Raw genomic sequence first — 144,179 nt, forward strand, 5'->3', positions numbered from 1 at the left:
TACATTGGAAAGACCAGTTTCCTAACATAATCTATTAATTTATTTATCCTATAGCTAAATAAAACCTCAATCTACTCTGAATACAAGTAAATGAAATCCAGGGAGAACCAGTTGAATTTGTACAGAAGTTTACAAGAGATCAAAATAAGCTCCACAAAATTAAATGGCAACAAATGTCAATAAACTGAAGCGCAGCGTTATAGAAGAGACCGTAAAGAAAGATGTTACTTTCATTTTGTGTTCAATGAAAACCTAAGTCCAAATGCCAACTTTTTGTCTGATTATATACGATACATCTCATTGGCTGGATGTTTTCTGCTAGTACATTCATTCATCCATCCATCCATCCATCCATCCATCCATCCATCCATCCATCCATCCATCCATCGGTCCGTCCTTCTTTAAAAGCTGTTCCCTCCGTCAGCAGGCAGGAGGTGGTGCAGAGCTTTGGGAAGGTCAGTGAGAGACACACAAGATTCAAAAGGTTCTCCATATATTCTGAATCATAAAAAGCTACATATCTCAGAATAATATTTGTAATAATTGACAAGAAGAAACTTCAAACTGCTGCAAACTCTGGAAGGTCCTTAATGTGCAATGCTGAAGATTAAAACAACTCTATCGCATATGCAGATTTATGAACTAATGCTGTGGGGGTTCAGGCTGATGTGGACCCCTGTCTCCTCAGGAGCCAATCAGGAAGTCTATTTTTAGCAGCTGCTAAAGCAGCCGTTTGGGCAGCAGATGGTAACTTAGAGGGAGTGGGGGGCAATTTACAGTAAACAGATTTTTTATCTTTGGCAGGTCATGGAGAGAGCTACAACAGTCTGGCAAGTTAATAAGAGCATTGGAACAAACTGTGGTAGGACAAGACGTAAGTGAGATAAAGTAATCTCAGCATGGCTCTGAAAAGCCCTGAAGCAACCAACTTGTTAAGTCTGGAGAGATGTGGGTCTTCTGATTTATAGAGCAGACTGAAAAACTCTCCAAAGTGTTCAGTTAACATACAGCGAAGATAGAAGGAAGGCTGTCAAACAGAGTGTGAAGGACAGCAAACAGACTGATAGATACCAGATATATATTTTGATCTGCAAAACATTTGTATCTTGTATTTGTTGTTTTTGTGGGATTTATCTGAAAGAGACTGCAGGTTATTGATTTGAGTTCTCCTCAGAGTTGAAAAATGTCACTTGGTCTCAAAATGGGATAAATATTGAACATGATTTTAAGCAGAAAATGTCTTTTGAAGGTTATGACATGCCGTGCTGCCAGCAGAACAGTGTCTGGATATTTCAGTTTCAGTGTCAAGTACAATATTTTACTCATGCTGATAAATAGTTTATTCTAAAATAAAACTTTAAAACATCTAATCTCTGATGCGCTGACCCTTACATTGATAAAATGTTTTAAACCATCAGTTAAACGTCACAGCAAGCCTTCCTGCATCTCTTCACCTAAACCACTAAAGCCCCAACTAGATGGCAGCATCCACCACTCTGCAAAGACTTTATTCATCATCTGGATAAAATGTTCTAATCATAAATACTTTGTATTGATCTTACCTCCATGTTTGATTATTCCACAGACCCTTCTTGGCCTGAACTCTGACCTTCACTGGGTCGCCTCAGGGTTGTGTGTTTGTGGTCTGTTTTAGAACCAGTGCAGGAACAGAGACGTGTTGCTGCTGCCGTTGGGCAACTGACACCAAAATATCAACAGAACCACCACTGTTGCTCATGCTGTTAAAACTCTAATGTGGTATGATGTTGCTCTTGTTTTGTACCTCATCTGTTTTTATTATGAAATGATTTTACACTGTTATACATCAGAGAGATGTGCTGTTGACAAATCCTGTTGTACAATAAATGCATTAAATTTAATGAAAGTAAACTTTTCTCATTTGTAAATCAGCTGCAGAAGCATATCTCAGGTAGTATGTGTCAAATTTCAGATTTGTCTTATTTGATGGTAGTAATGTTTTAGTACAGAAACACAAGAAAATTTCTTCGCTGTATCCAAGTTCATACACAGTGTTTGGAAAAGACTTTATACAATCACAGATTTCTTCTTTGCTTTTTTTCTCCAACATTTTGTTTTAGATCATCAGGCAAATTTTATTTATGAAACAATGAGAAGTAGAGTAAATATAAAAGTTTCCAAATCATTATTCTATTTACTAAAGTTAAACAATAAAAATAAAAAATAATCCAACCCAAACTTGAGCTTTGTGGGGATATATTTTTGGAAAGCTGAGTTCAACATCACTTGCTACATCCAGACCTTATTACTGGCAGAACTGTAGAATCCAACAATACTCTTAATCAGAGTGTGTGGCTCCATGAAACAGGCAAGAATATTTTACAACGCAACAAATCATGTCCTGATCTAAAGAAATTCAAGAGACAATGAAAAACAAAGGCAAGGTACTGTATGTATCAATGTATGAAATGTATCAATCTGAAAATGGTTACAAAGCCATTTTCTGGGTTTTATGAATCTGTTGAACCACAACTGGAGAAAGTGTTGAACTGTGGCCTACTCCAAACCCGGCCTAAATCACTGCACCAGCTCATCAAAAAGAAGATTCTGCTGAAGGGTTGCAACTATCAAATATTTTATTTGTATTAAGTTTGACATCAAGACAACCCCAGTTTGAATAGCTTTGTTTGTTTTTAAATGAATAAATCATAATTTATTGTTTATGTTTACTAAGGTTATCAAAGACTGATTAAAATGATGATGATCAGAAACAATGTAACAAAAATTAGCTGTTTTTACAACACTAAGTTTCAGTCTTATGGTAACCTTAAAATAAAAAACTGAATAAGAATCACTGTTCATGCTGAAGCACACAAATATTTCATGAGATCACAACTGGCAGGGAGAATTCCTGATGTAATGTTACATAAAAGATTTGTATGGAAAAAGCAGAGAAATTTAAAACTGTCCAAAGTCTGTTTGCTGTTTAGGATTTGCATGTAGGTTTCTCAAAGAAAGGGGAATAAAGTCCAAAATTTAAAGACATTCAAAAACAAAAATACATACCAGACAAAGCCATCTTATTGTAAAAATATATATATATATATATATATATATATATATATATATATATATATATATATATATATATATATATATATATATATATATATATATATATTTTTCCAGAGGATATAAACTTAATCACAGTCTCTCATGTTGCATATTAACTATGGAAGGAGAATCTTGTTGCCTGATTGTCTGTGGAACTCCTTTGTTGGGGAAATCGGTTTGGTCGATGACAGAGCTGTGTGGCTGCAGCAGAAACAGGAGGGATGAAGTGTTCGGTGGCAGGAGGAGGAGGAGGAGATCTTACGCCCCCTGCAGGCGTGTCCTCTGACATGGACGCTTTATGTGACGGGTGGAAACGGTGGCGCTGACCCACAGCCATGAGCCTGTGCCCTGCCACACGGTCAGCAACACCGTTAGTCAGTCAGACTTACTGAGCTTCTCCTCTAGTGGTGACTCCATCCAGACATTAATGATCGCATTCCTTTGTGTACACACAGGTTATCAGTCACTTGACCCTCCTGCAGTTTATTTGGAGAGCCACAGTCTAATGCTATCAGTTAGTCTGGACATCACATAATGTTACAACATTTTAATTACATCACATTATTTCATTCAGAGGCTAGTGAAGGTATTGTTGTTTACTTATGTTCCAGCTTGTTAGAACAATCTGAGGCTTTAAAGGATTCCCAACACATTCATTCAAAGTCCCAGTTTTAGTAGTTAGCTGAAGACAGTTTTTAACTTGCTTTAACTGTGAAAGGAGATTTAGGAAGTGCATATATTACAGAGGGAAAAAAGTATTCCATACACCACCAATTTTTTAAAACATCCCACTGACAAAGAATGAAGAGGTCTGTGATTTTCCTCATAGGTACACCACAACTGTGGGAGACAAGCTCTAACAAAATCCAGAAAAACATGGTATGATTTTCAAATAATTAACTTGCATTTTAATACATGAAAGAAGTGTTTCATGCAGAAATAACTCTGGCTCTCACACACCCGTTATCTTTCTTTAACAAGTCCCACTGTCCTGCACTCACTATGTGAATTAATTACACCTTTTAGAATTTGGTTAATGTATAAAAGACACCAGTCCACACACTCAATCAGACTCCAACTTTTCTATCATAGGAGAGACCAAAGAACTGTCAAAAACACGTCTGACCTTTTGACCATCTTCGGGGAACAACATCAGGGAACTGAGGTGTCCCTCAAAAATGTCCTAGCCAATGAAAGGAAGCTCTCAGAGGCCCCGCCCCCTGGGTTTTTTTGTCAAAATAAGAAGCAAAAATTAGGTGGCAGCAAAAGCGAAATATACACAGTAAATAAGTTTCACAATAAAAGTCTTGGTTTTCCACAGTAAATGTCTCATTCGTCCAAAATACACAAAATTAATCTCCATACAAACACGCACACCCCCACACCCCCTCTCTCACACACACACACCCCCACACACAATCCACAATGGCCTTTATTTAACAGCTAACAGGCTGCGTCGAGCACTGAGGCCTTCATTCACCATTATGTCAAGTATATTTTGTTTTCAAAACAAATTATGACTTGACTTTTTCTTTGCTTGCAAATTAAACATTTTACTTCTGAAATACTTTTTTTTGTCTGCTTGATTTTAGTTTTTTTTTCTGTGTACTGTTATTGACCCTCATCAGATCCCATATCGTGCTTTTGAATTGGGAGCATTAGGAAACTTGCATTGTAAAGTTCTGCACTAAGTTCTTGTTTTGACAAGCACTGAAGATGTTTGCTGTGTCATCACTTCCCTCTGGAAATCGAACAGATGAAAAGCATGACTGAAAACCCAGAACTAACGACGTTCATGTCCAGGATGAGTCAACGTAACTCAGACCAACACTCTGGGCTCCACTGAATATTTCTGAAAGAAAATCCTGATGGAGACTTTTGAAGGCCGGGTCGCTCGTTTAGAAATGAACCGAAGATGTTCTGCTGCCAATCATCTTCATAACGAACGTGCCAAATCCTCCTTTGTGAAAAATGATGAGCAGGAATGTTTTCTTGGGGAAAAAAAAAAGAGGTTGAAGATTTTGTTGATGACCTAATCTTTATCCTTCATAAAACATGATCAGAAAAAAGCGTCCATTTTAAGCCACAGATAACTTGGAAAGCAGATCATTTTCCATCATCCTCCCCCCACTGCAGGGAGTTTTACTGGTTGAGGTATGGTGGCGGTTACTGTCTATGGGCTGATAATTTTCTGAGGGGAGACAATTCTCAGTTAAGGCTCACTGGTGGGTGATGTCTGTATGAATTATACCTTCCATAAAGCTGTAATAGGAAGGACAATCAGCAGCTTGTATCTGTGCAGCCTTGCAGAGTATTTACCTTTTTATGTGGGTGTAAATCTGACATGATGTGCCAAGGACAAGCCTCTTCCTAGATATCCTGCCTTTTTATACTGGCTCAAAGGGCAATTTATAATGAAAACACCCATCAGAAACACAAAGACCTGGGTCAGTCAGTGCAATCTTTGTCAGTCTGCACTTAAGGATTTTTAAAGCAGTCAGAATTAGAGTTAATCAGGTCCAGCCTACATGTCTGGACCTGCATGTTCCAGACATGTAGGTGTTCCTACGTTCAGCAGTGATGAAACCCAAAACAGATGCTGCCTTACTGATTGGTGGATATGCAGATAGAGGGAGGAAACTGAATGGTGGATTACAGATCTAAGAAGTGCAATGATTGCGGATGACTGCTGTCCTCTAATCAACACATTCATGTTTGTACAGGAAACTTTGAAAAAAAATGTTTTCTTCTAAAATAAATGGGAAACAAACTTGTGCTGAACAGTTTGGACAGGACATAGGAAGAGAGAAGAGGAAGACATTCAGCAAATGGTGAATGCCTTTTCTTCACCAGCCCAGGACCGGCCTGAAGGGGGACCCGCGGGGGCCCGAGGGGGGTCAGAGCTGTGGCTGGTCATAGTAGTAGAGCCATCAGAAGGATACAGACTTCGTGTGATTTCCTGTGTTTTTCCAATTTTTCCAGTTCAATAAAGCATTAAAAAGGTTTCTTGTTAATGATGATACCTGGATTTAGCAGCTTTAAAGGAAGAGCTCTGCCAGGTTTTGGTGCTGGAAGAATAAATGCAGAGGGACAGCTGCATGGAACTGTAGAGGATTTTGACTCTTTGCTGTTTAGTTAAATCAGCAAAAATAATAAAATACACTAAGTTTTGAAACCATATTGGTCAATCATTCACAGATTGATCCGACACAGAACATTATGGATTCTGTGTCAGTTGAGTATCTAAAGTGAGTCAACTTAATCTTTTTTATTTTAGCTTCGCTGTTTTTGAAGCAGCATCTAGCTGAACTTACTTTCCCTTTACCAAGGCTTGTTTTCATATTGTAACATTTTCAATTCAAAACCCTTTTTGCTTCTAAATTATTGAACAAATAATTTAGAAGTAAATAAATTAAGAAATATTAGCTCAACAACAATATTTGTAGTTTTTAATCTGTTATTCAGGTTCTTCAATCATCAGATTGGATCAGTGTCATTCTGTCCATTCAGTTTTTCAGAGTTTCAGTAACTCCTGATAATTCATGAACGTCTGTAGAAATGTGGCCTGTGGAGGCTACATTAGCATTAGCATCTTTGCTACTGCTGCAGGCTTAGCATTGAGATGCTATTTTAGGCTGGAATACCTTTGCTGATAAACTAATTCATTTTAGCACAAGTTGAACACAACAACAGTCTTTTCGAGCAACCAATCAGATCCCCAATGGGGAATCAAAAATGATTCCCCATTGGGCCAAGAGAAGCAGCCTCATCATTACCATCACTGCTGTTGTCTTGTGCTTCAGAGATACAGGCGTACCAGAAACACACAAATACAAAGGTTCTGGACTTTTGTATGTAAAGAAAATAAAGTGATTCATTTTATTAACATTTTTACATCGATTTTTCTCCTTACTTAACAAATGTTCTACAACTCAAGTTTTCATGGTGAGATTATGTTGCTACAATAAATCTCATTTTTATTTCCTTCTGCACATCTTTACCAGCCGGGGTATCTGGATCATCATCAGCTGATCAGTAATAAGTTATGAAGATTTTAAAACTCTGAGATCATGGAACAGAGGCTTGTTAGTCCCTCCTACATGGAACACACAGCGTTAACAAGAGCTGAAAGCTGTACTTTGCTTTGGTTGAGTGTGTTCAGTGTGCTGCAGCTGATGAGCCTCTGAGTGTCGGCACAGCGAGTGTTTCAACAGCAGCAGCTGTCAGACGGTTGATGTTTGGGAACAGAAATCATTTCAAAATGTGGAAATGACATTCAGGTTTTTTCTTCAAATTTCTTTTCTTCTTTCTCCTTTGACCCAATATTAAACACAACATCAACAGTGCAGTTTTATATTCTGATGAGGTTTAAAGGATTAGTAAGAGTGCTGACACGCTCACCGCTCTGTTCAGAAGGTGGGTGCAGCGTTACCATTAACTGCTACTTGAAAATGCTTGTGAGGGGCAGAACATTTCCAGCTCTGCAGATAAAGCGGCTCATATAAAGCACGCAAAGGAATCTATAATAATCTTGCAGAGCCAGAGCCCATATCTTCAGCTCGGCACATATTTAAAGGTCACTGGTGGTTTTACAAGTGGAGGTAATGGTGTTCCTACATTCCCATGAATTGGCTGATCTGTCACTGAGGGCTTGTTTATGACTGGTTTGTTCCTCTCTGTGCTTCTTTCTTGCCACAGTGCTCATTTCAGCTGCCATAAAATACACAATTGCCCCGATTCATCATTGAATTAGTGGGATGCTGACAGTGCCCTCCAAGCTGCTGCCTGAACACTGATCCAGGTGCAGCCATGAGCGATTATTGCAGCATGTGATCAGCAGACGGCCTCCTGCAGTCCATTAGAGAGCTGAAGACTGTGAGCTTTCACCGGCTTTAACTTCCTGATGGGACGGTGAGCTGCTACCACAGGTTTACATGTTATTAACCAGCAGAACGTCACGACAGGTTGCTATGGTTATTGTCACGTTTAAATGATTTCATTAGTAGAAAATTCTATTTAGGGGGGGCATTTCTTGAATTATTCCTTAATGCAGAGTTGAGGGAATGAAAACTTTTTATACTAGCAGATTTGACTTGACTTGTACAACTTGATCAATGCACATAAAACAATTTAGTTCAACTTTGAATATTCTAGCTACAACATGACAGAAACGTGTTAGCATCATGAACAGCTTCAGGTTGGTTATGATGTTAACATCAAGTAGTTGAAGACATGAAGAAGCGTTGAAATGTGAAGGCTGGGTTTTCAGGGTCGAAACCAGAACTGATGTTTGTGTCATCAGTTACAGGCGGAGATTTCAGCAGCTGGGGTTAAAACATGCCAGTTTAACCGACTTGTGAGCATTTCAGAGCGTTTATACTGTGAAACTGGATTAGAATCACTTCAAAGTCAGAAAGTTTATAATATTCACAGACATTTAATAAAACCCCAGAGAAGTATCCAGTAGAACCATAAAGCACACGCAGCAGGAGTGTCTTGTCCTTGTCTTGCAGCTCTGTTTTTTTTCTAAACATAAGTCATCCAAAATCCTTAATTATTAATGACACTAATAATATAAAATCTATTACACTTAGAGTTAACAGGAACTGTGAGAGGTAGACAAGTTTAAACTGAGCTCACTAAATTATATTTAGAAATAAATTCAACTGATTTGAAATTCTTGGCACTCTCCCTCCTCTAAACTCCATCCAAATGTTGCTGGTTAATGAAAACGTCCCAGTCAAAGCCTGTATTCTGGGGCGTTCAGGTTCAGTCCATCCATGTAGACATGCTGTCACCACAGTCTGTCTGTCTTTGCTTCTGTCAGAATCTGTCAACTTTGGAAAGTGTTTCTGCTCCATCAGATTAACTATCAACTGATATTTTATTGCTGACAGTAATGAAAATCAGACATTGATTTTGAATTGTGGTTCAACAGAATCTTTTTTTTGTAACTAATAAAACAGGCCTGGACAAAAATAATAATACGTCCACGACAGATAGAAACTAATTTGAACACAGGGACTTGTTAAACTAATTAACATTCCAGTGTCTGTAAGCTGGTGATCATTCAGGCTGTTTTGGTGACATGGTGTTTACCACACTGAGCATGGACCACAGGAAGGAAGGACAGGAAGGAAGGAAGGAAGTCGTCCCAGATAGAGCAGCATGTTAAGGGAAAGACTTGGAGTGTCTCCAGGAGGCTTGATGCTCCTCTGACTCCAGCTGCACCAGCCTGACTGGTTTACCAACAGAACAATGACCCAAAACACTCAGCAAAAACCAGCCAAGAATGACTGACAGCAAAACATTGGACTATTCTCAATTGCTTAAGTCTATTTCATAAGTTTATTTTTTTTATGAATTGTAAATTCATAAAAAAAATAAGTTTTGAATTATTATTGTCAGTCTCAAGTGATTTCAGTGACCGCAGTGGGCTTTTCATTCATTAACAGACGTGTTGTTACAAGTGAATTGCTTTGAGGCTCTGTTGCTCCATCATGAACATTTCTTTTAGTGTGGTGAGTTTTCTGAAGGCATGAGTGAAGTTGTTTACAATCTCAGGTACATTCATGTTTGCAGCAAGAACAAACTGCACAGAAATATTTATTTCTGTTTTCACAATCAGACTTTTTCATTGTGATACATTTTCTGAAGTTTATAATTTAAATATTTTTTGCTTTGGAAACCACTCCTCCTATTGCATCATTTGCTCCAAATGTACAACTAGGTTTGGATGATAAAGAATATTTATTCCCTTCACATCCAAACCAGTAACATCTTTCATTTTAACCTGTTCCATACAGAACTAAACCCTGAGCCTTACACCTGAATGTTCGTATCAGACTGTTTTGCATGAGTGAACACATTTTAAGAACAGAGTGAAACGTCACCAACAATACAGACTCTCTGTGTTCTCTATGCCTCCAGAAATAGATCTGAAGTTAAAGCAAATATGGAATCAAAAATGTCACTAATTTTTTAGGATTTTGTTTTCATGCTTTCCACATTTGTAATTCGTTTTACATGGGTTCTTTAATTTTGCTCCCCACTTACTACCAAGAAGCAGAGACCTTTTAAAAACTGAATGCTCTCAGTTTAAGTGCTGCAGTTTAAGCATTGAACAGTTTCATTCATGCTATTTTTGTTAAAAATAGATCTTCCAAATTGTTATTTTGTTACTAAACCAGTAAATGTAAGAAGTAAAGGGCAAAATGTATAAATAATTCAGCATTTTTAAATTTTGCCACATTATTCATTAAAACTAAGTAGTGCATGTTAGTGAAGTGGAAGGAACGTTATGTAGTTCTCTTTTGCCACAAAATCTTATTTGTATTTAAGCCATTTTTACTCTGACAACATTAAACAAATTCACCTTCAGAAGTTTTCCACTTAGTGGACACAGTCCACCTGTGTGAAATCTAACCTCATGTTAAATGCAGCTGCATTTAATCCACCGTCTGAATGCAGACGGAGACCTCAGCCTGTCAAATCCATCAAAACAACTGCAGCTGTATTTGCAGCTGGAGGAGGTTCTACAAAACCAGAGTCAGCAGCACTGACTGCAACGTATGCCACTGATGAATTATTTTATCTGAAAATAATTTGTTGGCTAATTATCTAAAATCCTAATAAAATAGACTGAGGTTTGTGATTTTAATATGACAAAATAGGAACAAATTTAATAAATTCAGTAATTCTGTGTCTAGATGCCAGACATAGAAGGTAGATCTGACATCTCCAGAGTTTTACCCTGTGAACATGCACCCCCCCCCCCCCCCCACACACACACACACACACACACACACTCATCTCTGTGCTACTGAAACAAGAATGTTTTGGGAATAAGAGCTTGTCTCTTAAAGAGATCCCCATCCTAACAAAATGGTAATAAAGTGAGATTTGTCCAATAAAAACTGCATTCCTTAACAGCAAGATGATATCCTCTCCTCCATATTTACTAATAACCAAAGTGCAGTTCATTTTGTTTGCAGCGTGTCTCTCTGAGCTGTCACCGGGGAAAAACAGCCACTTAAGCAGAACGCAGTGCCGAGGACAGATACCGATGCTCAGCCTGCTGCCGCTGTATAATATTGTGAGAGGTCGTTCTTCTTTGCCCAGCGTTTTTAGTACAGTTCTATCTCTCACCCCCAGCTCTGCAGAGGGCCGATAGCACCAAGGTGTGCTGTAATTTTCCAGCGTTTTCTCATCTTTATCTCCTCGGCTGCTTTGGCTCTGTATGCGCGGAGCATGTCCGACACACCTCACAGTGTAATCTCACATTGTGTAGCGGCTTCATTTAAATAGGGCCGTTTTTATGAGGTCGTCACCCCACTCTTTTGCTCAAGCATGCCCCTCAAAAGAGGAACTCAGGGCTGTAACCTAGCAGGGCCCTCACACACACTCCACAGCTCCGGTGGGGATAATGCTGTCAATCTGTTCACACACACAAACACACACAGCTTTGGTACTTGAGAGAAAGGGAATTAGATGCTGAAAATTGTCAGTAAGTTTACAGGATGATCCATTAGTTACAGTTTGTTTTTATCAGCTTCTTATATCTGCTTCCTCTGGCACCAACACATGATGAGCTCGCTACAAGTCTACCCTCGGCATTTGTGTTCACTCTGAAGAGTGTTGTTGTTAGTGTGAATGGTAGCACTTAGAGTGGGGAAAATAAGTATTTGAAACAACTGGTTGGCAGTCATCAAGTAAAATACCATAAGGGAAATCAGTTCATACACTAAACTGTTCTATAAATTAGTGATCTGTATAATTTCAACATTTATGGTCAAAGTTGCTGAATGCACACACAGCTTGTTCAAATACATGGAAGGGTGCAGTGCTGTGTCTCGCCTGTGGTGGCGCTGTGTCACACTAACTGTGCTTCCATCAAGGATTTTTATGCGCATAAAAGCGTTCATTAAAAACGTTTGATGGAAACTGCAACATTTGAAACAACTTCATCAAAACCTAGAAAGAAATGTAAGCCCAAAGCTCCGGTATGGAGGAGAGGACTTCCTCCACTTCTCTGAGATGTGTGCTCAGCTCCACACGGCCTTCCTGTGCAATTCCACACGATTCAGTCTGGGCTTCCTATCACTTACTGGGTTTCCTCCAGTAGAGTTTCTACCTGCAACGTTTTAGAATTGTAGTCTTCCTGTAGTTTTAGCAATGGCAGCGGAGGAAGAGAACAAAACAGTTCAGTCCATGTTAACCACACCTCCAGATGTTAAATCAACATTCACAGCCGCCTCGTTCAGATCAGCACTTCTCTGTCCGCAGTGGAGGATGGTTGTTTACAGCGCAGACAATTTCTGTAAAACTTCTTAGCATCAAACTGGTGCATTACAGGCAAATGTTAGCAACTGGCTAAAAACTAAAACTTCAACAGAGTCAACGCCTCCAGCAACCAATCGTTATGGATTCTGTCTTTACCTTTATCTTTTTTAGCCTCTTTTATCTGCTTACACATACATGCTGCAGCTTACATAACCATGTTTATGTGTGACTGTCAGCAGTCATACATAAAAAGACTGAAACTGATTAAACTACCCTTTAGGGAGGGTACAGATTGCAGAGAATAAAAAGCTAAGTTCACGTTACAGTCTTTGCCTCACTTGGTTCTATCCATAAGGTGAGCTCAGTGTAGCCCAGCGCTGGACGATGAATGTAACTCTGTATTTGTTCCATAGTATGACATGTACAGTATGGCTTGTAACATTTGATCATTTTTCAGCATTAGTCTGTTTTTATATATAACCAAATCTCATTATCTCTCAAGGTAATTTACACTGAGGGGTTCTGGTCGGGTCCTGAAACTGGTTAACGGACCTGGTGGAGCACAGAGACAAAATGAATGAACTCCAACACAATCGTTTTTCATTAGCTGAGAGTCAAAAAGTTCTGGAATGGTGAAGGACGAGGAGCTGGTCTTTATCAGGCTAGCTCCATGCTAACTTGCAACCTCTGCATCTTGTCTGTTACAGCCATGTTTAGGTTTTGCGTAGTCTGGCTGATTTTCTCCAACAGCCTAACAGATATTTTCTTTTTTTCTTTATTCTTTTGTGCAACTTTGCTAAGATTTCACTCAAAATGTGCATGAAAACTTAACTGGATGGGAACAAATTACGTTTGAAACAGTTGGAAGTTGGTGCAAAACCCCCCATATTTTCCATATTCAAGTTGAATTCCATCCAGTCAGCAGCATGTCTAGATGTTTTATTTTCCTGAATTATTACATCTTAAAATGATTGGCTTAGGATGTTTATAAAATGCTTGCAAGAATGCAGTCTGTTGTCATTGCTGACAAAAACAACCTTTTTACAAACTGAGCTATAACCTTTAATAAAAAACTGAAGTCAGATTCCTGTAGAAATTCAGATTTTTATTTGAATGCAAATATTTATTCTTGTGGACATAAATGAAAGTGATGACAGGCTCCTGCACCACAGACTGAAACTGTTTAATATTATAGTTCCTCCTCTCAACACTCAACATTGTGAGTGATTAGCTGTTAGTGAGAGCCATGTTAAACCAGAACAAGAAGCAGCAGCAGCTGAGCATTAGAATGTGCTGGAGCTCCATCAGCTGGCGCGGGGCCCTCGCACGCTGCAGGGGGGCCTCTGCTGGACGGCTCCACGCCACACGCTTACCCTGCGTCTGAACCACTAATGATAAGGATTCATTACCATAAGTTTATTTTCTCCTGTCGAACTGGTTGCTAAAACAAAAGGGCAGATGATTATTTTTCCTTGATCAGTGTAGCATTCAGGGGGCCTGGTCGGAGAAGGGGGAGGGGACGGGACAATGAAATCCCTCGCAGCGCGAAGGAGGAAGCTGACATGCATACAAGGCAGGGAGGACGGCTGGATTCCCGAGGTGGGATCAGGCTGTCCAGCCTTCACAATGGACCCACAAGATGAGATGGACACACAAAGGACTGGAATGTGACAGTCTGTCCAGCCGGCTGGCCGGCCACCGTCTCCAGAGATGGCGCGCTGGCTGCTGCCTCCTCCACCTTCACAAAAGCCTCCTTCAGCATTGTACCGAACGTTTGACAGATTTGACATATTAGACTCAGTTCAAAGAACCAAACACTCACTGGGAATAAACCCATTTAAATAAAAAAGGAGAGAAACTTCAAAAGCGTTTCTTTGGGTCTTCCTGGGTTTTCTACAAGCTTCGTCCAACACATAAAACATCTTGTAAACGTCTACTTCTTACATCATCATCTTCATTTTAGGGCCGACCAAAACATGTTTAAATGCTTTATGCTGACAAAAAGTGTTTTTCTTTCATTCTTACCATGATACAGTAGTTTAGCCCCTGTCTCTTCACAATAATCTATTATTGCTGCAGGAGATGAAGCTCAACAATGAGGCACTGCGGTCTTTGTTTCAGCAACTAAAGGGAATTCGTTATGCAAGTCTTCCCAAAGAGAACAAGGCAAATAACTGAACTGCGAGAAGTTAGGAGGAACCAAAGGAAGAAATAAAACATAAATGGTTGTTTTAGTCCTCTATGATCCAGTCTCCTCCACCCTGATCCTTGTTCTGGCCAGTTAAAAGCAAGTTCTTCCTCTCCACTGTTTTCTTGTGCTTGCTCATTCTGAGGTGCTTAATTCAAAAATCAAAATTGTAGAAAAATGGAAGCATTTTGTTTAAATGGAAGACCTTCTTCTAGCAGGATCTTTGATGAAGCAAACCTGAGCTTCCAGTTTCAGCTGAAGGTTTAGGAAGTTTACATGTTGCTTTCTCCTTTTGGAGTGAACTCCTGTTTCCTTTTCCTTCCATTAATGTCCCTCAGCCACAGCCCATCTGTTATCACACACCAGATTCCTATTCCAGCTTATACACCACAAGGGTCCACTCAGGCCTTTTCCTGTTTTCACCTCACTTCCTGTGCTACTTTTTATCTCATGACTTCTACAGTTAGTTGCCACCTGAGTGTCTGTGATTTTCCTTTCTGCTCCATACCCCTTACACAAGGAGTAAGGACTGTGGGGGTGTGTGCGTGTGTGTGTGTGTGTAATCAGTGGTTGTTTGCTGGTTGTTTAACCTTAATAAAATTTTAAAAATAAAATAAAACTGATTTGCCTGCTGTCATTTCTAAAGTAAAATTCAAGCTTTGGTTAGGTTTGAATTACAATAAAAGCTGCATTTATTTCTGTACCTTTAATTCTTTTAATTCATGTGAGCTCCAGGCAGATATGATCAGTTTTCACTCAGTTCAATGATTGTACATTTATTCTGGTTCTTCATCAACCCGCTATAATTGATTGATTTATGCCAACATCACGTCATGATGCAGAATTTATACAAATTTTAACCACATCAAGGTTAACTTTATGGTTTTAATTCTATTTTAACAGGTTTTATTATCATTGCACAACATTTTGTACAAATATTTTGTTTTTTTGCTCAGTGTGACCCAGGTCTCTCTTGAAAATGAGATCTGGACCTCATAGGTTTTTACCTTGTTAAATAAAAAATATTTTAAAAAATAAAAGTATTTGACACCTTCAGTCACCAGCTCTCAATTTCCTCTGATGCAAATTAATTTTAATGTTTGGCTTCTTGCATTACGCTTCTGCTTTGCAGATCACACATTGAAAATAAGATGAGACCAGAAGTAAAAATAAAACATATCTGCAGATTATGAAATTAAAATGTCTCAATTATTTCCATGTAGCAATATTAGATCATGCAGCAGATCCATTTCATAAAGATAAACAATCTAATAGTTCCAGTACAAGCCCAGCACATTCTGCAGACATAGTAATCTAAATCAGTTACACATATTGCGATGTCATTTTAGTTAAAATACGGTGCAGTCAGTTCCAATGCTAACTGAATGAAAGGAGGAAGGCAGTCGAGATTCAAGAGGTTCATTTCTAATGCTCAGTTCTACACACAACCTGAGAGGAGAGATGCTGAGTCACTGCAAACATTTAACACAAGTAAGTTCAATTTCACACTAATCTTAGACATTTTTACAGAACATTGTGGTTTTTAACTGTTATAGACTTTTTATAATCTTAAATAAACAACGTTGAGTGGTGTGTGTAACAGCTTTAGTGATCGGGTTTGAACAGTGAGGAAAGTCTGGTGCCACATCGTCACTCTGCAGGCTGAGCTGCAGACAAACACCTGGTGAAGCCTGATCACAGCACCAAAATATCATTACAAGACATATGAAAATTCAAATGAATTAAATAAATAATGGCTAAATCGTTCAGATCATAAACATGAATTTGTTGTGGTAATGAAATGGTCCTCAACATGAATCCCTGCAGCCTCAGTTTATCTTGCTGCTGGTAAGTGGCTCACACCAAGCTGGCCATGTTTTCAGTCAGATGGGAGGAAGTGATGGAGCAGCAGGGGAGCAGAGGGGGAAAGTGAGCCTAACCTCTGAGCGGTGCCTCGGTGTCAGCGGGACCAGAGGGCTCTGATTGGGGACAACGTTCACTAACAAGCTGCTAATTTCCACGCTTGATTGATCAGAGTGTGAATTCAGAGTGAAGGGCAAAGCAACCTGTGTGACAGCTCTCTGAACTGTGTGTCCTCACACAGCCACTTGTCACTCTCATGCATTTTAGCAATCAGCGCTCATCTGAGGTGTTCCATTATCTTTCTTCTTTGATGAATTAGGATTAGCACTTAGCTCTGAACCGTGTTTGAATGGAAGAGCAGCAGCATTGCTAAGAAGGCAGAGGATTACAAGAGGCTTTTTGTGCTGTAATTTCATTTAAAATAAAAGTCTTACCTTTGTTCTGTGTGCCCAGTTAGGGTGTGCTGGGAGGTTGAGATTAGCTCAGAGAATAGAGTTTGTCACAAAGCCGATTAGCAGTTGAAACAGGGCCAACAATGCTTTTCTTGTTAGAAAATCAGCATTTTTCCTGGCAAGCAGCAGACTGTTTTCATTTCCTGCTCCAGTTTCGTGGCAAAATCTGAGCAGGGCAGCAGACTGACGTCTTGTTATAGTTTACATCTGGAACATGCGGAGCAGGCCGGTCAGATCATGGGACAGGTCATGATGAGACACAAACAACCATGTTGTCCATTTCCACATCCTACAGGAAGGAGAGGACAGCTTCATCAGAAGGAGTTCTGCCTCTGGCTCAGTTCTGATGGTTGTCTACTGCCATCTGCTGGACACTTTTACCACTGCGTTTCACAGGTGATGTCATCCAAGCTGTTCTTTGCATTTTCCAATTTGCAGTAGAAGAGAGAATTTAAACTAGATTGTAATAGAGGTGGGTCAGGCAGTTAGTGTTTGGGTGGGAAGCTGTAGCCGGCCTCATGAAACCTGATCTCTACCAGAATCCCTCCGGCTTTCCATCCTCAAGTGGAAGGTTTAGTTTCCATCAAATGTTTCTCATTTGCTACACATCTTTTGTAAACCAAATGTGACAACACAGCATCCTCAGGAGTTATTCTGATATATGACCGGCTGAGAGCAGTGACTCTGACCTTTTACAGTTAATACCACTGCAGTTTTCAAGGAGGTTTTCCAAATATCGCCATCCTGAAAGACATTTTAAAACAGCAAAAGAGCATGACATGGCTATTGTTTTCATATCAATAAAAAAGAAAACACTAGAACAGCACAGCAACATTTAAGATTTATTCCAGTTTTAATCAGATGTTGAAAATGAATAGAAGTTCAGAACTTGAAGCGTTTAAGTAATCAACCTACACATAAAATCAAATATGGCCGCCCTCCTAATGAAACATATTACAGTGATAGAATTATGGTTATTCAAAAATGAAAATCTATTCTGAGAACATTTCCAACTATGTTTCTCCAGTTTAAATGTTTTAGCCGTTGAAGCAGAACCAACCACAAAGTCATGAAACAATCCCTTATTCTACAGGTTTTGACACCTTAGCAACCACTGCTGGAATTGGATTTGCTCATATTCATAATATTATTCATAATAACAGGAGCTATTATGAATAAGACCTTTATATAACACAAATGGTACAAACAGTAAGATTAAAACAAAAAGTTGATAGCTTTGACATACCAACTTAACCTGGTGAAAAGTAAGGGAAATACACATTAGCTGTGTGTTGCAGATGTCAAATAATAATAATAATACACCTCTATAATATTCTAATAACCTTGAGGTGTCAGCCACAGAGGCAGTGAGGTGTTTGTGGATTTCTCTCCTCCTGATTGCTGATGGAGGTGGATACCTCATGTGGCAGTGTGGCGTCCTCTCCTCAGAATCGTCCAACCCAGTCTACCAGAATGTGCCTCCTTTGTTTCTAGAACCGGCGTCCGAGGATAAAACTAGCCTGATCACATTTCTGTGTTCTGTCTCATCAACATGGCCACCACCAGTAGGCAGGGCTGATGTGTGTGTTTTAACTGAATGGCACACAGCTGCACAGCTTCATCACTCATTTATTTCAGTGTAACCATTAGAGAGAGCTCTGCTTTCTGCATTTAGCTTGCTATGGTCTAGCAAACAGACCATAGACTAGCAAACTATGGTTTGCTAGTCTAACCATAGACTAGCAATTGTACTGTTACTATTGTTACAGTATAATACAATAACAGTATTGTACTGTTATTGTATTGTAACAGTATAATAAGTTAACACTTATTGTACACAATAAGTTAACAGTAACTTATTGTACTGTTAGCAGTACAATGACAGTAACGTATTGTACTGTTAATACAACTTCCTGTAGCAGCAGCTATGAAAACACTGATGTGGTTCCAGACGTGTCATCAGTTATTTAGAGTTTGAAAAAAAAAAAAGAAAAACTACACACTTTAAAAAACAAACAGCTGAGTGATTCATTATAAAGATTCATGATTAATGGTTAAGTTATAGAGTACAAAAACTAAAAAAAAAAAAGACTATTGAATTTTCAGGTTCTATTCTGGGCTAATTTTAGTTGTAAGGTTTTGTCTTTAATCAGATCATGGAGGTTGCCTCACAATTCACATAGAGATTCTTGTGAATCCAACTAAGAAAAGGGAAAACTTCAAGATGAAGCTCAAATCATCTCTTCTATCCATCATAACAATCAAGGGTCATATCCCAAACTCCAACGTCTCTGTCTCTTATTGTATGACCAGACAGAGATTTAAAGAAGAGAGGCAAAAACAAATGAGGTGGATCAGCAGAGCTAGCCAACAACTGATGGAGTCATCCAGGACATGCTACTGTGGGATATTGGAATATTAAAACATGTAGTGTCTAACAGTACAACTTTGTTCCTGATAAACAAACTTCCTTTAGTTTTAAACTTCATCGATCAGTTCTCAATATTACCTCGTCTGAAATTTCATTTAAAGGAATGGAAGTTGTTGTTGGTTCACATTTTTAATTTCAATTCAATTTACTATAAAAAGGTCAAATATTTAGGCCTAAAAGAAGCTGAAACTATCTGTTAACCTTGGATTTGAATATTGTTAAAATGTAGCCTTTTAAATGAATTTTAAAGAGTTGGTTGAAAACAGACGTCAGTATGGTAGGAACACAATGGAGACATTAGGCACCAACAGTTCAAAGTATACGACGGCACATTAGGCCCGTAGTAGAAAGAAAAACAAGGAGTAAAACATCTTCAACTTTTTAAACTCCAAAAGCTTTTTCTAGAAAACAAAAAGATTAATCTCAAAACTTCTAAAGTTTTTGGCAGAAATTTACGCATCTTTTTTTCCCTATCAACAGAGGCCCCCACATGTTGATGTAAAAGAACTTCTGGTTTTGGTCTGTGTTGTCTGGAAAACTTCAGTCCAATCTTCAGCTCCTCCTTGCGTAAGATGACTAAAAGTTATGCTTGTGCATTCTTTTTCTAACTGCACAAGTTTCACATTAAACGTAGGTCTGCTGAGGATATTTCAGTTTTTCTGGATTCTTCGTTTGGCGTCTTGGGGTCTGCTCTCATGGTGAACTTGCTTGGTTGTTCAGACCAGGCCATGCTGGCAGTCGTTTTCAATTTCATTCACTTTGACCCCATTTGCTGTTCAGTGAAATGGCTGATCAAAGACCTCCTCCTGGCAAGGCAGGTCATAATACTGTTTACTCTCTCTGTGAATGCAGGGCTGCATGTACGTTCAGAGGGAACCAGAGTTGAAGTGACCTGTGAGGAGATGACAGGAAGCTGAAGGAGCCATGCAGGGGAAACGTCTGAGAGCAACTTAAAGTCAAGGTGACAGACAGCAGGCCTTCAATCACATCAGGACATGCTGGTACTTAGTCTTAAAATTGATGTTGAATTAATTATCAGTGTTGTTAAAACTCATACTAAATATTAATTTGCCTAGGGTGTGTATATTACTGTAAACTGAATCTGGAGGAAGGAACGCTGTGGTTTTTATTGACTTTTGTTGCATTCATGTCACTTTGCTGTTTTATTTCCCAGAAAATCAAAGCCCTCAACACTCACACACACACCCCCACACAATCACGCAACACAGTTGGGCAAAACAACCAAGATTTTATTGCCATTGTGCATGAACTTTGACACTGCAGGTTACACAAGGAAGTATCATGTAGTGAGTTGAGGAACACTCTTGCCTGCCGGTGATGTGCTCTGGTCACTCGCAGTGCTGGTCTTGGAGGAGATGGCTTTAGCAACAAGCTGCTTGCTGATCCAGCCTCTGAACTCAACACCAAAGCAATGTAACATGTCAAAGAACGGGCAACATCCTGGATGACAACACCTCTGTTTTTCTGTTTGTTTTTTCCTCAAATTATTGCACACACTTGTTTACCCATGTCAAGCATATGTGGGATACTGGGAAAGCTAAAGCTCTTGGTAAGGTGCTGAAATGTCCTTAGAAACCACAACATTGCATTGAGCCTCTTCGAAAGCCACATATTTACAAAATAGGAATGGAACGTCAATGCAGGGAGTCAACAAGCATACCAGATAGTAAAATAAATGCAGGTTATGATTCACTCGTGTGCAGAATAAATAAGATGCTGACAGGGTTTGGTTGCTTGGCGGCAGCGTCACTGCGGTAACAGACGGACGGTGAGAGGGAGGCAGGCCAGCGGGCTCCTTTAATCTGATGAAGGCGCTGCTGAATCTGCAGCCAATCATCTCTCACATCTCCATGTTACGCTCTCACAGCGATGGAACTTCAGGAATGAATCATCTGTGTTTGGGATGGTCAAATCTCAGGAATGTCACTCATGGATCAGGATTGTCCTGGAAATAGAATGAAGACTGGAGGTATGCTCAGTACAAACATTTATTTATTATGCCTACAGTTTAACTTAGCAGTAAAAAAATGGTTTGGGATCAGTTCCCTTAGGCCAGCAGTCACTCAGATCTTAACTGAACTATTTGCTTAAAAAGGATTTTAACACAGATCCTGTCTGACTGACCGTTTAGTCTGACAGTCTGAAAACAAATAGAAATGAGCAGGCGGTCTGTGACTGCTGTGATATGATGTTGGAATTCCATAAAATGCTAAAAACAAACATCTTCATGGTTTGTGTTGTTGTCTGAAACAATGACGGATGGATAAAAGAGAATAACAAATAAATGAAAACTATTTCTGCCAGGAAAATCAACCATTTTCCCACTGTGGGTAGCACAAACATGATCTGCTTTGCTTTTTTTACTTTATTAAATAAAGAAAATTTTGCATGGAATTGAAGTTCTGTGTACATTTTTATTTAATGCCTTTATTTATAGTAAAAGAAATGCACTAGTCAGACTCTTCCTGGACAGTTTTTAATATTTTTTTATCTTAAGATAAGAGAAAACAATGTGTTGCAGTTTTCTTATATATAAACCCAGAGGAAATACAAGCTGCTCTCTGATATATACATCACAGCTCAGTTCCCTGAACTTTATCTAACTTTAAAATGATCATCAAAGGTCTGGGCTGTAATAGGTGGGAATGTAGATTGAAAATAGCAGGAGGTCTTATGTTTGATGCATTTAATGAAAAAAAATTTTAAATCAGATTTTTCTGTCTGACCTGCTGAGTAACTGTCTGATTCTGAGCTCCGTCACGCTGACGGAGCTCAGGCTGCTTGCCTGGTTAAGACACAGAGGCCATTTTGTGGAATCTTAATAAACTTCATCTTGGATTAGATGGACAAAAAGTCTTTCCATACATACAAGTGGGAATTCCTCATTTATCCAACTTTAACATATTCTCATCAACCTCAAAAGGTTATAAAGCTGATATTAAGCTATAAATCAGAATAAATGTTTGTATATTTATACATCCAGTCTGCATTCCTGCAGGACCAACTGTCTGGGTTTGATGTGACGGCCCACCGTCAGCAGGGGGTCCGCTCCGCTCTGAGACACAAAAACAACCCCTGCTGCATTTTCCAAATCCTGGTGGAAACGCTTTCATCCGCACACACACCCCTGCACACAGTGTGTGTGGTCCCTACAGTGCTCCAGCTGCGGGCTGGGAACCAGTCTGGCCCCGAAGCGGGCCCTGGGACGCTCGGAGCAATCCGTCTGGGAATGGAGAGAAACTAGGAATGACATGACAGGGAATCGTTCTGCTTTGTGGAGCTGCAGATACTTTGTATGGACACACATTCCAATTTACCTGAGTATAGAATCTGATTGTGAAACACCTGAAACCACGACCAGATGCACACACTGTGCAGTGGCTGTGGCCATGGTAACAGTTTTCTGTGGTCTAGGCTCTAATTGTGTTCTGTTGGAGTCAGGGCTTCCTGTCAGCTGATAGTGTAAACAGAATCCTGAAGTGCAGCGGATTGTTCCGGTTCGTTCCGTCACAGTAAACCAGTCCAGAGGTTTCACCGAGCTGTTCCTGTCTTTCATAGAGCTATGTGTGTCTGGATATATCTGTGGATACGTTTACAGCTTATTCATACTGTGAATGTTGAAACAGAACACAACACATAATTTAATCAGAAATCTACTACCAGTTTAAAATGCATGCCCCTCCCCCCCCTCCATGGTGCTGGGGTGTTCCTGGGGACGCCTGGATAGGGCCCCTCCCCCGGCGGCTCCCTGCACACGGCTCCGAGCGTCTGTCTGGGTGGAAATGAAGGGACATTGTACGTCATGCAGTGATAGGATGGGAGTGGAGGGGGCCAGCACAGAGAGACGAGGCCCTCCTGGTGGGACAGTCAGTGGTGATGATGGCGGCCCCGCCCAGCTCTAGCTGTCTGTCTGGGTGTCTGCAGTCTCTGACGGGGACCCTGGCTCCTCCGGGGGGTCATCTGTGCTGGTGCTGGTGGAAACCTGAGTGGGGGTCCCGTAGAGCGAGGCAGCACCTTGGCCGGCCCCGGCATTGCTGTCGTCCTCCTCGGGGCCCGAGGCGGGGGCCAGCTGCAGGGAGCCGGGCAGCTTGACGGGGCAGAACGCCGAGCCCGTCGGGATGAAGTTGACCTTGTTTTTGTCAGGGCAGGAGAAGAGGGGGGCCGCTGCCGCCGCCGCCTGCCGGGAGCTGCAGGGGAACAAGCACAGTGACTGAGGGAGGAGCATTCATGAGGCGGATGAATACGGGAGTGAATCGGTCTGCACCTCATCTCCTCGAAGGCTTTGATCTTCTCACAGCCTTCCGGCGGCTCGCGCTTGAACATGTAGCTGTTGTTTGGTTTGGGTGAGGAGGCGAACTTTGGGAGCGGAGAGCTGCTGCCACTATCTGAACACACACACACACACACCCACCCACAAGAAGAGGCCTTCATGATTCCACACCAACACACTGGCAGCTCTGCCTGCTACAACACTTTAGATGTCAAGGGTAGGAAGGTTCAGAGAAGATTTAAAAGCTTCCACATCCAGATTCCAAGATTCACTATGAACTTAGACACATGTACAGTTAATACAATTTAAATTAAAATTCTATTCCATTTATATATGTTTATAAACATGTGTTTACTTTAGATATGTATTTAGAAAATATATACATGTATATTCATTCCATCTAAAATATTGAACAAAAACTGTAAGGAACAAAGAAAGAAAGTAATGGATGACTGGGTAAATTCTAGTATGGATGGGAATAAAACAGCTGTTTCTGTGTTAAAACATGTTAAAAGTTGTATGACTAGGTCAGGGGTCGGCAACCAATGGCTCCGGAGCCACGTGTGGCTCTTTCATCCTTCTGTTGTGGCTCCCAGTGACTTCGGGAAATAGAATATTTTATTAAAATTAAATCATTAAAAAATTATAAATTAAAATCATTTTAAAATAAATTTCTAAATCTGAAGGTTATGGTAAACTTGTAACATTAAAACAAAAGTTTTGAACATTTTTAGCACCCAAAATATACGTTATGTCCGCCGATGTGCGACAGGCATTCCTGGCGAACCCCACATGTCTGGCAGACCGCATTTTTTTAGGGCACTGATTTATTGACTTTTTGATCCTTGCCTGGAAGATACATCATAAATAAATCCAAGAAAAGGAAACATTCTGAAGATGGCAGAACATTTAATGCTACGTGGACAGATCATTTTGCTTTAACCGCTGATGAAACTGGTTCACCAGTCTGCTTAATATGTGGCGAAAGACTGGCAAACAACAAGAAGTCGAATGTTGAAAGACATTTCAAGAGCAAACACTCTGTCTTTGCTAAAAAATATCCCGAGGGAGAGGAGAGAAAAAAGGCCGTTTCAGAGCTGATGCGAAAGGCTGAAGCGTACGGAACCCTCTAGGGGACATGGGGATTTTTTTCCTTTTGCGTTCCCTCGCAAAACTTTTGCGTTACCTTGCAATACTGTACTGGTCAGTTATGCAGCATAATTGAACACTGTAAGCCTTTCTTATGGTGGGCGCCGTATTTTATGCTTTAATATAAGGTTATGTGAGGTTTTTCCATGAATGTTAGTATCTTTTTGTGAAATATATCTATATAATATATATGAAGTTTTATATCTTTCTTTAGGATAGAAAGGCACAACAAACCTACGATATGAACAGAAACCTTCCGTAAGTAGGAAAGAAATAAAAACATATTATAATTTGGGCTATTTCTGAGTTATTATCACGGGAAATAAGTCATCTGACAGTTGTGATTGTGTCTCTGTTGTGTTCGTAGTCTGAATGGTTTAAAGAACAGCTTTCAGTGCCGCTCCATCTTCGCCTTAACAGACATAAACATACAGGAAAAAATCGATTTTCAATCAGTGTTTTGCAGCAAACAGTTAATAATAATAAACAAGTTTTCACTGAGGCTCTGTAAGAGCCATATGAATGAAATAAGTAATTATTGATATGACAGGAGCAGGAGGCTTTGACACTTAGGTGTGTCGACGTGGGAGTGACGTCACCAGGTATGAATGGGAAGGATACTGGCTTTGTGTGTATTAGGAAGCGGTGAGCGGGGCGGTCAGTCCTTGCAAAGTTTGGAGCATGATCATCAAAATGGAATAAATCGATAATTGTGACAGAACAAAGAAAAGGTTTGGAGTTGATTGATACACGGACAGATGAGATTCCCCGAGTTAACCCAGCGCGGCGTCATTACTTTGTTGTGTTTTTAATAATAAAAACTTGTTAATAGTAAAAACTGTTTGGTGCAAAACACTGATTGAAAATCGATTTTTTCCTGCATGTTTATGTCTGTTAAGGCTAAGATGGAGCGGAACTGAAAGCAGCTCTTTAAACCATTCAGACTACGAACACAACAGAGACACAATCAAAACTGTCAGATGATTTATTACCCGCGATAATAACTCAGAAATAGTCCAAATTAGGATGTATTTTTATTTCTTTCCTACATACAGAAGGTTTCTGTTTATAACGTAGGTTTGTGGTGCCTTTCTATCCTAAAGAAAGATATAAAACTTCAGATATTTCACAAAAAGATAGGCTACTAACATTTATGGAAAAACCTCACATAACCTTATATTAAAGCATAAAATACGGCGCCCACCGTAAGAAAGGCTTACAGTATTCAATTATGCTGCATAACTGACCAGTACAGTATTGCGAGGTAACGCAAAAGTTTTGCGAGGGAACGTAAAAGAAAAAAATTCCCCATCTCCCCTAGAGGGCTCCGTACCGTACTACGGGACACAGAAGCAGACTGCGCATTTTTTGGTTTGCTTGGTTCGTTCAGTGCCGGTGGATAATATTTGGATAAGTTTTGATTTTTATCTCCTGACTAAGAGGAGGACAGGTGACTGCATTCTGTTTCTATTTTTCCTTCAGTGCGGGTTGGGTAAGTTTCGATTTTTATTTCTTAAATACAAAAACCCAAATAGACAGAGGGTATTTTGTTTGAAATTGAGCATCAACAAGGTGTAAAATGCGTTTTGTTACATGCAGAAATAAAATTTTGTGTTCTCTGCAGCAGTTCGTTGATTTCATAAACGCAACATAGTGTCGATTTTTGTACATAGCATATACGTAGGTTATATATAGGCTATATGACGTCAAAATGGGTTGTGGCTCCAAGTGCTTTCTTTTTATTGGGAGGCGGTCCCAAATGGCTCTTTGAATAGAAAAGGTTGCCGACCCCTGGACTAGGTAATTATATTTTCTAGGAAGATATTGTTGACAATAATTAAGCACACACACAGAGTCTTAAAAAAGCAAATACAAAAATATCAAATTGAAAAAAAAAAATTTTTTTTTTGCACTAGTAATCAGTCAACTGATTAAAACAAGATATTTATTGCTGGTCGACCCAAAACATAAGCAAACTAAGCAGCCGCAGAATTGCTGAAATTTTAACACTGATCATAGATCTAGAATTGTTATTGTTAACTTGCTATTAAGTTTGAGGTAATGGTTTAGTAGTGAGCGAGCGTGTGTGAGATGTCAACACCACACATTATTCATTGCCTACAAAGATTTGCGCACTCATATCAGCCTCCCTGTGCGTTCGTTGTAAACCTCTAAAAGCGTGATAATATGATAAATAATATTTGGGTGGCTGTGAGTCAATCAAGCAGATTAGCTTTTATTTTTGACGCCTACCTCTGTGCAGTACTCTGAAAATGAGCCTCAGTGGGTTCATATAAATCAGGGGTCCCTAAAGTGGGTGCCTGAGGGCCGGCCTCCTGCATGTTTTAGTTCTCTCCTTGGTTTAACGCACCTGGGTCAAATTATGGCTCGTTAGAAGGCCTGAGAAGAACACTGACTTGCTGAAAAGGTTGTTGGTACCACCAGGGAGAGAACTAAAACATGCAGGACGCCGGCCCTCGAGGACCGACTTTGGGGACCCCTGATATAAATACTGGTAGAGGTGAACCTGCTCTGCAAGAACGTCTTCCAAATGGTCCAGTTTGAGTTAAAGGCACTGCTGAAGTAAACTACAGAGACACCACAACCCACAAGGCTGCGCTCAGAGCCGTGGACTGTTGCTGTGCAGACCTGATTTTTACCAGCTTGCATTTTTGATCAATGAAGTCTGAATATTTTATTACAGCTGGACGAAATCAGACTCGATAGTCTAACTGTAATTGTTCAACAGGTACTGGAAAATATAAAAATGCATAGAAGTGAGAATAAAATCTGACCCTGTTTGGTTCTAATTCAGTGATACCTCAATGCTTCAGGCCAGGCCTGGGTTTCCACTGAGACAATAATGTTTTAATGCTGCTGTTCCTGACCTTTATCCCGGTCATACAGCAGATCCTCTGTAGAGTAAGGACTGCCATCATGTGACCCTGGAGGACAGGCTGGTGAGGGACAAGGAGACAGGCTGGAGCAGCTGCTGGACCGCCCAGGGGCTGAAGGAGTCTGAGTGTCCACGCTGCGAGAACTGCTGCTCCGCTGCTGGGGAGGGAAGGGTGCCCGACGCCCATCCGGAACCTCCAGAGACTGCACAGCATCAGGGGATGGAAACAGAATGTGAATGAGGTCTGAGACACAACGATCTGGCAGACACACAGGACAGAAGCAACTCAACAGGGACGAACCTTGAGCTCGTCCTTCTCTCCGTTGTCTTTGATGAAGACTTTCTCCAGCTCATGGTTGATGCCCTCCATGCTGCTGGGCACCCTGGAGATGGAGGGCTTTGGCACCGTGATGTTGGACAGCGGCATCTGGGCCGACTTCGACATGGAAAACTGCTGCAGCAAACACACACACACATATGCATCGTTCCTTTAATACTTTAAGTAAGACTCCTGGTATTGTTGAGTAAATGCAGTTTTTATATATATATATATATATTGACCATAATTGATAAATCATGATATCTGATTAATGATTTCAGCCCCATGCGGCACAATAAACAAAATGAATGAAGTGAAGCTCCAGGTGTTGGTGCAGGTACCTGAATGTAGCTGGCTGCTGTGCAGGTGTGGCTGTTACAGCTGGACAGGAAGGAAGCTGTTCTTCCACTGAGGGAGGAAGGCTACTCTTCTTCCTCTGGATCACCTTCCTGTCTCCTGAGTTCCAGCTGCTGATCCTGTGAGCAGAACAAATGAAAATCAGATGTTTGGACAAATTGATGGTCTAGCAGCACTCACTTGACAGGCCCACCTGTTTATTTACTACTACACTGAATGATTTGTAAGGAACAACATGATGCATTATAGAATGTTTGGTTTGGAACCTTTGGCATATGCAGTGGAAATTAACATACACTTAAAACATGTAGAACCTTTTTTCTCTGACACTGAATCAGACAAAACCTTTTCTACTTTATTGATCTGAAAGAGAAATAAATGTAGTTTTAACTCGGATCAGTTCAAATTCTTCAAAGAGTTATTGTAGGTAGTGATGGCTGTTGGTAGATCTACTGTAGCAGTTTATATTACAGTGAATTTGAACCAACTTCTGACTGAAGACTCTGTTTTCCCCAAGACAGTCTCATGAAGAGGATGGCCAAGGTTGTAAATAATGTTCTTGATTTTATGAAGAATCATTTTCTGCACCATCATATCCAGAGTTTCCAAAGTCATCCTCATAACAGAACCAGAACAGAACCAGCCTTCTTTATCAGGCTGTTGAGCCTTTTTAGGTCCCTGGTTCTGATGCCCCAACAGATGATGGCAGAAAAGATGAAACTCTCAACAGACTGATAGAAGATCTGCAGTATCTTGCTGCAAACCTTGAAGGATTTGCAGCAAGGAAAAGTGTTCATTATACTAAGACAAAAATATTTTGTAAAAGTTTTTTTAGTTATAGAAACATCACCATATCTAAGTAAACATTAATTAAATGAAAAGGGGATGGTAAATATTTTTGAAAAAAACAAAAAACATGATGAAATTATTAGAGAATCCATCTATCTATTGTGTATACCATATATCCATGGCTGATCAGCGGCGGCAGGGACCAGGAGAAACAACTTTTCACAGAGCCTATCCTCCCCACCCATTCTGCTGTCAGATGATGCCAAACCAGATCAACACCATAAACACAGGAGTCGACACACAGGAGCATTCCACAACATGCATGGAGCAGCTGTAACCAACGGAAACCGGTCAAAAATACACACCAGGCCAGCTGACTGTTCTGAGATCAGATTCGGAACGCACAGGAGACTGATCCCAAAATGGACCCAAGTTTAATTAATTCATTCATTTTTTTAAATTTAATTTTCCTTTGGGATCAATAAAGTATTTTTTAAATAAATTGTATTGAAATGATGATAGAGTTGCCATGGCAACAGGGCCTGACCTTCTTGTATAACTAGTCCTGAAAATACTGCTCTGTTTCTTTAAATCTCCTGTAGGCTTCATGCTCTTCAGCTGTCAGCAGCGTTACTGGCAGCTATCAACTCCATTTAGCTTCACTTCTGTGTGACGTTACAGTAGTTATACCTGTTGCAATAAGCAATAAATCAATTACTAGCATGATATATCAAATATATTAAAACAAGCTCAGATTTTTTAAAAAACCTTTCATTTCCATTTTCAGGATTTTTTTTTCTTCTTTCTTTCTACCAAAAACTGAAAAAAAATCTTCAGTGTGGTGCTTTGGTTTCAACTAGCCACTTTTTTCAATGTACAATTGTGTTCACAGACTTCAGCATCCATTTTATTTGTTGTTTCTGTTATTCACAGAAACAACATTTTAAATATTTTGCATATTTAAAATGTCTTCCGGTTTCAGTGTTAAATGTTCCTAAGAATTTAAAGATTATTGATCTATGAAAGAGTGTTCTTGAATAATAATGCCATTACCATTATGTTACTTGAAAATGGTCTCAAACAACAATGTTACTGTTTATCATGATAACTTCTGAGATAATTTATTATCCAGTTAAATTTGTTACAGTAACAAATTTAACTGGATAATAAATTATTTACTTCTCAGACTAAAACTCAGAAGTTTACTTTTGAGTTTTAGTTTTTGAAACTGTAGTCAAAGGAAAATCCAAATAATGTTTAAAAGTTTATCTGTGCGTGCGTTACAAAATGTAACTCCATTCCAGCTCAGAATGAATATTCTTTGTTCCTTTCTCTGTGAGTAAAACTAGACTAAAATAAATTTTGGTTTTAGTCTAGTTTACATTTGACAAAAATATGACTGAAATTAAAATCCCAAAAATTGTCGTCAAAAGTCCCCAGACTAAAACTCTGAAAACTGTGCTGTAAGTATGAACACTATTTTGAAGACATGTTCTGTGGTCTGAGAACATGTCCGGGTGATGTTGAAGTTTGGACACAAATGGGAGTCCTGAGTGGAAAATGTCCCTCAGAACCACCCAGTGAGTCCAAAGTACCTTAAATATAACAAAGTCAACGTTTTCAACTAGAGGTGCACAGACTGCAGATCTGCAAAGATCTGGTTGATCTTTAAAAACTTAACCTGCCAATTTTGAATTTGCCAGATATAATTTTTTGTCTGAAAAGCTAAATATAGTGACAAAGCTGCCAAGTTTATAACAGTGTGGTTACTATTATCTACCGCTCTCGTGCATATATGACTTGGTGGGTGAGTCAGTCAGTCATCCCTCGCTCACTGCAGACCAATAGGGGACAGAAACTGATTTTCAGATGTTTGCTGAGGTAGAGAAGATCGCTTTCACATGTTAGCATCGGCCAATCGCTAGTCTTCCAAAATGAAAGAAATTTTGATCTACTTGAAATTAGTAGATGGCCACTAATCTCAAGTGGCCATCACAAAGCCGTGATCCCAGGACTATGGACTAAAACAGTGCAGGGTTTCCCCCAGGAAATCTGCTAAGCTTGTCGATAGCTAACCCCAGTGGTAGGGGCACTAGGGCCCTAACACTGGGCCCTAGATGTTTCCTTGACGTTTCAACCCAGCGGCCCACTTTATGGGGTTAAATAATGTTTAAAAACTACAAAAATTCAGAGGTACATGAGCAGGCATCAAATGTTCAATGCATCAACTATAAACTTTGCTTTATCTATCTTTTTTGTCACTGTACTGGAGTATAAAATACCCTATTTAAAATAAACAAACAGCACTTAGCCTGGTGAGGTGGCATGTCAGACTTAGAATACACCAGAGGAAACTCTACAGTGCATGTACGTGTGGGGGTGGGTGTGTGCGTGTGAGTGTGAGCAAGGCAGTTTGTAAACCTGATCCAGTTGCACCGGTTCTGTCAGCAGGTATGGGTCAAAATTCCAGCAAACTGCCATGACGTTAAAACAATTCTCTAAAACAATTTCTGGCATTTAGAAAAAGGAAAGCATTGGTGTGAACTTGAACTGAGTAAAAACAGGAAACATTTAGTCACATTTCATGTAAGACTGAGGAAATGAATGTAAATATCTAGTTTAAGTGTATTGTTCCACTTTTCTCTTCTGCATATTCGGTTTACTTCATCCACAGTAAGAAGAGTCAAAGGCTGTGTCACCAAATGTCCACCAGGTGTCATTGTTTCCATTGCAGATAAACAACAGAAATAGATTTAAAGCAGACTTCAATCTTTGCTTCTTTGACATCTTTGGAAGGCTCAGGGTCAGGAACCTGAGTGTGAAGGTTCCTCTAGAGGCCAGTTTTCATCCCAGCTGTCACTGTGTGTTTCTAGGACTACAGGAACTTCCAGAGAACATCTGTACCAGGCAACGTGTTCAGACCTGCCCCCCTCCGTCAATCCTGACACTGACCCTCTACTCTCCAGAAACAGAACACATGAAGGATTTATCAATAAAGGCAGAGTGTGTAACAGTTGTAAGATGATCTGTGGATGTGGGCCACAGAACCAGTTCCACTGCATGCGCTGCACCCACTGCTGCTGCTCACGTTTCAGATCACTGGCTCAGATTGAAGATCTCTCCCTTCACTTTCCGACAGATCCTTGACGTTTCAACCCAGGAACACGTTTTGATGGACAGCAACAAATGGGGGAAATAACAGCTTAACAGAACGGGTGCTGTCACTGTCTGGTGTAATGACTGCTGAGACTAAAGCCAACTGATTGAGCAGGAAGAAGAACCAGACATCTACCCGACACTTCAACCAGATCAGTTTCGCAGCTTTCCCAGAGGTTTGACAAAGAGATTCCAACTTTGGATGATTTGGGCCCCAAATATACCACAGAATGTTCACAAACGATGCACCGCTCTGCTCAAGAAGTTTTTACTAAGCTCTTCATTCTAAAGAGGCCGCAACATTACCTATAATCAAGTCAAGTCAATATTTTTTTGTGAAAACAACAAAAGGTTTGGAATTTGTTTTGATATATTCTTAGAAACACAATCAATACAATATAGAAACAGCTGAAACCAGAAGTTTACATACAGGGAATAAAAAGGCATCTTTCTTTTTTTCTCACAGAGTTAAATCTAAGAAAATGTTTCCTGTTTTAGGTCAGTTAGAATTACCTAAATTATTTATATTCCACAATTCCACAATAATGAGAGAAAGAATCTGTTAAAGACTTTTTTATTAATGTCTTCTAAATCTTTGAATTCAAGTCCACTCACAGAAGGGATGAATGAAATAAAAAAACTGTTTTTAAAAATATTTTCTGTCATTTGTGATTTCTTTTTTAGAAAAGAAAGCAAAGTAATATCAAAATTTAAAATTGGACTTGGTAGGAAAGAAATTGGAGATTTCCTAGTTTTTATGTTAGAAATATCTGACAGTAAAGTGTAGAGTTTATTGTTTGCCACCGGTCTGACTAGCTGCCATGTTTTTCATCAGTTGAATTTCTGATTAAAAATAGCTTTTGGCAACAGAGAAATAGTTGTTTCCGATTAGTCTGCACATGATTCCGTCACAGCAGTGGTGTCCAAAGTATGGCCGGGTCCATACAATTTGTGTTTGGCCCTCCTATAGCAGTTTAAGTATTAAAATGTTGCCCTCCAGCAAATGGAGCTGACATAGATGGACACATTTTGTAATGTGTTAGGATTACATTTTGTATCTTCTTGAATGGAAAATGTTAGCAACACAACTAAAACTACATTCACACAGTAGGCAAATGTGACCCAAATCTAGTCTGAACGACCCGATTCCAATTTTTACCTCAAAATATCCAATCTTTGTCATTTTCATGTCCTGAGCTGCATCGGACGCATATCCAATTGTTTTCAAATTTCAAAGTGTCTGCAGTCTAAACGGTCATGTCGCATTTTATCCGACTTTTATGTCGTCGAAGCCAGGCAGGGGGAAATCCAGAAGTAAATTATAAGTATGAAATGATGGAATTAGTCTGTGTGTGGGATCACAATCCCTTCACTCCTAGCTTTGACAACACATCTGAATAGGTTCCTCTACAGAAGTTGCAGTTAATTCTCCACTAAAGGCCACTGCTATTAGTTGTGCTTTCATTTTGTTAGTTTCCTTGGTGTTGTTATGATCTTGCGACTATACCGTTGACTCTCCTTACAGAATAACTTTAAAATCCATCTATAAACAGAGCGCTGCTGTGTAATGTCAACGTTATTCTTTTGTGCATGCACTTTGCTTTTGGGATGAAAACCGTTCACACAAATGTCTCATTGTGGTCGGGCGGTTCAGGCGTATGAATGACCATGGAAAAAAAATCTAATTCCAGTAAAAAAAAACTGAATTAAGAATCAAGACCTGCTGTGTGAATGTAGCCTACGTATTTCTCTTTTATTAGTCATGCTTACCAAGTAAACCACCTGCTATGGTAGCTAATAACACTGCTAACTTCCTGTTATCTGACCTTTTCTGCCCTGTATCTCCTGCTCCACATCAGTAAACCACAGTGGCAGCTCTGCTCCTCCCTGCAGCTCTGTAACGCCATAACATGCATGTCCACACATGGACCGAGTCGTCATCTGGCACAGCCGCATTGTTTTCTTTGCTGCAGGAGGCAAAGAAGAGCCAGCTCGGGCACAGCTTGCCATAAACTGCAGCTGTTCAGGCCACTGAAAGGAGGGGAAGTGGATGCTCAGGAGTGAGATAGTGTTATCTGCCACCTCCGTGTTGCTACTAGGCATCAGGGTTCTGTAGCCGAGCGAGACTTGTAGGATTGGGCCTAGTGCAGAGCCATATGCCAACACAAGTTCAATCTTTCTACAAAGAAGCAATTACAACAGTATTATTTCTGTAAGGAAGCTCTTTCATATCGCGGTTTGTCAATGAGGAACAATATGCCCACTGCTGTATTTCAGATGTTATTTAAGTAGTTGGTCATATTTGTCTCTACCTGCTCCCTCTGCATCTTAAAAGCAACTAAAAACATCGACTTACAATCCACGATATGTCTTACCCTACAGCCTGTACTACTGGGCCTGCCGGGTGGGTTGTAGTTCTGCAATATCCCGGGATGTCCAGGGAGAACCCATACACACACATCGGGAGAACATGCTCACTTCATGCAGCACATCATTATGAGACTCTCATAATGATGGATTTGTTTCACTGAGGAAAAAATTACATTTTTGTCTTTGAAAGTTGCTCAAGTTTGAACTAGGGAAGAATTAAAGTACATTTTCTCTCTGAGCTTAGGCAATGTCTGTTTTATTGTTTTGATTTCGGCCCTTGTAAGCTGATTAAAAAAATATACAGTACAGACCAAAAGTTTGGACACACTTTTTCATTGAATTCAATGAGAAAGTGTGTCCAAACTTTTGGTCTGTACTGTAGGTCAAGGTAGTGTTTGGTGGCTCCAATGTCACTGTACCTCACCCAGCACTGTCACAATAAAGACTCTTCTTTTATTCTATTTATTAACGCTACGTTAATAGATGTCATGTTTTTTAGTCTATTTATTCACTTGTGAATTTTCCATTAACCACCCAGGGAACTGGGTGGTTAATGGAAAATTAATCAGCAATGGCATTTCTTCAGTTCAAAGTATTCCCCACCCTCCTTTCGGAAACATCAACATAATAAGAAATATGTCATCTCTGTATTGTCACTGCAACACCCAGGAGAACAGAATGTGGGCTCTGCTCACCTGTGTAAGTGTCTCGTTCAAACAACAGGAGTGATGCACATTGGTGTGATGAAGCCAGCAGCCTGGGAGGAGAGCCCCATCAACACTGATCTGAGGAGAAGACCACCAGCTCCACACCAGCTGCTACGTTCTTCCTTTCACTGCAACAATAACAAAGAAGCAGAGCAGAATTAGTCTGACATTCTCCATCTGAAGTTTTATTCTCTGCTGTTTGGTAAAACTTTACCTAAGAGACCAGGGCCAATCAGTGAGCCTATTCAGAGCCAAGTGCATGAACCCCTGTTTTTTTCTTAAAGAGAGAGGCACACACTCTATCTCTCTTCAATCAATGAAAAAACAATTAAATTTTTCATTGATTGAAGCAATTATGCACAAGTTTACTTCAACACACATGTAAACAAGAAAATGTAGATACTAAACAGTAAGACAAGACTACAATGAAGAAAAACAATAACATTAAACTTCTCCCAAAAAGAGGTTAGCAGTTCTTTCAAGAGACTCTTACTCATATTTGTCTTACTGGCTTCTAAATGTATGAAATGTTTCTATCCTAAAAATCAGGACTGTTGCAAAGCAGCAAGAAGGTTCTGGGTTGGAATCCCAGCTTGGGATCTTTCTGCCTGGAGTTTCCATATTCTCCCAGAATGCATTGGTTCTCACCAGGTAATCCAGCTTCTTCCCAGAATAGAAAACAGGAATGTTAGGTTCATTTCTCTCTGAGTGTGTGTTGTCCTGTGTGTCTCTGTTTCTCCCTGTGGTGGAGTCTCAACATGTCCAGTTTGAAGCCCACCGCTGATCACTGCAGATAGGCACCAGCCATACAAGCTCAAGCAAAGTACACCTGGCTGCAGAAACCAGAAATCAACGGGGATGCGCTCAGCATCAGATCCGTACCACATTTGGAAATAGCACCATTGTAATCTGGAACTAAAGTGGTCGCTATATTCTCTTTGGCCCTAGTGTCACGTTTTTTTTTCTTTTGAGAAAAGTGATGGGGTGAAGAGGTTTTTCAAAGGGTTTGTTTCTTTTAACACAATGCAGTGTGAAGCTGAAAATGTTGCAAACGTTGCAACTTTGGTCCCCAATCGACTACCAGGTGTGAAAACACACTAATACAAGATGTTGTTATGCCACCTAATGGCCACAAACCAGAACACTACTGGAACTCTGGTAAACAGGAAGTCCTTTGCATCAGTTTGATTCTTCTGGTTCTCAATAGCTGCCTGATGGGGCTGTAGAATGAAAACCGACTGAAGTGTTTCAAAGTTTTGTTATACTCTGCATGTCCATTGCAAGCTGGGGTACTGCGATATATAGTCAAAGTAACATACTGATTATTCAGAAGTATATGTTTTTACAGTGAGTGTATGAAAAGCCATATAGCCACAGGTAGAACTTCAACCTAACTGGTGGAGGCTTCTTTCTGGGAATGTTTTTGCTGTTAGGTAACAAACATAATGAATCATGCTGAAAGTTCACTCCACAAAGGGTCAAAGGTCTTCTAGTGACCTGTCCACTTCAGTCTCTGCTCCTATTAATCACTGCACAGACAGTGCTACAGTTGCTACAAATCCATGGGATAACAGGTGAACTCTGGAGACTCAATTAGAGTTGGGTTGTGATCTATGATCAACAAGGTAGTAAGGACTTGTATCCCATGATGATCATGTCTTTTCCATTTCTGTTCATTTGCTCCTCCCTGGAAACACTGAGGAGCAGCTGGAGCAGAACACAGGACCTCAGCTTCAAGTTATGTGGTTTTGGTTGAAAAGGCATTTCTGCAGAACTAGGTTTGTCTGGATGACATTTCAAGTAACTCCCATGGGCAATCAAAGCCAAAACTCTTAACTGTTTGGTGCTTTTGACTTTTGTATAACAACTAGGTCAAAGCTCAGTTCAGGAATTCTGAAGGTGATTTAACATGGGGGCCTTATCCACCGAACAGGTTCCAGTCCATGTTGGTGAAGCAGTTCTTTGTGTTGGCACCAAGACAAACTCAGACCCAAGACCTCAAACCCAAAGTTGTCCCAGCCTCAGTTTTCTGTTGGACCAGAGAAAGAAACACCTTTGTCAGGAACTAGGGGTGGAGACTATGGAACATTATAGCTGACTCATTTCTTTAGCTCTGTTTGCCTTAGAGTAGGGCAATAAAATAATTACAATAGTTTATGGAGAATCACAAAATGTCAATAACAATAAAAGGGGAATTTTAAAATTCAAGAAGACAGACGATAGATGTGGCCTAAGAGGCAGCGTGCGGGCCCATTTTCCTGTAAAGAATCACAGTGAAATTAGGAAAGTTGAAATTAGGAAAAGAAAGTCAGATTTCCGGCTTGGAAAATTGATGGTATTTTATAACCTCTGACCTCAACATCTAATAAAGTTGATGTGTGCGTACCATGTAGTGATAGTTGCTACTGTTTACTGCTACTGCTAACGGTTGGTATCTAAACAAAGGGCACATTTTAGAGAGTGTGTGCTGCCTCAGTGCATGACTGGATAAAATGCAAAGAAATATCACATACACACTTTTTGGCTGCTAACAGTAGTTAGTTTACTCATGTAGCAAAAGTTAGCAAATTCCATTGATTTTCCAAGTTGCAGCAAGCATATGGTTAAGTCAGATGTGATGTCATTCTTAGATGCACTTCAAAGGTATAGGAGCAACTGAGGTTTGCTGCATGTTAGCATTAAAACAACCTGGTTCTGTCTAAGCAGCCAACAATAAAACTAAGAGTACAGATGCAAAGTCCGTTGCATATAGCAACATTCACCTCCTGATCAGGCGAAGGGCTCAGTGATGTTTACAGCCCTGCTGAAAACGTGTCAGTCAGGACACATGCTGGATTGCTTTCAAAAACATCAACATTATGGGTCACTGTAACCTTTATTGTCATGTATATATACTGTAACTCAGATTTTTCTGTTCTAGATAGTATTATGGTGTGTGTACATACTTATTTTCATAGCCTGGCCTGATTGCGCAGAAGGCTCTGTTTATGTCTCAGGAACTGCTAGGCCAGAATGTGACCACAGGAGCCACAAACCTGTCAGCTGACTACCTGCTATCATGAATATTTGGGTCTTCTGATGTGTTTCTCAACAGGAAATAATCTTAATGCCACGCAGTAATGACAATGGATCACTTTTAATTGCTTGCTGTGAAAATCTGTCATATTAGCTATGTAAATCTGTAAGGCTTGTTTATGAACGACAGAAGCTGCATCATCACGCAAGACACAACCATAACCAACAATATCTACCTCATCAGTAGCAGCTTATTGTTATACTGTTGTAGTAATAGATAACATCACTTTAATTCGTTCAGATCCATTCCGGAAACCGAACAGATGGAAAACATCATCTCAAATAAGCTGCGCGAAAATAAACATAAAAATCCAAATGAATAAAACAAGAGTATGGCGGTTAGGAATAAATACGAGGCGGAGGCACGGCCTCGGTGTTTTTAGCATCAAGCATCAGATCCTGATGTGTTCTGACCTAATTAGACAGCTAGCCAACTAGCCTAGCGCGCGTGAAGCCCTACAGCAGCTACAGGCAGAGGACTTTGGCCGGCCAAATCTAGCTTAAAAATGTACACAATTTTGAGTTATCAGTCTTATTAGGAACAGCTAATTGACATTTCAAATGATAATACTATCTGTATATAATTAGAGATAGCCAACCTTACAATTCGGCCTCAATGTTATCCGTATAACCACAAACACATGAATGAAAATGTAGAATTTTTAGCTGCTTCGCAGTTCAGCTCCATTAGCCCGACGCACCAAAACACAACGTGGCGTTTAGTAAAGAATGGTGAAAAAAGAATCAAAAGTTTTACTTTCTTGGTTATATAATATCTAACAGCAGGAGATACACACGACGAATATTAGCTTATGGTTTACTTAATATTTAATTTGTTGTGTTTTGTTTCATAAACTCAATATTGACTTATTTGCAGGCGAAAGCCTTCAATTACTGTGTTTTTAAGCTAGACTGGCGTAGGAGTCGCTGTGGAAAACAGAACCGTACTTAGCATACCACCGAAGTACCTAAACGTTAAATGTATGGTTATAAAATAACATGTTTGAATTGCAATGAACCAAGCTACCTGTGCGGGGACGTGGACAAGTGTAAGGAATTCGTGTCATCCAGCGGAAAGCTCCAGCCTCCCGTCCGAACCGCTGGCACTTCGGTTGGCGGGACTCGAGCAACGGGATGTAGTCGGTCCAAGGCTTAAGGAAGGAGGAGGGAGCACGACAGGTTGGGCTGTGATGATTTCCAAGCACAAGCTGATACGACACCGTAGCACTGTGGAGGTGTCGCTACTAAAGCAATAGTAGGAGGCTGGAAGGGTTCCACCGTGTTTACCACCTGCTGGGATGAGCTTGTGGATGCTGAGAGGTCCATCCACCTTCAGTTATTGCAGATGAATTTGAGTGTAAAATAAAGATACAATTACAGGGTCCTGTTCAACAATGCACAAATGAACAGTTTAATCTTTAGGTTGTCATGCAGCTGCTATCAACAGTTTAAACCTAAATTAAATAGGATATTTCAGGTTAAGACTAGATATTTTAAAGGATGAATTTGAGCAATCCTTTTTCATGCTGGTGTGAGTATGAACACAACCTACATACAATTTAAATGATCACCTGGCCACAGGTTTGATACAAGTTGTTTCATTCAGTATTACACAGTGTCAAAATGTTACATCCCATATCAAATATACTACATATATCCTCACCATTTTTGTTAAATGTAAAAAAAAGAAGTTGCACCTCAATCACATTGTTTTTAAGTTAAATTAAAAATACTTTATTTTCACCCCAAAAGGAAATTAAATGTTCTTGTAACTGATATCGGTGGAAGGGTCGTCATGGATGGTGATGCTGTGGACAGAAAGGATCTCCACTTCCAGTCAGTTATGCAACAAATCTGAAGAAACCTCTGATTGAAGACACTGTCTCATGACAAGTCAAAACATGCTAACAGCTCAATATCTAGGAACAGAGACAATATTCCACAGTAACATGTCCTGGATGAAACCAGCAATTGTTAGCAGCTCTCCTAATCCACCTTATTTGCTTTTGATACTTTTCTTTAAATCTCTGGTTGTACAGTCAGACAGTTGAGCACAGACACGCTGGTTCTTCTATTGCCAGTTTGCTATTATTATTAGTATTATTGTTATCATAAAATGGAAATCTCTCTGAGTAAAAATGTATTGAAGTAGTGGTGTTCTTAACCAAGTACAGGTTTTGGGTACTCTACCCACCTCTGGATCTGATATCTGATTAAGGTCCCGTCCTTGTTAAGTAATTTTATGCTGGTGGTATATTTATCAGCCATAGTTTCTGCAAAACTAACATTATTTTAATAACCTACAATGTAAATTGATACATGAAAAAGACTTTATTGGGTGGTCTGTATGATAAAGGCACAAGTGGTAGAGGAGCAATTAAAAAAAAAAAAGCTGGGTAACGATGGCTAAACGTAGAACATTAACTAAAAAACACCACTAAACACAACAAAGGCAAAGAAAAAAAATACATTATCATTACATCTACAGTGTTTCCAACTGAGGAACACAAGGTTGGTATTTTAGCATGTACCTTGAAATTCATGATTGATTCAAACAAGTGTGAATACTCAGGTAGAAACCGACACAAACAAATCCACTTGGTGCCAACAACGCATTGGAAAAACCACACATTTAAGCAGGTTATTAGCCATGTCATTTACTTCTTATGGTAAATTAGCCACAACTGCTATTAAAGCCAGTAAACAGATTCACCTCATTTTTATGTATTGCACATTGGCTTCCCCTATTGTTTTCCATTTGCGAATAACATTACAAAGAGGAAGACCAAAAGAGTTTTATAGTGCATTTCTGCTTTAAATGAAATTACCTAGCAATTAAAAGGATCTCAAAAAATAGTTTAAGCAGAAGAACCTTGAAGTTAAAAGTGCTGAGATGTGAGGGGGGATCTATCATGATATTGTTCCACAGTGGGCCTCCGCTCCATCCTGCCATGAATCGCAGCTTTTGCAGGGATAAAACACATGCCTCCTAAATAAAATCTGAACTAATAGCATGTGCATTTGATTCGCCTCTATTAAAAATAGGCAGGCCATAAAAATACACTAGAAAAATACACAGACAAACTTGCAAGTGGCTCTAAATTATGGAAAATTATGGAATAGAAGGAAAAAATGTTGATTGAGAGCAATAAAAAGGGGTGAAGACTGTTATCAGTGGGAAACAAACCTTCATTTTGCTACGTTTGTCACTGTAAATGTAAGGTTTTTGTTACCAGTGATTTGTTTGACAGGATTTTTACTCATTTCTTCACCATTTATACATTTGTTTGTTTTTCCAGTTTATACATTAGATACATTTACCTGTTACCTAGGTAAATGTATCTACTTAAAAATAAATGTTGAAACATCAATAATAGCGATTATTTTGAAGCGAGTCTAACTGCAGCTAAGCTCTGATATAGTTTTGCTACCACAGTTCAAAGATGTGGACAAAAGGCTGATTCTGAGCCGTTTGTTTACAGCATTTCAAAGTGACAGATGTAGAAGGTATTATAAGATTAGTAAAGCTTTCACATCAATATTATTCATCTGATTCTTAAAAATTAACCTACATGCAAACACTACCTTGAACTCATTTCTTGTAACATTTCCTGTAACTTGTCCTGACAAGGATGTTGGTAACAACAGGACCAATAATCAGACTGTCATACTGCTAAACATGAGTCGGGGTCAAATCTTTTATCAGACAAAAACCTGGAGCCAAAGGAGGATTAAATGGGACTTTTCCTGGGACAAATGACCAACAGTAGCACTGATATATGCTGTACAAAGTGGTGGTGATGTGTCTTAACAATAGGACCAAATGATAAATTATTCTTCACTGAGCTACCAGGTAACTTAACTTTTGAAAGAAACTGGGCTTCTCTCCAGTAACATGGTGTGAAATCTGAATCAATTATTTCCCATTTCAGATTAAAAAAGAAGAAAAAAAGGAGCCAACTAGAAAATGGTAAAGCTATACGGTTCTCTGCAGCTGTTTAATCAGTTTTTTAATCAGTTTCCTTTTAGATTAGTTTAATTGTGAACTATCAAAATCAGCCAATGGGCCCACTTCTCTAGAGTGGGAGCTCCTAATGATGTCAAAACCCAAACAGACTAACTGTTGTGGAGCACAGAATTTTCTAAGGTGAAGTCATACTGGAAACTAGCCAAGTTGTAGTTTACGTCTCTGGACAGCAGGACATCTGGGACCATGCTGGACCCGGCCTGCATGGCCAGGACATGAGGGGCTAATGTGAAGGGGACATCTCCGAGAAGATCCGGCAGCGCTGAAGTGACTTCCACAGACTGAAGGCCGCCTGCTGGTCCCACATCAAGTAAAGCTGGAGGTGGATTTGCATCAGCTGTTTGAGATGGAGCTGGATGGGGGAACTGTGAGGTAAAACGGGCATGTTCACTTTTCTATTCACATACAATGTACAGAAAAGTCAGACAGATATTAAATGATCCAAAAACTGTAGTTGCACCCCAGTTTGGCAGTTTAACACAACAAAAATAATACTCTGCTTGTTAGATGAAGATAAATTCAACATTTGACAACACTCCTTTACAAAGGGTTGCCATAGATCTCAAAGCTATCTACAGCATGCTAACTATAGAGACCATCATGATGCAGCCTGCAGCCTCTCTCTGTGGGTCTGGTGATTTACTATTTTGCCAAACATACTCTGGATATTTGCCTTAAAGGTTTTAGCTTGGTAGATTTTATCAAGGCTTGGAAGCTTCGATATTGCTACGCACAGTGTCAGACTAACGGCTAGATGCTAACAACAATTGCATTGTCATCTTTTTTAAAATCAACCAAATCACCATATTTTACCAAAATAAATAGCTATTTCGCATTTTTGGTTGTATAAAGTTATAGAATATTCTAACATTCAATATGTTAATAAACCTGGAAGGGATCATTCTACACCAAACAGTTTGAGAAATGTAATTCTTATGCATAAAAACACAAACAATGAGATTCTTTTAAACTCTTTTGGCTTCCAGACCACCTTAGAATTTTCCAGGCATAAAAATGTGATTTTTACTGAAATTCCTTAATACACCGAGCACAAGCAGAACCTAAAAATGTGTACATCAGAACATAAATCAGTTTCCAAACTTAAAATATTACTTTATATGAGGAAGTACCTAAAATATGTGAATGGCATAAATTGCATGAGTTAGATTTACCAGAACATATGAGCTGTACACTGTTTTAAAGTGAGCAAAACTAAAACTATCCCATGGATATTTGTTGTATTATTTGGTGTATAATTTGAAAATGGTCATGATTTTTCACCCTGGACATGAAGTGGGGCAATAAGAGCTTCGCCCCATGGGATCGAACACATGGACTATCAGATTTATTTTGATTTGTAACATTTTTATAAAGGAATCATGATTAAAATGATTTCATTTGGAATGGAGCTACATTTCTACTGCATGATTGTTGGAACTGATGTCTGTCCCTGCCTCAGGTCATTCTCAGACTCAAAGCAGAGTGAAGGTAGAACCACAGTGGGTTTTCTTCACATCTGCTCAAAGACCCAGAGCATCAGCAGACCGGCTCAGAAAAGTAATTTTATGATTCAGTTAACCTAGAAAAACAAAGTTACTGCTCCCACCACACAACTGACTGCATCAACCTGACAGCATCAGACCGAGAGAAACAGGTGGCAGAACCACAGAATGTGATCAGCTGTGCAAGTGGAACAAAGGAATCATCACCATCGTAAATGAAGATGGCATGGTCACTCATATAACTGATGTCAAAATCACAAAGTTACCATAACAGTGACAAACTGTTCAAAATGACTTTACTGTGACTGTAAAACTGAGGTGCAAACCCGGCCCCGAGTCTCAGAGGAACAACTGAACAGAAGCACAAACCTCCACAAGCTCACCTTTGATGGCTGGACTATGACATTTGTTGAAGGCTGTCCAGTGTTTACAGTCCTAACCCTCTGGCTTCGTTCGTCAGTCGTCTCTCCTTCAGACCAAAGAAAAGATGCAGAAAAAACTCTGGAATAAATGTATTTCTGTCATGTAAGGTCACATATGTTTTCCTGATTGATCTCCTCTTTTGGGGAGAATAACGCCAAAGAAAAAAAAAATCAAAAAAAAAAACAAAAAAACAACCTGGAACATTCTGACTGTTTGATAAAACACTGCTCTGACTTACAACCATTACATGCTCCCAGTGTTTCCCAGTGAAACTAATTGAAAATGTTTTAATTGATGAACTTCAGTTTTGGCCCAACCCAACTGACCTTTGGCCTTTCATTATGATACCAAGAATATTGTGAATTCACTTAACAACTCATTTTTAAGCTGCTGCTACATTGTAGCACCAGATCAAAAAAGAATATTGCAGCTGATTCTCCTCAGTACTTACATTCAAATATCTGTCATGATCAAATTTATTAGAATGTGATGTTTCTTAGGTGGCGACTCTTTTCTTGGCCAGGCAGTGAATTCACGAGCTACAGATATCTTGAGACAGGAATAAAAATCGTCTCCAGTATGATGTATTTTTAGCTGTGCTCTGTCTATTCTTAGGTTGAGCAGAGTGCTGGACCTTTCCGTTCCAGGTACAGTGTGACACGGCACTGGGTGAGCCAGAAGAGAGCCTTCCTCAGAGGTTTAACAAGAACAAAATGGTGTTACATCAACAACAGTCTAAGAGCTAAAATGGATCATTAACAGTTCAATAGTACTCATACATGACTAACACCCACAAAGGAAAATTTGTGGAGTTTTTATTTTTTACTGCCTACTTAGAAAACACCTGAGACCAGCTGGACATTCCAGTGACCTGGTTGGCTAACATTCTCATTTTCCTATTAGCCCTGATCTTCATATATATCAGTACATTTCAAAGATATTTCATGTTGCTAAAAGGTACAGTATTTCTTGACAGTCATCTGAGAAAGTGAAACAGTCATTTTATAAAGATTCATTTCACAGAGTAAAATATTTCCAAACTCAATATCTCAAAACAATAGAATATCACAGTAGGCCAATCAAAAACAAATGATTTAAACACAAATGTCAGGCTTTTGAAAAGTATATGTACTTCTCTATGGTTGGGCTCCTCTCCCATGAATTTTTGCTTTAAGTTACAATAAATTCTCTAGTTGCTTTTAATAATGAGAATATATTGTGCAGCAATAATCATGACCTCTAGATGAAGTAAAAGAGCTATCATATGATGTAATGGAACTCAGAATATAATCACTGCAAAACAGGACATTCGTCAGGGGCTGTTGCTGGACGTTTTCAGTCAATGTTTTAAAAAATATTACATTTTTGGAGTCAACTTTTAACAGACTTTAATGTGAACTCGAGGGAGAAAACTCATCCTAAAATTTGAGATTACAAAATGCTCCCATCTTGGTCGCTTTCTAAAGTTACATTTTTATCTGTCCTATGAAATATGTTGTGACACACGGACTGTAAGGTCATCGGATCTGAACTTTTGTTGTAATTTTATGCTACATGAATAAGCCGAACAGAACTTCTATAATAAATACAACACCGACTGTGACTGACCCAAAACCCCTGAATGGATTCTCTCCTAGTAGCTGCAGTCTGCCTTTACCACAAACTAAACATTTCTTCTTACCAACAATGACGAAGCCTCCATCCGCTTCCTTGTCAGATGTTGACTTCTTGGTGTCCTTCCGTAGTCCCAAAAACTGAAGCATGGTTTCCTTTCATCGACAAAAAAATAAAAGAATTTAGTTTTAAACGCTACGTCAACTGAAGACAGCTTTACACAGTTAATGGTACCAATATAAAGGCTTAACTTCTCCCGGTCGTTTTAATGTTTTCGTAATGTCGCCCTTACTGATGAGCCTCCTGAAGTCGACAGAACGCTGACAGTCAATTCATCATGGCTCCTCTGAACGTTAACTTCTTTAAGAGCTCTAATATTATTCTTCCTTGACGTGAAGCTACCGACTCTACAGATCAAACTACCTTCCGTCAGCACTTTCTGCAATAACCTCCGTGATGTGTTATTTTGGTTCTATGGCTGACTTCTACCTGCTCCGTCTGTCGAAGGAAACTAATAATAACACCTGTAGTTCTGTTACAAATGAATCTGCTCGAGACATTCAGCGGAACTGTTTATTGTTTCTAGGGATTCAGATCCTGGAACACAACGGATGTGTCGTAAAAATGGTTGGAGGCGCTCGTTTTTGTCGACATGTAAACGTTTACTACAAGCCTCTTCAGGGCACTCAATGCTGACTGTACACGCACCGCCCGCGCGGGCTAACGTAGCGAAAAAATACAAGCAACACGAAGCTTCCCGCGACTTCTTGTCTCATCTCCTCATTGAACAACGTCGCAGCAGCAACCCGCGAAAATGGCAGGTATACTGGACGTCCCAAAACCGAGAATAAACTGCTCCATGCTTTCGCAGTTCATCAGCCGAGCCATCTGCTTCGTCGGGCGTGTTGAAAAGGTCAGAGTGGTGTGCAAGACAATGAGTGAAAGTGGAGTTTCACACAGTTAGAGGTGTTGATAACATTCATGCATTTTACTGTCTAACACTGAGGCTGCGTTCTGCTTTAGGTTCATCCCACTGGGAAAATGTTCACTGTGATGGATGGAGAGGGAAAGACTGCAACAGTGGAACTAAACGAACCTGTAAGTACATCTCAAACACTCGTGCTGTTTAAATGCTGTTCAATTGATGATTTAAAGTGACATTCTATGTACGGAAATAATTTGACTATGACTCTAATAAAAAACTATCTAACATCTACCAGCAGGCGGCCCCCCAGGGTTATGCTGGGTGGATCAGGGGTTGCAATTTCTCTTTTTAAGAGTCAGTATTGATTCCAATCAAGAATCAGTACCAGAATAGATGGAAATATTTTGTGAATTTTTAATCACTTATCATTGAAGCTCATTATAAAAACCTAAATATTCAACCAATACCTAATGGTTAGGTATATGGATATCAAATGGTTTGTTTTACAACAAGGTGTAAAATGAGTTGCACTCTTAATATTCATTTCTTTTTCAGCTTGAAGAGGAGCTGAGTGGAATTGTGGAGGTTATAGGAATGGTGTCGAACAAAGGAGAAATAATGGCCAGCACATACAACCTGCTGAGAGAGGACAAGGGGGTTCCCTTTGGTACGGCCCATCTGACTGAAGAACACAGCTGTACTGCAGAGTGTCCGAGCAATGCTTACTAATGACCCGATGTTTCTGTCTGACAGATTTAGAGCTGTACAATGAAGCACTGAAGGTCATTCATGACTTTCCCCAGCACTACCCTTTCCAGGTGGCTGCAAGCGGATGAAGAAGAGTATGAGTATGAGAAAATAGTTTTTCTTTTTTGTCTTTGTGTTGGAAGATGATGATTGTACAAAACCTTCTGCAGTAAAATGTATATAAATGCAACAAATGGTGACAGTTTTTATTATTTGTGAAGTACCTCTAACCTATGTAGAGTGTGTACACCACTGGGGCATTTTCACATTTTGTCCTGTGTTGAACACAGTTTATGTTCAACATTAACACTGGACCTGGGGGCGTGCCCTGGTGGCGTAGTGGTTAGCGCGACCCATGTTTGGAGGCCTTGAGTCCTCGACGCAGCCGTCGCGGGTTCGACTCCCAGACCCGGCGACATTTGCCGCATGTCTTCCCCCCTTTCCTGTCAGCCTACTTTCAAAAAATAAGGGACACTAGAGGCCACAAAAAGACCCCCTGGCGGGGTACAAAAAATATATATATAAAAAAACCCCCACTGGAACTGGAAGACATTTTAAACATCCAAAATAAATTAAACAAATAAAATAGGATGTGTTTGATGTGATGGTGCAGCACAATATTCTGCGTAAGTATGAAAATGAAGCATAACATACATTTTATCCAAAGTAGTCTGAAAAGTGGTATGATTTAGTATTTAAGTTCTCCTGCTATGAGGTTTATTAGAGAACAAACGGCATCATGGAAACCCAGAATTCAGGTCAGGTGGTCAAGTGATGGAGAAGTTTAAAGATGTTCTAGAACATCTCGGAGCTCTGATCAGTTCATTATCTGTACATAAAGACAGGATGGACCACCTGCAGACCTAGAACTGCTCTCACCAGCACAGATCTGCTGGTGAGAAAATGGGCCCATTGTGTGCAGGATGCCAGTGTATCACAACCAATTGACGCTAATTTTATCATAAACTGTAAAGTCGGTTTTAAATACGTCTACATCATATATCAGTAAGGACAGACTTACTGTATAACAGCAAATATGTGAATTATGTTTTGGAATATTACTTTGTATTATTGCATTATCATTAGGCCTGTCACAATATCAAATTTTGCTGGATAAATGATAATGCTGTTTTCAGATCATTTTCAAGGAATATAGTGGTATAAAAATGCAAGTACATCCTCTCAAAGATCAATAAGTTTAATTTCTTTTTTAAGGTTTTGTTAGTTCTAGTGGCCGTTATTTGAAAGTAGTCTGACAGGAAAGAGGGTAATGAGAGAAGGGGAAGATGTGTGGCAAATGTCGCCAGGCCGGGAATCGAACCTGCAACTACCGCCACGAGGAGTAAGGCCTCCATACTTGGGTTGTGCTTTGACCCTGCGCCACCCCAGCACCCCAATAAGTTTGATTTTTAATCAACATTAACACTGGAACTGGAAGACATATTAAACATCCAAAATAAATGAAGCAAATGAAATAGGCACTAAAGTCTCTGTAAACAAAATTGCCCTTCGATAAAACAGCAACCTTCAGAAGGTGAAGTGTCTTGCCCCAAGGCAAGGATGGAGTAGGGATCAAACTGGCAAGCCACCAATTGCAGGACAAACTTCTACCATCGCCAAAAGAACAGAACACGTCATCAGAGCTTCCTGACTTAATGGTGATTATATTAGAAAATGGGAACAAGGAAATGGAGGGAATAACTTAACAGAAGAACCTCTCTGTTATTTGGAACACAGAAATGTAAAGATCAGGCCTGAAGATGAACACTGTTTGCTTTATCTGGTCCAGTGTACAGCAAGTATGGACGGGACCCTCTGTAAATCTGCATTATGCTGCATTCATCCCCACCTAAAATTAAAATGTGCTATGTATGCTTTTAAATTGATGAACAACAACATACAAGTGTGTTCTGCAAATACTTCTCACATAATCACCCATAAAACAGTTTATGTCACAAATGTGTTTGATTTGTACAGGGTGTTTGCTTTAGATGTTTATATTACACACTGACTTCGTTTATTTTACACAAGTCTGATTACTTAGTAATGATTATCTTTGGTCAGGCAAAGTGGAACCGTAGAAGTATATGACCATAGGTCCCTAATTTACTTACGAAATTAGGGACTCTAATTTCGTAAGTAAATTGGGGATGCTTCCCCTTGTCAAGGGGAAGCATCCCTCTTCCCCTTGACAAGTCCCTGGGCAAATATTAGGGCTGGTGCCTATTCTCACTGACCAACATGTAGAAGGTGGTACATCTTGCACCTCTATCACAGGGTAGAGGTGGATAAACAATCATCCATACAGTCGTTTACAGTTTTAAGCATTGGGAGACAGCAGGAGCATTGGAATAACATCCAGACTCGTGCAGAAAGAAAGTTGCTGGTTTTTGAATCTGTTGTTACAAAGTTACAGCGTTAACAAGTAACCCGCTCCACAGCTTACACAATCCTACTCTGTTACAGCTTAGACACCATCGCTTGCAAATGAAATTATTTCTCTTGAACATTTACACATTTCAACCACAAAATTCTTTGTATTTTATTGGGGGTTTTATGAATAATTTACCAACACAAAGCAGCATACAACTGAAGTGGAAGGAAACATAAATGGAGGAGCATAAATCACAGAAGCAGCCAGGGGGCCCTGGGGAAGAGGTTCTCCTTCCAGGAGGACGACGAACCCAAACATACAGTCAGAGCGACAATGGAACGTTTAACTCAAAGTATATTCATCTATCAGAATGGCCCAGTCAAAGTTCAGACTTAAATTCAATTGAAAAACCCTGGCAGTACTTGAAAACTGGCTGTAACAGGCAATACATGTCTAATAAACCTGACATACTGATCTATAATTCAAAGAAGAAAGTATCATTTTTATTGATTGATTGATTCACTCATTCATTCATTTTGTGTTGGTCTATCACATCATTGTCCTAAAATACACTCAAATGTTTGTAACCAAAAGAATGAAAAAAGGCTGAAGGTATGAATACTTCTGCAAGGCACAGGAAATAAATGAAATGAATATTGCTGCAATTTTCTAAATGTTATTCATTTTTATCTTGACAGTTAAATTTACAATGCTGACACAAATCAAGCTGGGAATGACATAACGCTTTAGCGTTCCCTAACGTATGGCTGTGTGGATGTGTTTTTTGAAAAGTCAGGGTGAGAATGTCAACTGCTGTCAAAGCCTTGAGTGTGTCCCTGCTGAGTGGTGGGCTGGGTGAGAGAGCCGTAGCCTGGAGGAAGGCAGCTGCTGTGTCTCTGCACGTTGAGACATTGCTGTTTATGTTGCTGCATCTGCTCCATCTGCCTCCATTCACAGATGCTATCACCTCCATCTACCATGGTGAGTCATGGAAACATCTCTGCTTTCTGAGCAGTTCTCAGTTCATCTGGATAAAGTAGCAGCAACATTTGGCCAGAATCAACATCAGAAGTGACTTACTGGGGCCAATGAGAAAAGAGACTGAGGTGTTACTCAGTGGTCCCAGAGAATGACGGGCGAGTGGAGAGGCATATTATCCAACGTGGGCCAGTGAGATGCCTCTACAGTCTGTGATGCTTTCAAGATTCATGTTGCCTATGGATGTTTCTCCTCTGTACTTCATCAAATCCAAAGTGAGAGCAGCCATCTGCTAGGACATTTTAAAGTCCTTCATGCTTCCCTCTGCTGCCAGTCTTCAAGGCCATGATGAGTTTCCATCAGAATTTGGTACCAGGTCACCCTGGCAAAAGGACCAGTTTTAAGAACCATGACGTCATTAGCATACTGGCCTCACATCGTCAGAGGAAGATGAAAGACACCAGACCCAACAACAGATGAGATGGAGATCACCATGACACGTCAGCAGAACCAAAGTCTGGAAGGACATGCTACCAAGTAGTGGGTGCAGATATGGATGCACTGTTCATTAGGTCCAAATTTCTGAACTAAAATCTTTTTATTTATTTTAAAAATGAATTTGGGGTTTTAGGACTGGATAAATTTATGCTCAGAGTTTTTGTTGAGCTTATTTTTATTTTTTTTATTTTTTTTTACCAAGGTTGTTTGTTTAAAATCTGTACAGTGAAATTCTTTAGGGCAGAATGAGGCATGTTTTATAGCGGGTTTTAGGAACTGGCACTCCTGAAACTGTCAAAAAAGAATTATATTAATGCATTGATGACCTCTATCTAACTGGACAAAATGCTGTTTAGGATTTAAGAGCAATTATCTTTCCAATCCATCACTACATCTCTGAGTTTATCGGTTTCACTTGTCAGGGGGTCGAGCTCATCATCAGTCATTATGAAGTTCCTTTACTATGATGCACTGGATGGTCTAGCTTCAGTTCACTTCTCCTCATAAACCTTCATTATGACCTCAATAACTGTACAGAATCCCCTGTACAGGATTTACAGGAATCCTGTAAATCTGTCTGCCTTTAGCTTTTTACTATTCCTTCACAGGTTATTAGTTCATAATCAGCATACCAATCTGCACACCGGTTATCCTAAAAGGACATGAACTCGCCAGTCCAAAAGTCAATTACATGTCTAACACATGGGAACCTATTAGTGAGGCTGTTGGATGGACATGAAGCTGTGATCATGGAACCAGGCTGAAGGGCCTCAGGGAGTGGCAGCTCATGATTTCAGTAAGTTCATAAAGACTCTATATCTGTGCTAAGTTTTAGATTTTAGGTAAGAGGTGTGTCAATCTTTATGAAATGGGCGTAATGTAATTTGCTCAAACTGAAACATAAATAATACATCTTTATATATACATACAGGAAAACTCCCTGTCAAATATATGAAAAATGCACTATTTGTGCAAACAAATGTTATTTAGTCTGTCGTATGTCTTGGTGTTAGCAACTACATTAATTAGAAGTTGGCTAAATTACTATGCTAAGTACCAGAAAGGGATTTCACTCCGATTATATTTATCTTAATGTTAAAAATAAAGCATTGTTTGTATGTGATATAGTTAATTGGAGCCACAGTTAATATCTGTTTTAAGTTTTTGTGTTGTTCATATTCACGCTTTGGTGCATTATTATCACTCAACCTTTGGCTCTCACTGCTGTGGTAATGTTTCATATGCATGGAGATTTTCCCCTTTTTTTCTTTTGCTTAGCTTTTCAGTACCAGCCTTCCTCTTTTGACTTTTCATTATGCATCCACCATCTTCAAGTATATTTATGACTTCAATAGACACTTAGCGTGGAAAAATACAGCTGTGACAGATATCCAGTATATCTGTCACTTTTGCCATGGCAGTGGTGTAAACAAATTAGGGGAGAGCTGAACTTCTAGGGGTCTGGAAGACTTGCTGCTCTCCACATAATGTCATGAAGCGGTGTGAGGAGAGTGGTGAGGCAGATGCAGCGGACCCAGGTATGAGGAATATGGTGATTTTAATGAAGAAGCACAGTCCATACAACGAACAGCAGGCACATGGAAACACAGACGACGAAGAAGCTAACATTGACGAGGACCCGACGAGGAACAAGGAACACAGGTGGAGTTAAATACATGGGAGGGTAATGACAGAACGAGACACACCTGGGAACAATCAAGGGGAGGACAGGACAACGAAGAGACGCAAGGACACAAAAAACTCTAAATGAACACAGAAAACACAGATCCTGACACATAAACTCTGTTAACTAGCTAAGTGCTAGGTCATCATTCCATCCCAAATGAGTTTTTTTTTTGTTGTTGTTGCTTTTTTCTGAAACTCAGTTCCTGGATGCCATACCAGAACTTTGTCTCTACACTTTTTGAAATGAACCTGAAATACGTCTCTTGTAATGTTCTGATCCTAAATGTCATGTTTTCATTCACAGGAAGTGGAAAATCGCCATAATTAACAGTAATAAAGCCTTAAAAACACCAGTCTGTGTAATTAATCTATATAATGTGTTTTACTCAGTGATGGAGTTCCTGAAATAAATTAACATTCCAATAATATTTTGATTGATTCAAAGGGACTTTGACATGAAATAAAAACTAACAACAGTTTCAAAAAGATTGCAAGAGGACATGTGGGAACAATTTACTGATGTGTATGTGATGTAATGTTGAAGGCCTTCTCAATTCAGCTTTACAGATGTGCAGAAAACTTACTTTTTGGGAACAATGTTTCTAAAATGGAAATGTGCAGAGTCATCCAGCTGTGCCCTGATGAATACAGGGCCTGATCTAAAACAGGAAGCTGTCTCTCTCTTCTACCAGAGCTCTCAGAATTTAAAATCCCCATAAGGTCAACTTAAAATAATCAAAATGGATCCAAATGCAGCAAGTGGAGATGTAGTGCAGATTCTTCGAGTTTAGTGAAAAATGAACAGAAAAACTTACAAAAGCCACAGTGAAGGCAGGGAGCCAACCCAGAGCAAAACCAGAACTCCAGGAGAAACACAAGAGGAACCAGCAAGGCGTGGCTGAGCATGGGCAGTATATAAGCTGGAGAGTTTAATTACTGAACAAGGAACAGATAGCTGATTAGAAATGGGTAACAAGTGTAAGGAGAAGTAAGGTGTTATCTGATTGGTTCAAGTGAGGCCAGTTCCACTGGCAAATCTGCCTGATCTTAAGTATTAAACAAACGTTTGCCTGCAAATAATTGAATGAAATCCTGAATTTTACCCTGACCAGTGTGTTTGAGATCAGTTTATTCCTCAATCAGAGCATATTGACAAGTTCTTTTAAAACAAAAGGTGAGCAGGAATCAACTGTTTTTTTTTTCTTTTCCCCCCAATAACCTTTAAAATTTTGATTAAATTTGATATTTTTTCCTCAGGAGCTTCTGAGGCAGTTCACAGACTGAGCATTGATTTATGTCAGAAGTTGGGCATGAATCCTAACTGAGCCTGTCTGTTTGAAATATGGGAGCAGCTAATAGAAACTGTGCATACTGTCATCCCCCAGGTACAGCTTCTTACATCAGCTCAACATTCTCCAGTTGCCTCTCCGAACACGACTCCATAAAGATTAGACTCGAAACATCTAAAGTCGACCTGTTCTTCCTCCCGGCCAGGAATCAAGCATGTTTCCCTATACCCAAGGATGCTGGTCAACATTCAGGCTCTACTGTTCAGTCAATCAATACATTTGTTCAAGTGTTCAAGAGAAGTGTCTCATTTTTAAAGTAAATAATTAAGATTTATTTCTAAAGCACTTTTCACAGAAACAAAAGTCACAAAAATGTCTTAACTTGAAAACAAGATCAGAAAGTGAGCCTGCCCCCTTAGTTTTTAACTAAGTACACAAAACAATGAGAAGACTCTGGATTTGGGATGGAAGGCCATGAGCAGCAGAATGTTTGTTTAAAATCTGAAATTTTGCAGTCCTGTAGGTGAGAACAAAAACTGTAATTCTAACATCCATTTAGAGCCAGTGTAGAGTGTACAGCATCAGCTGCCAGAGCCAGTCACTGGCCTGAGATAAACATAGGACAAAGAACAGCCTGTCCACCTGATGCTGTTTTGAAGATAAACACAGTTGGATGTCATCAGCATATATGTGATAGGAAATATCAGAAAATACTTAATCATTCTAGCAAGATGAAGGATATTAGAAGATAATAATCATGGGTTAGAGGAACAGAGTCAGAGGAGAATCTGTCATGATACAGAATGTTCTCTCAGGCAGATGGGAGGAAAACTGGTCCAAGATTTCTTCTTTTTTCTGCCACACTTAAATTATTTCATATTATGAAACAAGTATTAAAATCAGACAAATATGAATATAAAAGTTGTTTTTAAGATTCATTCTGTATATCAAAGGAAAAAAAGAGCATCCAAACCAGCCTGGCCCTATTTGAAACATAATTTTCCCTAAACTTAATAACTGGTTGTCCAAGATGGCCAACAGTCACACAGTTGAACCAGACTTTTGTTCTGGGTTCTCCTGGATGAGTCAGCGGTGAGCTCTTAGAGTACTTTTGGTGTGCCAGCCATTTCTGGAAATGTTCTTCACTGTTCCATGTTTTATCCTTTTGTTGATAATGGCTGTCACTTGTTTGCTGAATTCTTGAATGTTTTTAGTTGTGTTTTAGTACAATCTAAAAAATAATCAATCCGTGTTCTTAATTTTCTGAAAACCTTGTGCAGTTTGACAGCTACTGTGACAGACATGATTCTTGTCTTGCCATGCATTCTTCCTGTACATACAGTCTCATCTCCTATCCTTCTCTCCCTGTTTTCAGCATCTGAATCTAAAAAGGAGCCATAATTTGCTATCCACTCATTATTGGATTGCTGTTTGCTGGACCTCTCCAAACCAGTCAGTGCAGTCTAGCATATTCAGTCATACAATGTGACAGTAGTTATCCTATTCCCCTCACACAGTGTGTGATGTGTTCACACACTGTGTGAGCCTAGCTGTCCAGTGGTTAGCTCTTTATAAGATCAACATTGTAAGCTACACATCTTTGTTTTTGTTTTGTTTTTTTAAGAAAGAAAAATGTTTGTGTAACTCTGGGCATACAATCACATATATAATAAAAAGAATTGCAGTTTAATGTTGAAATTAAGAACTTCTGTAAAATAAATTCAAAATTAACACAAATAAATGAAGCAACTAAAACTTTATTGTGAAGGCAACAACAGGAAGTAGCTGTGAGTCTTGCCTCTATTTCGATTCTGAATCCAAGTCTGACCCAGTCACTGCAACTTGTCCCTCCCAGGCAGAACTGCTGCTTCTTCTCACTCATGGATTAACCTGGTGCTTCTTTTTATGAACAAACAGGTAAAAGTGCATTTATTTCCTATCACTTTTGTTAATACCATTTCATGCTCTATATTTGCAGCAGAACATTTTTATTTCACTGTTGTAAAACAAGACACTTTTATTATTTTATTTTATTTTTTACTTTTATATGAACACATAAGCAAGGCTGACACAGAGAACAAGACAGAAATGACTAGAAAGCACAGTTGCCCATGGAGAGGAACTATTTTCCACAAAGCAGACACAATCATTTATATAACAATCAAATAATAACAATAGGAGAGATACAGAATTCCCAATAACAGTGTTATTGGGAATTCTGGTTGTGATGGAGGGCAAGAAGACTACTTGGAGTTATGCATCATAAAATCACATCAGAGCAATTTAGCTGTTTCAGAAAAATGAAGACCAGAAGCAAATTCTGTAAATGTGAATGCACTGGACCGTAGCTTTGAATTCACTGTTCTAGCACAGCACACACTATGGAAAAAGTGGGCATGAAGTCTATAGTTTCATAGACAGATGCAGTGTAGGATAACTATCAGGGTGTGAAATTATATCCAGAGGTAAATCTGTATGCAGTTTGGATACTCACGTCTCCCTCATGTGTTCACACCAAATTACTGCATCTTTGCTACCTGCCACAGCTTCTCACTAAATACATCTCTGCATTTTTCTCTCTCTGCAGCTCACTCTACAATGAATGTGCTGGAGCTTGTGAAGATTTTTGCGCTCATTCTGGTGCTGTCATGTCCAATCAAATGCCAAAACAAAAGGAGGAAAGCTCAGAGAGACAACCAGGTTGTCACATACAAGGCCAAACGTGAGTGCTGTGCAACTGATCTTTTAAGAGTATCTCTTTGTGAAGGCAGTGAAAGTTTATTAAGGCTTAAGGCTAGGAGGTTGGGTAGTGTGGTGTTTTATGTATCTAGAAAATGTTTGTGACCATGTCCCTTGAGGTATTCTATGTGGACTGTTGAGGGAGTGTGAAGTACTAGGTGGCTTTAAGAACTGAGTTCACATTCTAGTGGAGCTTGTTCTCAGTGAACGCTGGATTCCCCTGAGGATTCCCTCAGGTTATTGCAACTCCTGGGTTATGTTCAGTGGTGGTGAAGAGGCAGCAGACAATCATCAGGACAGTCAAAACCTCACAACCACACTGGTAATGGGAATTTCACAGTGTTTGTCCTTTAATAAGGACACTCTTCAGCAACATTAAAAAGCCTGGTTGAATGGCTGCTGTATTGTCAGACATGAAATAAGCAGAGTCCAAACAATCTGTAAAATGTAAAGGTCAGTCTCAGACCATGAGTCCATCTGCAGCACGTTTCTCCCACGCTCTTGACAGTGGAGTAGTGATGCATACAAATAACATCACCAGCTGCAGCTTAGGTTGTCTTAAAGAGACATCACACAGTTACGGCTCTTACTGCTTGTGTTGTTCCTGGGATAGAAGAGCATCTGGTTTGGAAGCCTCCGTCTCATCTTTGTTTTTGAACATTATGTAGCTCTTTTGGTGAATTGAGATGAGGACCTTCCGTGTGCACTGGTTCAGTCCACATCCAAGTGTGAAGTAGCCAGGTGTCCTGAGTCTAACTCTGTATTCAAAAATGGAAGGAGTTGAATTGCTTTATCTAGATCAGGGTTAAGTCTTTACCTCAAACAGGAGAGTTCAGGTATCTTAGCATCTCGTTATAAGTGACCGTAACATATGGACCATGACTATAAGACTGAGATCCCACATGCCAGCATTGAGATGGCCTTCCTCTACAGAGTAGGTGGACTCAGCCTTATAAATAAGATGAGTCATCCAGAGGAGCCTGAAAATGTGTTGCTCATCTGCATTAAAAGAATTCTGTTAATGTGGTTTGGGCATCTGATCAGGCTACTTCCTGGACAGATTTATTGACCATTTCCTACTGGGGGAGTTCCCTGGGCAGAACCAGAAAACAGAGACAGACTGAACACCTTCTGAGCACGTTGTGATTGCTGGAACCCATTGATTGGAAGTGGAATGTCTGGTTTTAACCATGCGAGCTATACCCTGATGGACAGATGGAAAAATGAAGTGAAAAGCAGTGTTTATTCTTAGTTTGGAAGCTCCAGTAAAAAGCTGTGATTTCAGGCCTAACTTAAAGGAGGTTTTTCCAAATTTTAGGTTTGCAGAGTTTGTTCCAACACTGAGAGGCATCACTTGGTTTAGTTCTAGTTTTGGTAACAGAGAAGGAAAAGATCTTTGATGACCTAACAGGTCTACATGTTTCATACCTGACAAGAAACTATAGAAAGTATTGACCAAGTACTTTATGGACCATCAACAGCATTTTAACATTTATCCTTGTAGAGTCAGGAAGCTAAAATTGAGATAAGATAAAATTGCTGAGGTACTGATTAATTTTTTACAGACTGTTAACATAATAATTATAAATATGCACCAGTTTTATGTGAGGAAAACCTTTCATATAGAAATGTATTTATGATGTTGGCAGCAGATTTAGCAACAGTCTTTATTGTTCAACAGATTCATTTAAAAAAAATAAACTCAAAAAATGATTGTACCTGTAGCTTAATATTTTGTTCTGCAACCCTTTGAGGTAATCACTGCAGTCAGATGATTTCTGTGACTGAAACTTCTGCACTGATGTACTACAGATTGAAGTTCATCTTTGATGTTTTTGGAGGTTGTTCTGAGCTGTTTCCCTTTTACCCTTCTCTTCACTTCAATTTTCCTCTTGTGGCCAACGTTAGGGAGGTTGGCTACAATCCTGTAGACCTTAAACTTCTGAATAATATGTACAACTGTAGGCAGATGAGCACCAAGCTGCTTCGAAAGAGTCTTCTAGTCTTTACCGTTAACATGCTGCTCTATCATTTTCTTTCCAATCTCCTTCCCTTCATGTGGTTGATTTTCACTTTAGTACATTCATTGTCACCAAGCAACACAATGACTATGTGTCAGGCTTTTAATGTGTAGACTGACTGTTACAGGTTTAATGACACCTGGAATACTAATAGTGGACACACCTTAGTTTAACATGTTCCTATGGTGAAATTGATTTCTATCTTTTCAGGAAGTGCCATCACTTTTGCCCTGTTTTACTAGTTTACAATGCAACGTTTGATTTCTATTGGTTAATTTTCAGTATGCTTTTATTTATTTATTTATTTATTTATTCAGTTTAAAGTTATTTCAGTGACTGTTATATCTTTGATGAAGCTTCTTAATCTCAGAGTATTTCACAGTGTGACCTTGAGTGAAACTTACTGGAATGTCCACTCCGTAGATGATCAGCAGCTATTTTAAATGTTTTCCATTTGTGAATAATTGTCATGAATTTGAAATTGTTTAGATATGGCCATTTCAGATTTATGGCCAGCAATAGTAGTGTATGGTAGACGAACAAAGTGTAGTTATTTTTGACCTTTTTTTAACTGATGAAACCATTTAGCTCTAACAGGAGTGGTCGTCTGCTTTAAGAGGCTGCCTACTGTTGAAGTGAATCTGTTGGCAATGTTTCACTAAACAATACTTTCAGTAGTAGCAGAGAGTGACTCAAAGGAATTCAATCATATTTGACGGGTGGAGCCGCAGTTAAATGTTATTGTTTCAGTACTATTCAAATGTAATAAGACTGTTTTCTCTCTGGATAGCCTTGGTCTGCCCAGTGGACCTCATGTTCATGGTGGACAGTACAGAGAATGCCCAACCTGTGCTGTTTGAGCAGCAGAAGACATTCATCCTGCGCTTCAGCACCAAGCTCATGCAGCTTCACCCTCCAGGCTGGCGTCTGCGCCTGCGCCTTGCTGCCCTGCAGTACAGCAGCAAAGTATCAGTAGAGCATAACTTCAGAGACTGGCAGGACCTGGATGTCTTCCAGAGTCGGGTGGCCTCAATGACTTTCATTGGCCATGGCTCATACTCTGCCTATGCCATCACCAATGCCACCAAGGTATTCAGGCAGGAGACGTCCCCAAGTGGTCTCAGGGTGGCGCTGCTCATGACGGACGGAAGAGACCACCCACGCAGCCCCAGTGCCATCACAGCGGCTGCAGAGGCCAAACAGCACAACATCAGGGTGTTCACCGTCAGGCTGTCTGCTCTACCCAACCCAGATGCCATGGGAACACAGCTACGATCCATTGCCAGTGCCCCCCCACAGCAGCATGTGCTTAGTCTCTCTGACAGCCAGCTTGATGAAAAACTCTTCAGTGAAATAGTGAGTAAATTTATTTCCTTTATTTACCCAGGTAAACCCCATTGAGATCTAGATGTCATTTTCTAGAGGGACTAGAGCACTGTGCTGGAGCACAGCAAATTTGTTCCATCACAAGTACTATGATTTTATTCATATTTCCATTTTTTAAAGGACAGATATTTAGAGACAGTTTTTTTTCCTTCTTGCAGAATACAGTTGTTACAACAGGGGTAAGTAACATTAGCTCTCAGATTCTAAGTATTTTTCAATCAGAGACTCTTTGCATCTTTGATTATTATATATTTACTATATATTTACAGTGTGTCTGTTAAGATGTGTTTTCTGTATCTTTATTTCAGTGCCCACAGCCAAAGAACTGTAGGTGTGAGAAGGGGGAGAGGGGTCGCCCTGGCAGTCTAGTAAGTATGCTGTCGTTGAAATGTATCACATCAAGTAGGTTAGGGGCATTTCTGCATGATCTTAAAGCCTTCATAAATTCATATATAGAGAACCACTGCCTAGTTATGTATGGAGGTTCTATGTATGTGTATGTATGTGTAAAAATATACTGATGGATTTAAGACTTACTGATCACTTTATTAGGCATACTTATTCAGTTACTTCTTAAGCAAAGCACATGTGGCTGTTGGTGCCAGACCAGCTGGTCTGAGGGTTTCAGAAACTGGTGAGCTGCAGGGATTTTTACGCGCAGCTGTTTCTCAGTTTACAGAGAAAATTTCTACAAAAAAGGATCCGAGGCATGTGTGCCTTGTTGGTGCTAGATGAAAATAAGGACACTGGTGCAGGACCATGGATAGGCAAATAGCTCAAAAACTGTCCGCTGCTTCCAAAATATGGCGAATACCATCCAACCTGTTCAGTCATGAAGCAGTTGGATTACAGCAGCAGTGGACCACACTGGGTACCACTCCTGTCAGCTGAGCACTGTTACAGTTCCTACAAACTCACCAAAAACTGGACAATAACAGATTGAAAAATGTCATTTGGTTGATTGAGCCTCAAATTGTACTGCAACATAAATGAATGACGATCAATGTGCCATGAGCTCCAAAATCCTGTTAGGTTCTGTTAGGATTCCAGAGATTGAATCTGTTGGCCTGGCTGATGCTTTTAAATGCAATTAGTTCTGTAGCAGCGTTACGGCCCAGTCTGCAGGTGTCCTTCATGTTCTTTAGAAAAGGACATAGTCAGATATTCTCTCATCCTCAACAACTGGTGGCTTAATTGCAGGTGCAGTTGTTGAATACACTTCAAGTGAATGATGTTAAATAATGGGACATTATTTCCAGACCGCAAGTGTAGCAGGTTGTTGGTGGGTTGAATTTATCAGAGGCAGTGCTGAGGAGAAATGTTTGGAAAGAAAGTTCAGTGATGGATGATAAACCATGAGCAAAGCTCCAGCTTGTGTTGAAGATAGATCACAGACAGGCCACTGATTTAAATGTACTTTTTGCCATGTGAACATTAGACCTGCAGTTATTGAATGTTTCCGTTGTTGGCAAATTGGTCACAATTCTTCCTATCATGCTGTTATTATTTTAATTCACTCTGCTTTGTTAGTTTCTGTTCTCAGTACTGGTACATGCTTTTCCTACTGTACTTTGTAATGTGTGGAACCAAATATACAAATGTAGAACAATTCAGTCCAGGTTTGACCAGCCCCCATGTTTTAGAATGTGAACTGAAGCTGAACAAAAGTTGAGATTACTTCTAAAAAGCAGTGAAATATCCCTTTACTCAAGTGTCGCATTGGAGGCATACTTAATGTCATCTTATTCACTTATTTATTTATGGCTTTGCTAACAGAACTGAGATGGTGTTTGCTTCGCAAGCATGATTTGTTAGGTCTGATTTAAGCTCTATGGTTCAGAAGATAACAGGAATGTCGAGTATCTGTCCTGGTGCAGAACTCAGCTTAAATACATTGGCAGTCTCTGATGTATTTAAAAAAATTATGCATTTAATAATAGCAGCCCACAATAGAGGCACTGCTGTCCACTGCTGTCCACTGCTCCACAGTATGGTTCCCAGAGATTTGGTTCCCAAGTGCAGGTGTACTCTGCTTATTGTGGTGCTATGTATTCAAGGCATGTTGCAGGCCTCTCCTCCAGGCTGGACTACTGCGATGCTCTCCTTGGTGGCAGGAGCATTCAGAGGGTCCAGCATATCCAGAGCAGTACCAGCAGGATGCTGACCAGGGAACACAGATGACCAAATCACTGCCGTCCTCCACTCCATCCACTGGCTCCTGTTACACATGAGGACTCAACACAAACTCTCTCCTCACATACCAATGCCTAAATGGCAAGGCACCATTCTACATTAGGGATCTCATCAAATTTCCAACAACCATGAGAAACCTTCTTTGATCCAAAGACACTCCCTGTTGGATGGTTCTAATATTACAGTCTACAGTGATCCTAGTGTGCTTCTTTTCCTTTGCCTGTTCATCATTGGTGGACATCTCCACCATGCTTCCATTTTCAATGCTCCTATGTTGCAATAATACCAGGACAATATGGATCAATATGTTTTGCAGTCTGGAGTTCTTGGCTGCATAACTGATTCTTATCCTTTCTCTTTGATTCAGGGGAAACCAGGTAAGACAGGGTTGGATGGTGCTCCTGGTCCAAAGGGATCTCAGGTAGGAGATATGTCATAATTTTCTGTTCTGTTGTTCATTAGTAGGTTCAATCAATGAAGAGTTGTTTGACAGGTTGTTTTGTTTGATTTGTTGAATTCAGGGTGAACCTGGTACTAATGGACGTCCAGGAATGGCAGGCCTTGAGGTATTTCAAAATATTTCAATCTTCTCCTGCTACGTTCCTGTGATTCATTTGTAGCTAGGAGATGTAATGCTCATTGGTCATAATGTCAATGTTGCTGTTCTTGAATGACACCTGGTAAATTAATTGAATTTATTTAGTGGTTTTCTTTTCCTGCTGACCACTCAGTGCTTTTAACCAATCACACTAGCAAAAAACAAACACTCACACACTAATCCACAGATCAGCAGGCAAACTAATGTTAAGTCCATTGACTAGGTGCACACTGACTGTAGCTTAAAGCAAAGTCAACTTCAGACTGCCGCTCTTCCAACTAAGCCACAGTTGACCCATGATGTTGACATTTTCAGGTTGAATTTAGAATGTGTAAAACTTGTTAAAATGTTCTGAGCCACTGTTAGCCTTCCACAAGTCTGACAACTCGCTTACTTTCAAGCAAACTCAGTGACATGTGTCCACTACAGTTCAAGGAACTGGTAATAACATTAAAGGACATTACTTCAGGAAATCTGAACTACTGCAATGTTTAATGATAATGTGGCTTGTATAATATGATGGAAAAAGAATAATGTAAGCTGGTTCTTTTGACAGGGGAGACCTGGCAGGAAAGGTGAACAGGTATGCATTTCTACATAACATATTTATGGAAAATTTCTGTGTGATGCAGATTTCTTCATTACAAACACAAAAAAGCACATTTTTGGTTAATTTGTTTGCAGCTATGTCATGTTTTAGTCAATGGCTTCCCATCATAAGTGCCACATGTAGACAGTCGTAACCAAAAAGCAGCAGCTTTGGTCTCAGTCGGTTTGACTTGACTCACTGTCTGGGTTTAACAGATGTTTTCTCTCCTCCTCTGTCTGCGTTCATATTCCAGGGGGAACAAGGCGAATTTGGAGCTTTTGGTGCAAAAGGAAGAAAAGTAGGCATTATTGTTGTGTTACATCAATAAACTGTTATGATAAAGGGTTGCTGAAGTGCAAGGAAAAGCTGAGCTATTGTTTTATTTCTCCACAGGGTGTGGCTGGACCTGCTGGATTAGAAGGCCGTAAAGGAGAGGAGGTGATGTCTGAATAATATTATTACTTTAACAATCTTCACACATGGTTGCAAATTATTAATAAACAATCCAATACATTCCAGAGTTGTGACTCCTGGATGTTGAATTTAAGCAGGGTTTGTTGATATACTTAACAATTAACAATCTTTGGATTTAAATGGACTTAATAAAAATAAAACTTATACTTTCTTTAGAATTGAGTTGTATCATTGTTACCTAAACAAAGATCACTGTTCTATGATTTGCTCAGATGTTTTGCATAATCTTTTGTCAGCATGCAAGTTTCAGCTGAGCACAGTAAAAAAACAGACTTATGATCATATCTAGAGCAATAGTGACATGTTAAAAACAGTATTTTTTGTTTTTGTCGCAGTTCTGTGACATGAACTCAGATTAAAGTCTTTGTTCTTGCAGCAGTTCTGAAATAAACTTCCTCAAACTTCCGCTCACCATCCTGTGCAGGGCCTTCCACACTGAGAGGCAGCACATCATCAGCTCTTCATCAGGCTGGACAATACAACCAAAATGTATTTATGTCAAATTTAAATCATTATGATTCATATAAATGATTACGATGAAGACAGCAGCACTGGGATCAGAATGAAGCAGCTAAATTATTCACCTTTGTCAGCTGTATTAAGAACAACACATTTAATCATTTGATCTTTTTATCTTGTAGTGTGTGTTTTGTAAAACTAAAGACCAACTTGTTTATTAGCTTAAGTGCCGACACCTGCTTTGTGTGGAGTCTTAACGTCTCCATGAGTCTGGTGCCCTCCACCTTCACCCTCCACCCACCATACCCAGTCTGTGGGGCTTTGGATTTTGTGTTGCTTGTAAGTTATTTTTAGCCCTCTTATGTGTTGTGTTTTCCCGTTTATTGGTTAGTTGATTCCATCATAGTCTTCTTGATGGTACCGGCCTTGCCTCATTCTCTGATCATGTTCTGTAGGTATTTAGTCTTTCATTTCCTTATCCTGAGTTATGGGTTCCTTGTCGATGCAGACTGTCGTTTGAGTTACCAGAGCTACCTGTTGTTGAGCCTGTGTCCGTTCGAGATCCCACTTGATCCCAGTATTAAAATAGCTGAGTTTCCTTACCTCTACCGGTTGTCTGAGTGGTGGCATTCTTCTCAACTAGCGTTATCTCTAACCAGCATCATCTTCTCTGGTCTCTACATTCTTCAGTTCCAATGAACTCCCATCTCACCTTTGAATCTCATGTAAACCAGCACTGATACATCTCCTTCCATAAGTTCATAATGTTGCCAAACTAGGGCTCCACTCTCATCCTACCAGATCAAACTGTAGCATGCCTTTGGGTCTATTAGACTGGACTGTTGTAATTCACAGCTCCTTACCATGTGTACCAAGAGTCTACAGAGGCTCCAATATATCCAAAACTCTGCAGTTAGTGTGTGAAAATGTGAACACATTACTCCTGTCCTTCACTCATTTCACTGGCTTTGCATCTCCCTCCAAACTCATCATGTATATATGGAAAAGCTTTGTCTCACCTCTAAGAACTTCTGCCCCTACAAAACACACCACTGCGTGCATCCAAAACCTGACTGGGCCCCATGGGGACAGAGCTTTCCGTCCTGCTGGTTCTCGTCTGTGGAATGACCTTCTTAATACTTTGAAGGCACCAGAACCCACAGAGCGTTTTAGAAAAAGGACTAAAGACATTTCTATAGTAAAACATGTCAATCTTTTAAAAGATTTTTAAGACCTGTCTGTAAACATTTTGATATTTTGATCATGTAGCATGCAGCACAAATAAAATGTATTATTATTATTAAAACTCAGCATGTTAAAAGTTAGAATATAAGACACGACTTCCTGGACTCCTGGCAGTCATTGAAGCAACCATGAATTGGTCTTTGTACTAAAAATATTCCAAGGTCAAATGAAACTAGGTCAGCAAAACTGTCCCCAATCAGACTGAGTAAGGATGTTGCTATGTCATTTTTCCTCCATAAAGCATGTTTGTCCCACAGCGAGCTTTCTCTGCCAGCAGGAAACAGACTCATTTGGTTGTGTGGAGTAATTGAAAGATTCCTGTCTGCCATGTGCACTGCAGACTCTTAGTTCATCTCCTGCTCTGCACTTGTGGAATGTGAGATGTGGATTAGGTCTTATCCTGTTCCCAATGTAGCTTTTCTAAAGCAGGGAATCCAAGCTTCCAATGTTTAGTTGGGGTCTTTGAGCAGACTTTGTTCCAGAGGATGAGGATTTGGGCATATTATCCATTCCCTGTCTTTTTAAATGGTTGTTGCCCCTTTCAAGGTCACTGAAACAACAGGATTCATCATCACAGTTCCACAATGTTCAGTGTTAATATAGCCTGCCTCTAGTTCCCAGGACAGTCACTTACATCTGCCGCCAAAGCTTTATTTGGGTTTTTTGGTTTGATGTTCATCTACTAGACTTTGTCAAGTCTAGTAGACATCTATGGTGGAGTTATGAGAGTTTGATTTGTCTCAGTGAAAACCAGACGGAAACTTTGTTTCTGCTGGTCTGCTCTAACAAAGGGAAGGAGGGAGAGCAGAGCAGACGACCAATAAACACAAGACCTCTGTTTTCACAAAAAGATGTGAAAAAGTGTGGATCGAAAATCCCCTCCTAAATGCATTAATACTTTCAAGGATTGAAATTATTTTAAAAATACATTAAATAAGAAATTAAAGAATATAAAGATCACCAATTGTTCAAATAAAACCTCTTCCCAGTCGTATGACTTTACTTTACTTAATACAGTCAGTGATGAACAGCTATCACAAACTTTGTTTCTGCTAATGGACTTATAAAGCTAGATATTGGTGATCATTGTTTATGATGAAGGAAATGTTATCCCACTTATTAATGGGACTTTGCTTTGTGATTTTTTTTTTAATCCTGGCTTTGGTCTTTCTGTGGAGTTTTCATTTTGCATGTCTGATCCATTTGCTGCTTGACTAGAGATTTCAACCTACCCTAATTTAAAAGTGAGTCAAACTCGGATAAACCCTTCTCTGCAAAATGTGGGTTTTGCGGACATGGGTTTGACTGACGATTATGTCACTGACTCCAACAAATGTTTACATGCAGTACAATAAAAAATAGCACCATTCATAAAATTAGTTTAGTTATAATATAAAACACAAAATAAATAATTTATGAATTAATATTTTTGTGGCTGTCTGGTCCTGGAGGACAGAAATCGTGCATCTCTCGTGTGGAGTTATACCCTTCTAAATCCACCAGGTGGCAGTAATGGCTCACTTTATAGCTTCATCTGTTACACAGGAAAGCAGCCAAGGCCAATAAAATCAAGAACATGGTAGTGAGAACATTTTATTCCTCTAATGAAAGTTTATAGGGACAGCTTGTTCAAAACACACCCTCAAAGCATTCTTCAAATTCAAAAATTAATCCCAAAAGGAATTAAATAATAATACAGTGTAGAATGTCTCGTGGTGCTATAGAAATAAAGCTGACTCATGACGCAGTGTGAGGGTGTTGCAGGTTTACTATGAGAAGCTACTGAATGAGTGTCAGGATACGGATAGAAACCATTTTAAAGATGTGCAAAACAAATAATAGACAAAAAACACACCCAAACCTGACTGAACCTGATCAAATGCACAAGAAGGAAAACGACAGTCATAGTACGCTTCTGCACTTTATGGTCACATTATGGTCGATTGTTTGTTATCTGTAATTATGATGGTCATTTGTGTTTGTGACTGAAGTATTACACGAATAAATGAATTAAATTAAGAAAAAAAGGTGACTTCATTTGCTACAACTTGCAAAGAAAGCATTTCAGCACGCAGCACCTCTTGTTTTTAAATCTTTGCTTTGTTCTGTTTTCCAGGGAGACAGGGGGCCACCAGGAGACCCGGGGCCAGAGGGACCATCAGGCCCTAAAGTAGGAAAATTATTCAAAAAGTCTTGGATTCTCTGAGTTTATTTTGCTCACAAGCTAAGATAAGATTCAGATCTTCCCGTTTGGTGTTTAATAAGGGCGATCCAGGAACAAGGGGGGCACCTGGACCCCCAGGAGAAAACGGTGTTGGCTCCCTGGGTCCCAAGGTATTTTATGGATTCTTTCAATATTTGATTCAGAAAGCACTTAGTTCTTAGTTCTTAGGGCTGGGAAGACGAGGCATGCATTGAAATATCTCGTACCTATAATTAATGACTCTTTCAGGGTGACAAGGGAAGCCAAGGAAGACCAGGTCCACTTGGTCCGATGGGTTCTGGTGAGCCGGGAAGTCAGGTCAGTTGACAAAAATTAACCAAACACTGACAACAGCTAAAGAGAATATTACTTCTCTCCGATGTTTCCATTTGTTCTCCGCGTTATGCTATTAACACATGACTGTTCTGTGAAAAATTATTTGGTATAGCCAGTTTCCTTTGTTGTCACACTTATTGTATAATGCTTCAAATTTTGAAACCATCTTTAATATTAGGCAAATATAACTTGATGAAAAAACAAATTCTGTTTTCAAATTCTGATTCTGTTTGCTAAAAGAAAAAAGCATCTTGAGTGTTTGTGAAAATGCCGTTGTCCCTCAAACCGTATAGCTGTGTGAGCCACATGGAGGCACCACTTCCCTCCAGTTAGTGGAAGCTGCCACTGAGTCTGCTGCACCATGTGAAGGAGCTCTGCTCCATTATTCTTTGCAGAACTGCCTTAATGTCTGAGGGTTTCTTGGCCTTCGATGTGGATGTTGATAAGGCCTGTGTTGTATTTTTTGGGATATTCAGAGATACATTTTGCATCATTGTTCTGCTGCAGTCTGCTTGAGTCAGCTCTCCAGGAAAACAGCACCAGATCGCCACAGCATCATCAGTCCACAGAATGGTTCCCCAAAGTCTTTGAGATCATCAACACATTTTTTGGTCAATGTGAGACATGCCTTCTTGTTCTCTGTCAGCAGTAGTTCTGGCTTTGGAACTCTCTCATAGTGACATTTTTACTTATTTCTTTTGAATCATGACCTGTGACCTTAACTGAGGCAGTGAAGCCTGCAGAGGTTTAGATGTTAGATCACTTCTGATGAAGTGATGTTGGTAAGGCTCACTGCTGTGCCAAGTTTTCCTTGTTCTGTACTTTCTGAACCGTTTACAGTGTAAACAGTTCCTGTGTAAACTTTGCAAGGATCAGACTGCAGCTGATGGAACCATTCATTCAGTCAGCTGTTCTTAGTTCTTTCTTTTTATTTAAACAAGTGACACGTCATTCAGTTTTTATGAAGCACCAATCAGGAATAAATGTCCAGAAAAGTATAAAACAGCTGAAAGCCCCTTTAAGTCAAACTCACCTGTTTGGAGATGTTATTAATAATAACTGGAACATTGATCAAGGTATTTGATGTGTATTTGATGATGATTATTCATGATGATGTTGATGATGACATTTGGAAAATTATGAAATTATATTTATATCATGTGAAGTACTCTGCACTACCTTTTTGCTGGAAGGTGCTATAAATAAGACATGATTTGACTTGATTTAAAATCCTTATGCAATGTAAATGATTGAAAATCACATCATATAAAAAAACTATAATAATAAAAACTGAAATTGAGGGTTGAATATTGTCCCTTTAAATTAAATTTGTACACAATGTGGATTTGATTAACCCACAGAACTGAACTCAGTCAAACCTTCTCCACTCACCAAAAACCAAACTGAGAGCCGTTCCACTTCTATGGGACTCCATCGCTGACCACAGTCTACTGACTGTTTTACAAAAGGTCTTCAGAGATTTGTTTTAACTAAATCTTTGGTTCACTTTCTGAGATATTTATTATTTTTATCCATTGTAGCTACTTGCTTTTGTAGTCCTTTGAGAACTAAAGATATAAAGGACATTATTAATAAAACTTATTATTATTATTATTATTATTGTTATTATTATTAATATTATTATTATTCAAATTAACATTTTTCCCTCTTTCTTGACTGAACACATATCGGTACACACTCTTCAGTTTTTTCTACTGAGGTTGCTATTTCTTGGAGATTTACTACTCTAATGAAACATTCATGTTAACAAGGCTTGGTGGCCAATTACAGACTGTGTGTAATAATAAACTTCCACAGGAAAATAATGTCTGGTTTGGTTTTGTACTGGTTCTAATGTTCAGGGTCCGACGGGGCCTATAGGAATACAAGGGCTTCGTGGTTTCCCTGGTTACGGTCCAGTAGGACCAAAGGCAAGTTCTCTGGAATTTGTTGCATCAACCAGAACTTTAACAAACAACTCAAGTGTCTGATGCAACTCACAGTTTTTCTGTGTATTACAGGGTGACAGAGGGTTTGAAGGCTCCAAAGGCAGCCTGGGACCCCCTGGACATGGGCACAAAGGTGATAAGGTATAATTAGCTGTGGCTGAACTCGCAGCTCATGTTGTATAAAACTGAAAAGCGTCACAGTTTACCATCACATACCATTCTGACTGACAGGGAGACGCAGGCGCACCTGGGGTTCCGGGTTTGACCGGGGTGCTGGGTGCAGGGGTCCAAGGAGAAAAGGCAAGGCCAACGAAAACTGTACATTCTTCACCTCTGTACATTTGGATTTTAACATGTTAAATGTAAATATTTTTCCCTGGTATTTAGGGGGAACAAGGACCCATTGGCCCCTCTGGTCCTAGAGGACTTCCAGGGCTGGCAACCGCTGGGTCAAAGGTCAATGCCAGAATTTTATCTAAAGTTTTTACAGTAGTCTCCATAATGTCTGTCTTTACACCTTTCTGGCTGTCTGCATAACTTTGTATGAACTTTGTTCATACAGCACCTCTCATGAATAAAAGGACAAAGAGCTTCACAGAGTACAAGACAAACAAGTTAAAGCAATAAGCAAAGAGAACTAACACCCCTGACGTCAAGTTAAATTAACCAAACAGACTGACACAGGGATGATTTACTGCTCTGGGCTAACAAAATGAGATTCTGGTTACCTCTGTAGTTTATCTGTGCACATTTACTAGACACCTTAATCCATGTAGAACACACCTTGCTGACAATAAGCTTCCGAAGAGCAGCCAGGCTGTTGCTTTGTGGACACCATAAATTACCTGAGGGCTTCAAGGTCACACAGCGATTCAGTTCAGCTTATTTCAATTGTCTCAAACAAACCTTAAGGAATTTTTTCAGCCTTCATATTTCAGCATTTTGCCTCCTTGCAACCATAAACTTTAATGTATTCAGTCAGGATTTTATCTAACAGTTAGACCTTTGCATGTTTTTCTTAGCAGCGACAGCAAATCTGGTCAGAGTTGATGTGAAAATGGATGGAGCTGAATAAAGGGACAATCCTGGCAGAAAACCTGTTAGGCTGAAAAAGACAATGACCCTGAACATGCAGAATAGTTTAGATTAACGCAAATTCATGCGCGAGAATGGTTCAGTCAAAGTCCTAGATCTAAATACCGGTAAATAAATGTTTCCAGGTGGTATCAATCTAACCTCAATGAGCTATTTTGAAACATTTTCCCTGAAAAGAAAACCAGGCAAACGTTTATTTAACGCACAAATGAAATCTCATCTTTGATGTGTATCTGTTAAAAGATTTTAACAGAACCTGATTTTATGCAGCTTAGCATTTTGAATATGATCTGTCAGTTCTATACTGCAACTGAAAGATGAAACTGCCAACAAGCAACAAAAATGCTGCATTCTTCTTTTTTACTTCTTTCATGTTTTAAAACCAGAATATAAATAATAGATATATGCTCATTATATCAGTCAATTGCTGGTATTCCAATTTCTTTTGTTTTCCAGGGTGACCAAGGTTTTCCCGGAGAGCCAGGTCATCAAGGAGAAAGAGGCACAGGTGAACCAGGGCCCAAGGTAAAAGACCCAGAGATTGTTTAAATACCAGCATGAAGTTGATGGGAACAGACTCTACAGATGGACTAATGATCTTCAGGGTCAGACGGGACCTGATGGGGCCCCTGGGATACCCGGGATTCCTGGTGAAGATGGAATCGAAGGGCCTAAGGTAATTCTGTGGTCCTTAAAGTTGACATTCACACTGGATGATGCTCATTTTCCAATATTTATTTGTACAGGCAAATTTCCCTTTTAATGATTATTATGAATGTGTCATAATGAAGAACATGGAAATGTATCTTCTCAAACACCAAACTAGACAGACAGATCGGATTCATATGCAGCAATAAACATTCAGATCAGTCCAATATAAAACAATCATATAAAGATTCAAAGATCATTTAATAAGTCCTAAATCTAGTTATTATAACACAGTGTAATCAAATTCAATTCATAATATCAGCTGGGTAAAGGTCATTTGGTGGCATCAAGTATTTTGAGACAAAAAGGAGCAAGAAGATGAAACGCTGGTTGTGTGTAATTCAATATATAATCATAGTGGTGCCAAATTAACATGAGACAAAAATTAAATGAAACAAAATGAATATTTTGTTTCATTTATAGTGATTCAACACCCACTGCAATGTGCCCAGATGTTTGCGATAAAGAAATGACACACCACTACCTAAAATAGTTCAATAACAATAATATTACAATGTTTATCTAGATTCTACATTCAATTTCAAATATTAGTCAAGACCCTGATTAGAATTCTTCATAAGAGCACTCATGGGAAATATAGATTATTATTATTATTATTATTATTATTATTATTATTATTATTATTATTATAGACTAATACTGACTTATTCTGCGGTAGTACCATTTTTTCATTAATTTCTCCCTTTTTCCCCCAGTTTACAGATTGTGTTCAGACTGTGAGTCAGTTAATATATGAGCTCTGTATTTTTAACCTCATGCTTCAATGTTGTTTGCTACTCTGAAGTTTTGAACCAAATCTTCATCATGTGACCAAATTTAGAACATTCAAGGAGTTTGAAGACTTTTGCGAGAAAGTGTATTTCTCTTGAAAAACACACAGCAGTATAGTTAAAACATAGCCCAAACCCCAAAATGAATCTTAATCTTGCTGAATGACATCCATCTGTTGCTGTCAGAGCTGAAATAAAGTTTGATATGAAATTCATGTCACAATCAATAATTACTGTCAGGATCAAACAAATAACAGCAAAATAGAAATATAACTCAGTTGTTGTTCACCTGGTTTTAACACAACAGTTTTAGTGGTTTAGAGGAACCTTTGTCATTTCCAGACTGGTCAGCTCTCAGCCTAACTTGATTTGTGTCACATCTGGATATCTAGAATATATTCTTTATTTATTAAAAAGCACAGCAAATAAAACGGCATAGAGCTGAATGCTTCACTTTTTTCATGATATCGTATAGCTTTATGTATTATTTGTTTCTTAATGACACCAGGGAGAGAAGGGTTTGCCAGGACCCCAAGGCCCAGAGGGAGCACCAGGAAGAGGCACATCTGGAGAAAAGGTAACATTCTGACCATCAGTTGTTGAGCTGCAGCTCAATCTTTAAGTAAGGCAGCAGTGAAGGCTCAGAAAGTAAAGTTTGTCAGATACTCTGGTGTATGGAAAGACAGTTTTCTTTCACATTCTCTTCTTGTCTTTGTTTCTTTCCAATAAGCTAATGTTTCCAGTTGATCGATGTTTCGTCCAAGACACACACACACACCCATACCCCCCCCCCCCCCACCCCCTCCCCTCTCCCACACACACACCCCCACCCACACACCCCCAGCCCCACATGTTTGCGTTGCTATTTTTGTCAGGACTTTCCATTGACTTCCATTCATTTCTACAGCCTAAACCTTATGCTTATCCTAACCCTAACCATTACATACCTAACCCTAACCAAAACTCAATTCACGCCTTAGTCCTAAATCTAACCCCGGACCCAAAAACAGTGTTTCCTTTTGTGGGGACCAGGCTTTGGTTCCCACAAGAAGCAGTGGGTCCCCACAATGTAGTGTCAGGAAAATGGTCTCTACAAGGCATTACGAACAAACACACACACATCAATGTACAGTATGATCTGTGATAAGATGTCTAATGTCTCAGGGTGATAGAGGTGATCGAGGTTCCAGGGGACTGTCAGGCTCTCCTGGCCCCGTTGGACCTGCTGGAGCTAAGGTATGGAGAACAGGACCTATTATTATTATTATTATTATTATTATTACAGAACCAATCATATTCAGCTCTACAGTATCAGTGATATTATTACCAAAAGCGTTCAGTAGATATCGGTCTGTTAAGGTGTATCAATGTTTGTAAATGTTTTGGTTTCAAAACTACAAAAAATTGTTACATTTATAATGTTTGTGAATTTATCTACTGAGATGTTACAAATTGTTATGACAGAATAAAAAATGCTTCCTGTTGCTGGTTGAAGCATGAAGCAGTGGGGCTGCCCCTCCCCCACATGTTGCATTGCCCTGTTGGTCAATGCAACAGGGCAATGAAAGAAAGTTACTGACAATAATTCTCCACTCCTAATTCTCTACAGTTGACACTGATTAATAAGTGTAGTAGTGAACCTGCAATTTTTCCAACCGTACGCTGCAGTTGGAAAGAAAACCAGATTAAATTAATCTGGGCTTGGTGCTCATCCTGTCATCATCCTTTGTACTCCAAAGTTCTTTTTTTTTATCTTAAGCTTTAAATTTATCTGCTTGATCTTACAGTCTCAGTTATAATTTGTTCATTTACTTTTGTTTTTAGTTGTTTTTGTAACATTAGTTTCTCTTGTATGTACCTTCCAGGAGTGTTCTGTTCTGTTTATTTTGCATTAGTTTTCTTTCTTCATATGGTTTCCAGTTCGGTCGTCTGTGTTCTATTTATTCACTTGCTTCTATTTATTTCTCGTTTTCCAGCTCCTCCTGTTTCTCAGAGACTTTCTCACCTTGTGGATTGTTATTTTCAGTCACTGGGAGTCTTTTGTTATCTTCTGTTTAAGGACTGTTTAGTTCTCTGGTTTCTGCTCTTCTGTGTGTTTCTGTTCTTCCTCACCTTGTCAAGATTTCCTTAGTTTAACTGAATCTTGTTACGTTTCCCCACAACTTCAGCCTTTTAACAACCAACCACCTGCTTGTTCATTAATCACTGTTTGGACTGGTGAGGCCAAAGCGGATTGTTTTAGATGGTGTGACACCAGTTACATCTGCACAAAAGCTAAAAGAAATTAGGAAAATGGACATAATGGTGGTAGTGGGAAGGTCTGAAACTGCTTCTTTTTGTCAAGACTTGGAAGATTTGCCAAAGTAGCTGGACTTTGCCACTCACCTGAAGTTTATGCACACTTGTGTTTATGTTTATGCAGTTGACATTTTATCCCAAACAGCTAACAAATGTAGATGTAGCAATGCAGTTAATATCAAAGCTAAATATTAAACTGGTTGGAAGTGGAGTCAGTGGTAACAAGAAACAAAGTGATGAGGGAAGTGCAGAAAAAGCCAGTGTAGCAGGAGAGCTAGATGTTCTCTGAAGAGCCAAGAGCTTCTTCACAAGAGACCACTTGAACACAAGCTCTAACGTTTGATGGCTATGAATAGCGGTGGTGTTTAATTCATATTGATTCATTTATTTATACAGATGATCACATCTTTTCTTTTTTCCACATGGTTTAAATGATTGTGCTTGAATGCTTTTAACAAAAGCCTGTCTGTTTGATGTTTTCCTGGCTCAGGGAGAGCCTGGCAGCTCAGGAATGACAGGCCTATCTGGACCTCCTGGACAGAGCTTCCCAGGAACAAAGGTAGAAGAAAACCAGACACATACAGACGTATGTAATGGAATTTAAGGAATTATGTAAGGAGTGAATATGAGCAAAAGTGGAAGAATTCCGCTATTGGCTGTCTGCCTGTTTTTCTGTCCGCTGATAGCTCTAAATGTGATACTGCAAAGATTACTATTGAGAAATACAAACATTTCACAAACTTAACTGCAATGGTGTAGATAAGTTCTGGCCTTTAATGTTCATTCAAGATCAAAACTCAGCACAAAAAGAGAGAAAAGCTATGTGTTCAATTTATTTATATTTGTGGTTGTAACAATACATCTTTGGCAGTCAATTCTTTTATACATGAAAGCCTTTTTATTTCCCCTGAAGTGGTGCCACATTTGAAAGGAAAATGCATTTGTAGATTAAGGAGCAAAATTAATTGGATTTACTGTGATGGTAAACAAAAAATCCTCTCTAGCTCTAACATCCACCCACAGCATTTTGCACTCAGATGCGTTGATCACATGTCTGATCACATGTCAGAATACTCTAAAGCAGTGTTTCCCAACCCTGGTCCTTCAGGCTCACTGCCCTGCATGTTTTAGATATTTCCCTGCTTTACTACGTGCCTGATTCAGCTAAATGCAGTTCAGCAAACACCTGCCAATTGAAATCACCTGGACTGAAGCAAGAAAACACCTAAAAGACGCAGGGTAGTGTGGCTTCAGGACCTGGGCTGGGAAACCCTGCTTTAAAGCAGGGATCCTCACATGCAGGCCTCCAGAGCTGGCACCCTGCAGCTTTTAGATATGTCCCTGGTTCAACACACCTCAAATGGCTGCATTACCTCCTCAGTGCAGTCAGGTCCTCCAGAGTTCTGCTAATCACCTGATTATTTGACTCAGGTGTGTTGAAGCAGAGGTCTACTGAAGGGTTCAAGGAAACTTTCTGAGCATCAGAAAAAGGTCATAATTAAACACCTTACTTGTTTTTCTACATGATTCCACCCAAATGTGTAGCATATTTCCCATTTCACCAAACAATGACAGTAGTAAAAGCATAGACATGTTTTTTTGAATTCAAAATAGGATTCATATTAGTTATTGTTTTACACATCTAATGATTGTCAAAAGAAACTATTAACTTTGTTCCCTCTGATGTAAGTTGAATGTTATGCAAAGGTCTCTGATGCATTGTGAACTTATCTCAGCCATCACTGACTTAACAAGAGGACTGTTAGGATTTCTTTTTTTTCAGTGTTGCCTTATTCAATTTGGCTTCAAATGACATGAGTATGAGTTTTTAGAGGTGAAAGGCCATAGAATCATAACACAGAATCAGTGACAGTATAATTTATTTCAACTGCTTAATACCCTGACCAAATGGTTGATTTTTAAAAATATAAATAGATATATTTTAAAAATCTGGTATGAACAACGACTTTCCCAGTTATAACACTGATATGGTAATTTCTGCATTTATATAGAATTACCAACCTTTATGCAGGTGGTTTTGGTACATGTGTTTTTCCTGTCATGAATCCTCTTGGTTTTGTTGTTTTTGACAGGGAGAGCCGGGCCCTGTGGGACCATCGGGACCTGTTGGAGAGCCTGGAGTGGGAATAATTGGACCCAAAGTAATATGTTCACAGATTCTAGAGATTATTTACCCATGAAAAACAAAAAAACTTAAGAGTGATGAAACTAAAGGCAAATGTAACTCAATTTATCCATCATGCATTTGTAGTTTATTCAGTATAAAGGAGGTCCAAAACTTTCAAAATGCAGTTTTGTGGAGGATTTATTCACAATTGGCAGGCAAACAACGAGGTGCCTGTTCACAGGGGGCCTTTTGCTTCTCCTGCTCTGGTTCTGCCTGGCAAACAGTTTGGTTTCCTCACCTGCTTATCCACTGACTGACTGGTTAACTGGTAAAAAAACAGATGACCATCCCGTACGTACAGAGCTGCATATTTATACTTGAATTAGCCATGTCCCAAACAAGAATATTTTCTTGGAATTTCTTCAGCTTAACTCAGTTACCTCTACATGTTCCTCTCACAGCAAACATTTATTCTGTTAATCAGAGCCTAATTTGAAAGGAAAATGCATTTGTAGAATAAAGTACAGAATTAATTGGATTTACTGTGATTTTAAGCAAATCCAACTAATGGTAAGCAAACTCTATTAATACTTATTTAGGTGTCTGAGTTTCATTCTACTAAACTCCACTGTCGCTCTCACTCTGGATCCTGCCTGCTTTCCTTTGTGTTTTGTCTAAGTTTGCTTTTAGTTTTTTTTCATTAAAGGGGAAATATTGTATATATTATTGTGTATATGTTAACACCAGGAAAAAATACTGCATATATCAAACTTAACTTAAAAGAAATTAAACTTCACAGTTTGACGCCTTGAATTGGCCTCTGTCTCTTTAAGAAGCTCCTACTCTTTCCAGCACTCCCCCATCAGCACATTATCATAACAACACCTTCCCATTCCATCCATCTCAGACGTTGTAGTTGGGTAAGACACTTCACCTGCCTTCCCTGCTGGTGATGGTCAGAGGACAAACCACCAGCAGGCAAAGCCCTGATGATCATCAGTGTGTGAATGTGTGTGAAGCTCTTTGGAGTCCTCTGGACTTGAAGAAGTGCTATACAAGAACAGGCCATTTGCATTCTTATCTTTGATCTGCAGTAGACCTGTTGATTCATGTTGGTATTCTGACTGCTTCCTACTCCATCGCCAGGGAAACAAAGGTAGTGTTGGACCTGTTGGGCCACCGGGGCCAAAGGAAGACTCTGTGCCTGGACCTCAGGTAATAGAAGAACAGTGGGGTGTACTAAAGTTATGTTTTGCTTAATACCTACAGTGTCAGAGGTTATGTCTAAACATCTTTGACTCCATCTCCAGGGTTTGCCAGGTTTGACTGGACTACGAGGAGAAATGGGGCCTGAAGGAAAAGGATTACCGGGAGCAACGGTGAGCTGTGTTTTATAAATTCATAAACTATAATAAAGTTTGGAAAGTATTTTTACAAACTACTATACTGGAGAGTTGAGCTGCCTATGAGGTGGATGTGATCAAATTTTGTTGTTTTGTTGACTTTTTTTGATAGGGTGACAGAGGCTTATCGGGTGCACCAGGACCACCAGGACCCCCTGGAACTGGACTTCCTGGGCCAAAGGTCAGAGTGAGAATAACAAAAATGTGTGTCCCTTTGAAGTGTTTCATTTGATTTATAAAGTTCTAGAAATCCATTTAATGGTTTCCTTAATATCTTTGGTTTACAGGGTTCTACAGGACAGCCTGGCCCACCTGGCATGCATGGGCCTCCAGGAGAAGGACTACCTGGACTAAAGGTATGAAGGAAACAGTAATGGGATCTGAATGAGCCTCTGTGTCTGATGTTGTTATGAGAAAAGGTCAGAACTTTGGACCCAATCAGGGTGGTGAATTCTGACATTTTGAGTCAATCATTTTTCAGTTTGGCCCATTGACCTTCAGTCTTCCATGTGATCTGATGCGTTGGACAGTCTGACCAATTCATCCATCTTTATCTCCAGGGAGAGCCTGGTTTTCAAGGTCCAACGGGACCAAGAGGGCTTCCAGGAGCGGATCTCTCAGGACAGAAGGTACAGTAACTCTGAGGCTGCAGGTGGGAATAAGTTCATACCTGACCTCTACTGCGTTCACTTGCCAGTGCTCCAAAATGCTAACTAAGGCTTTTATGCTACAGGGTAGTCAAGGATCTCCTGGACATGTGGGGAAAAAGGGAGACACGGGCGACCTTGGACCACCTGGCTCTCCTGGAAAACCGGTAACATGACAGGTTCAGTTTGTTTAAAGGGCCAGTTTATTAATCACTATTCAATCTATGATATCAGGCTGTTTTCTACACTTATTCATTTTATACCAACCTAAAATTTCTGATTGGTATGTATTTGTGTTTTTCCACATAATTTATAACTTTGTTTTTTTTTTCTTATTGCCTATATTCCAGTCATGATATCGTACATAACCATATTCTGATCCTCTAGGGGAGACCTGGAGAAAAAGGAGAGCCAGGACTTGCGGTTAGTACCAGACTGGGACAAACAGCTTAATGATGGACTTCTGGGTTTCTTACATTTTTTTGTTTCTCTTCCACAGAGAGATGAAGTCATCCAGATCATAAAGGAAATATTTGGTAAAACTTTGAAGGGGTGTATGTTTAAATAACTATTGTTGTGCTAGCAGGAAATATTCAAGTACATAAAACTGATCTATAATATAAACTGTATAGTGAGGTCAGAAAGATATAAATTATGACTTGATGTTTTCTGTATAAGTCAGAGGAGAGCGATACAAACTGCTGATATCTAACCTTCTCTGTGTACATAAAGGTTTTAAACCCTTAACCTTCCCCTTGTTCTAGGATGTGGCGTGATGTGCAGAGAGATTCCACTAGATCTGGTATTTGTGATTGACAGCTCTGAGAGCGTGGGGCCGGAAAACTTTGAGGTGGTTAAGGACTTTGTGAACTCGATTATTGACCAGTTCACTGTGAGCCAGGAGGCCAGCCGCGTTGGGGTGGTGCTCTACAGCCATCTGAGCACGGTGGTGGTCGGCCTGCAGCAGCAGCCCAGCAGGGAGGAGATCCAGGCTTCTGTCAGAGCCATGCCCTACCTGGGCGAGGGCACCTTCACCGGCAGCGCCATGCTCCAAGCCAGGAAGGTGTTCAGAGACTCTCGACGCCATGTGAGGAAAGTGGCTGTTGTTTTAACGGATGTTCAGTCAGATCAGAGTGATCTGGTGCAGTTTAAAGAGACGGCCTCAGAAGGCCATGCAGAGGGGATTGAGGTGTTGATCATAGGTGTGGTGAACAAGACTGATCCTCTTTATGAAGAGTTCCTGAGTCAGATGAAGACTGTCGCCTCTGATCCTAAAGAAGAACATGTCTACATTATTGATGACTTCCTATTGCTGCCTGGTGAGTTAATACACAACAGTTCCTTGTTATTGTTCTAAAGTGTGTTGACTATTAAAAAGACACAATTTCTGAAGTTCATATATGAGATTAGTTAGAAGGGTCATACAAACAATACAATCAAACGTAAATATCACATACATGCACCAGATTTACTTTGAAGGTTGTGAAAATCAATGAGCTCCTTGGAAAGTTGTTTCTGTGATGCATCAGGCAGAGGATGTCTGATAGGACAGCCCTGACTTCAGTCTTTTTCATTGTCGTTGTAAGAGGTGGAATGGCTCAGATTTCAAGCAAAAGTCCGATTCAGTCAGCACAACACTGCATGTAAACAGTAAGGGCATGTAAAATGTAATCAGTTGTTTTGCAAGATGTTCACAAGAGAATATGGTCCAGTTGTTAAAAACTTCTCATGCAAATCAGTTCTTACTTTGGGTGTAGCTAAGAAAACTACAGACAGAAGACCAACAGGAGTCATCAGGAGTTTATTTTGGTTATTCCGTATTTTGAGCATTTAATGTAGTTATTATTAAGAATCTGATCTTTTACATTGAATAAGATGGAAGCAACTTTACCAGTAGCATGCATAGTGGTATATTTAAACTACCAAAACTTTGAACATCTTTCTCATTCAAAGCCCTTCCTTTAACAAATTCCTCTTTTTGATCTAAAAACATTCAAGCATTCTTCTCTGGAGGTTTTTGTCAGGTTCATCTACCTAAGCATTCTCAAACTGAAAAAGAAGAGAGAGACAAGTGAGTTTTAGATTTACTTGCAAGGAGAATGGACAGGAGTGTGCTTTAGTTACAGCTCCTCCCAGACCCTTTCTTTTTATGTCCTTAGGGTGGTCCTAATCACATAGCCTATTTGGTTATCTTGAGTTAATCACATAGCATAGCTGCTTCTTCTGTTCTCTTGAGTCACAGGTGTGTTGCACCTACAAGCTGCTGTAATGTAGAGTGCAAAGTTCAGAGTTCTTGTTTACTTCCTTTTGTAGAAGCAATGCAGGAACTGATGAGCCCAGTTCCTGCATTGTTGTGTCCTGTGTATCCATGGTTTCATGTACAGTTCCTCTGTCTCTGGTTCATAAACTTCGACCCATAATCATCCATTGTTTATTCTGCCACGTCAGTTATCACTCTTGCTGCAGACCATCTGGTATCAGCTCCCAATTTGACACACTTAGATGTCTTCCTGCAAGCATCTCTCACAAGGCACACATTCCAGAAGCAAACAGACATAGAGTATTTATATTCGTAATTAATTTAAACGTATCAGTTTTATTATAGTAGCACTTTGTAAACCAAGGATTTGCTGGATGTAGCTGTCCTAAATGTCGTTATACTAATGATTTTGTCTTTGTAATTATATGGAATTCACAAGTCTTGTGAATTAAAGACCATAATTGGTTCAATGCGTTATTTCATTATGCATTGAAATAACTAACAATGCGTAATGCTTCAAATTTTTGTTTTAACAGTAAATGTCCTTAGTGAATTCAGTCAGAATGAGACATTGATGTTCTGAATGAGGAGGTCTGGTTCCTGAACCATCTATTTTATGTTCATGTTGGGGGCTGCTGCCTTCTGGCCTTACATTATAAATTATTGCTTTGTTTTTAGAAGGAATTTTGGCATTATTTAAAACATCACGTTGTGGTCTATTATTTTTCATGGCAGAGTTGCACATCTTTTCACCCTAACTATTGTCATGAGAAACAAAATGTGTTTTCTTTTGATACAACTTTTTTTTTCTCATTTCTGACACAGTTCTGGAGAATAATATTCTGAAGCAGATTTGTGATCGAGATGCAACGGCACCATTTAGACCAAAATCATTGTTTTCATCTGTGGAAACCCATCCGAACAGACCAGAAGACGGCGAGTCTAAAAAAATCCCAGAAGCAAAAAACATAAGGGTAACATTGCTGTCATATTATGTATTATCACCATTTATGATCATGTGTTGTACGATTAAACTATAATGTAATAGAAATCATAATTTGCTATCTAGCTGATATACCCTTCACTCTTACTGAACAGAAAACCAGTCACAACATGGATGTTCTTTGGGGAAAAATTGCTCAATGATTTAAAACAGGAAGAACAGAGCATGGTTAAAAACAAAAAACAAAAAAAATGAAAAAACAGCTGCTTGTTCTACACTTTGCTTCATTCACAGGGTCTGGACCTTCAGCTGTTAGTGAGTTTTATTTTTATGCATTTTAATAATTAGACAATAAATATCTTCTGATTTGGATTAATACAAACAGTGGAAACGATCTCTGCACCACCACAGAAGCTAACGTCAATATTCCTCCCTATCTCCACTCTTAGGGGTACAGCCAATCAGCACCAAGCAAAATGACTGGGGCTTTTTGATTGGCTGCTATGCAAGAACATTGCGGTTGGGTATTTCAGCTTCCCAAGCTGCATTTCCTTTACAATATTTTTCATACAAAAATCTGCAAATAAGCAAATTTTCTGAGCTTACTTTGGAGTTCAATTCCACTGAAAAATCCGCAAATAAGGGAATCTGCAAATACTGAACTGTGATTAGGTGACTACAACAAATGCATCCTGCAATGGTGCTTTTGTTGGATGGTGGGTGCAGTCAACAGATCAAATTACACCAGGAAAACTGTCTAACAAACTGTAAACGGAACATTACTGTTGGCCTGTTTTCTCCATCATATGGAAATTTGATAAACCTGATGGATGATTTAATCAAACAAAATTAAGTTTTACCAAGAAACTTTTCTCTGCTCTTGTCCTACCTGTGTGGCACAGAAAGAGAGCAGATGGCGTGCAAAAGCAAGAATAATAGGGCACAGTCAGTGAACAGGCAGGGCCTGTTTGTGACTCTGTTGCTATTTTATCCATGGATGAAGTGCTGTAATGATAGCACTGGAACATGGTGTGTGTGGTTTGACAGTTAAACCACACACACAGATTCTGATTGACATGGTGAATCAGAACCTGACTGCTTTTTTCTTTTACTCATCCGTTTCTCTCTAGCCACCTGCTCCACAGCCCACTGAGTCACTGTGGCCTCATGAGAACCAGTTTGACCCTGAGGTGACGGTGGAGCCGTCCAACAAGCAGCCAGATCTACCATCTATGCCTCATGGTGAGAAGAGAGAGCCGGGCCCAGGGCAGAACTCTGTGGTGCAGTGGCAGAGTCCGACTGACTGGCCAGGTGAGGTGGAGAGCTCTCATACAACCTTTGGCCCTCCACCACCAACTCTGACTGAGACACCGGTATCAGGTAAATAGCAGAATCACCACACACTAGCATGTCACACCCCTGGTTAAATTCATATGCCTGAAAAGAAACAGAAAATCTGAAGAGATTTTATGTAAGTTTGAACAGATTGAGCTTTGAAATATATATGGCCACAAACCTTTATGTACTTTATACACGGAGGAGCAAACAACTCTGAAGCCCAGAGAACAGATGTTACATTGGGTTTCCATGAGTGATAATTCACTTCAATCCTAGGATCCAGTTTAATAAAAGTCAATAAAACATAACTGAAAACATGGAGTCTGGGACACGTCCTCTGCAGTCTCCAGAGGAGGGGCCGTGTCAGATCCAGCAGCCAGCTTTGGATCTGAATGAACGCTTCGCTCCTCCCTCGTTGGCTGACTGGTACAGCTGGTCAAAGATCTGTTGTTACTGACAGTCCTGGAGAATAATATTCTGAAGCAGATTTGTGATCGAGATGAAACGGCACCATTTAGACCAAAATCATTTTTTTCTTCCAGACCTCTCAAGTCTACTCTGCATCCCCAGAACCAGAACTTGTGGTTCTGATGATGGCATTTGACAAAATGTAATCTTTATTGCTTTTTTCATAATTGATGGCTGCACTTTAACTGCCATGTTGCTGAAATGTTCCATACAAATAAACTTGATTGGACTAGTGCTTGTGGTTCGCTCAAAGGAACTGCAGTAAATGGTTGAACTGCAGACGTCTGGGAGTGTCTGGGTTAATGATTCATTTTTACAGTTTTTTTTTTCAGGTTTAGAAATCATATTTTCATTATTTTGTTTTGTGATTTTTATTTTTTAAAATCACGAATCATGAAAAAAAAAACAATTTTGTCACAATGTCATACTTTTGACAAGAATGTTGCAAGTATAATATTTTTGTCATACTCAAAATGTGTATAATGGATGTATTTTTACTTTAAAGTCTTTCCTCTGCCTACATCTTTCAAAATGCTGTGTGGTTCTGGATCAGAGTTCAGTGAACGTTCTATACATTGAATCTTGACTATTCTATCAGATGCATTATGTATTGATATTGCTCATGTGTCTGTCATGATATACATATTTATTGATTTGTTGTCCAGCACTATTAGATATGCTGTAAGTTCACCAAGCATCTACTGCCAACTGAGCCGGTAATTTACTACAACCAGTTTTACGTGTGTGACTGTGGAGCAGAGGTGTAGTTAAAGTAAGCATACTACCACACTGGTTTGACAATCTGCAACTATTGAATTGTAAAGTGCTTGAAATGGGAAGTGAACAATAAGTTTATTGAGCAGTGGTGTAGTTGACTATAGGTTTATTTAGACCAATGTATATATTACCAGTTAATTTGCAAACTAGCTTATGTGCTTATTAACCTGCCACATTGTGATGGTGATGATCCACCAAAACAGTTGTCATCTTCTTCATCCTCCAGGTGGGGGGTGCAGCCAGCCTCTTGAACCCGGTCCGTGTCGGCAGTACAGGATCAGGTGGTACTACGACCCGGAGGCCAACGCCTGTGCACAGTTCTGGTATGGTGGTTGTCAGGGCAACACAAACAACTTTGAGAATGAAGCTAACTGCCGGAATACCTGCGTCTACCTGTAACAGACTGTGTGGTGGAAGGTTGGGCGTGGTGCCCATCAGATTCCATCAGTTTTGATATCAGCAACGTGAAAGAGCAGTGCCTGAAGCAATACCCTCTGACTGCTGAGGGTAACATGTTGCTGCTGTCTGAAATCTGATTTCATTGAACTTTCTTTGTTCCTTTCTGTCATGGCTGTTAACTGACTGTTGGTTTGAAAAACCGGTTCTTCTATAGGCTCGTAACATGGCCCATTTTCACAACTGTAATGGGAAAAAAAATTATTTCATAATTATATAATTATAAGATACAAGTAGCTATCTCATAGTTATGACTTAGCTATTAATTATGAGAGCTAAGTGAACCTTAACTCTCATAACATTTGTGTTTAAGCACAAGTTTGTATTTTTTTTTCATCAGTCATGGAGCTGGGCTTCATACAACCTGTAGATTCAGCTTGTTTTGGTCTCAACTTCTACCTGCTATTCAGGCTAACATAAAACTTTGTTCAGGTTCTAAAGATTCACTAGTTTACCACTAATGGTGCTGAGTTAAGCCGGGTCAGTAAGTTACAAGACATTTCACTGAATTCCAATTATATTTATAAAGCACAAATTCAGGACTAGACATCTCAGGAATGTTACACGGAAAGAAAATCTGTTGAATTCTTGTCAAGTTAAACACAAAGTAATTCATTTTAACCTTCATCTTTATCTGTCTTTGGTCTAGTTCAAACAGAATTTTTTTATGTAATGCCAGCTTGCAAAAATGTGTAGAACAAAGAAAACCAACATATTAGATCAGGTATACAGGAATTTCATAAAATATAAATAAAATAAGTCAATGGCCATTTTTGTGTAACTGAATGACAAAAAGATTTTAAATAAGGCCATGCTGACAATAGCAGCTTGGACACAGACATGTTTCCCTGAAAGCTGAAGTCTTTAACATTCTGTCAGTTACAGACACAAACCTTGTTGTGTTTGATCAGCATTTCATGAAATAGACCAACACAAAGTAGTGCATTATTTAGAAGTCTTGATTGCAGTTTTCCACAAGTCATAGAGGCGGCACAGCAAAATTTGTTCTATGGAACCAAAATGCTACATGTGGTGGGAAACTGTGTGATTATGGACTGCCTTAGCCCAAAAAAATCATCATACTGGCAAAAAACCCCCTCCTGGGCTGCAGATTATATCTCTGGTCTTTGATTGTTAGTGTGACAGACTCACTGATTCAGCAACAAAGACAACTGATTACCTGAAGTCTAGTCAGAGCTTGTCTGGGTAAGTGTGACAGCTACTGGAAAAGAAATCCAATGAACTTCTTTCTGTTACCCTTTTCTTCTCTTCTCTTCTCTTCTCTTCTCTTTTCTTTCCTTTTCTTTTCTTTTCTCTTCTTTTCTTTTCTTTTCTTTTCTTTTCTTTTCAATATCCAATGCTAATAATAAGCATATTAATCAAAGACTGATATGTCTATCCAATATGTTGCATATGCAACAAGTCGTGCAGCCTGCCATCTTCCATTGTGCTCTGTGACATCAGTTACTACCATATCGAGCTTACACAATGCGGCATGTTCAATTTTTGTCCAGTTTATGAAACTTCAGAGTGAGTCAGGCTCATGACTGCACATTACCCTCCAGACCCCTTCCCCACAGTGAAAAGTGAAGCTGGAGGTTCACCAGATACAATGGAATGTTTCAAAGTAGAAAAATGTTAGAATGGCCAAGTCAAAGTCCAGACTTTAATCTGAGATTCTCAGAATCTCAGATTAATTTCCTCGAGAAATTTGACATTTATTGATGCTCTCAAGCCAATCTGATTGACAATGAGCTATTTTTAAAAAAAAAAGAGGGTAACATTATCAGTCTGTAGAGGTTCAAAGCAATTAATCAAAGTTTATTTGTACATCACATTTCAGCAGCAGGGCAGTTCAAAGTGCTTTACTTCATAAAAACATAACAAATCAACAATTGAAACATTACATTTCTCCAAGTTGGTTGTGGAAGTTTCCTCCACAATGCATATAATTATAATTATGCAGTGCTATGTGTCGGTCATTTACCTGAAATCCCTGGAAAATAATTGTGGATGTAGTTTAATAAAATGTAAAAACTTTCAAGTGGTGTGAATATTTTTGCAAGTCACTATCTTTACTGAATTCTTTATAGTTGCTAGGCAATAGACAGATGTCTCCATCTTCATAAAATAAAATTACTAAATACATGACAAATTTATGTCATTTATTAAACTAATTAAAAACTGCAAAACAGAATCGAGATCCTTTACTTGCTCTTTGAACATGAGTTTCAATGTATACAATTTTTTCATGCATATAAAATATTTTATATTTAGGGAATTACAGTGTGGGAAATGTTTTTGGTCTGTAGCTGGTTATTGTAAAAGTGATGATGTCTGAGTACTAGTATTTTTACAAAATGTTTACATCATGTTTTATCCATTCTTGTACTTGTACTTCAGTTTGTCTTCTGTTGACAGCAGCTTTATGGTGAATGATGTATGAAAAGCTCTTCATTGTAAAATATCTTTTATTGTTTATCCTTGTGTATGTGTCTGAAGGAATAGCTCACACATGAATAAAATAAACCTTTTTTATTTAGTGATAATATTGTCTAGACTTTGCACTTTCTCAATCCAACAAGTGCAACTTTTGGCTTTAACAACCTTTACTCTCTTAAATCTTTCGTATCAGGAAATAGACCTTACATTCCAGACTTTAGCAACATGTCCATGGCAGTATTATGACGTGTCAATAAAAGCCACTTTTCAAACCTGAGACAGTTGGAACAGTTGCCTATGAGAAGTCAGTGACACAAATCATCTGATTGCCTTGAAAGGTCACACAACAAAATATTAAGGCAGGTAGCATCATTTTTGTCCAAGTTTGTTTCATTAGATTTTTTTAATGTTTCAGTTGAACCACAGTTCAAAAATATTGTCTGATTTTCATTGGTTAATTTTCAGTAAGTTTATATTTATTATTACTTTTTCCAATTATGTCAGTGACCATTATGGACATTCTGGTCACTACTGGTACCAACAATTTTGTCCACATGTGGTTTTCAACATGAATCTTGTGGTCTGATGAAGATAAAATTAAAGTGCTCGGTCATAAAGAGCAACTAAAATTATAAGGAATTTATAATTATGAGGAATTTATAATTCCTTATAATTTACAAAACCTGAGTTCACCAGGTTTCGTGAACTCATTCACGAAACCTGAATGAGGTTTTGTCCTCAGTCAGGACTGTCCTGAACGAGGACAGTCAGGACTGTGAAATATGGGAGCAGCAGTACAATGGCCGTCTCGCTGCAGGAGGAACTGGTACACTTTCCAAAACAGAAGGCATCGTGGGCAAACAACTTGATGCAGAAATATTGAAGCAACATCTAAAGACCTCAGGAATCTAGATAAAACCATGACCCAAAGTTTGAAAAGGGATAATAACCCTAAAAATAGCATCAAATTAAATACTCAAGGGATTAAGAAGATCAAAATCTTCTTGCAAAAGCTTCTACAAAAAATTCCAAAAATGGTCACAAAAGGATTATCTCAGTTCCAGAGAAAGAGTGGGTGGAGTTGAAAAGTCAGGCATGACCATGGTAGCCAACAAACCTGATCCGGTTCTAGCAGTTCTGCCGGTAGGAATGCGCCAAAATCCCAGCAAACTATTGTGAGAAGCTCATTGCTGAAACATTTGACTTACATCATGCAGTCTAAAATAAACTATAAGAATAACTTATGGAATTCATTATCAGAAACAAAAACCTAAAGATGTACAGAAAGTTGAAAATAAAATCTAAAAATAAAAACAATCTGTCTCTTGTCTTGTGTTTTAGAAACTTTGGTCATTTTAACTGACCTACAACATGAAAATGTTACTTTGTTGTCAGTAGGAAAATAAAATCTATTATTTCTTATGCACTATGTTCAGACAGTTCCTGTACAAACATCCAGCGCATGTTTGTACAGGAACTTTCTGGTTTCCATGAGTCAACAGGAAAACCGGAATTATTTCATGGGAATTTGATACAACTGAAAGAATAACTGTATGATGACTGAAGCTCGTATTCATAAATGATCTCAAGTTTTAGAATAACCTCACTGTTATTGAATTAATAATATAATCTCCTTGTTGTTTATCCTCCCAAGGTTTCAGAAGTCAAACTACATACCAAACAGGAACACATGCATTAGGTTATTTATCTGTTTTCAAAGCTGTTCTCCTACATTTTTATGTTGTTTTACTTTATTGCAGATGAAAATAGAGGCAATTTACATACAAACTTTTTTTCCTGATATTAATAACAGGCCTAGAATGGCAAAATTTCCATTTACCATCACACTGGTAAAAGCAAGACAGGGAACCGAACAGAATAAAAATAAAAAACAATGCACTTCCGTTAAGAGAAGTCGCAATAGGTTTGCACAGTCCTTCATAGTTCTGATCTTTCTGTTGCAGTTGAGAAGTTTAATTTTCCATTATGTGTTAAATTTTTTGTGTCCTTTGATTGTATTTGGTAGGTCGGACTTCAGGTGACTGTGATCGTCTCCCTGGATATTAGAAGAATATATAGCAACGTTCTTTGGTCATAAGTGAAGCATAAAGATACCAGGATCAAAAGGGATGTTTGCTATAGAATTACCTCCAGGACGTTTTGTTGCTACGGCTTTTAAACGAACAATGAGACGTGACAGCTCAGGACTGAGATGACTTGATCTGCTTCCCTACCTGTCCTGGAAGCTATGAAACATTGCTGTAGTTTACCAGAAAGGTGGGTTGGAAATCTAATTATTCCTCCATTAATCTTTGACTAAATGACATCAAGGTGTTATCTCAGGCTCAGAAGAATGTCCAGATAGTAGCCACACCTGTCTACGGCAGAAACCTGTCTGCTCTCGTTCTCATCTTCTTTTTTCTTATCTATCCTTTACTGCTTTCTCTGTCCTCCCCAACTCTTCTTCTGTGTCATCCCAGTGCTTCAAGTCATCCCTCTTCACACTCATTAACGTGGCTTCTGGACCCTTTTCACAATAATCCACCCCCCCCCCCCTCCCCAAGCCCTTTCCTCCCCACTCATCCACTTCACCCCTTTTCTTGATCCTTTTCCATTCCACTCATCTTCTCATCCTCCTTTATTGGTTTTGTTGTTCGCTTCCACTATTTCATCAGGCCTGAATCTATATGAGTATCCATAGGGTCGCAGATGGTAGGTAAAATACTCCAGCACATACTGCTGAACAGCATAAATGTAGTGAAAAGATACAATAAAATCTGAGCAGCAGTTTGGACCCTGTAGAGATAGGGAAACAGAAAAAGAAAACATTTAGCAGCTTCCTGAAAAACAGGGGTTTCATAATGTTTCATGTTGTTTTGACTCAAAACATGCAGTGAGAGGTTTAAGATTTAGAAAGCAGTCAGAAAACATCATGCAGAGAAACAATCGTCCTTTTTTCAGTGCAACTTGTGAGCTGGTTTAGTCCTAACTAAAGGGTTTCTCAGTATGAAGAAGAATCTCATTATGAGACAATGTTGTTGCAGAAAGGGGCAAATCCTCCAACATACACTCTGTCATGGGCCAAACAGGATTAATGTTTATTCATAAAAGTAAAACATTCCTCCTTTAAGCAGACATCTGGATTTGAAAGGCCAAAGCAACTTGCTTTATCAGTCCACAGTCTGTAAAATAGGCATTGAACACATTGATATTCTTTTTTCATATTTTCATTGATATAAATTTTCACACCAGATGATGGCAATAACCCAAGTCATGAAATTGCGCAAAGAGTTCAAATGTAAATTATGTTACACAGAGAATAAGTATCCAAAACATAAAGAACTAGATGTGCAAAAAAGACAGAGGAAACCAAGAAAGCAGCTGAAATTTGTTAGGATTTAGAAACCTTTCCATCGGCTACTTGGAGATCAATATCTGTTACTTTAATATCAACTGATCAGGTACAAAGTGATAGGCGACAACTTTTGCACAGATTGGTTCTGTTGATAAAAGGTCTTACAGTTTTACAACACACCAACAGAAACAGTAACAGATGCATTTCTAAACTTCTGAATCTTCCAGTCAGTGCCATTAGATGGATAATATGGAAATATTTATAATTTCATCATAAACCAGAAACAGCCAGGCGTCCTCATAAGATTTCTGAGACAGGACGTCATCAAAACACCAAAAAAAAAAGACCTATTTAGTTTTCTTTGCCATTGTTTTCACATTGCATTGCAGGTTTAGTTTGATAATAAAATGTCTGGTCAGACTGAAACAGGTTTGGAGCTGGGAGCACAGAAGTTGCTTCAGAAGCTGGTTTGTGTGAAGAATTTGCTAAAATCCCAGCTGAGCCATGAACGTCTCTCATTTCTCAGCAGACGGGACCAACTGGGACTTTCTGTAAAGTATTTCATAAATTTTTGTAATGCGATTGTGTTCAATACTTATCACTATACTATTGCACTTTATTGCACATAGATTCACATATGGACCAATTTTTTGTTGATTAGTTTGTATGTGTGGATTACCTGGGTTGTTATGTCAGATTTACCATTAGAAATATATTGAGTGTGTAACTTCCCCCTGTTGAAACCAGTTTATGATTTTCATGATACTGTCACAAAAAATCTAGACTTTCCTCTTAACCAGTGGTTTGTGTTCCTTACCTCATTTGGCTCATAGTAGTCGTAGATCATATGCCATGGCCGAGGTCTTGGTAGTTGTCGTATGACGTAATGGTCTAGAGGAAAAGCGTGGAATGTTTGCCTGCCCTTCACGTCCCTGGTGTCCACTGGCTCCACCTTCATCGTCTCCATACATTTCCCCAGAGCCATGTCTTCTATTGTGGAGAAGTGAGTACACTGTCCTGTTTGAAACCCTTCGACGAATCTCCTCAGTGCTTCTTTGCTCAGGACGTAACCTGCTCCTCCACTCATGTAGCCTTGGCTGATGAAAGGCTTAAACCTTCGACCAAGGTACAAAGGTTTTTCTGGGTCAAGCTTGGATAAGATGTACTGCAGGTTCTCTATGACCACAAACGTATCATCATCGGCTTTCAGGAACCAGTTGGCTTGGTCCTGATGGTGCTGGTGGATGTACTGGAGTGCTCTGATGGTTTTCCAGTACAGGTTTTCCCTCCCTTCACTCACGTTCATCTCCACAGTTGGGAAGTCTGTCTTCACTGAACTCATGTACAGAATGTGGTGGCAATGCTTGCCCCATGTTTGCTTGACATGTTTGGTCCGTGATTCCAGGTTCCTGGGTCCCGTCATAATCCAACACAAGATCCGTGCCGAGTTAGGGGGATTCTCTGCAGAGCTGTTTTTCTGACTTGCCTCTAAAAATTCAAAATAATAGAAATGTTTTGTGTTAGATGAAGTGGAACAGTGCTGAGTCACATCCATAAAGCCATTGATCAACAAACATCACATTTTTTCAATGATTTATTTAAGAAAAAAGAAAAATTAACTGAGATTTCAATCAAAATACTACAAGTTCAAACTTTTGTATTATGTTTACAGCTTATTTTGCTCAACTTGAGGATTCACATCAAAGCCACTTGTCTTCATGAGGACCTTGAAGTGGAAGTTTTATTAAAACAATCTTATTTGCTGAAGTAGTGGCTGAAGTTGTTTAGCCTGTTAGGAAGTCAACCTAACAGGCTAAACAAGCTAAACATAATTAAACTAGAGTAACTAAAGATGACTAGACACAAGAAATTAATATAAACTGCTATCACTACGAAGGGAGTGAAATAAAGAAAAACAAGAACAAAACTGATCTACCAAAATAAGAAACTAACACAGAATAATAATGAAACTAGAATCAAATCAAACTACAAAACATCCTGAGATCCTGACACTATCACTGTTTTTCACCTGGAACAGCCGTCCTGCTGCTCTGCTACCGTAATGCACCATATATGAAGCTATCTTTAAGAAAAGCTAACGTCAGCTGGCTTGAATGTGTAATTCAAAGTGTGACCGCAGTCCACATCTGACCAGCCTGAGGCTGCACTGCTGCAGCTGCACTGACTGCAACATGATGGTGACCAGGACCTGAGCAGTGGTGGGTCCTGCACCGACTAACTGCATCTAGTAGCTGCAGCAACCAAAATAAAATAACAAATGATGTTGGGCTTTCTTCAAGGTGAAAGAAAACATAATTTATTGTACTTATTTCTGTCTTCCACTTATTCGGGTTTGTGTTGCAGGATAGGGATGAGACATTAATGGATGGGCTTGTGCTGAACGATGGACTAAAGTTTCAGTCAGTCATTCTTTACAACTTTATAACTTTGCTTGCTTGTAATGCTCTTCACACACGTCAATAGCTATTATTATATTTTATCATAGATAAAATTATATATTTTTTAATTAGCAAATAAATACATTATAAGAAGGTATTTATACTTTATGAAAGCGTAAAACCAACTTTGGGGAAACCAAAGGCGTTTCCTGACCAGCCTCCCTCAGGGTGTTTCAGCATCGCTTAGTTTCACTAAAGTTCCATGTTCACAGACGACTGACTCCATGACAAAGACTCACCAAACAGAAGCTCATGGATTTATTGAAAGATGGAACAAAATCTGAAAACTTTTAAAAATACATAACAGACCAGATAAACCAGTCATAAACTCTCTTTTGTCTGCACATTTTCCGTGTCATGTCTGTTGACAGTCAGTGCAGATGAGTGGGTTTAATGCAAAGGACAGTACATGACCAGCCTTTGTTATCACTCCTGGGCTGCTCATCAAGTGTGGGGATGAGTCTCAGTCTTGATCTCAGAAGAACCGGTTCATCCCAGCTCACCAGCCTGCCTCACCTCCAGAGAGAGGAATGCATCCAGCAGAGAGAGAACACTGAATATTCCACATCCTGGAGTGGTGGAGTGTTTTCTCTCTGCATGTATGTTTCCTCCTCAGTTTCAGGCTCATCTATTCAATAAGTTTAAATAAATATCCAGCATGAGTCAAATTACTGTTGTTTCACATTTTCTCCAGTTATTAACATCTGCCTTCATTGTATAGTATATACATAATTCTGCTGAGTCTTTTGTAGCTTTTTGTATGATGAGCTCAGTCTGATTGTTCTTAACCTGTCTTCAAACTACGACTCAACCAAAAAGTTGATAAAGTGGAAAACTCAGAAAGATCAGACTAGGACAGTTGAACTTTATTTTACATTCATCAGAGTCAATAGAAGTGAAGCTGGATATGAACTTAAGAGGGCTGAATACTGAAGATGAATCAGAAGGAGCTTCAGCAAAACCTCAGGAATCACTGTACTTGCTCAGCAGTTAGTTAAAAGTGAAACAACATATTTGTATATTGTTTTCAATATGTTAATATAAATTCATATTATTGTATGAATGCAAAAATGACACGGTGTTAACCACAGTATGATTGGGTAAAATTTTATTTGTACTGAAAATTGCGACATGTCAGCTCACCACAGTGAGAGGGAACAAGCTGATTTGTTTTTCCTCATCAAACAGCCACAGGGATCAGGAACATGCAGATTTAGACTCTATTTTAATGTGTATAACTTAAGAGTAACCTGTTTTATAAATGTTCATCTAGTTCACATTTGCTAAAGGAAGTCCGTGAGAAACGCCTAAGGATTCACATGACAAAATGACTCATTTGTTCTTCACCAGGAAACACAATTAGAAAGTCAACAAAAACCGTCAGAGGTGCAATGTGAGATTAAAAGATTAAAATGAGATATTTTATAATCAATCATTAATTCATTAATTGATTAAGTTTGATGTTTTTATCATTTTATTGGGATTATTTTTGAAGAAACATGATATATTTGTATATAGAAGTGCTCAGCTCATCTGCATTATGTTCTCCTCACTGAATAATCCATTTGTGACATGGATTGGAACATTTTAAAGGATTTTGCAAAGAAGAAAAATTAAAAAAAAGGAAATTAAAAACATTTGAACAGATTACATCCAAAACATTACAATTTTCTCCTGTCATTATTTCTGCATGAGAAGCTCACTGAGGATGGATTCACTTAACATGGAGAATGTTACTAGCAAAGAACTGGAATCCTTACACATTCTGATATGGATTTAAAACCTCATTGTTGAAATGTACCTCTACTAGAGAGAACATTTAGATTAGTTTGTTTGAATAAATATATACTATACCATCTAAATGCTCCCTAGTCAAAATCACAAGAATAAATTATGTGATTTTGAAGCTCATTCATGCCATGAATATAAATGTTGTCAGAAGCATTTATCAGTTTATCAGAGTGCTTACCTACCCAACCTGCACAACATGTTCTTTATCTTTTTTTAGCATCTAGTTTCCTGGTCAAAAATTATCCAATGGATTTGTTTGCCGGTAAATGTTATTATGGTTACTTAAAATAGCCATAATAAAAATGTAAAAAACATAAAATCCTTTAACTTGTATGTCAACTTATTTTTATACGTGCTTATTTTTAAACATGTTGTACCTTTGTAAAAGTCTTGATGACAATAAGGTTTGGATTTTATTTGAGCCAATACAATTATAATATTTTATTGTCAGACTGCCCCATCTACACTTGTTTCCACTAAATATAAAAATAGCTATAATGACAACCATATGAAATCCTTAAAAGACGGTTCAGTTTTACTTTCACAGTAAAAACACAAACCATTAAAGCCAATGCATACATTCTGATATTTACTCTGGTCACTTTAAGCTCACATTTTATAACCTAGAATTACCTAATAAGAACATACCTGTGTGTATGTTGTAAGCATGAAGTTGATTTTTTTCATTCTTCACTGAGTCTGAGACCAGCTCTATTGAAAACATGGAGGTCAGCAGCAAACGAAGAGACAAATATCCAAAAATCAATCCAATGGTGAACGTCACACCTATAGGCCTCATTCTTCAAAAATACTTTAAAAAATGAAATAAATAAAGACCTGAGAAAATGATATGTATTCATAAAGGAGTCACCTAAAATATTAAGTTTTCAATTATCTGATTATCAATCAAACTAAAAAACAATAATAATAACTACATCTAAAGACAAATAAATAAAGGTTTTACATAAATGAACGGATGAAATCTAGTTCGACCAGTGACGAGCTGACAGTGTTCAGAGTGGCTGAAGAGCAGCAGGTGCTGAACTTACTTTTATTAAATAGGCGGAGCAAAAAGCAGCATTGACCTTGAGTAACTGCACCTATGCAATCAGAGGGAATTAAAAAAAAAAGAGAGAGGAGGGAGTTTGGAAGCTTGTTAGCCCTCTGAGCAGGTTATGCTGCATCAGAGATCTGAACGAAACAGGTTGAGCTGCTGCTGTTGCATAAACACTCGTTCATCAAATAAATATTAAATGTCAGACTTGGCTTCATATCAGGAAAGAGTGTTAGCAGGCTCACCAGAAATGATCACCTTCCTTTCTTACCTTTCTCTCTCTTTCAAGCTGACATCATGAAATAATTTAGAAAAAGCTCAGATATCAAGGGCACATCTAATGCATAATGAACATTCAGAATCATACAAATGTGTTTATTGCTATATATTCTGTGTATAACAATACTCAATGAAAAAAACATTTATGTCAACCAAAAAAAATTTTATATGTGCCATGCAACATGTATGATTGCGTGTTTAACTTGTCTGAGTAATATTTTTCTTGAAACCTGCCTTTTATTATGCACTGATTAAGACTGCTGTACTAACATGTGAACAGCAGATGGCAGTGCAGCACCGACTGGAGTAGCTGAAAGGAGTTCAGCTGGAATGTTTCCGGCTCCCTCATTCACATTGTTTAGTCACACCCATCTTAGTTTAGGTTGATGAATTAAGATAAACTAATCAGGTCATTATTATTTAATCCATGCTTTAGTAGCATATGGAATGTATTAATTTTTGCTTTAATTTTTCCTCTGTTTTTTATGGTGTTATTGGTTAGAGAAGCAGCAGCTTATCTACGAGTACATTTAAAAATAATTATAACATTCTACAAAAGTTCAATATTTCTTGCCAGTGATGTCAGAAAGTGAAACAGTTATTTAATAGATATTAATTACATGTAGAGTAAAATATTTCAAGCTTTTTTTGTTGCAGTTTTAATAATTACAGGTAAAGAAAACCCAAATTCAGTGACTCTGCAAATTGGAAAATTATATTAGACAAATTAAAAACATATTTTAAGCAAAAATGACAGGATTCTGAAAACTTTGTACATCTCTACAGACTCAATACTTGGCAGATCTCCTCTGGTATTACTGCATCGATGCAGCGTGGCATAGAGGACAGCAGCCTGTGGTTCTGATGAGGTTCTGGAAACTCAGATTCCTCTGACAGCTGCATTCAGGTCATCTGCTTTGGTGGGTCTGATGTCTCTCATCTACATCCTAGAGATTTTCTAAGGGGCTAAAGGTCAGGGGAGTCTGCTGGCCAATCAGGAACAGGAACTCCATGGTCACTGAAGCAGCTGTTGGTACCTTTGGCAGTGTGGAAAATCAGGTCAGCATGTCCATCCAGCTTGTTAACAGAGGGAAACAGGAAGAGTTCTAGAGTTTCCTGCTAGATGCTGCATTGACTGTGATCTTCAGAAAACCCCAGTGGACCAGAACCAGCACTAACAGTGGAGACTTCAATGGACATGAATCAATGTGAAATCTATGCTTCTACACTCTACCTCCAAACACAGGAAGGTTGATTTCCAAATGAAGTCCAGAATTTACTTTAATCAGACAACATAAATCTGGAAGACTGAGAAGCAGTCCAGATTCTTTTCTCCTTATCCCAGGTGACTCTGGTTCAGGAGTGACTTGAGACATTTGTATCCCATATTTAGTGTTTGTGTGTGTGGTGGCTCTTCTGGAGGAGATTTCACTGCAGAGACACACAGTCCAGCTGCAGCAAAACATTTCCCAGTCAAATTTAAGAAACGTATAAGCAGATTGTACAAGTCCATAAATAATAATCCTGTTTTACTGGTTGGTTCTGGTGGAGCTGCTGATTTGCATAGATTATTAATAACTTGTTTTCTCTTAGTTAGTTTTCTCTCCACAGAAGCTACACCTGGTCTGGTTTGGTCTGGTCTGGCGTTCCGTTTGGCTGTGATTCTGTCCTGGAGGAGGACAAAGGTTTGACAGGTCAGAGTTGCAGAATGAATAACATTGACATACTGCGTCTTACAGTATTCATAACAGATACTACAGTTTTCATACAGTGGTTTACGTAAGAAAATTAAGATTAATATATCTGCAAACTGCTTTTATTTATCATCTTAAAATACCAATAATAGGCATTGTTTAGTGATGGATCAATCACAGGGCCTCAGATGGCTTTAATGCACCTCTTACATAAGGTGAGATGTTTAATGTCATCTTGGGAAAAGAGACAATAATGTGCAGTTTTTATGGTACCCAGCCACTCATTGGTTGGGACATGAGAATAATTAGTTGTAATAACAGAGGTGGAAGTAAAGAACTGTAAAGAATACATATTAAATTTTTAGTTTACACATATATTTGTGTTTGTTTTTAAACTTGTTTCCTCATAAATTAGATCAGATCCCGACTTGCTTCCTCCTGTACAGTAGGTGGCAGTATGTTCTCATAGAGCATTTTAATGACCTATTAAACAAAGAAGAAGAAGAACTTCCGTGATAAACAATAACTTGGGTAAATGTCCTTGTAAAGGCAGCTGTGTGTGGTTGGTATGTCAGCTTCAAGCGCTTAGAAACACTGGGGTCGGTTCGGTTCGGTTCAGTTCAGTTCAGTTCAATGGCGGCGTCTGCTCACGTCTCCACCATCCGCTCCCTGTACAAGAGGATCCTGGTCCTGCACCGCTTCCTGCCCATCCACCTGAGGGCCCTGGGAGACCAGTACGTGAAGGAAGAGTTCAGGAGACACAAGAGCGCAGCTCCAGAGGAGGTGAAGAGCTTCCTGACGGAGTGGGAGGTAAGTGACAGCTCCACAGAGCAGAGAGGGAAATGATCTTGATACAGGCTGCTAATAAATAAAGAGAAAAACAATAAAAACACATGCAGAGCAATAAAACAGTTGAGAACGAGCTCTTTATGGAAATGCTGCCTTCAGACAAATAGTTTCTGAACATCTCAGGTATTCAGGAATTTTGTTCCAGAACTGTAAAACATAGAACCTGCATCCGGTGTCCAGATAACAGTATTAATATTCTCCTAGCTGTCCCTGCTCTGTCTCTGGATCCTCCTTGCTATATTTATAGCAGAAATATAGCATGGTATGTTAACGGCTGAGCTGGTTTCCCCCTCAAACTGCTCCCCAGCTGCAACCTCTGGCACGTGTTGCAGTGTTTCTGTTTTAATGAAGAGGAGAAAATAATACTTGCATTACCGTCATAACCAGTGCAGAGACTACAGGACAGATGGGATTTGATCCATTTCCTGGTGCTGGTCAGGACTTTGGGAGCTAAATTGTAGATACTATAACCATAACTCAACCTAAGCAGTGAGACCCAGACTTCATTCTCCCCAGACCTTTAGACCACCTTCCTGAATCTGAGGATCGACTATCTGATGGATTCTCCTCTCCAGAACCCCTGAACAGACCTTACCAGGGAGGCTTAAGAGTGTGACCCGTCTGTAGACGGAGCACACTCTGCGGTCCCCCAGCCTGGTCTGCTTGTTCAGGCTGAACTGTCCCCAATGTCCACACAATATTCCAGTCATGTCAAGCAACACAACCCTACAAACATCCAGAGCGTCAAGGAACTCTTAATACAGATATTCACACCAAAACAACAGAGTTCAGCATTTTGTCATCCTAATGCATAATTTAGAGTTTATTGCAACTTTTCCACAAAAATGGTCACAAACACTGTTTAAGTAACTCACATCTGCAGGTGGCAGTACTGCTTACATCTACAGTTCTGCCTCAGCCTTACTTGAAGTTAAGTTATTGTTTGTGATTGATAACAGAATTTGAGCAATTGAAGTTCTTTAAAAAATAAAATAAGTGAGTCCAATTTTTTGTATCGTGTTTATTTTTATTATTATTCTATATCTATATTTTGGAAGGGCTTTACTGACTAAAAAATATTGTAAAAATATCTTACAAGTATTTTTAAATACTTGTAAGCTTCACAAATCAATGATTTTCATTGTAATAAATCACAAAAGCAATCAAGAAATCCTGGAGGAACAGGTCATCAAAGAATCACTTACACACCTCTTCCAACCATGTCTTATTTTATTTTTGCCTTTAAGTCCATTTCATATATTGTGATGTACAGTGTGAACAAGTATTCAGTATTTCTACATTTCTGTTTTTTTCTGCCGAGATGGGATGCAGAGTGTACATTCATGAGAAATAATATTAACTTTTTTAATTTTAGCAAATGGCTGCAATGAAACAAAGAGTGAAAAATGTGAAGGGGGTTGAATACTTCCTGTATCCACTGTAAAACTAGAGCTTCAGAGCTAAGAAGCAGGAGATCACCTTCTGTTCTTGATCACTGGGGAAACGACTTGACGGTGCCTCCCAGTCACTGGTGGTACCACTGGTCACTGCTGTGGTACAGTCAGGGTGTGTTTGTTGGTGTAACTTCTGCCACCTCCAACATTCGTTATGTTGGAGGTCATCAGGTCAGCCCTGTTGTCTTAAAGAGAGCTGATGCCATGCTTTATTAGTCTGTGACCACATGATGGCAGCACAGCCCCATGAAACCTTCTATGAACAATCAGACCTGAATGGAAAAGTTACTTAATAATAACAGCTCTGATAAATATTGTAAGAAAACACAGTCAGGTGAAATGTGAGTGTTTTAAACATGTCAATGTGAATTGGAAATGCAGTGGCAGAGCCTCAGGCTGCTCTGTTTAAGCCCATGTCAGTGTCTCTTAATGTCTGGAAGCTTTTCTGGAAGAAAAAGAGCCTTATTTGCATTTATATTTGATTAATAAAATTTTAAAGCTGAACTAGGAATTACTCATTTCTTACAATGAGCTAACTGCCTGCAATGAAGCGACTGAGAGAATGTCCATTTTGTTTTGATGTGTTAGTTGTTTTTAGGAATTGGTTGCTTTAATTAACCTAATAAAAATCTGTTATATACCTTCCTTAGTTTTTAAGCTCTACCATTAAAGTCTTGCCCAAAACAAACACTAAACAGACAATATTTAGCTGTCCCTGTTGTTGGGGACAGCTATTGTTCTCCATGATAATCACGGACAACTGGGAAAGACTAAATTACCCATCTGCAGGTAATTTATCTAATCAAGCAGATGATGATTGCAGCTGGAATCCTAAGAGGTCACAGTCATTGGGGAAGAGGCGTTCACTTTCATCATGCCCACCACACTATTTGCATTGATTTCAAACCCAGAGTCCATTTGATCTGGTTCCAGGCAGTGGATGACGAGCTTCTCCACATATCTGCTCACTGCTTTGGCTGCATTTCAAATTGAATTGAGTTTTATCAAAATCCAGCTTCTGCGTAGCTAAACGTACCTTCAGAACCGAGGATTGTGGGTTAGCGTCTCCGACAAGCAGAGGGGCTGATGATGAAGGCGAGGCGGGGAGCAGCCTCTCTCTGTTCTGTGAAGTATTTTGGCTGACTCTACATGTTACTGATTAATAACAGTAATGATGTAGAAAAAAAAAGATTAGGAAAATCTATTTTATAAAGGGTATTTTCATATTTCAAACTTGAGACTGAAAGTGTGGTGTAATATAAAAATCAGTGTTTATGACGGCCGCCAATTTAAATTAGCTTTTTTTATTAAATTAATGTGAAATGGGTTTTTTTTTCTTATCTGTTTTGGCACTTTGTTTTATGTAGTTCTTCAAACTTGAGATTAAGTGATTGATTTAGAAGCACTAAAAGGTTTTATTATCTAAAACAGGAACTGAATAGTTTTTTATTAGTATTTTCTCTTTCATATGTTTTTTTTGTAACTTAAGTAGCTTTTTTTATCCGATTAATCTTTAGAATACTGAGTGACTCGATTTCTAAAATAATCATTTACAACAGCTGTTAGTTGAATAAAGAGCAAAATGACCAGAAGAAACTTGGGTAAGTAAGTATGTCCTCTACCACTGTGCATAACGGTTTAAAAAAAAAAATCTTAAAACATGACATTCATTACAGCTCTCCACTACATGTAGAAGTACAATTTAAACCCTGATTTCTTTCTTTATTTTAATTGCATTTATTATTTTGGTATTTAAATAATTTATTTTTATTTCATTTTTTTAATGTTTTTTTTTATATTTGCTGTTCTGTTTTCATAGATTTTTTGTGGGTTTTGAAGATTTTATGTTCTTGTTCTATTCTTCTTTTGGGACTTCTCTTGTAAGGAGACCGGTGCTGTTAAGCTTGTGTTTGTAAATAAGGTCAATTTGAACCTATTATCCACATGATAAATTATGCCAATATTTACCGCATTTTAAATATCAGCCACTGGCCTGCGTGCTAACCAAGCAGGTGTGTTTGTTGGCATGGCAGCACAATGCCAGAATATGGATGAGTCTGAGTGAAACTATCAGCAGCCAGCCTGAAGCTGAGAGCAGCTGCTGATGTTATCATTGGCACCAGGGATATACTTCCCATTTTTAATAACAGATTGGTTTAAACCGCTGCATAGTATAAGTAAAACTAGAAAATTTTTGAAGAAATTTAAACGGGGCCTGCCAAAGTGTGCCCGTCGGTTGGAACTCCGGCGTTCTGATGCTAAAAATTAGCATAACGCTAAAGTTAGCTACAGTATACTCAATAGCATGTGGACAGTCACAAACATGTTGAGCTATATGGACTTACTACATTCAGTACGTTAAAATTAGTGTGTAAGCTGAAATTAGCCAAAATGCTAATGTTAGCCTAAATGCTGCCAGTGGCATGTGGGGTAGCACTAGCAAGTCGTCTAACAGTGACTTCCTCCATTCACTGTGCTAAACGGGGCTAATAAATAAACAAAATAGGTAAAAATATGATTTTAGGGAAAAGAGTACTACTAATGTTTGTGCTAATGTTAATGCACTACCTTCTGATTTTTACTTTTGCAAAAGTAAAAATCAAATGTTTACTTAATGGCACTTGGTTACCAGAAAACACCTTCATCTCTTAGCAACACATTAACAACAAATATTGTTGTTGAAAAAACATAAGATTTCCTCTGCTCTTTTGGAATACTGTTTATTTTACATTACTTACTACTTAACTAGAATTTTGCAGTTGGTGAATTTTTTAGAAAAGTGAAAATGTTTTTTTTTGTCATTCTTGGTGAATATATTATTAAACAGACTTTCAACGCAAATGAAAAAATCTGATTTATACTTTGTGACAATTCGTTACCAGAAAAAAACACAAATCTCTTAACACCAAATTAATAAGAAGTAATATTACTGTTTATAAAACATGAGCTCTTTTGAAATACTGCTCATCTGCTTAGAACTGTAAAGAAATTTACAGTTGGTAAATTTTGCAACAAAAAAAAAAATCAGATGTTTACTTCATGGCACTTCCTTCCCAGAAAACGCATTCATCTCTTAGCAACAGATTTACAACAAATATTATTGTTAAAAAAAACCAAAATTTCTTCTGCTCTTTTGAAATACTATTTATCTTACACTACTTACTACTTAGCAAGAATTGTGCAGTTGGTGAATTCTGCAGAAAAGTGACAAAGGCAGTTCAATGCTCTCCTATGCTCTGCTGTGGGAGGCCCCAATAATAATTACTATACTTCTGCTGAAAATCCAGATGATGATGTGAAATATGGTCAACCCATCCCGACACTTTCCTTACCATTACATCACATCCCATCACTCTCCATGATGTCATTCCCTTTCCAGTTGGTCAGGTATATTATTGATGTCCAGCTTGAATGTCTGACATTTGCAGCATATTATCCAGCCAAACACCAAGAGTTCAACAATTTGACATATTGTGAAGCTGTAAATGAAAACATGGAAGTGTCTAACTGGAACTATTAGAGAAAGAAAAGTCAGTTCACCAAACTGATATGACTCTGTAATACAATATTAGTTATCTTTTTATCACAAAGTATAATGTTAAACAGAGGAGAACACTCGACTCAACAGCAAAAGAGTTTGTTTGTTTTTTATCCACATCATAATACAAAGCAGTAGGTTCCAACATGGCAACCCACCTATCTGCCTCATCCAGTAGTCCATCTATCCAGGGGATAAGATGTTAGGGTCACATTCACCCACACATAGCTGAAATCTACCAATACTTGATACCCCATCTAAAAATATGTAACTGCCTATTCTAATAGTTCAAACACCAAATATACCTCAATATGCATTAAGTGGAAACAATCTAAGCACAACTACAAAAACTAACTTCTACTGTCTTTCTCCTCTTGGTGGTTCAGCCAATCAGTGTCAACGCCGGTAACCAGAACAGGCTGCAACCTGCAAAACTCCACTTTCTTCTCCTATGAAAAATGAAACAAAAGAACTATGAGGAAACATTTCCACTTTATCTTCCGCTTCCTCAGTGAGGCGCAGAGGAGTAGAAACAGATGAAGAGCGAGACCCAAAATAGGATTACATGGCTTGAGCGTTCAGTGGTTAATCCATTTATTTCAGAGGTACCCATGGGAGTGCGCCGGATAAATCACCTCCAGTGGGTCCAAACTGGCTCTCCTGAAAGAAACAAGCACGAAAATATGAGAAAGAATGGAGAAAGGGCAATGTTAGCCACTGATGGATTTGTGTTGGAATACACAGTGAATAGTTGGCCATTAGTACATGCAGGAAAACACTTTGCTCTATACAGGATAGAAATATTCTAAACTGGGAGGTGCAGAGTGTTTTATAATTATCTAGTCTTCAACAGGTCTTAAAGTAAGGTTAATTAAAATCAGATGAACACAAATTTTACCATTTTTCTTTTGAAAATAAGTTGTTCTTTATGAACTAAATACTGACGCCTGATTACAGATGCAACATGCTGATTTAGTAGAATGTTCAGTCATTTGAAGTTCTCTTCTCTGTGATTGGCGTCGTTGGTTGATGGCTTCATGTCAGACATTGGATGGTTCAGAGCTTAACTCTTACTGCCGCTCTGTTTACCTGACTAGCCTAGCCTAGCCTGCTCCCCTCTCACTGTAGGGTCCAGATGTAGACACCTACATGGATATGTGGCTGGAGGGACTGATGTGTGTCTCGGGGAGACATACAATCAGTTTTTCTTTTTTAATCCCCGATGACTTGGTGCAGCAGTGCACCCTGAGATTTTCTCCATGTGCACTATTTACATATCTATTTACATATCTATTTATATATCTATTTATATATCTATTTGTGTATCTGGTTGCACCTGTGGCCAAATTGTTTGCACTCTGGAGCCCTGAGAGCAGCAATGTGTACATTAACATTTCATGTAATTGCTCAGTTAAGACACATTAATGTTGGCATGCCATATACTGTATATTCTAATCCTAGTGCATTTAGGTTTTTTACAATAGATGAATCTAACAAATATCCATCTTGTTTAGCGGCAGTGCCACTGACTGGATCTTTTTCAGCCGTCAGCGACTATAGAGAAAAATCTTATCTTGGTGGTAAAACCTGATTGGTGTACCTGGCCTGTGCTATGTGGCTTATTTGATGATTAACACACCAAACAGAGCAAAACTGGCATGATAGAGAGTTTACATCTGCACTCAAGCAGGGTGACTTTAAAAAGTCTGGGTAAAATCTTGGAGTATTCCTTTAGGCTGTGACCCTCCCACTCTCCCCTTTGGCAAGTATTCAATATAATTACATTATGTGCAGGAAGAAGCCTTTCAGATAAATGGCTTGTTATTGCTCACAGTGAGAGCACTCCAAACCCAAGATGCTTTGTGAATGGGCAAACGGCAGACATTGACTTGGATGATGGATGGCTTTTCAAAACAGGAAAAGGAACACATGGGGGTGGGCCACGTTGCTCATTGGATGAGTCATATGCGGCACTTTTCAGCTTTGACTCATCATGTATGTAATCAAGTGACTAGAAATGTTGTTTATGCTACAAGAACAGTTTTGTATGACTATGGGTAATCTATAGGAACCTCACCTTAAGCTTTATTTACAGCATGTCCTTTCCTAAGTTATTTACTACCTGTGACTATTTGTTGAGTGTGTGTGTGTGTTTTGTTTGTTTTTTTTAGAAATGATACCTGTGTGTTTCTAGTCATCCTGTAGACTTTAGAATGGACACGGAGCGAATATCCTTTGCTCTGTTTCCCTGTTAGATGAAGCTACTACTGCTGTTAACTTTTCAACATAGATTAGAAAGTCCTCCTAGATCAGTTCTGTGTGTGTGTCTGTTTGTCTGTCTTCTCAAAACCCCAGCTGGTCAAAGTCGATGGCCGTTCACACAGAGCCTGGTTCTGGTTCTGCCAGAGATTTCTTCTTGTTGATGGGGAGGTTTCCTTTCTGCTAAATACATGCCCAGTATGAGGGACTGCTGCTTAGTCAGCAACACAATGACTGTCAATTGTTGCTACATTCTGGTCCAGGGGTGAATGTTGCAGGTCAGTGTCTTAATCCAACCTGCTGGTGTTTCCTTTGAAAGGATGCTTCTTAAACAATTAAAACTCTCATTAAAATGGGTTCTTATGAAAACAAGAAAACCTTCTTGTTAATAAACAAGAAAAAATTCTTGATATAACCAGTTGCAAGACTCATAAAGAGTTTCTAACAAGTTGTAATAGCTGCAAAACCCAAAAAGGTTTCTGAAAGAAACAATTCTAAGGAGAAGAGGTGGCCAAAATTCTTGCATAGTAATATAAGACACATATTGTCAGCCATAGCACATATGTGATGGCACAACCAGTTTTTAGGTTTGGAAACAAGTTACTTTTTTCACTAAAGTCCTGATTGGTAACAAAAGCTTTTTTTCTCTAATGAAATCAAATCATTGTTGAAAACTACATTTTTGTATTTCCTCTGGTTATCTTTATCAGATAATTAAATTTGTTTATGGTCTGAAACATTTCAGTGTGACAAAAAAGCTAAAGAGAAAATCTTTAAGGAGGCAGTAGCTTTCTTTGAGCTCTTTACACCTGGACTTGTTTCCCCCTGAGGTGGATTTCTACAGAAACAAACACTTCTTGGACACATTTTATGTCTGACAGGAGAACATTTTCAGGCTTTTTTCTTTAAGAGCGCCTGTACTCTTGATGGCTGACGTATGCAGTGTTTAATGACTTGCAGAACCGATGAGGCAGACGAGCAGGTGTTCAGCTAATCTTTGCTTTGTAAAAAGTAATCTTTGTGTGCTTCCTTGCAGAACTACAAGAACACCCTGCAGGCCCAGGTTCTGGAGTCAGCAGGGAGGCAGCGTGGCGCCGTGACGTTCGGGGCTGACCTGCCTGAAGAGACTCTCGGTCAGTTCCAGGACGAACAGATCGGCCAGCTGTACGAACTCATGCTGGAGTCCACCAAACCCAACAAACAGTTCGACATCCATGAGGACAGCCGGTGAAGAAGAGGAGCACAGAGAATGGATGAACAGGACATTCTCATTCTGACTAACTCATGATGTTGGTGTAATAACTACTGACTGACATGCAGACTGGACTCTGGGCCCAAGGAGAGGCTCTTAATGGTGCTCAAGTGCTGTTTAATGGTTCTGTTTCTTTGCTGAGCCCATTTACTGTCAAAATAAAAAGGTTCCTCATGCTCCTCCACCGGTGCATTAAGATCTCATTCATTGGTTTCTTTTGTCAACTTTTCTCCTTCTGCTGAGGTTGGTGGTAAAAAGACAACTAAATGTGCCACTTCAGCAGTTTCACCAAGAGGGCCTACTTCAATCCTTTCATGAAACCTGGCACTTTTAAAAGTTATAAACATATTTACTGCATTACAAAAAGCTCCACAAAAGATATAAAGTCATTAGCAGATTTAGGTTTCTGTTCAGTCTCCATCAGGATATTTTTTATTAACAGTTACATCTCAGCTTGCTGCAGTAAAGGTCATCTGACGGAGAGTTTTAGTTCTACGGGTCCAACTGACATCAAGCATGATCCCAACATTTCCATTTAGTGCACTTTTTCCAAACAGTTCAATCCAACAGGACTACAGTTCGATTCAAATACAATTAGAAAGAGTTCCTGTCATAATTCATCACATGCCTACATAGTTTTCTACCCTAAGGCAGCAGATTCCATTAGATCTTCAATGCAGCATTCATCTTGAGCCAGCAGTGGAGAGAAACATCAGAGTGTTCGCTGCAGCCTTTCAAATCAGCTGAGTACTTTTTAAAAAATGTTGTGTTTTTCTGATAGGTTATGATGGTTAAGAAGAATCTTAAGAGACGGTGGGAGTGGCCTGGTGCCTATAGTAGTCAGAACTACTCTTAATTTCTGTGATTCTTCCAAAATTTTCAATAGCAAGAGAAAAACAGCAGATTACTATTAAACTAAAATTGTACATTTCAGACTTGTTTGCAAATCGGAATAGTGCAGTTCCCTGTACTTTTCATGTGCCATTTAGACAGATAAAACCATATGTGCATCATGTTACATTATCCGGATGGTTAGGGTGAAATGTGCATCATATGTGTGAAGTTTCCCAGCATGCAGTCCTGCTCTGCAACAGATCTTCATGTTTCTGAAAACTGAGTGGGACGAATTCTAAACTTACTTCCAGTTTCATATGGAATTTAAAAGTTTGCTTTGTTTGCTATGTCCTTTTATGAAGAAAGACTGAGCCAAATCGGACTTCTCCTTGGCATTATCTGCATATTTATGGCCATTATATCTGTCAATTCCCCTTTGAGATCCCATACTAAACCCTCCATCCTCTACATGTTGTTTTTAAAAGAAAAGCATTTTTTAAAAGTGAAATGTTCTTTACAAAAAATGGTAACAGAATGTTAAGTCAGCAGTAACAGTGACCAGGTAATGTGCATACAAAACTATTCAGAACCATTGAGTTAGTTTACATTTTGTCACATTACACCCACAAACGTGATGTCATGTTTCACATAAATTAATTTGGATATTATGTGATAGACCAACACAAAGTAACAATTGTGACATGAAAGGAAAAGTTTACATGGTTTTCCTTTTTTCTTTTATAAATAAAAATATGTAAAGTGAGACATCCATTAATATTTGATCCACTGAGTCAAAACCTTGTGAACTGCTTTTGAATAAACTGCGGTTGGATAAATGTCCTTATAAAGCTGGAGAAGGTTGGCAAGATTTCTGTAACCATCAACAAGGTTGGAGCATAATTGTGGCTGAACATGTTCTTATCACAAGAGGGAGATCTAATTAAACTTGTTTTGCTTCCTATGCCTGGACTCTGCATTTTTAGCACAGAGCACAGTGTTCCTTGCAGAACTACAAGAACACCCTGCAGGCCCAGGTTCCGGAGTCAGCAGGGAGGCAGCGTGGCGCCGTGACGGTCAGGGCTGACCTGTCTGAAGAGACTCTCGGTCAGTTCCAGGCCGAACAGATCGGCCAGATCGTACAGCTGGCCGATCTGTTCGTGTTGGGGAAGATGTTCCCCAACATGAACATCTTCTGTTCATGTTGGAGTTGGCCTGGTAAAAACCGGCTCCTTGTCCTGAGCTTTGCTTCATTCAGAGGGTCTGGACCTTCTGATAATGAGAAACCATTGGTTGCTGAGGTGTGGACTCTGTTAAAGCTTTAAATTGTACCCAGTTTTCTGCCTCTCCTGCTATTAACGTTTTACTTCATGAACATCAAAAATAATATTACATCACTTCATCTGCTTCTTCTTGTGATGGCTGCTTGTACTGAGCCTGGTTCTGCTTCTGCTGGAGGTTTTTTCCTGTTAAAGGGAAGCTTTTCCTCTCCACTGTTGCTTTATTCATGCTCGATGTGATGGTTTGCTGTAAAGTCAACGACACAACACAACTGAAGTACAAAACTTCCATAACTCTACATTAACTGTTTCATTTCATCATTATGAGTTCATAGCAGGTGGGGAAAGTCATAAAACTCATGCCCATTAGGTGTTCTAAATATGAAAACAATTTACAGAAACATTTGTATTTTGGAGTACACATGTGTTAAGCTATGATTTTTTTTATTTATTGTATAAAACCTCAATGTTTTAAATGTTTAGTCTTGCAGATGAGTCATTGAAAGGAAAAACAATCCAAAGCTCTTTCAAGCACAGACTCTGTGTTTTGCAGGAATAAGGAGGGGTTATCTTGTGAAGACCAGATCCACTCCTGGAAACTCCAAATAAATTGGTTAGTATTGCCAAACACAGCATGGTATTAGTGTGAAATTAGGGTGTTGGAGAACAAACACTTCTGAGGAGCATCAATCATGTGAAGGAATAAAGGGAAAGGAGGAAATTATGAGTAACAGCAATCACTGATGTCCCTCTGCTTCTTTAACAGTAAATTACTTTTTTTAAATTAAATTGAAATATTTTACGTTTGCTTTACGTTCTTCTGTTCAAATTGACAAGTTAATTGATGTCTATGTGTTGCTTGCAGCACTGCCTGCATGTCTGTGAATCCAGGAAGCCTCAGCTGATTCCACTTTGCCTCTGATGAGCATAAAACCGAGAGGGGCTGGTTCAGAATGAGCCTGGTGAAGGCTTCGACTGCCTACTGCTCTGAGTTATTAAGTAAAGTTAAGGCTGGACAACAATAGGTTTGAGTTGACTATGAATAACTATTAACTGGTGCAAAAGGTGATAATTTTCATCAAAATGACCAAGTTAGGACACCATCTCTCAGCTCTCAGTCTCTGTCAGTTATTATTTTATGAATGTCTGCCTGGTTAAGTGTTGTTAGAACACAACAATACTTGACTTGTGTAATTATTGACAATTATGATTAATAATGTATTATTAATGAAATCAGAGTTAGTTTCTTGAGTTGCGATGGGAATTCAAATATGGCCGTCAATCATCAAGGAATGAAATAGAGGCAGAAAACTCACACAAGGAATGATCACATACAAAAGTCTCCAATTAACTCTGAGAATTTATGAATAAAATAATCACATAAATAACCTCTTCCTGTACATACAAATTAACTACTGAAGAAAAAGACAGAAAATATTATATAGATTTCTGTTAGTGTCAGCCTGTTTTCCCAGTGTAGGGAAATGTGATGTATCTACTGGTCATGTTAACGATGCCTTCCAGGATGGCAGCCATTATGTGAAATCCCAGACCGATGGAAAACTTCACATAATTATAACTTCACAGAAAACAAGTTGCTCTGATATGTACGGGCTAATCCAGCTAATCTATAATAATAGCTTTATTTATTTATTTTATTTTATTTTTTGTGAAATCTGTTTTGATTTCTTTTTTACTGCTGCTGTATTTGACACACTGTCCAACAGGTGGCACAAAGTTGATGTTTCACACCACAGGCTAGTAAAAGGCAACTACTATAAATATCTTCAACTTAATGTTTAAAAAAAATAAAAGCATACGTAAAACCCGACATGACTGCTCAAACCTTTAAAAATGTTTAGACAAAGAAAGGAATTGTAGTGAACAGGATAGCAGGCCAAGGTAGAGATCTAGGTAAACACTACAAATAGTGACAATAGTCACACAGTCGTTCTAAATCTAAGCAAGCCTATGATAACTCCTGAAAAGAACACTTTTAATGCCATGTTCCTGTTAAAATTTAAATGGGCAAATATTTATGACAGGAGAACATGTGAATCTGACACTCAAGGTATCTGTTAGTTGGTATGAAGCGATAGTTAAAGTGCATCTTTAAGGTTCTTTTAAATAGATTATGTAATGCATCTCATCTTCTGGGTCACAGACTGGTCGATACCAGTCCTTGGTTTGCTTGATACTGTGCCACACAGAAATAATAATTAACTTATGATTTATGTTGTTTTTTTACGTCTGAATGAAGATTATTTTGAAAAATAACTGGATTCTCTTCGTTACATACATCTATGATCACTCAATGCATGCCAAGACGATTCTCGATCATGTGATACTGCTACAAAAAACAAATGTCTGTGAGTTTCTTTGAGGGGAAAAGCCTTTATGAAGAGACAGAATCTGTGTTTACAATGTCTAAGAAAAAGAAAGCTACATTTTACATGGTGTCCTGCTTAAAATATGAATTTATCACAACAGGTGATTTTCATCCAAGTCTGCTCTGGATTCAAATTCTTTTCCAACTCTTAAGTACAAGTACACAAATTGTAGTCTGAGTCATGCTTGAAAAAAATCATATACTTGCAGTTTTGGTTTGCTTGAGGGAACGCATATTCTGTCAAGTTTGTGTTTTATAGTTTGCGGCCTTCACGTGGGGAAATATGGACGCCAGTTTCAGGCTCTGTTATGCGCCACGTTAGTAGATGAGACCTCGACAACATTTTTTTTGAAATGCTCAGGGTTCTGTGTAGTTAAGAGCAAAGCATATGATTAATATAGCAATATTTTAATCTCCTTAAGTAGGACAAAACCAATATGTAAGGGAGAATTTAGACCTTAGAGAAATATAAAAATGTCACCTCCTTGTTTGGCAAAACATTTGACAGCAGTATAAATATTAACTTCTAATAATGTTAATTGTACAGTATCGTTATCTTATGTTGTAAATTTGCCCTTACTATACAGTCTCATTTTTCTTTTATCTTATTTTGATGCATGCTTCTTGTAAACTTTAACTTGCTGCTGGTTAATCCAAAGTTCCACTCTGTAAGACATTAAAATATATTCCTATTCTATTCTAATATAATTTCTGGAAGTGTTTACCTTTGAGTCAGTTGCACATTTTATTTTAATTTTTTTTTATAGCTGCATATTCTGCAGCACAATATCGTGGCCCGGGAAAGATTTTTCTTTTAATTACAAGAATAAAGTCAGAATATTACAATAACAAAGAAAAAACCTCATATGAAAATAAAGTGACACTAAGAGAATAAAGGATTGATAGAATGAGAACTTCTATACAAAAAATTCTGCAAAATTAAAGTGAGGAGTGCTGAGCTTCTTGTAATATTTAGTTGTTGGTTGATAAGGAAAAATTTAATTTGATGCTGATGTGTTAAAATAATGTCACTAGCAGGACTTTGAAAAGATTGTGCAAACTTGTATAAAAATGTAAAAATACTTTATCCTTTTCTTTCTTGTGTGCTTTCCTTAGGCTGATAAGTTGCTATTGATAAAAATAAATTTTACTACTGAGGGACAAATAATAGATTGTTTTACAGTTTAATCCAGGGGTGCTCAAGTCCGGTCCTGGAGAGCTACCGTCCTGCAACTTTCAGATGCATCCTTACTCCAATACACCAGGATCAAACGGCTGACTTCCCTCACCAGCATTCAGCTCTGAACTGGCCTGGAAACAAGACATTCATTTGATTCAGGTGTGTTGGAGCAGGGATGCATCTGCAAGTTGCAGGATGGTAGCTCTGGACTTGAGCATCCCTGGTTTAAACTATGACCTGGTCCATGCACATGTATTCAGCAGCATGCCCCCCCTCATAATTTGTCTTTCTTATCATTTTGAGCCATTATCTGATTAACCATTTCTCACGTTAACTTGTACTGCAGCAGAATGAAGAGTTATGGGATTTGGAACTTTGCAGCTGGGAACATCGTCTCAGCAGACAGACAGATCCCTGACCCCGGCCCTGGACTGATGGTGTCTGTGAAACTGTTTCATAACCCCACAGCTTTAGCTTGTGACAACTGAGGCTCATTATTACACTGCTGCAGATACAGGAGCTCTGCTGACCTTTTTAAGTTGTCTGGTTTTAGTCTATTCTGTATCCCCACAACCAAACAGGAAGAAACAGCATTCAGTTTTTATGATCATCTATCTGGAACAAACTTCCAGAAAGCTGCAAAAATGCTGTGTCAAGAAAATCCGAGCTCATCCCACTTCCCCATGCTGGAGATTTTAGTTTAACAGTAATAATAAATAAAGTTATCTTTAAAATGAATCACTCAAGTGACATCAGGGCCCAACAGTAGACTTAAGTGTCAATAAAGTTAGTTTAACAGTAATAATAAATAAAGTTATCTTTAAAATGAATCACTCAAGTGACATCAAGGCCCAGCAGTAGACTTAGGTGTCAATAAAATAAATCTGGTTGTGTGTGTTGTTTTTGTGTCCAGCAAACTTTGCTTTAATTTTACTTTTTTCTATCTAATCATAAGAAATCATAGTCAGTCAGAAAGAGTCATTAAACAGGAAAAGCAGGTTTCCTGGAAAAAGAGGAAGTAAGTTCCAGCCTGCAGATTTATAAAAATAGCTGAGACTATTCCTTATTTTAAAGCATGAAAGTTTTAAAGAATTAAATCTAAACATTTTGATAATTTGATAAGATTCAAAGTAAAATACTTATATTAATATTGGTTTACTTGTAATAATATTTACACGAACATTTGTGGGAACACTTACAAGAAAAACAAGTAACTGTAATTTTAGTATTAAATAATTAGAATCATGGATTATTCTTGGTTTCTTTTCAGAAAAACATCTGTAATAACTCACATTAAGATCATAATAAGGATAATTAATAAGTTATGGTTATAAAATCATAAATGAATGATAAATCAGAGAAGCTGAAGAAAATAAATGTGATATAAGTTATGGTTATAAAATTATAAATGAATGCTAGATCAGAGAAGCTAAAGAAAATAAATGTGATATAAATGTGATTTTTACATTGAACTTGAAATGGTGTAAAAAGGTGTAACTGCAATTAAACATCACTGATATGTTGGAGGTAGAGAGTAGGTGAAAGGTGAAAGGCAAGGAACTAACAGGAGAGCAGAGATGATCAACACCTTATTTAGGTGAAAGGTTGTGCAGGCAGCAGACATCAGGACATAATGTCGGGACATAGGAGGTTGAGCAACCCTGAGACATTAGCACAGACATCAGGAAATGTCTGTAAGACAGTGATGGATATGAGATCATCTGTCTGAGCAGTCAGAAACCCTATAAAAGGTGGGTGCAAAAGAGGAACCTTTTGTTGGATCCTCCGGGCAGCTTCGAGCCAAGAGATGGACAAAGAACTCTGCAGCTGAAGAAGAGCCGGGGCCACAGAGCCGAAGACTGTCCTTCTCATGGAGACCAACCGGTCAGGCCCACAACCTGTGGCTTCAAATCGCACTTCTCTCATCGGCTGGGTTCAGACCCCAAAGACAAAGATGAAGACAAAGACAAAGGCAAAGACAAAGAAGAAGAACTGGTGCCTTTTTTCCTGCCAGCACCAAGTCCTGTGTAGCCTCACCATCCATGCGGAGAAGAAGCTCATCAGACCTACAGCGATTCCTGCCTTCGCCGATCAACATCTTCCTCCTGCTGCAACACCTTCTTCATCATCAGGCCAGGTCTGGGGTTCGAAACGTCAAACTCCGTCCATCTCTCTCAAAGGTTCTCTTTTTTTTAGTTCTTAGTATCAGCAGTAGGGAAAGATAGACTAGATGATTGATTTTACTTATTTGATTATTTCTGCTACTGAATGAAGCTGTACTGACCCTTGCAAAACTGCCTTACTAATAAAAATATTTAGCATAAAGAAAATCTAAAAGATGTTGTGGACATTCAGTTAATGAGTCACCTTAAAGTTCTTTGATGGTTGTAAAATAGCTGTGATGTTTGATTCTGGAGAGGAAAAAGTTTACAATGTTTTTAGGTTGCTGGTAGCCCAAATTTAAAACGTCATCCTTGGGACTCGCCCGAGTCACTAAAACCTACCTGGTTCAATAACAAATGCAAGTTGTAAAATAGAGAACGAGCGACCGTTAACAGGTGTGCTCTGTGAAACTAGTTGGCTGTAGGCTGCTCAGTCTGGCTAATTCACAGGGGGAAGAAGGGTGGGACACCTGGATGTAGGCCGTCAGAAAACCAGGCGAATCGTTTCTCGAAACCAGCTTAAACAGAGTTTACTTCAGTTCTGGACAGGGTAAATCCCGGCAGATTTAGGAAACTCAATTAACCCGTTAGAAGGAGAGCTGGTAGCACATCTCCCCTCTCAGAAGAGGAAGTAGAGAGTGAGACAGTAGAGACAGAAAGGAGGGGGGGGTGTTGCGCAACAACAGCTGAAACTTTGAGTTTCTTTAAGTCAAATCTAAAACCCCTCCTGATTAGAACTGGAATGCTGATTAATTCTAGTCTGGAGTGCAACCTTTTATTACTTCTCCTATTTTGTTACTGTAATGTTTCTTTTATTTATTTGTTTATTGTGTTATGGTTTTAATGCATTTTGAACTTCCTTGTTTCTGAAATTTGCTGTGCAAATAAACTTGTTTTGACTTTTGTTAGAAATACCTGGCTATATTTGGTGAATTTTCCTGAGTTCAGTATTGTTGGGTCTCTCAGTACTAGTTCAATCTATTGTGTCTTAGTTATTTCTTGTGATTGTTTTTTTAAGGCATTTAATGCTTTTTGAAGTTTTGATCTGTTTTGGTTCATCTTCCCTCTGCTCACTGATCTGCACACTTCCTCGCCTGCTGAACCTTCCTCATACTGAATTCATAAAGCCCTGGTAGTTTCTGATATTGTATGGTTGAATAGTTCCAACCCTGCTAGATTATTTGCTGTACTTGTCCTTCAGCACCATGAGATCAACAAAACTGAAAAACTTGAAGACTTGACCAGAGGAAGCCCTTATTTGAATGTAATCAAGATGGATATGTAACAAAATCACTTGTTTAACAGTTTCCATTTGAGAGAAGATTAAAATTAGAGCTCAACAACCGTTTTCTTTGGTACCGAGGTGTAAACATGAATACATTTCCTGCAAAGCTGTGTATTATATTAGGGTTTGTGTGGATGGACTTACTTTTGGATTTGGTCTCAAGTGGCCATTAAATCAACTGCAGCTTTTGGCACTTCTGCATTGGCTTCGCTTTCAGCCCTTCATGTAGGGCTTGATTAGCACCTGAGTGTGCTGCTGGCAGTGTGTGCTTTGTTTACACTGCCTAATGACGGGGCTGTTTGTGGTTTGTAATCAGTTCGCCTTCTCCCAGCAACCCCCTCTGTGCTGTCAGGAGCTCCTGTTTAAATATCATTTCTCTTTTGTTGGGGTTATAAAATATTTTACTTTGTCGGTGGTTTTATTTTACAAACATAAAAATCGAACTGAATTATTTAGCATATTATTTGATCCAACTTTTCTGTGTGGTTTAAAGACTGGTGATTCACTCACTTTATAATGTGTGTAAATAAATTTATTACTTTAATAAGTTGTATCCTTTTGGCATTTAACACCTTTATTTAATTTGAACTATATTTAACTTCCCGTTTGAAGTTTGAAGCTTTTATTTTAAAGGGACAACTTCAGGTTCAAAAACATCAAAAGCAGCTTAATGACAATAACAAGACAGAAAATAAGTTGGAACTGAGCTCATAAAATGTATCTTCTTAGCCCTTGATACAGGAACAAATTGTCTGTATGATTTAAATGAGTCAATTTTAAATATTGTGTGATTAAACTGTACATTTATTTAGTAATATGCAAAAACTATAATTTTTGGTTGTAAATATTATTTTTAAGGTGCGGTTGTTAACGGTTGCAGGAGTATGGTTTTTGGTAAGATAAGATCATTTTATTTATATAGCACATTTTCAGCAACAACGCAGTTAAAAGCGCTTATACTGTGTTTATTCTGTGTATACATATTCAGCTCTTATCATGAACCTAAGGCTTATTGCTACAGAAAGAGCTTGCCTCAAGGTAAAGTGAGAGAGAGCTGCCTGCGATCTCTAGTAACGGCAAGGCAACAGCATGTTGCATCGAGCTGCAGCAACGGTGCAGCAACACCATTTACTCTCAAAATGGAAAATAACAGATCAATGAAAGTGAAGAACGAAAGGAAATGGATGAGGCAGTTAATGAAATGTTGCAGAAGCTAAAAACTAAACTTAAACTTATTTTTAACTGAAAAATTTTATCTAAACCCATCCAGAGAGGAATATGAATGAAGAAAAAAAAAGAAAAGAAAAAGTTGCCACTTCCAGTGGCGCCGCTGAATTTATTAAAAACTCAAATTAAATTTCGTTGGCAAGTAAAACTGAAAATCAATGCTCTAGGTAAGTAAATATGGCGCTGAAGCAGGCTATCCCACAGTTTGCTTTACAGAACCTGGATGACATTTTATCATGTATAAATTTCTGTATTATTTCTTCACAGTGTATTTCTTCATTGTGTGTTTTTCCACATTGTGTTTAGGAAGACTCATGCAAGCAACTAGCAGGAAAAAAGTTTTGTCACAAAAAGAATCCATCCCCTTTCATAAAGGAGCTTTCCAAGACTTTCAGCACACGAATCCGACACTCTTAGCCTCTGCCTTACTTTTAACATCTGGACTCTCCTTATCCTTTGTGCAGGCAACTCATGTTCTTCAGCTGTGTTTGATCAGAGGAAGTCTTTCTCTCTCTTTCTAATCCTTTGCGTTTCCAGCTTACTAAGTGAAAGTAATTTCCTTTCATCACATTCGGATCATTGACATTAGACTCTCTAATGGATGGAATCACTTACTATTTTCTGTCAATGTGGCTTAAGCTGGATATCTTTTCTCTTTTACCTTTGCTGAACTGCTGCCTGTACAAAGATAAATGATATTGTGTGAATGATTATGATCCATCAACATTCTCCCTCCTCAGTCAAAAATAACATGAAACAATCCTTTCCTTTGCTTCTCCTAAAAATTCCCCCCAGCCTTCATAAAAATGAATAAGAAACGGTGAAGAGCATGAATATTTTAAAGTTAATTACTGTGCGGTTCAGTTTTTCTCTTTACAACGCACTTGGTTTTATCTTTTCAGAGTTTCATGTCGGACTTTAATATCTGGATTGTCTATGACACAATCCTGCACTGAGTATTAGTTTTGGACTTAATGTTAAGACTTGTAGTCTTTGTTAGTCTTACAAGTTGCCCTTGATTTCCCATTGCCCGTAAATCAAAGTGACATACTTAAATACTAAATGGATCTATGCTACACTAAGCAGCACTTAGAGCCTTCTTATTTATCTAGATTAAATGTAATTCCTGCTGTTTACCAGCAAGCTTCTGAGAGCATCTGGCAAGACAAGTGGGCTACTAGAACTCTCCCAACGCCTATCTCTGCTTTCCTATCTGACGCCTCCAGGACTGGGACCATTTTTATCACAGATGGCATCTGTTCTTTGGCAAAAATTAGAATATATTCAAAGTGGCATGTTTTATTATTCTGACATATCTGAAAATGTTTCCTCATGTCGCCACCAGCACATCTTTGTTCTTCGAAGGAACGATGGTCACTGAAGGAAGGCCGAATAAGATACTTTTTTACTTGTGCGCAACAGAGAATCCAGCTGTCCTTATTCAAACCCAAGGATTTCTTTAAGCCATGGTCAAAAAGTTGTAAAACCAAAACTTAAATCCTTGCAACTCAGGCAAAATGTTACAACCACAGCCGGGACATTTGTCTTCATTCTTTGTCAGCTAAAACAAACTCAGATTTTAGCTGTTTCTTCTCCCAGGCAACAGCCATTATAATACCTTCATCATATTTTTACTGACCGATGACCAATTATGTTGCTATAAATTTAGAAAACATAATAGTGAAATGAGTGCAAGATGCTATGATCATTTGACAAACCTTTTAAAGATCAGGCCCTATGTGTTGAGGAGAAACAAACAGGAACCAAGCGACAGGAAACAAACGAACCAGGTGACAACAGGACCCAGTGGCAGTCTGAACGGTTGATTAGCTCATTTAAACACCTGCTCTATTGACTGTCAGAGTGGTGATTTGAATGATTGAATGATTTTTAAATTTTTTTTTGTTAACTAACATACCAAATTACACAGCACAAAGTCGAGCTCATATAACTGACCTACTTTCCACTTTCCTGCCATTTTGTTTTAATTAAAACTTTTTACCGGCCTGGGCAATGTGGTGCTCTTGGACGTTGTTATCTAGTTGTTTTACTGCTGACAATTAATAGCACAACTCTACATCTCTTTAGCAGATTCTCTGTCAGCTTTTGAAGTGTCATGGCATCACTCTCACTCACCATTATTCTGGTAAGATACAGTAGAGAACTTTTAATGGTGTCTGCCATGCCCCCACCCTGACTCCATATTAACATTTTACAACATTTGTAATAAAGATGGCTTGTAATTAAAGTTTGTGTGTGTGAAAAGGATAATTACCCATCGCTATTGGCAACGTAGTGCATGTATTCAGTTCTGATAGAAGAGCTACACAGAGTCCAAAGACAACTAACTCATTTAGACAATTACAGAACAGAACAAACAAAATATCATGGGAGGTGTGGATGAGTAAAATCGGTGAGTCAGCGCATGGATGAGTGTCAAAATAATGTTAGAAGGGTGTTTGGTCCAAAAACCAAAGACTTAGGCAGCAGAACAGGTGACAGCAGGAAGGAAGCAATGAGGATATTTAGGTTGAGGTTCCTGGGAGAACTGGCCAGATGTTCCAAGTCAGGCTGATTAATCCCACCTTTAAGAACCAGCAAAATATGAGCAAACAAAGAAATTGAGTTTCTGTAAGAACTGTGTTATTTCAGGTAAGATAGACATGGAAAATGTTAAGTGGTTTTTAAAACTCAATAATAGAAATCTGAAAATATGTGATAAATTTGTATCTAGTCCCCTTTACATTGGTGCCCCTAAATGGAACCCAGTAACACAGATTCCCTTCAGACCCACCGGTTGGTAAGCTAATCTCAACTGTTCTGTTTCTGGCCTCAGAGGTTCGTTAGACAACATTAGAGAACAACCAGCATCATGAAGACAAGACCCCCAGCAGACAGGTCAGGAAGTCTAACGCAGGGTTAGGTTCTGAACAAGAACAGAGGATGGAACCAACTTTAATAGGAAAAGCAGCAAGGAGATCCAGAGTAACTCTGGAGGAGCTGCAGAAATCCACAGCTCAGGTGAGAAATGATGGACTACTAGTTATACTTTAAACCTGGCATATATGCTTGAGTGGCAAGACTAAAGACACTGAAGAATGAAAGTTTTAGCAATTTTGTATTGCAGAGACACGATTCTCTGAACATGGATGGAGTAACTGCAGAATGGAAAACTTTCCATTTTGTTCCTTAAATTTAGGTCTAAGGAACAAACAGAGGTTTGAAGTATGATAATAATCTATAATTCAATTTAATTGTATTTGTTGTCATACGCAGCAATCAGAAAAATTTTCATATTCTTGATGATTCTAGTGCTCTGATATTCTTTATCCTAAATTCTCTTGAGGAATCTGCAGATAAATGGGAATAGAATTTCTAAAAATAAAAAAAACTCAACAGTAGTCTCAGAGACTGAAATTTTTTTTTGACTGTTTCAAACAAGTGCACATTAAACTCACTGAGTCTCTGCATCAGAGTGTGTGTAAAATTATATATTTTTTAATTCTGAAACTACTGCAAGTGTAGCATTGTTCCTCTTAGTGTTGCTTGGATGTGTTGGTATTGGCTAGCGTATTTTGGAAGGTTTACCCTGTGTAACAGTGATCAGGAGCCTAATATGAAGAGGCAGCGCAGAGAATAGAGTCTGTCCTCTGAGTGACACGTTCATGAGAAGGCATGACATTTCATCTGGGCATATTTCCGCCAGCTTACCACAGGGACGTGGTGCAGCAGAGTGCCTGCCAGCGACATGCTCAGCACCGCTGAGCTGAGTCACACAGGACATCTCCACATTGTCCAGGTTTGGTGCCCCACCAGTGTGACATAACATGTTAGTTTAGCTGTTTCCTTCTGAGCAAAATGATGGCTCTGAGATTGTGCTGGCACACGTTTCTGTCTCACGTCACTGGAAAACAGTTAGCATGAGTTTCACATCAAATTCTCACCATAAAGGACTCATTAGGTTTTATTTGGAGACTTTTTCACGGTTAAGATTTTTCCTGTTCCTTAGCTTACCGAGCTCAGATGATTTATTTGTTATGAACATGAGTTAAAATCAAAAAGACATTCAGAACAGGAGCAGGTGGAATAAAAAAAATCAACCATTTCTCTGCCCCTTTTGTTTATAACTTTCATCAATCCTTTATGTAAAACATAAACTCTGCCATCCCAAAACTGCAATTTGCTGCCTGGCCATCAACAGATGAGACTGATATTACTTCATATCCTGCTGACAAGAGATTTTTGTTTTTAGTGTATATTTCTGATATGCATAAAATAATTTTATATGTATTACTTTTTAAAGGAAGAAACTCAAAAAAGTATTTAACCGGAAAGGTTACAGAAAGGAAATATTTCTGCACCAATTTTAATGGATTTTGATATTACTATAAGCTACTTTAGCTGGGAGAAATGTTTGAGGGTTCAAATGCAGGCCAGACCTTTCTCTGAGAAATGAACACATTCTCCCAGTGTAGGTGTGGGATTGTACAAATAAAGCACAAATAAAATATCACATTATGGTAACTGTTTTTTTTAGTTCATTGTTAGCTAAGTGTTTGGCAACTTGTCCAGGTTGCCCATCCACCAACCCCTTTAAATGATTTTCTTTTCAAGTAGAAACAATTTCTTCAAAATTAATTCAGTCAAGGGTTTTGATCAAAGATGGCTGACCAACTGACCCTGCAGCTAACGCCTGCTTGGTGATGATTGTTCTAGCCAAAACCCTCACGAGACTTTTTGGACTCTTCATTAAATTGTGAGTTTGAGGAGTTCAAACATGCAGGAAAGTTTAGAGCCACCTCATCTCCTTTGGGTTGAAGCAGGCAGGCTGACATGGATCAAAATGTCAGAAGCTAATTTAAGCTGTTGCTTTGAGGAGAGGTTGAGATGTTAGATTTCACTCAACTTAGTTTGGAAGGCTAACAAGTTCTCTCAACTTTTAAAAAGAAAACCTCTTACCTACATGTTTACTGTTTAAACAACATTGAGCTATCTCTTAGTGCTGCGCATGTGCCCAAAAATTCAAAATGTGACATCATCATCACATTAAATTCTACTTTACTTTTTTCTGTTATGAAGAGCAATCTTATTTTACTGTGATGGTAAAGTTACTGTATATATATACAGTATATATATATATATATAGATAGATAGATAGAAAACAAAAGGGTATATACTTTATATATATATATATATATATATATATACACACAAAAAAATTAAGAACTTATGCATTCACAATGCACATGTGAGCTCATCTTCAGCCTTCTACACACACATTCAGGCATAAATGGTCAATGCAAAGCACATAATTGTCACAATGTGTTGTCACTTTGGAGCTACAGTGTTGTTTGCCTGGGAGCGGACTGAGGAAATAAATGGTGAATGATTTAATAAAGAATAAGATAATGAAAAATGAACTTACGAAAATTGCAAGGGAGATACAAAGAGCAGGAACACAAGGGAGCCATGAAATAAACAGGGGGAAAAAACTGGAGAATCCAGCAAGCGGTGAGAAGAGGAGAGCTGTGTAAATACCAGAGTTAATACTGGAACAACAGAGCAGGTTAATTAGCTAACGGGTTGTAGGTGTGAGAGAGAGAGGAGCAAGGAGTAAATACAGAGGAACTGGGACAATAAGTTTAACCCAGACAAAAACACACTAAACACAGGAAAGAAATAATAGTTTATTGTAGACTAGACTGAACAGAAGCAAGGCTGATCTTATTAAAGAATAAGACATGAAGGAACAAAGAACAAATGGACAAAACTACAAACCCAGAAAAAACCAATACAACCCATGATCCCGACACTGTTGAATGTCAGTGTGTATTTAAATCAGTGTCATTTTATGATTAACATTGGGAATCAAACGGAAAAGAGGGGAACAAAAAACACAATTCCAGTAAGGTACAAATAGTTGTGTTGGTGAGAGAGGTTGAAAATGGTAAACATCCTGTTTGGCTGCCACTGTAGGGACCTGACAAGCAAAAGGAAATACAAGTGGCAAAACCGCCGTTTCTGCAGTGAGTTCAGTGAGCACCGAGAAGACCATGGCTGAGGTGAAGAAGAAGTGGTCAGATTTGAAGGTGGATAATAAAAAAAGATCACCATCACCCCAGAGAGGGAGGGGTACCCGAAACAATTCCCTCTGGGAGAAGAATGGCCTCCACACTGTGGGAGACCAGCATGTGTGGCATAGTGTCAGATGAGCCAGGTAAGGCACAGTTACATTAGTATTTAATGTTAAAGAACAATGGGCTAATGTATTGTTCTCACATGTTTAGAATTAACAGATTGTGTGGAGGGTCCAACTGAAGAGAGTCCAGGCGAGGGGGAGACGGGCACCAAGGCTGTGGCCGTCCCATGGAGGATGGGTACTGACCAATGCTGTTCTGTAAAAGCAAAGAAAAACCATTAATGAAATCAGAGAACTGAGAACTGTATTGCAAATTATGTGATGTTATGTGTGTCATATACCAGACATATTAAAACTTCTGAAAAAGTGATCCATGACATTCCCATGAACCATGTATGATGGCATAACTCTGTTTGTCAGGGAGGGACAGAAGAATCAGTAACTAACTGATAATAAGCAAAGCACACCAGTCATTAAACTGAAGGGCATCATCTTTCTGAGAGAGACGGAGGCCTGAAGGAAGATGGTTAGAGTTAAGGGGTAGGAGCCAGGGAGTGAGAGAACAGCCAGTGTCCCCTGCAGGTCATAGAGGAATAGTTCATCAGACCTTCTTCTTCTTTTCTTTTTGGATTTTTCCCTTTAAGTGTGGCCACAGCGACTCATCCGTCTAAATGTAACCCTATCTTCCGCATCTTCTTCTCTCACACCAACTACCTTCATGTTCTCTTTCACTCCATCCATAAATCTCCTCTTTGGTCTTCCTCTAGGTCTCTTACCTGGCAGGTCCATCCTCAGCATCACCAATGGCGATCGTTGTTAACCTGGGCCTCGACCGATCCAGTTTACTGGAGATCATATTCTTGACTCGCATGTCAGATGTGGCAAATGTTTTACGCCGGATGTCCTTCCTGACGTAACCCTCTGCATTTATCTGGGCTTGGGACCGGCACAAAAGACACGAAACGAGCCCCTTTGTGGCTGCATTAATAGTTCATCAGATCTGGTAGTTAGAATTCCACAAATGAGTTTTTATGCACTCACCAAGAAGCCAGTCATCACCTTGGTTTAGAATTGAAGCTGCCTATTTTTGTTTATGTGAAAGGTCCTCATGTATAGTTATGGTTGACCAGCTGAAGCATCCCAATCAGTTCACAGTGTTTCTGGCTGTGAAGTGTCTGGCGGCTGCTCTGTCCACCAGCTGCTGGTTCTTGGCTCCCGTAGTAATATTACTGATGGCTCTTGGTGCCTCTGCCATGTATTGATCCATGTGCCTGTTCATCTTACTAAAGCTGCGTTTCCATTACAAACGTGCTCCAATCTTGGTCTATTTTCTGCTAGTGAACAGCTTAGCACCACAATACATTAAAGATCTGCTGTTATTGTATCAACCTTCCAGACCTCTCAGGTCTTCTGGTTCTGGTCTGCTCTGCATCCCCAGAACCAGAACCAAATGAGGAGAAGCAGCTTTCAGCATCTATGCACCACAAATTTGGAACAAACTCCCAGAAAACTGTAAAACAGCTGAAACACTGACTTTTTTTAAAATCTCAACTAAAAACCCACCTGTTTAGAATTGTATTTGAAATGTAATCAATTACAAATTTATTGATGGAACTCGACTTAATGATTGATTCTATGTTGCATTGTGTTTCTGTGTTTGTAATGATGTAAAGCACTTTGAAATGCCTTGCTGCTGAAATGTGCTATACAAATAAAATTTGATTGATTGATTGATAGTGGTTTAAAAACTCAGCTTTGTAAATGCTGTGTTTCTACTAAATAAGAAATGAAATTAAAATCTCAACATGAATAAGATTGTTCATACAATGTCATTAATATTATGACTGCAACAAATATGAACAGTTACATAAGATATATTCATAATTCATCATTGTGCTAGCGCTCATCAACCAATCAGCCAATCAGAGGAGATGTCGGCATCTTATTGGAGCAACAAGCCCCGCCTGCTTTGGCTATATATGTGATCTTTGGGTAGATTGTAGTTGGTGATTTTACAGAAGAGTTAGTCATGGATTCAACATGTTGAAATGACTCCCAACAGTTTATGACTTGATTTCTTCAGGGAGATTCCTGTGGTTTGGAGTTTATGTTTACTAGTCACTGTGTAAAACATGGTGGTCAAAGTAATCTATATTTTGACAGAATCAATAGAAGAGAATAAATCCTTTAAAGTTAGTCAATATTTTGTAATCAATATTAAGCCAATTAAGACATTTTCATCTCACCAAGCCAGATAAAAAGCAGAGATGCTCAGCTCGTTCACTGTGCATCACCGCACATAAACAGTAATGGAAGATTACTTCTAATAATTTATTACACCAAATTAAACATATTGTTACACAATATGGTTCATTAATATTTTGAACATTTTGATTATTTGGAGGATTTTTGTGTATAAAGCTTTAATAAAAATAAACCAGGTTTCTACAATGGTTGACATGTTTTCTAAATAAAAAATTAGAGCAAGAATCTAAACAGCATAGTGACAGTTTAATATTTATTTCAGTAACTGATGCCAGCAACACAGTTTTTACACCCTGGTCAACACTGCTGCACCACCCAGGTGTTTTGTGTACATTTTGTTTTGCATCTGCTCCTGTATAAAAACAAAAGGTTGTATTTAATTATTTAAGTGTATTTTCAGAAACCCAATGAAGATTTTAAATCCTTGTAAAGAATAGGTGAATGCGCTACCTCAGAGTTTTACTGTCACGAAGGGTGAACCTTCGCTGACGCACGCAGCTGAATCAAGATTCACCCTCACAGTCAGATTTGTAAATATTTTTGTCACTTTTCATTTATTTCTAAGAGTAAACATTGAAAACCAATTTCTGTCATGTCAGTTTCTGTGACAAAAACATTTAGGTGTGATATAAGAAATTCCTTCTCTGTGAGGAGACGCTTAATTACCTTGTGATGAGAAATACCAGGCTTATTCACAGCGTGTGTCCTTGAGAATTTGTGCCTCCACAGAAAACTCATTCAGAGGAACTCTGGAACATTTAATTCTTCTGAACGGCTACAACAGAAACATCCTTTATAATGCAGATTTTGCTGTTATTTCAGATTGTTTTGGTAGGTTTTAGGTTGAGGTTGAGGTGTACTCTGAAGCCTTGCGGTATTTTAGAGGAGATGAAATCTCGTATTTTAAAAGTCAAATCATCCCAAAACAGAGCTTAGAAAAGGAGTCCAGGAGTCAGAGGACGCTTTGAAAAGCTGTCATATTTTCATGGGAAATTGGAGCCATTCATGGGAAAATAATTCTCACCTTGCACCTGAACATCCTGAAACAGATTTTCAGCTCTGGTCCTTTACAAAACAGATCAAATGCCTGTCAGTGCACCTATTCATCGAAGCTGCATTTAAATGATTGAATTTCCAATTGGTCTCCTGTGATCGGATGTGTTTTCCAATGGAACCGGGTTTATGTAAAAGTGAGAAAAGATGACTGAAATTAAACTATTAGAAGTCAGTTTATGTTCCCTGGAACAAAAAATTCATCATCAAATTCCATTCAAATCCATACTGAGACAAATTTGTTAATGAGCAGTTTAATAGTCCTACAAAAGATTCGCTTGTAACATGCGTATCCTAACCAACACTAATTAATACTAGAAAGCTTGTCTCTTAAAATTACTTGTAAAAATGTGAGTTGTTCATGTTCCACCACCAACGGTGAAGAAACAGTATTTAATCTGTATTGAATGCATTATCCAAATCACTAAAGAAAAGGATGTGAAATCACCTTTTGGTACATTGTCAAATCAGAAGGATGCCTTTGTGCTGTGATGGCTTTATAAATTTGAGGGGAAAAGACCAGATAATAAAACCCATCTAGGTGAAAATGACGCTCAGAGGTCTAAAGCCTCATAAAGAGCTGATAAATCTTTAAAACTGGCTTTAAAAAGTGTGGAACTTTAAAGTGGAGAATTTGTAGGAACTCTGAAAATAGATGATGGAAAGCAGCCTCCTGATAACAGATCCTGGTGGAGTTGGATCCTGTACTGAATCCTGATGGGTCACAGAGGTTCTGACTGCAGCATCTCTTATCCATGTTCCATAACCTCAAGGGGTCAAAGACAGCCAGTCTCCACAAAGTCATGGAGCTCATCTTCTTTATGTTCCTGCCATCAGGCCAAGACTGATAAAAACAGAGCAGCTAACAGCAGAGGTTTTTGCAGCACAAATATGTATCAGTTTTATCTCTTTCTTGAACAAGAAGAAAGAGTTTAGGTTTCCTAGATGAGGGATCAACAAGTTGATAAAACCAGCCAGGCCTTGACTGATATAGAGCATTTTGTGTTTTCAGTGGAGTGCGATTCCCTGGAGATGCTTCACTCATGCTCCAGGTCACATTTATTCTACCTCTGTCTTTTCTCGTTTCTTCCATCACATCGCCTCTGCCACCGTTGTCTCATAACTTCATCAGGGAAAACTCTGTGCAACTTCTCCTCACTCTCAGGAAGCAATAACCTCATGCAAGACTCATTGAACTCTCAGCAGAGCAAAAGGCTAAAACTCTTTATCATCTGCAGCAGCTATCCAACATGTTCTAAATATGCCATTCTAACTCCCTCTGATGTGAATTGTTGGGGTTACTTAATGCCAAGTCCCCAGAGATTCTTCTTTAAAAATTTTTGTTGTGACTGTTGTTGTTTTTGTGAGTATATAATTAATACAAATGTTGAACCCACTGAACACATAGTGCACAAGTTAGGATCTTCTCTTGCTATCAGCCTCATCTTCAGGACTTTTGCTCCAAAACATTAATATTGCTTCCAGCCTGAGGAAAGATCTCTATGAGATTAAGAAATGAGCTAAAATCTAAATCTGTGCAGGTATGAATTAGTTTGAGTCTGGTAGTATTTTCTTTCATTGCATATCCTGATGTAAAATCAGAAAATGATTAAAATCTTTAGATTGCACTTTATATCTTTACATTTAATTTTTGATGTGATATTGATGTTCATCTTGGCTGATCCAACTTGAACATTAACCTTATTGTTTATTTAGTTAATTTAGTTTGGTTTTCTGTGTTTGTTTTTATTAGAAATGGAAATGTGTTTCCGTAGGTTCATTCGTGTTTACAGTGCCTTGCAAAAGTATTCACACCCGTTCAACTTTTCCATAATTTTAAAACATAAACAAAACATAAATATTTAATTGGAATTTAATGTAAAAGCCCAACACAAGGAGTTATTAAAAAAAAGACTTGAGACTGGAGCAGAGCTTCAGCTTCCAGCAGGACAACCAGTCTAAACATAAAGCCAGGGCTACAATGGAATGGTTTAAACAAAACATAATTAAGTGTTAGGATGGTCCAGTCAAAGTCCAGACAAAAACCCAATCCAGAATCTGTGGCAAATCAGAAAACTTTCTGCATCTAGTCTGACTGAACTTGAGCTGTTTGGTAGAAAAGAATGAGCAAAAAATATAGTCACTAGATCAAACCTGCTAGAGACAAACCCTAAAGACTAGCGGCTGCAACAGCAGCACAAGGTGATTCCACAAACTATTCACTCGTGGGGGAGGGCTGAATACTTTTGCACATCACACTTTCTGTTTTTTATTTATAAAAAAATGTTTTGAATCATGTAGAATTTTCTTTCTACTTCACAATTGTATACCACTTTGTGTTTGTGTGTCTTTCACATCAGATTCCAATTAAAAATAATATGTTTGATTGTGATGTGACAAAAATTACAAAAGGTTCAAGGATTATGAATAGTTTCGCAAGACAGTGTATGTAAATGACAACACTAAATAGCAACACCATGTGTTTTGTGATGAAATAAGTGAAGAAAATGTGGCTCAGGTGATTCTAACCTTGTTGTTAACTGAATAATAATTTGGTTCAAATGAGCCAATGTATTTGTAATGTTACAGAGCTGTTGATGTCCTGATTGCTGCTCAGCTAACAGAGCACTTTGGGTTTATTTGCATGTAAAGTGGACAAAGGAAGTCAGATCATTCAGGATTGGCTGCAGTATGAGGTGTTTATGGACATGAACAAACATGAAGTATACATGAAGTCTTGTGAAGAATCGTGACAGTTATGTTATTAAACCACCCTCAAAAGGTCAAAGGTCGCCTGTCAAAATTTTTGTTGGAACGGTGTACTTAATGTTCTTTGACGTGCTTAGCTCTGTCTGCTGTTATCCATGTTAGTCACCACATGTTACTACAAGCTCTGTACAGGCCAATCGTTCCATTTCATAAGGTTTAGCTGTTCTGCTTGAACTAAAATAACAGAATGACAATTTTCTGCTACAGCATCTGACAATTGGACTTGCATAAAATATTACAGTCTAAAAAACTAATACATCTTCTCATCAAAGAACAATGCTGAAAAGTTCCAGACCTTTGAAGTCTAATCTCACCACCTGTGTAAACTGAAGCTAAGTCAAAGGTCAGGACTCAGGGGAAGCAGGGCACATGAAAGGAGCAGCTAGTGGAACCCTAGTGGACTAATTAACCCACAGACACCAGCAGCTCTCTGAGCTCTCTGTGATCTGACAGGAGAGAAGCCCACTCAAGAGCGCATGCCACCTGATGCCCTGTTTAAAAAGTGAAAAGTGCTTCGTCAATGGATGCTCAGCAAAGCACACTCATTCATGTTTCCAGGATATTTTCAACACTGTACCATCATTGTTCACCAACTCAGAATACACTCCCTGTGGACACCATCTTCCATTTGACTGATGAAGTGAGGGCCTTTCCTTTCCTTCTCATTCATTTATTTTTTCTTTCTCCAAGCTCCAAGCCCATTGGAGCTTGGAGAATGTGAATGGTGTGGGCACGGCCTCCAGTCATCCACCCATCATCACCAGTAATTGACTGGTAAAAAGCAGTCTAGATGGCTCTCAGTCAAGCTGACAGACAACGTGTCACCCAGCAGCTTCTGACTGTTAGAAGACAAAACAGAGTTATGTGAAGGCAAGAGCTGATTGACTAATTTAACTTGACAGAATAAAAATGTGATAAGACAATAAATGTAGGACCTTCTTGCTGCAAGGCAACAGTTGTCTTTGCAACCCTTCAAACTGATTGAATATGATTGAAAAATAATTACAAAGGTAATTATTTAATTTAAGGTAAAAACATGACAGAGTAATTCTAAATATTCTTTTTACAAATGTATAGAAACACTACAGGAGTTATTTTACTTAACAACTTAATAAGTTGAACATATCAATAACAGTAGTTGTTCCAGTTTCAGCAGTTTCATTTTCACCAAAAATTGAATACTCACATATTAATAAAAAATATTTCAATTAATGAATACATTTCTCTTTTATATGGTTTTCCCTCCTATTGCACTATTGTTTTTTGTTTGTGTTTTTATTTTAGTTATCTTCTGCAAAAGATGAATCCATCCATCTTCTTACACCCTAATCTGATCAGATTTAAGAGGAGTGCTGCTGCCCATCTCTAGATGTCAACTGGACAACTAGCCAGTCCATCACAGGGCAACACAGAGACAGACCATGCACCCCCCCCCACCCCCCCCCACCCCACCCCCCCACCCCCCCCCCACCCCACCCCACCCCCACCTAAGGAGAATTGCTTCAGGACTTCCTCAAACCTTTTTCACTGCCACTCATTCTTTCCCCTTGAAGTTTTTGAAGATCCAGAAAGCTGTTCTCTTTGCCTGCAATTTCCTAACAGCAGAGGCAATTTTGATGCAAAATGACGACGGCTGGAACCTTTTTGTTCAAGAAAACCTGTGCAACAAGGAGGGTGACTGTTGTTAGCAGTGATTTGGTGGCTTATGTAAAACGGATTCTCTGCTATTTCTGAATATAATACAGTAATATTGAGTTCATCTGTTTGCTTCAGTAAGTTAGCTGTAGCAGGGACAGTACATCTTACTGGCTCTGCCTTTTCTACCATAAATAAAAGACTAACCCAGATAAATCCTAATTTACTAATGAAATCAATCTAATAAATCAAAATAATGATGCATTGTTATTTGATGGTGTGTGAAGGCTGGAGATGGTTCCGCTATGCACAAAAACATACATAAGAAAACGTAGCTCAGATGCACACACAGACACACACTGGCTTCTCCCACTCTCCTTTCACACAACAGCAGTCTGAGTTGAAAATGTCTCAGAGAAACATTAAAATGCACATGCAAATTGCAGAGATACTTGTCTGTTGGGAGAGTTACGGTTCTGTGCATTCAGTCATAATCTGAGAGGACTTAATCATCGAATTTATGGGAAGACAAATCAATGCAGGGTTCAAAAGTATTGAGATTCTATGCTGCATCAGAGTGGTTTCATTTCATTAGCAAGAACACATTAACATGACATACATGGCAAAAACGGAGGCATCTCTCCCACTGCTGTAACTCCCAGCAGCACCATGGCTCCACTCAGATTATCACAGGATGCATGCAAAGGTCAGATCTGATCCTTTAACCCACAAAGGTTTTCTGTCTGCTGAGCCTATTAAATGGTTTGACTCCCTGATGATGATCAGTTTGTTTGAGTCTTTGAAGTGAGTGGTAACCAAGAATCGATTAGAGCGACAGAAATGAAAGGTATTAATACTTTAAATCATTTCTTCTATCTCTATCACACACAGTGAGCCAACCGTCACAAACATGACCGTGAGCTGAGCTGCAGGTTTCTGTTTCACTGCTAACATCTTGCTGAACAAGCAGGTAAACCTGGAAATGTTTATCCATCTTGTTGTTTGCATGCTGACTGACTGAAGCTTCACTAACATTTCAAAACTATCAATTATAGAATAGAATGGAATAGAAATACCCTTTATTGTTGAGGCATGCATGCTCATAGAAAGATAAAAAGCACTTTTAAGTGTTATATATATAGGTTTGTGCTTTGTTTATGAATATATATATATATATATAAACTATATATATATATAGGGGTGTGCGTGTGTGGGCATGTGTGGGCGTGTCTGTGTATGTATCTATAGTGATTGGTGTGGAAGGAGTTTCCCTCCACAGAACCAGAGTGAAACCTGCAGGCGCTGCCATCAATGCAGACATGAGACTAAAGACAGAGCTGTGAGTAAAATGAAAACAATCATTACTGTTTTCCACCTTCTTTAAATTGAAATTAAACACCTTCTATGTGTCTCTTCACTTCTCACAGCTTTTATCACTCGTTTTTCACATCGTCCAGACAGTTCAGGCTTATAGGCTGCTCTCAATCAACACCACACAGAGATATAATCAAACCTCCATCTTAAATTATATTGTATTCAGGGTTGCACTATAACAAGAAAATATTACATTGCAATACTAATACTAAACTCAACCCAAACACCTTTTCCTGACACTTTTCTTTATTTTTAAGAGGTATTGATCATATCCACAACATAAGACACACATGATACACCATAACATTCTTATTTTGCATTGTTTTCATTTTGATCTGGCTTATGATCAATGTAAATGCAGCCCAAATCTAATTTTTGTCGCTTTTTATCAGATTTTTAAGTCACTGATGTGATGTGATGTGATTCTGCTCCAGAAGAAGTAAGACGCATTCATTTCCAAAGTATACAAAAATGATTACCATGAAAGTCAGTGAAGCAGATGACATCATAATGCCATCACTCCTGGTCTGACCACACATCCAACCTGACTTCTCTACAGGCATTTCAGTCAGTTATCCACTAAAAGCCTCTGCTATTAGTTGTGCTTTTTTATCAGCTTCCTTTGTCTTCTTATGATTTTGTGATGATTCTGTCAGCTCTGAATAACTTCAACATAGATCTACAGATGGCGGCGTCCATTAGTACTGCCGTAAACAAAGCGCCGCTGTGTGACATCATCGTTCTTCTTTTGAGCATGAGGGTCGCTTTGGAGACATAAACCACTCACACTAAAGTCTCACTGTGGTTGCATTTAATTAGTGGAATTAACTAAAAATCAGATATCAGAAATCATCATGGTGGATAAATACCAATCACAAATCAGACACATGGGGTGGTGCAGGGGTTTAGCACAACCCATGTATGGAGGCCTCAGCCATCGCAGGTTCGATTCCCGGCCTGGTGACCTTTGCCGCATGTCTTTCCCCCTTTCTCATTACCAACTTTCCTGTCAGTTAACTATCAAATAAAGGCCACTAGAGCCAATAAAACCTTTAAAAAAAACATTAAAAGAAATCAGACACATGGCTGTAACCTCCACTGAGTATATATCACCAAGTCATAATGTATGATGGTGGCCTGGCTCTTACTGAAGACTGAACGCTCAGATTGAACCAAACAATGAATACAGGAAGTATTAGTTTCAGGGTGGGCTCACTTGACTGTATGATTTATCATGGTCCCTCAGAGATTATGGTTATAATTATTTCTTTATATAACTTAAAAAGCCTCAAAGTGGAGATTTTAGACAAAATTCTTAATACACAGAATTCATGAGTCATCTGAGGTTTGAAGAATGGACATTTATTCTAGAACGTTATAATGAAACTAAATCTGCAGATCCAACATTTCTCCAGGTGAAGGATTATCTCCTCTACTTCCTCATTTCTCAAATATAAAACCTGGAGTGGATGATACACCATCACACAGCAAAGATACACTTTGCTTCACAAACTACAATGTCTTACTGAAGTATTTCCACTTTTTCACTTTACAATGACAAATGTTGGTGTGTTTTATTGGGATTATATGTGAGAATGAGTTTCCAGCTCCGGAGACGTTCAGCTGCAGGTTGTTGTGGGCAGCACTGGCTCTCCTTCCTATTTTACTTGGAGTTTAAGTGATTAAGTGGCATTAGCTGGCGCTGGGCTCTTTCCTAAAGCATTTTGGTGCCATAACCTGATTTGCATAAATTATATCAGTATATTCGGCTACAGAAATGCTGCATACGACAGAGGGTAGAGTGATTAGAAAAAGTGTGCCATTTCACCACGTCTGCACTGACACCATTCCACTGTGTTCTCATTCAAATGTCTGTTTCTGCTTAATGAAAGCCATCTGCCATAAGGAATGATCTGGGAATAGCTTTTATCTGTCCTTTGGCTCAATTCACCTTTTTAACAGACGGAAATGAAGAAGGAGGTCTATTTCCAGCATGAAAGCAAAGGCTCAGCTTGCATCAGTTTGGAGCCACACTTTGCTTCTGCTCTGTGTGCAGTCAGAGAGCCGGAGACTCTAAATGCACCCTTTGACACAGAGGATGCAGGAAAGACAAACTTTCAAAGCATCCACCCACTGTGTGTCATGTAGTTGTAATTACGCTGTCACCTCCTCTGTGTGACACAATGTGACTAAACAACAGAGTGAGTCAAGAACTCTAAGCTAAAGATTTTCTCAGACCTTTGTGTCTCAAAGTAAAGCAGAAAAACAACAATGAGAGTGTTTCAGAAGTGTGGAACTGTGTCAAATGAACTCAACCAAGAAGATTGGCTCAGAGTTTCTGAAAATCCAAAAGATTTTCAAACTTTTGGACCACGTGAAATCATCAAGTTTCTTATTTACAAAAAGGGTACAGAAACAAAGACTTAAATTAACAGTTCTGTCATCTCAGAGCAAGAAAGTGTCTTTGGGTGAAGGCGTGTCTCTGGGGAGGCTTTCCTAATGATAAAAACTTCCAACTTCTGCTCATAATCTACCATACTTTGCCTCAACGTCAATTTTATTTTAAGGTGGTTGTATGTAACTAGTGGTAGTAAAGTGGTAGTATGTAACTTTTATTATATATATATATATATATTTTTTTTTTTTTTACTTGTTAAAACTGTCACCATACCATGGCAGTATTTTAGTAAGATCATCTGTGAAAGGTTTAATCTCCTCCACCTCTTCCCTGAACTGCTATTGCTGTCTGAAGAAATGCACCGTTCCTGACCAAAAACAACCAATCAGAACCAGGAGGAGGGGCTTAGTGCTGTCAGTCAACCTCGTGAACACCCTGCTAAATGTCCTACTTACTGTCAGAGGAAAACCATTTATCTGCTGTCATCAGTGAGCATTGACATTTATGTCAACCTAAAAAGGTTAGGTTGATGGATGGATGGATGGATGGATGGATGGATGGATGGATGGATGGATGGATGGATGGATGGATGGATTTATTCTAATGATAGAGGCAGATTTAAAATCATTTACACACTTTTCATTTCACTCCAAAAACAATCCAGTCAAGTTAATGTGAAACATTTTCTTTCTCAGCAGACTGTATTGAGTCTGACTACAATTATCTAAACTATCTGTTTAGATAATTGTAGTGTGATGGAATAAGCCCTGAGGCTTAACAAGTTTCTCTATAGAATGTCACCAGCTCAGAGTTTTGAGAAATTGATGCATCTGCTGGGTATTCTGGCCTGACAATGTTCTTGTTATGCAAAATTGTTCCATTAGCAAACCTGATTCTTGAAAACTCACATATTTGAACCAGAAGATGTTTATCATCCAAGGAGTTAACTGACCCTCCAGTGAGGATGAGGTTGCACTCACTATTCTATTCTATTCTATTCTATTCTATTCTATTCTATTCTAATAAAGCCTTTCAGATGAAACACACATATAATTAGTTGCAGGGTTAAACTCTGGTCTCCAGTGTGTAGAAAGAGAACATGAAGTTGCAGCTCAGCTGATTGTTTCCAGGAAAGAGGAGACAAAGACACAGACTCAGCTAAACAGAACAGCAGATCAGGTGTGGCTTCTACAAAGAGGGAAAAAATGAAACTGAATTTATTATATTAATTCAAAAAACCATCCAACAGATGTTAGAAGAACATGTTTATGAACATGCTGTGTATTGTACTTTATCTTAGGTGAAAAATTAAAGGTTGTGTTGCTGGGGAAACAACTTTTATGATACGAAAACATGTTTTTGCATCTCATACATTTAGAGCTGCTAAAAAGAATTATTTGAAATGTTGTCAGATAATTAAAGCTTGTCATCTTGTTCTTCTGTAAATGTTCCTAATGGTTTATTGTCAACTCTATGCAAGATATAATGACACTGTGGTGCTGTCAAATGTGTCAATTTTCTCTGGAGAAATTCAGTTTGAAATTTGTTTTGTTGTTAATTGATTTGAATCTGCAATTCTAAAAAGTTCTCAGTGTCGCTAGTTCCAATTTTATCCACAAAGAAAATTCAAAGACGAGCCTTGAATTTTTAATCTGTTCCTCGATTCTTCAGGGAATAAAGGAAGTGTCTGTAAAAATGATTCAAGCTTGACATGAGCTTGTCTTCTAAGATTTTAATAGAAGCCCCATGAATTAAAAGTGAGCATGTAATAGTCGCATTCAACCCAGAAAAGTAACTTAACCCCCTCACTTGAATTTTTAACGTGAAGCTGTTTTGTGTCCTAGAGCAGAGCAGACCTGGAGACAGTGAGGGAACAGTTCCCTTCAGAATCCCTTTAGAACCTGCAGCCAGGAGGACAGCATAGACTTAGTAAGATTTTATATAGTCACCCTTTTAATGTATTTAGTATGTACAGTATATAGTTTTAACAAAAACTTTAAAAAGATAAAAATTGCCTTCAGAAAAGTAAATATGTATTTTACTTTTAATCCCTGCAGGATAAAATATATTCATAAATGAGAAGATTTTTATGACTAACCCCCCTGGCAAACCTTTTGTTCCCTTCTGCATGTAAAACTATCATGTGATTGATCAGAATTATATGGGCGTGTTGCTTTTGAAGAAAACAGCCCCAACTATTCAACTCCCAGCAGCTGTTTTTTCAGCCAGACATCAGGATGGAAAGTTTTGAAGACACGTTTCTTTTCTTTTTTTTTCTGATAACATAAAAAATAAAATTAGATGCTGCAGCGCAATTGTTATTTCCTCCTCCTTCAAAAGTGAATTCATAACTTTTGATTGGCTTCCCTGCCATGATCTCTGTGTTGATCATGGCACACATCTGACAAACACCATGCCGTTACTGCAGTGGAAGTGGCTTCAAGAGGTCGACTTAGAAAAACACTCCAAGAGCCCAAACCAGGTGGGTCGGCCAAGCTGGGCTCTTTGTTCAGTGCAGTAGGAAGATATGAATTCTTACAAACAGTCACCAGAACAAAGTGGGTACAATAGGAGTCATTTAGAGAGGCCAGTTAACCACACAAACAGCTGGGGATACAGGGAATGTTCAGTTTTAACATGCCTTTAATCATTGTCCAGTGTCCTTCATCTTTACTTATGATTATATGAAAATTATTTCTTAACATCCATTGGTGACCTCAAAGTGCCATAAGATTCATAGCTTTTAGTTAGTCCTGACTGTCTCCCATTAAAGCTGTAGTGTGTAACTTTTATAAAAAATATTTTTTGGTGACAGTTTTAATAAATATGGAAAACACCATTTTTTTGTATAAAAGTTACATGGCATCAATTGAATTACCTCCTTCTATCACTGTACATGTCACTTCACCTGGACATAAGTTAACACAGGTGTTCCAGTTTCACCACCAAACTACTTGAGTTGATGTTGTAAGGGATGCTAATTCTAAACCAACAAACTCTGAAATGACTTGACCAGTGTAGAGAGAGGTTTGGGTTCAGTAGAGCTGGTGAAACAGCCAGAGTACAGGAGATTTATGGAGAGGCTGACATGCCGGGATTCGCAGATGAGCCATAAATTATTCATACTCCTGGCAGATTTAGACCTAAAATATTTTCATTAAACCAAGAAGTCTGTTTCCAGGAGAAAATAAGGCATCTCTCAAAAGATTTTAAAATGTACCTAAATGGTGCAAGTTTATATATATATATATATATATATATATATATATATATATATATATATATATATATATACAGTATATACTGTATATATATATATAATTTTCGTCTCCATTGGGATTTCTATGGGTGCCATCTTGGACAATAATCAGAGTTAGCTTCCATTTGACCATTGAGAGCTGCATACACCTGATTGGCTTCCACTTAGCGAGTGGTGATGTCATCCTCACCCACAGGTGTGCACTCACTGATATGTTAGGAACAGGTTATCAAACAGAATGTCTTTAACTTCATGAACAATGTCTCCTCTCTGTGTTTGTGCTGCTACATTTACTTGATGCTGCTACATTCAACAGCTTGATGTTGTTGATGCGTCCTGGGCTTCTTCTGTCAACATGACCTTCACACTTTCTGAACACACTCACAGTACAAAAGCCCATCATGCTGGTGTTGCAAGGCTGATTCCTGCACCTGCTAAGGACAATAAAAACGACATGGATCAGAATGGGTTTTTATCAAAAGAATGTGGACAAAATCTGTGTGATAACAGATCAGTCTGAGACTCTGGCAAAGAGCAAAGCTTTATTTCTTCTGCAGATGGAGAACAACACAGCAGCGAGCTGCTCTGAGTTCTGACTTGGAGCTGCAAGCCCTTACAACATATAAAACTCATAACACACAATGTGGTCACTCCAGTTTCAGATGAACAATTTCCATACAGGTCACGTAACCACAGGGTGAGTGCAACCTCATCCTCACTGGAGGGTCAGTTAACTCCTTGGATGATAAACATCTTCTGGTTCAAATATGTGAGTTTTCAAGAATCAGGTTTGCTAATGGAACAATTTTGCATAACAAGAACATTGTCAGGCCAGAATACCCAGCAGATGCATCAATTTCTCAAAACTCTGAGCTGGTGACATTCTATAGAGAAACTTGTTAAGCCTCAGGGCTTATTCCATCACACTACAATTATCTAAACTATCTGTTCTTATCTGTTAACAAATACTGGCGCCTTGCTGTGGTATGTATGGTGAGGCATTGTTGCTATCAGCCTGCTGCAGTCGCTGCAGGGAACCCTCTGACTGGTTCTGCAGAAACTCTTTAGCCTACATACTCTGACAGATTGAACAATACCAATGTGGCTAAATGAGTAAAAGAATTAAATAAATTTGTTAAAAGTAATAATAAAACAATTTTTACTTCACAAGAAAAACCCATTCACCAGAGAGGATTTTCTCAGGATTGGCTGCCTGTTTTTAGACAGAAATTAATTAAATTCTGTTCTGCATACAATATAATATAATATAGATTTTATTTCCCTTCCAAGAGAAATCTATTATTAATTTTTATAATTAGTAATAGATTAATAACATATAAAAGAATTATCATAACAACTTTTGGGTTTGAATCTAAGAATGCAAGGGACACAAAGTAAGAAGGTACAACTATAATACTTATGAATAAATATACACAATATGAACATTAAATATGAAGGACATAACATAAGGAGGGTTTAATATTCAGACAGAGAGAAACGAACATCAATTCTAATAAAGACCAAATAGACTGGAACGATATTAAACTTAACTCTTGAAGTGGTGATTTAACATTTTCTGTTTATGCTTTTGGATTTTGTTTTCTTTTATTAGAGCTCATTCATGTTAACTCTACAAAATTATTTCACAAATTCATATAAATATGATGTTATTAGAGACAGTGTCAGTCTGACCCAGCTGAAGACAGAAGTCAGATGTCTGTGAACAAGTTGAAAATATAAAGTGACTTTTTCATGACAATATTGGAAAAGTTACTTTATATTTAAAACAATATTGGTCACAAACAAAATATCTGGTGTATACATGCAGTGCAGAGCACAGCTTTATATTAAAGACTGGATAAAGAGGAATGTCTGACTTGATGTGGATAAATCTTTAGGAAATAAACTTTTTGATCAACTGCTCAGTTTGAATAAATAACTGCTTTAGGTCCAATTACAAAAACAATGAGCAGAAAATGAGTCACTACAGGTGGAAACAAGTAACTTAATTAACACAATATTTCATGACCAATCAGAAGGGGATTTTTTTCAAATGAAAATGATCTAAAAGTTTCTAACCAGCCAGTTAATTACTCAGCTTTCTTACACATATTTGAAATCCCCGATGCACTAGTCTCAGTGAAATCCTTTTAAATGTTTTGTTGACTAAGAGGCCAAAAATGGCTCTCAAATGTTTTCTTGTCACTGTAATTATGCTGCTGTGGAACGAGGGAGCACCAGCAGCTCTTTTACTGTCAGATCACAATGCACCACTCTGCACAGGCTGTAATTATAATGAAGTTAGTGAAGCTCAGTGGCACAAATTACTATATCATCTGAATCAAGCCAGTAAAACAAGAATACAAAACGCCATTTTCTTACAGCAAACAGTTTCAGATGAAAATGGATCTCTTGACATGCCTCATTGATGTTCAGATGTTTGACCTGAAGAAGATCCACGAATCAACACACTCTCAGTAAAGCTGTGAAGACCAGAGTGTGTGTGAGGTTTTCTCCTTCCATATTGAAAGAGTTACTTTAAAAACTGAGCTGTTCTGTGAAACTGGCCATTAGAAACCAGAACAGAAAGCCTCGACTAACATCACTATGGGTTTAAAATAACCAGGTTCAGTGGTGAAGTTCTGGATGTTGGTTCAGGACATCCACACTGTGTCTGGTTTGTGATTTTTTTGTTGCTCTGATTTATCATGGTTGGACAATACTGCTGTAATCTGATGGCTGTTTTAATGATCCACCGACCGATAAATAGATAATTGACAGGGACAGTCATTTCCGCTGTGAAGTGATAAACTTTTATGGGTAGCAGAAGTTCTCATTATAACCAGAAGGCAATCTCTCCCTTCATCCCATAGAGAATTTGCTGTAAACTCAGCCTGTATTTGACTTGTAGGTCAGATCGCTGCCAGCTGCTTCAATCAACATCCAACCAGGATATGAAGATTTTAGGTAAACATGCAGCGGTAATACCCCAGGAACCAGCATCAGCCCCCCGCAGAGGCACTGTTTGCTTCTCTCATTGCAGTCAATTTACCAACTCAATCCCATTTCCTTTTGTTCTGGATATTAAAAAAATATGACAGCCATTTGATCGAACAGCTGGCAAATGACGAATATGCGCTCAAATCACCAGGTAAAATAATAATAATAATAATAATAATAATAATAATGCAAAAAAACAAGCTAAAGAAAAACACAAACAGAAAAAGAATTGATAGCTATCCCACTAAAACGGTTCATCTCTGAATAGGACCAGTTTGGTGGAAAGCAGTGGTTACAAACTGCATTCCTCAAAGGCCAGAGTCTTGCAGCTTCTTGTCCTACACTTGAATTAAATGTCGTTAGTTTCTCACTAGCATGGAGAAAGATCTAGAGCTCAGCTAATGAGCTAATACTGGAGCCAGGTGTGCTGAAGCAGAGAGACGTCTGAAGGACTCTGACTGTTAGGGTCTGGAGTCTGAGACCACTGATGTAAAAAGTTTGAGAAGATCTGTTTTTACTGTTTACTCTGTGATAGAATAGAATCATTTTTGTTTTGATAACATATGATAAGATATTGATTATAACGTAGAAAATAGTGAGTGAATGATATTTCATGACAGTTAAAATCACTGAATGGAGTTCTGTGGAACAAAGTCATGCACTGGACTATGAGAATTGTCTATGATAATTTATTGTGCCATTGAAACAAGAAGATGAACTCCTTCTTTACAGCTCGCTTTTTCATTTCATCATACAAGTTGATCCAGCTGGATTATGGTATGATATGATATGCGTTCAGAATATTAACTCTAGATGGTGTTTCAGTTTGCCTAACAAAAAGCAGGAGGGAACTAGTTTCATTTCATTCTTGTTATGCTATAAAGTAGATGCATTAAAATAAATGTAAAAAAATGTAATGGTAGAAACAAACAGTGAAATTTAAAGCGTTTTATTTCACATACATTTGTGATTATGCTGAAGTGTTGAAAAGAGGCAAAGTGTTGAATATATGCAAATTAAACAATGTGTGTTTAAAACTGCTGAGAAATATATGATTGACCCCAGAATGTGATTTCATGTGGACGTTCCACGGCTGGTTGTTGTTACTGATAACTGACAGAATGCTAAGACCTCTGTCCAGCAACAACAGAAAATTGTATATGATTTTATATCAATATACCAAATATAAGTCTCCACATGACCCAGGTGATGTCACTGAGGCATGTACTGTAGATCAGAGAAAAGTTAAGAGGAGAGCTGAAATCTCTGGAGCACAAAGTTTAGTTTTTTTCTTTATAAATGGAATTTATTTTCATTTAATTTGAGCATGAAGCCTTGGTGGAAGAATTCAGAAAATCTGAAAAAGAATATTCTGATTCAAAGACAACATATCTTCACAAAATATCAGTAAGACAGCGTGCTGAAGGTTTTACTTTTGCAAGGCAGTGATCTTTTTTACCGCTGTATTTGTTAAACCTGCTTTTGGTTGTCTTAACCCTGCTGCTGGTCAGTTATCTACTGG

At 38.7% G+C, this 144,179-nt stretch overlaps 6 protein-coding genes across 10 annotated transcripts; 3 read left to right on the forward strand and 3 right to left on the reverse strand.

Annotated features, from left to right (window-relative positions):
- Positions 1-20,538: 20,538 nt before the first annotated feature.
- Positions 20,539-39,744, reverse strand: glcci1a (glucocorticoid induced 1a). Of its 3 annotated transcripts, none has more exons than XM_032580633.1 (7): positions 39,446-39,744; positions 35,332-35,471; positions 28,306-28,440; positions 27,947-28,096; positions 27,638-27,848; positions 23,595-23,715; positions 20,539-23,517 (listed from the first exon to the last, which is right to left on the reverse strand). In XM_032580633.1, exons 4-7 carry the CDS (start codon positions 28,088-28,090, stop codon positions 23,229-23,231), a joined length of 765 nt encoding a protein of 254 aa, XP_032436524.1. In that variant the 5' UTR covers positions 28,091-28,096; positions 28,306-28,440; positions 35,332-35,471; positions 39,446-39,744; the 3' UTR covers positions 20,539-23,228. The 3 variants fall into 3 exon arrangements, with proteins under 3 accessions (XP_032436524.1, XP_032436522.1, XP_032436523.1); XM_032580631.1 differs by having other exon boundaries at positions 27,947-28,099; positions 39,446-39,738; XM_032580632.1 differs by lacking the exon at positions 39,446-39,744 and adding an exon at positions 39,018-39,039 and having other exon boundaries at positions 27,947-28,099.
- Positions 39,745-40,728: 984 nt separating this feature from the next.
- Positions 40,729-46,559, reverse strand: umad1 (UBAP1-MVB12-associated (UMA) domain containing 1). 3 transcript variants are annotated; one of them, XM_032580637.1, is made up of 4 exons: positions 46,236-46,559; positions 46,052-46,139; positions 44,331-44,416; positions 40,729-42,810 (listed from the first exon to the last, which is right to left on the reverse strand). In XM_032580637.1, the coding sequence occupies exons 2-4, from the start codon at positions 46,131-46,133 to the stop codon at positions 42,535-42,537; spliced, it is 444 nt and encodes a 147-aa protein (XP_032436528.1). In that variant the 5' UTR covers positions 46,134-46,139; positions 46,236-46,559; the 3' UTR covers positions 40,729-42,534. The 3 variants fall into 3 exon arrangements, with proteins under 3 accessions (XP_032436528.1, XP_032436527.1, XP_032436525.1); XM_032580636.1 differs by having other exon boundaries at positions 46,219-46,559; XM_032580634.1 differs by having other exon boundaries at positions 46,277-46,557.
- Positions 46,560-46,705: 146 nt separating this feature from the next.
- rpa3 (replication protein A3) lies at positions 46,706-47,856 on the forward strand. Its single transcript, XM_032580638.1, has 4 exons — positions 46,706-46,897; positions 47,008-47,082; positions 47,465-47,576; positions 47,663-47,856. The coding sequence occupies exons 1-4, from the start codon at positions 46,799-46,801 to the stop codon at positions 47,743-47,745; spliced, it is 369 nt and encodes a 122-aa protein (XP_032436529.1). The 5' UTR covers positions 46,706-46,798; the 3' UTR covers positions 47,746-47,856.
- A 2,977-nt stretch (positions 47,857-50,833) lies between these two features.
- col28a1a (collagen, type XXVIII, alpha 1a) lies at positions 50,834-87,166 on the forward strand. The gene is made up of 36 exons (XM_032581504.1): positions 50,834-50,885; positions 50,988-51,011; positions 57,069-57,203; positions 60,032-60,597; positions 60,786-60,806; positions 60,936-60,995; positions 63,188-63,241; positions 63,342-63,386; positions 63,975-64,001; positions 64,261-64,305; positions 64,401-64,445; positions 68,302-68,355; positions 68,451-68,519; positions 68,638-68,706; positions 70,587-70,655; positions 70,746-70,814; positions 70,905-70,973; positions 71,061-71,129; positions 72,225-72,293; positions 72,373-72,444; positions 73,776-73,844; positions 74,432-74,503; positions 76,056-76,124; positions 77,659-77,727; positions 78,840-78,908; positions 79,004-79,072; positions 79,209-79,277; positions 79,384-79,452; positions 79,657-79,725; positions 79,830-79,910; positions 80,131-80,166; positions 80,243-80,279; positions 80,508-81,062; positions 82,829-82,977; positions 84,077-84,326; positions 85,756-87,166. Exons 1-36 carry the CDS (start codon positions 50,834-50,836, stop codon positions 85,926-85,928), a joined length of 3,588 nt encoding a protein of 1,195 aa, XP_032437395.1. The 3' UTR covers positions 85,929-87,166.
- Positions 87,167-87,752: 586 nt separating this feature from the next.
- Positions 87,753-97,063, reverse strand: c1galt1a (core 1 synthase, glycoprotein-N-acetylgalactosamine 3-beta-galactosyltransferase 1a). Its single transcript, XM_032581579.1, has 3 exons — positions 96,681-97,063; positions 92,600-93,270; positions 87,753-91,223 (listed from the first exon to the last, which is right to left on the reverse strand). Exons 1-3 carry the CDS (start codon positions 96,829-96,831, stop codon positions 91,056-91,058), a joined length of 990 nt encoding a protein of 329 aa, XP_032437470.1. The 5' UTR covers positions 96,832-97,063; the 3' UTR covers positions 87,753-91,055.
- A 2,483-nt stretch (positions 97,064-99,546) lies between these two features.
- sdhaf3 (succinate dehydrogenase complex assembly factor 3) lies at positions 99,547-108,607 on the forward strand. The gene is made up of 2 exons (XM_032581718.1): positions 99,547-99,869; positions 108,196-108,607. The coding sequence occupies exons 1-2, from the start codon at positions 99,693-99,695 to the stop codon at positions 108,388-108,390; spliced, it is 372 nt and encodes a 123-aa protein (XP_032437609.1). The 5' UTR covers positions 99,547-99,692; the 3' UTR covers positions 108,391-108,607.
- The last annotated feature ends 35,572 nt before the right edge of the window (positions 108,608-144,179 follow it).

Source organism: Xiphophorus hellerii, chromosome 13 (genome assembly GCF_003331165.1).
Source record: "Xiphophorus hellerii strain 12219 chromosome 13, Xiphophorus_hellerii-4.1, whole genome shotgun sequence".
Taxonomy (NCBI): Eukaryota; Metazoa; Chordata; class Actinopteri; order Cyprinodontiformes; family Poeciliidae; genus Xiphophorus; species Xiphophorus hellerii.

Excerpts from the sequence above, each read along its gene's own strand:
- col28a1a (XM_032581504.1), top strand. The coding sequence starts at position 50,834 with ATGTCAACTGCTGTCAAAGCCTTGAGTGTGTCCCTGCTGAGTGGTGGG. Across the intron at positions 50,886-50,987 it reads CCTGCTGAGTGGTGGGCTGG|ATGCTATCACCTCCATCTAC; the intron begins GTGAGAGAGCCG and ends CTCCATTCACAG. Across the intron at positions 79,073-79,208 it reads AAGGATTACCGGGAGCAACG|GGTGACAGAGGCTTATCGGG; the intron begins GTGAGCTGTGTT and ends TTTTTTTGATAG.
- c1galt1a (XM_032581579.1), bottom strand. The coding sequence starts at position 96,831 with ATGAGGCCTATAGGTGTGACGTTCACCATTGGATTGATTTTTGGATAT. Across the intron at positions 93,271-96,680 it reads TGCTTACAACATACACACAG|AGGCAAGTCAGAAAAACAGC; the intron begins GTATGTTCTTAT and ends TTGAATTTTTAG. Across the intron at positions 91,224-92,599 it reads ACTACTATGAGCCAAATGAG|GGTCCAAACTGCTGCTCAGA; the intron begins GTAAGGAACACA and ends CTATCTCTACAG.
- sdhaf3 (XM_032581718.1), top strand. The coding sequence starts at position 99,693 with ATGGCGGCGTCTGCTCACGTCTCCACCATCCGCTCCCTGTACAAGAGG. Across the intron at positions 99,870-108,195 it reads GCTTCCTGACGGAGTGGGAG|AACTACAAGAACACCCTGCA; the intron begins GTAAGTGACAGC and ends GCTTCCTTGCAG.
- umad1 (XM_032580637.1), bottom strand. The coding sequence starts at position 46,133 with ATGCTTCAGTTTTTGGGACTACGGAAGGACACCAAGAAGTCAACATCT. Across the intron at positions 44,417-46,051 it reads TGGAGGCTTCGTCATTGTTG|GAGAGACGACTGACGAACGA; the intron begins GTAAGAAGAAAT and ends TTTGGTCTGAAG. Across the intron at positions 42,811-44,330 it reads TCATAGTCCAGCCATCAAAG|TTCCCCCATCCAGCTCCATC; the intron begins GTGAGCTTGTGG and ends TTTACCTCACAG.
- glcci1a (XM_032580633.1), bottom strand. The coding sequence starts at position 28,090 with ATGTCGAAGTCGGCCCAGATGCCGCTGTCCAACATCACGGTGCCAAAG. Across the intron at positions 27,849-27,946 it reads GAGAGAAGGACGAGCTCAAG|TCTCTGGAGGTTCCGGATGG; the intron begins GTTCGTCCCTGT and ends GATGCTGTGCAG. Across the intron at positions 23,518-23,594 it reads AAAGCCTTCGAGGAGATGAG|CTCCCGGCAGGCGGCGGCGG; the intron begins GTGCAGACCGAT and ends GTTCCCCTGCAG.
- rpa3 (XM_032580638.1), top strand. The coding sequence starts at position 46,799 with ATGGCAGGTATACTGGACGTCCCAAAACCGAGAATAAACTGCTCCATG. Across the intron at positions 46,898-47,007 it reads TCGTCGGGCGTGTTGAAAAG|GTTCATCCCACTGGGAAAAT; the intron begins GTCAGAGTGGTG and ends GTTCTGCTTTAG. Across the intron at positions 47,083-47,464 it reads CAGTGGAACTAAACGAACCT|CTTGAAGAGGAGCTGAGTGG; the intron begins GTAAGTACATCT and ends TTTCTTTTTCAG.